At 39.7% G+C, this 121,896-nt stretch overlaps 1 protein-coding gene and 2 long non-coding RNA genes across 4 annotated transcripts; 1 reads left to right on the top strand and 2 right to left on the bottom strand.

The window, feature by feature from the left end:
- Nucleotides 1-9,549: 9,549 nt before the first annotated feature.
- On the top strand, nt 9,550-114,949 carry RNF13 (ring finger protein 13). Of its 2 annotated transcripts, XM_067553265.1 has the most exons (11): nt 9,550-10,449; nt 10,730-10,901; nt 22,074-22,201; nt 24,846-24,926; nt 40,936-41,061; nt 71,397-71,484; nt 74,106-74,196; nt 85,918-86,023; nt 90,641-90,734; nt 110,449-110,529; nt 113,133-114,949. In XM_067553265.1, exons 3-11 carry the CDS (start codon nt 22,088-22,090, stop codon nt 113,495-113,497), a joined length of 1,146 nt encoding a protein of 381 aa, XP_067409366.1. In that variant the 5' UTR covers nt 9,550-10,449; nt 10,730-10,901; nt 22,074-22,087; the 3' UTR covers nt 113,498-114,949. The 2 variants fall into 2 exon arrangements, with proteins under 2 accessions (XP_067409366.1, XP_067409452.1); XM_067553351.1 differs by lacking the exon at nt 10,730-10,901 and having other exon boundaries at nt 9,551-10,449.
- LOC137156680 (uncharacterized) lies at nt 21,332-26,025 on the bottom strand. The gene is made up of 3 exons (XR_010920866.1): nt 25,882-26,025; nt 24,872-24,944; nt 21,332-21,512 (listed from the first exon to the last, which is right to left on the bottom strand). It is a non-coding gene; the product is annotated as an uncharacterized lncRNA (long non-coding RNA).
- LOC137156626 (uncharacterized) lies at nt 49,838-76,824 on the bottom strand. Its single transcript, XR_010920845.1, has 3 exons — nt 76,728-76,824; nt 75,337-75,386; nt 49,838-50,153 (listed from the first exon to the last, which is right to left on the bottom strand). It is a non-coding gene; the product is annotated as an uncharacterized lncRNA (long non-coding RNA).
- Nucleotides 114,950-121,896: the final 6,947 nt, after the last annotated feature.

Below are 121,896 nucleotides of genomic sequence, written 5' to 3'. Positions count from 1 at the left end.
GGAGTAAATGTGATCTCACCAACACAAAGAGCCAGTGTATGCTGGGAAGTCATATTTAGCAGAAGTCAGCAATTGGAGTGCTATGGGTTAGGTAACTAAATCAGACTTTATGGTTTTGTCTACTCTAGGAATCTTACCAGTGGGGTTTTTGAAAATCCCTGTCCAGATGTGCCAGTGTTAAGAATCCTAATGTAGATCTCTCCCCAGCAGCTATTTTCAGCACTGTGTCAACTAGCCTGCAAGTCTAACTGGCCTGGTGCTGAAAATGGCTGGTGAAGCTAGAAAGTTGACTATGCTATGGATCCCAGCATCGCTAACACCAATGCAGCTGTATCAGTGTTAGCACTAGTGGGAATTTTTACAAAAATTGTAAAAATTTGTCTAGTGTGGACAAGGCTTAAGAGATCACACACCTCTTATATGCCATGATAGTCCTAATATGCAATTTCTCCCTATTGTCTGAATCAGTGGGAGTACGAGTGTCAGAGTATTTAGCACTCATGAAGAATGACTGAGTGCTGGAGACTATAGGCCTCTGTCCACAGAGCATGGACAGCACAGACAGGCTAAGATTCACCTTATTTAATGGGCCTCAGTCTTGCTGTACAGGGACTATCTCTGTAGGGGTAGGATAGTTTAATATCCATGCCTGTTTGTTCCTTGGATTCTGTTGTAACACCCAACAAGGACTCCAGTTAGGGTAGTGGAGTTTATGACACTGACATTTATCCAGTAGGAGCTTGATTGAAACCATCACATTAGTTTCAAATACACAATTTAACAGTCATCAGAGGAGAAAATATTCCGTCAGTATTTATCAAGCTTCAAGTTGAACCAGCAACCTTAACCAAAAAAAAAGTATCCGATGAGGACTCACTCCAAAGGACATGTAATTTAAATCACAGATCTCTTTCTCTTACCCCCACTCCAGTCTTTGTGATTCCAGGATTTAAGGTTGCTCATCACCTTGCATGATAAGGCTTCATGTTTGTAAAATGCAATTCCTGATCTGTTTTCCCTGCAAATCAATGCTTAAATACTCTTTAGAAAATATTAACATCAGCATTGAAAAATCTTAAATGCGTTTTAATTTAACAGCATGACTTAGTATCTGACAAATGAACCTACTCTGTGATGGTGTCTAAAATAAAACAGAAATTTGATCGCTGGATAAATCCTAATCCTAGGATAATTCTGCCTATTTTAAGTATGGTTAGTCAATCTCTGGTCTCTTGGTAACAAATGCTAGAAAATCTGAAAATCATCAGAAAATCCCCAGCATCAAAGCCTCTGAAGATATTAGGGATATTTTATTAAACAGAATTTATGTTTTTACCACAGTCCTTTATAGGGCCTGAAGCAGGATATAATATTTAATTTACTGTTGCTTATGGTTTATTCTTTCACTGGAGTGATTCATTTTGTATGGAATTGTATAAGGAGCCCAATTCTGCAATTTTACTCAGGAAATTTCCTATCGTCTTTTGCCCTGGTATGGACTGCAAGATCAGCTCACAATATACTCTAAAGAATTTATGACGTAGACTGCACCATGAATTTAAAATGTAACTGACAGTGGGATATAGTACACAAAGACACAGATTGAGGATATTATTGCCCCTGGAAATCACTTTTCCCCCAACACATAAGGCAACAGTTTTCCCTATGAATTAGGAAGTTATTCCATATTTCATTATACCTTTTAAAAATATCTTTTTATCCTTAGTGTAATGAAGCTTAAATGACCTTGTGCTGATGTTTTTAGTAATAATTAATAAGCTATAAAAATATCTGAGATGCCAATACAAGATATAAAAGGCAGAATGAACTAGTGAATTGAGCACAACATGGTCTAGCAGAAGCTAAAATGTCCTGAATTCTAATCCCAGTGTTGCCACTGGTTCACTGTGTCCCTTTGGCATGTCACTTAGGCTATTTCTACACTGCAATAACCCTACAATAACTTCAGCTGACCCATGTTAGCTGACTCAGGCTTGCAGGGCTATAAAATTGCAGTGTAGATGTTTGGGCTCGGACTGAAGCTCAGACTCTGGCACCCCAAGGTGGGGAGGGGCGGAGAATGGTCCTAGAGGCCACGCTCCAGCCCAACCCCTAATATCTACAATGCAGTTTTATAACCCTGCGAACCCGAATCAGCTAACATAGGCTGCCCATGGGTGCTTTATTGCAGAGTAGACCTACCCTTAGGGTCTGATTCTGGCACCATCATTCACACTGAATAGTACTTTACTCCACATATAGTCCCATTTATTCCAACACAACTACTTGAGCTAAATATCTACATATTGCATGTAAATAAAGTTAACCCTTTTTGAGAACTAGACTCTTGGCTGGGTTTGAGCAGGAAATTAAGATCAGAGATTGATAAGTGACTGAAAAATCTTTTCCAAGCATGCTTAGTAGGGGCATCTCTTAGATTTTAGCTCTCCTCTGTGCCAACATTCTGCATAGCATCTCAACTGACCTGACAGGTAGGGGGACTGCTTCAGTGATAGATTGTTAGTATTTCATTGAAACCCATTCAGCACAGTTCTCCAAAATGCAAATTAAGTCTTGATTCTGTGAGGTGCTGAGCTCTCTCACCTCAATGGAAGAGGCTCAGGACCTTACAGGATCAGACCCAGAATTTTTAAGCCAGATGCTTAACTGACTTGATTGCCAATGGACCTCCACTGAGGTTCTGGTCATTTATTTTCATATATTACAGACATCTTAATCTGTTACCTCTCCCTCCTAACCCCCCAACCTAGCTCTGCAGAAAAATGTATCCAGACAAAAAGCAGAGGAAGATGTGAATTTACCCCTCTCTAATCCCATTCGCCATGCTGTCCAGAAGCAAATGCAGGTGCAGATTTCAAAGCTCAGTTGGGACCATTTGAATTGCCAACACGTGCAAGCAGCTTGTCTGTTTTTAGCTTTAAAAAAATGCAAAAAAAGTTCAATGGTAAAGCTACACATTTAAATACTTAACAAACACAGCCCATCAAGTGCAAGAAGTAACATTTTCCATAGAAATATTAACTTGTCTGCATTGCACATCTGCCAGTTTTGATTAGTAGGCTATTAAATGTATCCATCAGTATTTACAGTGGGCTTGATTTCCTGCTACAGGAGAATGCAAACAGCACCTTTCTGCACCAACAGGGGCCTATGTATGTAAGGAGGAGTGATGTTTGCACCTCTGCTGTCCCATTGGGGAACAAGAGCTTTAATTTGTGCTGTATCTCCATAATGTCCTGTGCATCCCTCCAGTTGCTCCAGACATGTTTCCTTCTGGCTAGCACTGGACGCTTTTGGGTCTGCTCTGCCTGCCATGGCTCCTTGACTTTGTGACACTGTAATCCCTCTCTAGGTGGACTTTTCACTGGTATTACTAAAATAAAATAATCATTATAATAATAAAGACTCTTCACTCTTGGTTACCACAATATCTGTACGCATAATCAGAGGCTGAAAAAAAAAAAAAAAAACAGTATGTGGCAATCCAGGAGCCAGCCACCCTTCCTAGCTGCTGATTCCTCACCTAACTTTCCCAGTCATGTTCCCAGTTACCCATTCCAGCTCAGTTCTCTACCCCCATTCCCTGCACTGACTAATGATCTTTCCATCTGTCCTCTAACTCTCCTTGAGATCAGGGCCTGTCAGAGGGTCCTTGCCCATGTACAGTAAGGCTGTCAGGCTCTGTGCACATTACAGCACCATTTTTGCACAACAGATGATACGAGGGAAGGCAGGAGACTCCCAGGAAATCTGGGATGTACAGCAGCATAGGTCTCGTAAAGATAAAGGATAATAAAAAGTTGCCTTTATGGGACCTTTCATTGAGGAACACAAAGTACTTTATTTCTAAATTATCATAACACGTCTGTGAAGTAGGAAATGTTATGATCCCCATTTACGTTTAGGTAAATTAAAGCACACAGAGACTAAGTGACTTGCCACAGGCTACACAGTGAGTTGGTGGTAGCACCAGGAGCCCGGATTTTGTCTCTCGCCTGCTAACATTCTACCTCTGTAACACAGTATATTGCAATATGCTGCAAAGAGAAACTGCTAATGTAGCACATTTTTTTCCTGTTAGGAACAAAGAATGCGATCCATGAAGCAATTTAGGTACCTAAGTCCACATGGGCAACACCACTGCAATCCAAGAAACTCCTGCTTGGCTGCTGCCTTACCCCGTGTAGGTGCCTAACTTACTCAACACCGAACTTGCTGCTCTAAAAGTTTCCTAGATATCTGAGTTTTAGACACTTGGACATACTGCTGCCTTGCTCTGGGCACCGGGAATCCTTTCTGGTGCCTAAGTTCCAGAGTGATTCAGGGGGAAGAAAGCCACCTAAGCCACATGCAGAGCCTCTGAGCATGCCTATATAATCAGGTCCCATTCAAAATTCAGAGGAAGGGAGATAGAGAAGCAGTGGTGCTGCCCACGTTATGGCTTTTAGCCTAGTGGCTAGAACACTTGGCTGGGATGTGGGTGACCCAGTTTCAATTCCTCCCTCTCTGCTAGAGAGGGAGAACAGGAAGGTCTTACACGTCTCAGGAGAGTGCTCTAACCACTGAACTCTAAGGGAAGTCCACATCAGACTATCCCAATCTCTCCTGTTGAAGCTGTTCTACTTGCATTAATAATGAAAGAGTGACTGGAGCAAGGTGACTGGGCCCAGGGTCTCCCAATTGGCAGGTGGACGCCCCGACCACAGAGTCATTTCCTCCCTCTCTCTCTGGCCAATGACTGTTCCACTTAAACAGTTACTCTTTCATTATTTATCCACAGTGGAACAGCTTAACCAGTAGAGACTGAGGGAGCCTCACATCAGAATAGCTCAAAGCTCAGTGTTAAAGCACTTTCCTAAGAGATAGGAGACCCCCTAATCTAATCTTTTCTCCCCTTCTAGTAGAGAGGAGGGAATCGAATCTGGCTCTCCCACAGCCCAGACACCCATTCTAGCCACTAGGCTAAAAGTTATAAGGTGGGTGCTGGCAGCAGCAACATCTCCTCCTCCTCTGCCCTCCCGCCACTTTGTGTGGAGTGAGATAGGCACCTAACTCATCCCCAGAAGCAGCAGCTTAGGTGCCAAAACTGCCTAACTCCCCAGGTGACAGGTTCCTATTTGTGGATTGCAAGCAGTGATAGGTGCCTCCCTGCAGCCTAGATCTAGATGCCTATCTCTGAGAGACAGGCAGGGCTTAGCATACACCCGTCATCAGTATCTCCCATTGGTGAGCATAGGCAGCTCTGCATTTTGCATGCTGGCTTTTGTTAATCACATTTTAAGACAACTCTCTCTCCCCATTCATTATATAGGGAGAGTCTAGGGACCTAATTTGGCTTTGTGGATGATAGGGTTGTTTTTATGATTTTTTTAGGCACCTAAAAGTGAGGTACTGTGATACTCAGTGTTGCAACATGTAACTTCCTTCATGGATCCCACCCAAAATGTTTTCTGGTGTTCTAGTTAACATGGCCTGTTTGGCTGATTGATTACTATTCTTTGCAGTTATTAGTGCAACATTTTTAATTCTCTACTGGGTTTTGTTATCTTCAGCTTGAAGGGCTTTTCATACAGAGAAATCATCTCTACGTTGTAATGAGACTCACAGCTTTTTGTGTTTTGAAAGAAAATTTAGAAAAATGTGTTCTCTGGAGAGACACACCATAAATTAAAAGTTATCCTTCTGTCTCCTGCTTCAATAGAAAGTAAAGCTGGTGGCTCCAGGAAAAGATATTCCCCATGAAGCTACTATAAATAACACAGCAACTGACAATTTTAATCCTAAGAATTCTGCTGTATTTTTTTTTTTTTTTTTGAAAGGGACACATTTTTTAAAAATGTCCTCAAACCTGGCCACTCATTTTGCATCCACAATTACAGGTGTAAGTAACAGTACTTAGGTGTTTAACTATCTGATTTGTAGAAATTTGGAGCCAACATCTAACTACGTGAGAGTGGGTTGGAGCACAAGCTGGTGGAAGGACCATGGAAACAAGGCAGTGTTGCCATAGCTGATGGAGATGAATACAGAAATACAAAGGCTCTGTGCAAGTGCTCCTGTGATTTGCAGATGCCAAGATGTCCATGGGATTTCTCTGCCATTCATGATTTGGTGGGTCATGTATGGGTTTTCATGGGTGTGGCAGGTCTTGCTCTATTCCTGCTTCAGGGTGGGTAGCTGCTGAGGGACAAATCCACACACCCCTGCATTGAATTAACTGTAGGGAATTGTGTACTGAAACTTGGAGTTTCCTGGTTTTCCTGCTTATGCTAATATACCCCTCACTCCTTACTTTTCTCAGGGGAAACTTCCATTGTATATATACATATGATTAGAATGACAGACATATGCATTATGGCCCCAATTCAGCAAGGTACTTAATTAAGACCCTGCCTAATTAAGCACAGGTAGTCCCATTGAAGTCAGAGGGATTACCAACATGCTTGAAGACACACATAAATCAGTCCCTACATGGTGACTGACTTCAATAGGTATTTTGTCTGAGAAAATAGTGTAGGATTGAATCCTCAGAGGGCTGTTCCACATTTTATATACACATTTTTAAATCCATCCAACACAAACATACAATAATACGAAAGAGATCACAGCAAGTTATTTACAAAAGAAATGCTGATATTAGAAAACATGTTATTTATCTTAAAAAATAAATCTTATATATTTGAGTATTTTTAGGTCTGCACCTTCCTTTCAAATTTTCCTCTGATTTTGGGACATGGCAGTTAGGAAACAAAAAGATATATGAAGAGGGGAGAAAAAGGCAGGAAAAGTGGGAGAAGCAGAAAAGGAGTGCTGAGAAAGGAAGGGAAAAGAGAAACAGCAGGGAGGAAAGAGAAACACAGGCATGAAGAGAAAAATAGCAGTTGGATATGTGAACACATAGCAACTGATTTATTGTGCCTGCCCCAGTAATCACCACAATTATTTCAGAAAGATAGCTTGTTGTCCCATATGACCATTAAAAACAGGTGCAAAGAAATATGCCATAGATGTTGCAAAGAAAAAAATGCAACAAAAACATGGCAATAGTGAGGGAAATGCACACATGTTGTACTTACATACAATGTGGAATTTGTGGAGCCAGGGTATGACTTTCTTATAAACTCATGAGTGTAGCATTTATTCTGACTAGCAATCTACAAAATCTACCACTACAAAATATTTATTGCCAGTGTAGCTATACCAGCCCTTTCCTAGAAGTTATGCAGTCATTCAGGAACCTTGTGGCAGGTCAAAACAGAAAAAAGACATCCATCCTTGGAGTGTATAAACTAAAAAATTCCTCTACCTGTGTTATTTGTGCCTCGCCAAAGCATAGGCTTAAAAATGAATAGAGATATGAAATAGGCTTACTTACCTAACCTTGCACACTCCAAAAATGTATAGCAGCACAACCTGTCTTCCATTGGATGAGGTGCTAATTATATATCCTCCCCAGCAGGTGTTGCGAGGACTACAAACATGGCTGGTAAAAGGGACTACATTTCCTACCAACCTTGCTAGCCTTAATCTTATGGAGAGACTGGGAGGGAATATTATTTGTCAGTCTTGACTCTCACTACAGCAGAGGAGATGCAAGTTCCAGTCCTCCCTACCCATGGAACTTCAGCCTAGAGTCCTAAAGCTAGAGTCAGCAGTTTCTTTACAAAACCCAGAATGCTTCCCTGAGTCCTTTCTCCTCAGCAACCATGTCCCCTGGTTCACAGGTGCTGTTTGAGCAAAATCTACAAGAAGTTAAAGGGCTAATACACATAAATCCCTTTATGAGAATTAAATGAATCCTCAATATGCCAAGTACTATGGTGATGAGGACCTTAGAAATGCATTAAATACTACACAATTATTCTTAGAAGAAGAAATAAGATCAATACCACTTATGTTAGAACCAGTTCTGATATAAAAGACATTGCTGATACTACAATAATTTAATAATAAATATGAAGTCCAGTTTTGCACCTCATAAAACACCCTACTGAAGTCAGAGTGTTTTGCCAGATTAAAAGCTTTTGTTTTACAGTAACATTTGCTAACAAAATCCTTAACCAAAGTTACTCTAAACAAAAAGAAAAATACATTTCTATCAACTATTCTGTGTTCTCTCATTCTTCTTTTACATTCTGTGCTGTCATCATCTCCCTATTCTGAGGCAACAGGCAAGATATGTTTTTGGATATTTGTATGCACAAGTGACCATTTAGAAACCTAACAGGCCGACTGTGTGTCCAAATACTTGGTTTTCACACACAATCATGGCAAATGCTTGTTTCAATATCTGGTTTTCATGCACAATTATAACTTTTGTCCTTTTCTGTTTTTGAAACTGCAGTTCTTAAAGCCCACATGAAATAGAAAGCATCTTTATTGTTAAGAGCTTGCTTGAAAGACTCATCTACACAGAGTATATTGCACACTATGAAGATTGAGCAGACTAACAAGATTTAAACCTATGGTTCTAGTGAGTACAGGTCCACTACCACAGTGCTTATATCACAAAGCCATCCCCCTCCATAACCCAGATTTTCAGTGAAAAATAAGTTATACTGGGTAAAATAAAGTGCATCGGACTTGAGCATGAAGGACTATGGCTGAATGTTAGCTCATGCTACAACACCTGCTCAGCTGCTGCGAGTCCTCATGCAACATCAAATTTAGTCAAAGGGTGCAACTGGGGATTATGCAATGGAGTGGACAGGAAAGGTCTATTGAGTCAGAAGCAGTAGGTAGCTGAATAATATTTAGGTCACTTTGTTGTAAGGGTGGTAAACACAAAGGAACAAACTCACAAGTGATCTAAATTACACAGTTTGGTGGGTGTAACTTACAAGCCAATGGGGCATTAGGAGGAATCAGTCATCCCTAGCACAGCAATTATCAGGAGAGTGTATGGTAAAGTAAATCTCTGTCCTATTTTATCTTACATTTGCTGTCCTAAGTGTGTAGGTCACAACCCCTCTCTGAATTGGTCTCAAAAGAGTTATAATGCTTATCACATCTGATAGCATACCTTATATCTAATTCATTATGAAGTGTTTGACAAACATTTAGAATTGAGTGTACTATCTATGGGTTTAAGATTTCCAAAGGAATCCACACCTCCCTTTGAAATGTTTTAGGAGTCTGCAGATGAAAAAAGGTATGAAAACCACTGATCTATTCCAAGACTACCACCTGGTTTGTGGTCAGGATGATTAAATATCATTGGCCTCTGCTAGTTTCTCCCTCAGTGGAAACGGGTCTCTCTGGGAAAATTCTTGTGTGGCACATGGGGAAAAATCTGGGGAAGAACAACCTGGAGCTGGCAGCCATTGAAAGTTATTGGTAGGGATAGCTAGCACCACCAACTCACTGGAGTGCAGGGGGGGGCAGATGAAATTTGAAGGAAACAAAAAAGAACCCACCCAGAAGCCAAACTGACCACATCAAACAAGTACAGCCTAGCCTAAGGCAACTGGTTTCTACTGCTGCCCTTTAAGGGGCATTTTCCAGGTTGGGAGGTCCCCAGGGCCCTCCCCGCACTGCTGGCCATGCCCACGCTGTGCTAGCCTGGCAAAGGCAAGGAGGCTGCTCTCTGAGCTATGTGCAGCCTCACAGGCATTTCCACTGGCCGCCCACTGCCAGGGCTGGCCAAGCCCGACGGGGAACTGCCCAGTCATTCCCCTGGGAGCCCCGGGCCGCTGCACGCGGGCGGGCGGGCGAGGCTCATGCCGCATCCACAGAATGGGGGGGTCAACGTCCCTCCCCCGCCCCACACACAGTCACAGTGACGTCACGGCCATCAGGCCAAAACGGAACAAACGGCCGTCAGGTGCGTGCCGGCTGCGTGGAACTGTTGGTCCTCCCCGGTCCCCGCGCCAGCACTTCCCTCCACCTCCTGCCCTCTCAGCCAACGACTCCCTCCGCCTCGGCCCCCGGCCTTCGCCCACCAGCAGCTCTGCCCCTCTCCTCTCCTCCCCGCCGCAGCAAGTATCTCCATCCATCCATCCATCCATCTGTCTGCCTCCGCGACTCTGTCGGCATCTCGCCGTTCTCCTCAACGGCCTCTGCCCTTCCCATCACCACCCTCCTGCTGCCTCTCCTCCCGGGGCCCCACCCAGCCACCCCGCGCGCCAGTCAGCGCCAGCTGTTCCCAGGAACAGCTGGCCGGGGGTCCTAGCATCACGTGCAGGCGAGCTACGTGCGGCCCTACTGGGGCTCAGCCTGTGAGTGACGGGCTGAGGGAGCAATTCGCTGCGCCCGGGCCGGCCACTCCGCCTACCAGAGGGCCGGGGGCGGGATTTCCGCCGCGCTCTGGCTCCAGTCGGACCTGGACTAGGAGTTCGCCGACGGCTCTGACTCTGACTCTCTCGCCTGAGACGGGACAAATCCAATTGTCATGGATTCGCTGTAGGCTGCGCTGCGCTCGGCCCCCAGGTAAGAGCTGCCTGTGCTGCGATCGGCGCTTGGGGAGGGGCTGGGCTCCGCTCTGGTCTCCCCCACTTGCCCCCTGGGCTTGTGGTAGCTGATGGCTCAATTGCCCCCGGCGAGCTGAGCTGCTCAGGGTTGGGGGCCCGGGTCTGCGAGCTGGTTTTGCTCCTTGAGGCCGAGCTAAAAGCTGGGTCTCCCCAGAAGCAGCGTTTCCGGCAGCCCCAACGCTGGAGCTGCTGCTAACTTTCACTTCAGCTGAGTCTGGCGTTTCCCTTCCCTCCCCCAGCCTGCAACGAGCTCAGGGTAAGCAGAAGAGAGAAGAACGAGAAGAATAAAATGCTGACAAAGCGCCACTGATTACAGCTACCGCCCGGGCTGGGGTTTCACTTCTGTGTTTCTTGTGTGTGGTTTCCCTCAAGAGCTGCCTGGCCGGGGATGCTGACCATAGTTATAAAGTAGTGAGTATCTACTCTCCTTGACCTCATTTGTCAGCTGTGTAAGGGGGAGCAGGTACTGGCTGCAGAGTGTAGCCTCGTGATGCCAGAACAAATAATAAAGAGATGTAAACAAACTTGGGACTATAGACTCTGTTTACTTTGCTTTCTACTGACATGGTGAGAATTTAGTGCTGTCTGCCATTCTTCACAGCTATGCACGTGTAAGGACCCTGGTGCTTTTTAGTTTTCACCCTGTGAAATTTAAAGTTTTTCACCCTGTGAAAACTAAAAAGGTACCCATCTAGCCCTTCCCCAGAGGTAGGCCATCCTGGTGTGATGCCGATTCAGATCTGGCATGATCTGATGAGAACCAAATGCACTGAACTGCTGGTGGGAGTACCTACAGACCATTATTAACATTAAGCAGCTAAGACTGGTTTGTCCTCTACTCATGAAATTGTGAAACCAACAAATTTCCATTGCACCACCTGGAGCTTTTTAATAGCAATCAGAATGTAAATGAAATGAGTTATCTAGATACTTAATGTTTTAAAGTATTTTCATTGCTAATCCTGAATAGCAGCAGAATTGACCAAAATGCAAACTGAATTACAAAATTAATGGCAATGGGACAAATTCAAGCCTGGCATAAGGTCTCTTCAATGGAATTACATCAGGGATGAATTTGATCAAACATTAGCCAGTTCACTTGATGATTTCACATAATGTGTGTACATGTAAGTACCTTTATCCTTCCCCAAGTGGCAATCTAATGTAATAGGGGGGCTTCTTATTCTTTTTCCACACTTTTAACAGATAGTCTCTCTTCCACAGACCATCATTCAGCACCATCTCTCCTATTAGCACCTGCGTAGACTTTCCCTCCTGTTTACAACCACATAATTTCCCAGTGGCAACTACAGCAATTGCTTACCTGGAAAATGAATATTAGGAAGATATTTAATTTTTTTTTGTAATTCTCCATAGTGTGACTTAGTAGGTTTGAATAAGAAAACTAGATAGCTCTCTACAAACCCAAGTAGGTGCTCTGTGGAGGACCAGTGGCCTTTGAACACTGATTTGGATGAATGTTCCCTGAAAACAGGGAACAGCTAATATACAATTATACCTTCTGTAAATGGTACAGTCTTCAATGTTCTGTAAAGGGAGATTAGTCAGAGGCTCCATTCACAGCAGGGGCATGCTGTTCACCTAACTTCACTTTGTTTTCTATCCCACCACAATGTTTCTCTTGGTTATAGGGAGAGCTGACAACAACATCTGGAGTTAGGCTAACGCTTCTCCCATAAGATCCCATTTCCAGTAGCTTTGTATTTTTGTCAAACTAACTGTTAAAATTTTAAAAAGTGATACAAGGTTTTTGCTTTAGACTGATTTTTTTTTTTAAAGTTACAGCAAAAGTGGCGTAGCCATTTCTGAGAACAAGATTAGAGAAAAATAGGTTGTTTGCCAATGTTAAATCTGTACAGCCATTTCTTTTTACGGTGCTTTCTCCATGCAGTGAAGCAGTACTTGACATTTGGCAGAGGGTTGTTTTGGGGCAGGGAGGTGCTTTTTTGCTCTCTTTATGAAAATGTATCCTGAAGAAGAGCTCTGTGTAGCTTGAGACCTTGTCTTTTTCACCAACAGAAAATTGGTCCAGTAAGAGAGATTCTCACCTTGTCTCTCTCATATACAGATATGACAGAATTATAAGCCTCTGAAAATTCAGCCTTTGCACATGCTCAGAGCTGTGTTAAAAGCTTGTTACCAAAATCTACATTCCATCTCTGAGTATGATCCAACAGGTTTACCTGTGCATTCTGCATTGAGCATGCTGTAGGGAATTCCTACATGCCAGCTGCACTGATCATAGTCCCAGGATCCACTCAGCTTCCTGTTTGGCAGGCACAGAACTAGAGCTTCAGACAGGACACAGGCACTAGCAACAACGCCCTCCTCACTGGCCTCAGAGAAGGTCTGCTTGGATGGGAGCCTAGAAGGATGCCTTCCACTGACTGGTGGCGTTAATTCTGTGTACATTATAGTCTTTATTAAACAAAATTTCACACCCCCTAAATCAAGGAACAGCCAAGTAGTAATCTTCTCATTCTATAGTTGAGGTAACTGAGAGATTACATATGATCACTTCTGGCAGAGTTGAGAATAGAAACTTCTCTAGTATGGTAGACACAGGTATCATTTCCTTAGTCACACTGTTCTTAAACAGTGTAAAATGTACGTGCTTGCCTGTGCTGTGTCTAAAGCCACTGATCCATATTCCACTCCAGAACTAGAAATAGAACCCGAGTATCCTTATTCCCAAAGCTTCTCAGATATCTAACAAATAATTATATAAACCACTTGCAAACTGTGTGTGTTATTCCCCTCTTGCAGTTTGAATACTGGATAATAGTATACTGTTGCTAACAGTTGCTCCTTTGTTCAAGTGGTAGCAATCTGTGCTTTGAATCTAGAACTCTGCTGATGATCCATATCAGGGTGAATATGATTCCACCTGATAGAATCCATTTGCTTCTTAAAAAAACCCAAACACAGCACTACTGCTTAGGAAATTACATTAAAAGAACCTCCAAGGAATGTAAAGTTTGCAAAGTCCAGGAAATGCCAGAGTTAGTGTTGCTTGTGTAACCTTAATTTGGCCCCTTTGTGTATATGCATTATGGTGCAGTTTTTAGTTATATATACTATTTGTTCCACATGCCCCCTGCCTCGTTCCATGCACACTGACAGACGGCGAATGAGGCAGAGAATTTTGAGAATTGAAGAGAGATTCTTTTATGTTTGAGGTACTGTACAGGGATCCACAAGAGCTGGGTTCTGTTCATTGCTCTGCTACAAATTTGCTACATGATGTTAGACAAGACTGTATAGAATATGTATGCACAGTTGGGTTGAATTAAAGATGTACAGATAACCTTAATTCTGGTATTTCTTAACTTTGCATGCTTGACTTTTCAACCTTAATGTTTTAACATAATTATTTGTATATAATAGGATATATGCTGAACTAACTGCAGTAGACATAATGTTGCAGTGTTTGCAAATTTCCCTCCTTTATGAAGAGTTAGTATTCTTCAGGTGGATACCTACAGCCCCTGCATTTTCTGAACTTCAAGCTATAGCTGAGAGAGAAATTGTGATAAGAGGAACTAATAAAATTGTGGTAAGAGAAACTAACTAGTAACACTTCTATGTATTTATGTAAAAATAAAAATTCATGGATTACAAAATAGTTTATTTTTCTGAGCCCCATTCATGTGACTTCAGTTTCCCCATTGCTCTACAAGTCAGTCAATAGTACTACGAAGCTTCATGGATCTAATTGTTAAGCCAGAGTCACAAAACTACTTGCTTCTAAAAATGTCAGTTCTTTAGAAGTACTCTCTCATGTAGATTAAATTTAAACCAAATGGATCCAGAAAAAGATTCACCTTTCAATATTCACTAACCTGCAGATGAAAACCTTGAAAAATATAGTGGGGAAAATGCCTACTCCACAGAACATGCAGCTTTTGAAGCTTATGCAGACAAAACTCCCAGTGATTTAGATGCAGGACTGCAGGTTTATATAATCTAAAAATCTACATTAGTGCAATTCTACAGCTACACAGTTAAAATAAGTCAGGAAATGCAATATTCAAGTTCCAGAAGCATCATTGACTCAGCCCCCTCATACATCCTGTATGTTGTATGGATTTACATTTTACAATCTTTTTAGCAGGCCAGATATAATTTGGAAAGAGGCTTCCAATGAGGAGGAAGCTAGTATAATGTTTAGAGGATAGAAGCGAGTGTCAGGAGTTTTGTATTCTGCTCCTGGCTCTGGCACCAACTCCGCAGCAATCTTGTCTGTGACTTTTGGTGATGTCTTCAAGGCCACAATTTTCAATCTTGGGTGCCTAAAGTTAGGCACATAAATCCTTGTGTAGTCACTTGAACAAGGCCATTTACATAGAGGAGCTGAGCACCCACATCTCAGTGGAATGCCTTTTTATCAATCTGTAAAATTCAGATAATACTTGCCTATTTCACAGGCATGTTATGAGGTTTAACTCAGTTTTTACTAAGTGCCTTGAAGTCCAGTGACATTATAAAGTGCAAATTACGATGAACAGTAAAATATTAGGCATTGTCAACTAAAAAAAAATCAGTTTTTTTTTTTTTAAACTACTATTGTTAACTCCCAAAACAAGTGAAACTGAAAGAGTTGGGGGAAAATTACACTATATTATAGCATTTTGAATATAGCTAGTTTGATTGTATAGGGAAAACAGTGAGTTTAGTAAGTTTTCCTTCTGCTCTTTGTGTGAGCAATTGTAAAACCCTAGATATTGCTAGAGAGAGTCAGAGGCAGGTGTGGAACCTGCAACTCCTTTTAACTCAAATTAACTAGATTTCATGCTGGTTGTGTCCCATTAGCAACCCCAAAGGCATGTGAGGTTTAGTTCATGGTTCATAAAGCACTTCAAGATCCTGTAATACATTGTGTTTCTATAACACAGCATAAATAATATGTTAGCTTAACACATAAGAAAAAACAGTTAAGTAATACATGTGCAGTGTCATCTAGCTATGCTGCTGTTGGAATCTTAACTTTTTCAGTTCCACACTTGTTTATATTCAGGTTTGGAAGGATTTGATTTTTAATCGATATATGTCAGTAAATATTGATTTCACTGTACACAACAACAGGAAAAATTTATCAAAAATCAAAATTTACAGATAGCAAAGAAGAAAAATGCTGCTTGAAAACTTAGTTTGATTTAAGGATATTTACTTTGTGTATTTCAACAGATGTTGACAATTTGTGGTTTCAACACAAAACTTTAACTTTTTTAATCTCAATGTTTGTCATTAAATAATTGTCTCATGGCCCGTTCTGACTCCCTAATTTCCCACAACTCTGAAAATTTAAAGTCAATGAAAGTTTAAATGCTTTAAAATAGACATTGATATTATGTCAAAATTATATTAAAAAATTGAATTCCATTTATATTTAACTCAACGTCTTTATCATTGCATTAATGTGATTTTTTTTCTTCATTTAATTTCCTTGTATTTTAAAAAGAAAGAGAATAAAAGATTATCTGTGCTTGATACTGGTATTTAAAAGTTCCAAACTGGGCTTTGAAGTTCATGTCTTAATGAAGTAAACAGGGTGGGTACCCTTTGGTTAGATGCAATTTCCTGGGGGGGGAGTTACAGCAACACATTTAAATTGTGATGGGTGAGCCTTCAGTAAAAGAGTGGTCTAGATCCTGGGCTTCAGCCAAGGAGCTTTTATTGTAGCTCAGGACAAAAGGTGCACAGGTGGCTTTATATTGTGAGCTGAGCTAGACTCTTGGTACAAATTAGATTAGCCTGAGGGCTGCTCTAATTTATGGTGGCTACAAACACCTTCTGGGGCTATTCTAGGAGCCAGAGATCATCTGGGGATTTGTGACGTTTTGGCCACACCTTCTTCTGGCCATGTCCTTAAACTGTCTGCTAGGAAAGGATTGCTATGGGAGCAACATCCTCCAGCTTCAGATCGGTTTCATGCTGGAGGTGGCAGAATTTGCCCAATGCTTTATGTAATCATTACCTGCCATCCCAACCTTGAAGGGATTTTTGTTTTTCATATTCAAGAATGATTGTGTTTGATCACATGGTTTTGTCTAATGAAAAACAAAGTAAGAACTTTTATTAAGTATTAAAATGTATTTTCACACATTTGGTCGTTTAGTCTGGGGTGAAGTTTCACCACAAAGGAGTAATTCTTCACTCTTGTTATAGACTTGACCCGATATAAAATCAATCCACTGCTCAATCTAATCTTAATCTATTAGCTCTGAAATCTAAAAAAATGTCTAGGGTCCAGTTGAGTTTAAATAAATCATACTTAGTAATCTTGCGTGGCCTATTCATGCTCTTTGACTCATTGAGAGTAGGAGCAGGCCAATGAACTGATCTTGAAATCAAATGTCAGTGGTATGGTCTAGTTTATTGTCCTTTAAATTTTTTATGGCGTGGAGGAGGAGGAACTTTAGAGTGACATCAAGGGGAGTAGTCAAGGTAAAAAATATTGTTTACTGTAAGTTAAAAAATTAGTCCACAGTTAAAGACATTGATAAGAAATTAACAGCTAATTGTTTGTTAATGTGTGACATTATCACATCACCCTTTTTGAAGCAGAACTCCCTCTGATTTCAATAGGGCATTCTGTTTAAAATATATCATTAATACAATGAGTCATGGAGAGCAAAGCTAAATTAAAGTTTTCTTTCAAATCCATCATGAATAATCCAGTAGGAAAGGGATTCTAGATTTACATAAGTAGAACAGACTGTGGATACTTCCTGTTTTACCTGGGTCCTCCAGAAGACATCATTCCATAATTACTACTTCTATTTCCAACTCTTCTTCCCCCACCACCTCTGTTCTCATTTTTGTATTTTCCTCTTTTCCTTCCATTTAGTTTTTGGTTTTTTTTTGCTTGTTTTCATTTAATTTGTTACTCTGTGGGACTAACAAATGTATACATTCTGTGTTTAAATAATTCATGGAGAAAAGTACAGAAACCATAGTTTTATTGGTTTTTGTATAGCAACAGTTTAGCCCTTATTTTGGGGGCACACATGGGACAGGAGGCCTCACTTCTAGGAGTGGGAAGAGAGAAACAGGCCAGGCTCCCCATACCATCGCTTGGATCCAACCCATGGCCCACTCCTCATCCCACCTCTTATTGGGAGAGCAGACTTCTCCTGTTGCCAGCCAACATAATTAGTCCTGTAGTTCAAGTGGTAGGCTGTGCTGCAGTACTGAGGGTTCAGTGTTCAAACCCTGGCGATGATACATGATTGTGGAGGTGTTACAGTACTTTTCCAGCTCTATTACTTAGTCATTAGAGATGTGTTAGAATTTATGAAGCCATAAATTTCATAACAGGCTTGAAACTGATAAGTTGTTCTTATCAAAGCACCTTGGGATTTACTGGGTGGGGAGGAGAAACTATTTGCAAATAATGGAAACAACCTTTAAGGCCAAATCCTGCCTGCTTTACATGTGGACAGTCTCATTAGTGTCAATGGAATGACTTGTGTGAAGGATCAAATTCTACTTGCTTAAGACATTATCAAGGATTGTTTAGAATCAATTGCAAGTAATATAGTAGACTACCAAGATAAGAGGCACTTTAGATAAATATGAAAGTATGGGCTTTTATGTTGTTGGCAAAAGAGTTGAGAATATGCAAAATACAAACATTCAAGGGCACAGTATTTGTGCTGTGTGTGGTGGGCCTGATTGTGAAGCCACAAGAAGAATATTACTGTAAGAACTGAAGGACTGCATCCAGTGTTCAAAAGTGATTTAGGACTCAATCATGTTACTAGTGCAATGGACAGAGGGCTCAAGGTCCCAGTCATGCCAAACCTTACTTGTGAGAAATTCTGACCTGTTAGTCCTATTGACCTCAGTGTGACTATCTATGCAAGTAAGGATTATTATTCACATGCATGAGGCTTACAGGTCCTTAGCTTGTATACTGAAAATTTCTAAGAAGGAATTCCTAAAAATGATTGCCTAGGAAAGCAAAAACAAAGCCTCAAACAGCCAAACCTCATAAGGCTCTTTTTATTTTGCTAACTAATGAATCAGCAATTTTAAAGGGCAGTTCTCTGAAAAATAACTCAGCAGAGCAGACTTGCTCCCTCTGGTTATTCAAAGACAAAGTTGTTGATTTTAGTGGTTAAAGTATGGTTATTAATTTTTAACATTTTAGAATCAACACAACTGTGGAAGAGGGAGCTGAGATCAATTCCTTCTTGCACATCAACAGAATTGTTTAATAAGGGCCAGATCCAAAGCTTGTGTAAATTGGTGTAACTCCATTAACATCAATGATCTATGCATGTTTACAGCAGTTGAGGCTCAAGCTCAGTGTTACAAGTTACAGGTCCAGTCAGCTACACCTGAAGACAATAGGGCTGCACAAGTATAGCGCAGCAACATGAATAATTGTCTTATTACTTACTGTATTGTGGTGGCACGCAGGGGCCCAGTTATCAATCAAGGTGCCACTGTACAAACATATAACAAAGACAGTCCTTGCTCCAAAGAGCTTACAGTATGTGAGGGCAAAGATTTTCAAAAGTGATTAGAGGTTTTGGGTGCATAGCTTGATAACTTAAGGAGACCAGATTTTTATAGAACAAAAACTCAACACATTCTGAAAAATCAAGCTCTTGTAAGGTGTTTCAAGTTGGGCACCCAAAAAAAATCCTCACTTTTGAAAATCCTGATCATGAAATTTTTAAGGTCTTAATTTGTTACTTAAAGCATGCTTTGTGCTAAAATATTTGTGTTGAGCAAAAGAAATATAGTGCCTTTTATCTATAGAGATCGAAGTGCTTTACAAGGGTGGATATTGCTACCATTTTACAAATGGGGAAAATGAATCTGAGGTCACGTCTCTTCCCATCTTAAACACTGAGTTGTGAAGCACAATTCTCTGACTTTCAGTTCTGTCTCTAGCCACTGGACTGTGTGGCGTAGTGGATAGAGCATTGGACCAGGATTCAGGAGACTTGGGTTCTCTGCCTGGCCCTGTTATTGGCTGACCTTGGGCAAGTTTCTTCACCTCCCTGTGCCTCAGTTTTCATGTGTGTTAATTGGGGATAATGAGAATGACCTTAGTAAAGCACTTTGAGATCTACTGATGAAGAGTGCTATATAGAATCATAGAAATGTAGGACTGGAAAAGACCCCAAAAGGTCATCTAGTCCATTACCTCCACCCCCCTAACCCTAAACTGAGGCAGGATTAAGCATACCTAAAACATCACCAACACCTTTTTACTGAATCTGTTCTTAAAAGCCTCCAGTGACAGGGATTTCACAACCTGCCATATGTAGCCTGTTCCAGGGGTTAACTATCTTTTTAGTTAGAAAGTTTTTCCAAATATCCAATCTAAATCTTTCTTGCTGCAGTAATAGAAGAGTTGGGTATTATCGTTATAATAAAGGCACTAGAGATCAAAAGGAAAGTAGTGCAAGTGATGAGACAATTACAGTATGTGAAAAATTCTGAGAACCTGAAAAGTAATTTGTGTTACTACGGCAAGGATGTGTATAGCAGCATTTGAATTTATTGAAGCCATAGGGAAACTGGATCACATTAATTTTTTACTTAATGTAATTACCAGTTAGTTCTGGCTAGCACTTTGAGCTACAGACAGCACTGAATACCTACAATAACTGATACCTGCAAAAAGTGAATTACAGATGAATGTGTAGATTTACAGTTCTTTTTAATTGCTTATAGTTTAGAGCAGTGGTTCCCAACCTCGTTGGCTCGAGGGCCACAAATATCATTTTTACACCCTTGAAGGGCCACCAGTCTATCAACTCATAAAAAATGTATTGACGTATACACCATTAAGGACTATAAATCACTACATATTTAAAGTGAACATTTTGATGCTACTGTGCTCATTTTTACATTCACTATTTTACACTTACAAATTACTCGCAGTATGTCACACTCACAGACAAAGCACTGGTGTAGATGAGTGACTGTCGCTACACACTGAAGCACATGGCCTGGCAGCTGCTAAGTATAGGCTAAACTGGAAGGCCCTGATTTTGAGTCCTGCTCCTCCTCAAGCATGCTCCGCAAGAAGCCCTCCCACTGCAGCCAGACGGAAGGAGTTCAGCAAGGAGGAGTAGCCAGCAGAAAGGGAGTGGCAGGATATTTTGAAAGACCCCATGGGCCTCTTTTGGCCCCCGGGCCATGGGTTGGGAACCATTGGTTTAGATATTAGCTTAATACTGTGGCATTTAGCTCATTCATTCAAAGATTAGCTGCTGACAGTGAAATTTGTGAAGTATTGTTTGAAAGATATGCAGTGGTTAAATGCTATAATGATAGGTACTACAGAAAACAATGGGCATGTCTACACAGAAGTTGTAGCACTTGTAACTATGCCTGTTTAATTAAAGGACTACAACACCCTTTGTGTTGACACAGTTTTACCAGTACAAAGGATTGTACCAGTATAACTAGTTCAGCTCTCTCTCTATTTTTCTTACCTTCTCAATCAGTATATTTAAAACCAGGTAATAGCTAGTGACCTTAGGATCCTGACAGTCAACTTAAAAAGGAATAACATGAGGCCATCTTTTAATATCTACCTACAGACTGTTTAAATTAATACTGATTGACTAAAATGAATGTCAGACATTTAATGCCTGAGACTTTAAGACTGATTCAGTGGATTTTTGAGGAAAAGTTCTTCCTGAAAAAGTTAAATCTCCTTAGTTACAGTATCTCATTTCTGTTCTAAGTCAAATTACTATTTTCAAGATTGACAGTTCTGAAATTCTTTATATTGATTGCTTTGTAAATTATATTTTAGCTGGAAAGTTAAAAACAAAGCTGAATTGATTTCCTTTGGAGTGTTTATTTTCCTTTTAAAAGATCTTTAAATCACACACATTTCACAATAGACTTTGGACCACAAACAGGAAAAACTGGCACCAAAAATTTTCTTTTCATTGCCTGATCCTAAGACATGCTGATCATTCACAAGTCCCACTGAAGACTGCAGAATTTGTAGGTGCTTGGTACCTGTGAGGATCATACCATCAGTTTATGCTCGTGTAAATCCAGAAAACTCCATTGCCTTTAGTGGAGTTTCTTCAGATAGGCATGTAGTGTAGCTGAGAGCATAATTTGGCTCTTTGTTTTTATGGTAGGGGAAGGAAATTTAAAAATGAAGACTGTTTAAAGGATAATATTAATAAAAATATGCATTATATCGATGTTTGCTGTTTTATGTCAACAGTAAGTTGCTGCATATTGTCTATCTAAAGTATTTTCAGTGTTCCCATCAGCTTAATATCTAACCATTCTGATGATAGACATCAAATCCTGTGGAAGCTATACTCTTTGGGCAAACTGTACTTAATTGTGAAGTAATAATATCAGGTAAAGGTTTCTTGTCTGTTACGAATAACCATAAAGCCTCTTAAAATATTCTTTTGAAAGATAACTTTCTGGCTAACCTAAATAGATTTGGGTTAGTTTGCTCTGATCAATAGAAGACTAATAGACTCCTTAAAATAGGAGACTATTTTAAGAAAAATTATCTGCTACAAGCTGTGACTATTTATTTTGTTTTATTTACAGATATTTAATTAAAAATGCTGTTGTCAATAGGAATGTTAATGTTGTCAGCCACTCAGATCTACACCATTCTGACGGTTCAGCTGTTTGCTTTTCTAAACCTTTTGCCTGTGGAGGCAAACATTTTAGCGGTAAGTGTAATAAAGCTTTTTACATGCAAATGAATGGTAACTTCTGTCAGATTTTCCTAATTATACATCATGCAATACATTTGAAAACATTATCAATGCTAAGTTAACATTACCTGTATATTTTATCAATTACATCAAGCCTATTAAAAAAATAAAGGGTAGGATTTTCATAAAAGGTTAGAGTTAGGTGCTGAAATCTCTTTGAAATTCAGTGTGAATAAGGCACCTAACTCCGTTAGGATCCCCTGAAAGTTCCAGCCAAAATATGTAGGACCATCTCCTACCGTACACCTTTAAAAACAACTCCCCACTGATTTCATTTAGTCATCAAAATAAATAGATAACTAGCCGACCATAATACATTCTAGGGACACCTTAAAATTCCTTGTACTGCTATTTGCATGGGGGAATTTTGTCCAGAATAATTTACAGTTTGATTATGGGCACTGAGAGCAAGATTACCCTGTTGGATCCTCATTTATTTATATTAAGTTCTGCAGTCCTGGAGATATGGCATAATACATTAGAAAGGGTGGACTGTTATATGGTATTGTGGTCCACCCAGTTGTCATTAATAGGGAAACTAGTAGGGAGTTCTTTTTAAAGATCTGTGGCATGATATGGTCTTATATTTTGTGACTGGAATCTTTAAGGGAGTTAAGTGCTCTACTCACACCGAGTCGTGTCAGCATGAACATAGTTTGAGTTTATTGGCATATTAGAATACAGAATAAGGCCCTGATTCTGCAGACACATGTGCTTTATGTTATGTACATGAGCAGGCCCATTGATCTCAACTTTATATAGGTGAGTAATCCCATTAAGAATATGTTTAAGTGCTTGGAAGACTGGGGCCTGATTTGTGAGTAGAGAAGTACAGTTACCCCAAGAGTTGTGGTTTCCTCCCCTCACACACACACCATCCACAGCAGAATTAAGTGGGTATTATCTCAAATGATCTCATGGTTGGGTATAATGTTAGAAAAGGGTTTCACCACTTATTACTCAATTTATATGTAAGTTATATGGGAGAGGTTACATTTTTCTCTTTGGAATAGGTGTTCAAGCTATTGAAATAATTTAATATAATAGCTGCAATCAACTATTCTGTTATCCAAGGAAATTATTAAAGATAAATTTAGGAGAGAGAGAGTCTTTTAAATAGGATGATTAAGTAATCAAATTGAAATGCATGAAGTTTTACAAACTCTGCAAGTTTGTGGTAATACAAACTGCCAAATACAGAATTGTGCTATTTGACACACAGGATGGTTTCACTAGGTTACTATGATGACTTTTCAGCATCTCTTTTTAGCTGGATATTTTAGAAAAACAAATGAATGGAGATGAACTCCTTTATTATCGAACAGCTGGGGTGAAACTGGTTTTCCATTATAAGCCTCATTTTTTTTCAATCCTCCTCTCCCCCTTTTCCAGACGGAAGAGAATCTCTGCATGCCACTTCTCATGCTAGGGAAATAACGTGATTGTGTGAGTGTGAGAGAGAGAGAAGTTTGGTAAAATTCAGAAAAGGATTTTTTTAAAGTTATGGTGTTTTGAGAAATTACTAGAAATTCACTTTTGAACTCCTGTGGGTTTTTTTGGTTTTTATTTTGGAAGGGCAGATGGGGTGTCACTGTATCACCAAATACCTTTTTGTGGAGAAGTGTTTTGTAGCATTTTGGGAGGATTAGTGAGGTACTCTATTTAGAAAAAAACCCACCCTTGTTATACCTCATCCTGGGTTAAGGAGTGATGGTTTTAGCTAGGGGCTCATTAAAGAAGAAAGTGGAATGAGGAGTGAGGGGCCTTCAGTGGGAAAGAAAATGCTTGCTCAGCCACACCATCCAGAATTGGGAAATTGAAAGCCAATAGATATCTTGAGAGATTTTGTAAATTAAGGATTGTTTGTTTTTGCCTCAGGGTTGAAGTATGTTTAAACTCCCCTGAACATTAAGCTAGGGTGGAGAAGTGCTTTGCACAGAGGGGTGTATGCTTTGAAGGGGCAGGATGTAGAGTGGGTGTGTGGGGTTCAGTGTTGCACATGCATAAATGCTTTACCTGTGACTACATTTGTACAAAGCATCTTCACATGTTTATAGAACAGAGTTAACTACTTTTAAGTATATATAAATATAAGTGGCAGTGCTACTGACACCTTTAATAGTTTGGTGGGTGGTAAGTGATGTGTGTGGAAAACGGCGGGGGAAGAGTCCATGAGAGGCAGTTGTTTGTAGGGGATGTGAGTTGGGGAGTAGGAGACTGGCGGGTATGGAGCTGTGCTATCTGGTCTTAGAACTGGGGAACCTGAGGAGGGCAGGAGGAAAGGATGCTTGGAGGGGAGCAGGGTGAGGGTCTGTAGAAAAGATCAGGGAAAGGCAGAGATTCTTATTCATACAGTGTTTAACATTTTTATACCTAGAAATTTTTAAAAGTTTTAAAGTGTGGATAAAAGGCTCCCTCCCCACACTCAGGTTTAGCTCCATTCTCACCCACCCTCAGAATTACTGACCTCCTTTGTAAAGCCGTTTAAGATCTACTGATGAGTGTTATATAAGAACTAGGAATTATTAAAGTCTGCAGGAGGACTTTCAGTTGGATAAATGTTGCAGATCTGATTTTTTTTTTTTATATATTTGTTTAGTATAATTTTGAAAATGGAACTCAGACCTTTGATGATCTACCAGCAAGGTTTGGCTACAGACTGCCAACTGAAGGCTTGAAGGTAAGAAGCAGCATCTCTCTAAATACACAGAGTATAAGATTTAAAAAGAAAAGTTAATGTCTTTTGTGTGCTATGTAAATGTGTTTAACTTTTGTCATGCTAGCTTAAAGATAGATGCATAATTTTCACCAATATACTTTAACAGTGGACTAAGAGGGTGTATGATGCCCCTTTGCGTTCATGCAGGAAAACAGCCCTCAACTCCCACTTAGTGCTTGCAATCATTTACTCTGACCCAGATACTGAGAACAAGTCCTTTGGGGGTCCCTTTATTAATTTCTTTTCCAGAGTACAAAGGATCCTCCTTGTGAGCACCTCAAGTCCAACCCTTCTTCTCGCTCTAGGGCTAATGGCAACAAGCATCCCAAGAGTCCTACTGTCCTCCTCCTGGGGCCTGTGTACTATAAGCCAGGCAGGCTTACCTTCGTTGTATCCAGCAGTTCCACAACTGTTGTCCTGGACCTGTGTTAATTCAGTGCTTCTAGCCCTGCATTGGGAAAGTTTAGTAGGCAGCCCTCATCCTGTCCTCATCTCTAGGCACCCCTTTCTCTGGGAGCCTTCTCTCTGTGGGAGCACACCCTTCAACTGAGCTCTAGTAGCCTTTTCAGGTTCAGGTGCTCATTAGTCACTAAGCTGCCCGCCAGCCACTTAGGCAGTTATTGCTTATGGGTGGGCCGAAGTGGGTTTATTTTCCTTAGAAAAAGCCCACCATGGGTCAATTGGGCCATGACTCCCCTTAAAGGGCCCAACCATCCCATGACAGGATGAATCTGTTAGTCTTGTTCATATAGGAAAAATGTGGTGGTCTATTATATGAAGCCACTCAGTGTTGCAGATTGTAGGGCAGAATGCACTTGGGCCCTGGGCAGGTATGCAACCACAGTGGAGGCAAGAGGACACAATGAAGAAGGCAGGAGAGAGGAAGAAGAGGGTAAAGGGAACATCAGCATAGTACCTGGATACAATGAAAGTCTTGATGCTCTGAACTGCAGGAGGAAGCATCCATGGCAGTGTTAATACTTCTCCAGAAGGGGCTGGGACTGCATCACCCATGTGCCCATCTCTATTCTACTTCTGCTGTGGGTATACATGCTGTTGCCTGTAACAATATGGGATAACGGCTGCTCTTCAGCTGCATTCTCCAGAGTTCCTGGAGGCATTTTGTCCGTGTGATGGCCACCATCTTAGCTGACACCAGGCATTGAACTGGGGATCTCTAGAGCCAAAAGCGTGGGTCTCTACAACTTGAGCTAAACAACCAGGTTTTCATACTGACAGTTGCAACAGATTTGTCTCCTTTATGGGTTGAGCACCGAAAGAAATATTACATAAGCTTGAGGCACAGCATGTTTTGGAGCTCCTTCAGAGTAAATGCAGAGCTGCATTGACTCCAACACAGGCTTGCACCTTAAAAACAGCTGAGATCTGAGATGTAGATAAAAACGTGGATCATATATCACACCTCTCATATAGTATCAAATAATCTGTATTGTTAAATAATCTTTGTCTTTTTGCCAGGCCTTTAAACTGTGGTGTTTACATTTTGAGGAGTCATCTCAAAATGAGCAGTTTTCAGGCCTCACCAACACAGATTCTGGACTTTTCATCTTCTTTTGACTTTAACCTGGTACAACAACTTGGTGTTGCGTCATCTGGGTTAACAATCAAAGCCTCACACCAAAATCCAGAATGATATTGAGATACGCATACAAATATAAACAAACATCTCTGGTGAAACTTCAATGATTTTAGTGAATTTGCCACTTTACGGACAAGAACAAGTAAGTCCCTGTCTAAACAAAGGTCAAATCTTTCCATCCACTTCAGTGGCTTTGCATTAGGTTGGAAATTAGCAATATGCTACTTTTATTTATAAAAGCACAGCTTTTTGCCTGCACCTGAAGCCATGCTAAACTGTACTTTTTTTTTTTCTTGGTGCTACAGTCAAAGCTGGTAAAGCTCAGAACGCATACTAGTGGAACAGAAAAGAGGCTTAACAGGCAGTCATAATCACTGCAAAAAGCAAGTTTTGGTGCCTTTTTTGCAGAAGAATTCTTTGAGTCCTGTAATCATGAAATATGAATGATTTTTACAATATCCTGAGATTCCTGAACCTCTGGAGTCTGAACACTACTAATGAGTTGCAGCATGTCTTCTTGTTAAAAGATGAGCAGGAAAAATGCTGATAAATTAGCATTAATGAAAAAAATCCATATAACTCAGTTGTAGCTTCTTTCAACAATGCTATGATAAGGCTGTAAACATTTTAGCTCTTTCATTTAAAAGGGGTCTAGATTTCTTTGTGGTAAGTTTTTTTTTTTTTTATGAAGATAATAAGAATTACAGACTGGCAAAAACAGAGACTAGGATGTAGCGAACTAGAGAAATTGTGCTGAGTAAAATCTTGCAAATCTGGGTGAATAACCTAATGCAATCAAGTATAGTATGCAGACTGTGGTTGGCTATGCAGCAGCTAATGCACTGCTAGATTTTTCCTTAGTGACAAATTATACCTTAGTTCTTGAGTACAAACCAAAAGCAAGCCCTTTCTACACTAAATGCCTTTGACTGAAGGACTTGCAGATTTGATGTTCTAATATATTAGTAGAATATTGTTATACATAAAATCCTTCACAAGTTCAAGGGCACAATATGAAATAATCCTAAAAGCAAGAATAAGCATTAGTACATTGGACTTCAATTATAACTTAAAATCTGAGACTGAATTATTAACAGGGAGCTGCTGCCACATCCTAGAAGCATAGTTACAGAAAACTGCAGGTCCTCATGTCTCAGTGTTAGATTTAAAGCACGCTGCCTATTCAGACCAATATGATGCTAGAAATGCAAGTACAGTGACCAGATGTCCCAATTTTATAGGGACAGTCCCAATATTCAGGGCTTTGTCTTATATAGGTGCCTATTACCTACACTCCCTGTCCTGATTTTTCACACTTGCTATCTGATCACCCTAGGTGTGAACATCATCATCCAGGACCACAGCCACTGAGAGCTTCGCTTTTAAGAAATGAATGTAAAAATGTTAATCTCGGACTGGTTCTGAAACAATCCACTGCTCATGCAAATTTGAACTGTAGCATCTGATGAGAGTTAGTTACATCCTGTGAATGACAGGAAGCCTTACAGAAAGAGAATTACAGTAATCTGATCTTGTGAGTGGGTGGGAAAGAGAAATCACTAAGCATTTAGAGGATAATTGAGCCATGAGCAATAAGAATCACAGGATAAGAAAAATCTTGGGGCCCATTCCTGCTTCCCCGATGTCAGTGACGAAAATCCCATTGATTTCAATAGATACAGGATTGGGTTGCGTGTTAAAGTTGATTACATTTAAAAAAAACCCTAAACCCCTAATTACTGTGGGCCAGATTGTGGCGATCCTTTACGGAGCTATACAGTGTGGGAAGGCAGTGAGGAACTTCCTTCTCCATCACATGGCTCTGCACTGTGCCACGCCAACACAGGGTTAAAGCTAAATATCATAGTTTAGCCTATAAATCAGTGGGTGAAAAAAAATGCAGGATGTGTGTGAGGTACAGATTTTAGTACACACCAAATTACTTCCCATTGACTTGCAAAAGAATGGCTTCAAAACTAGCTGAAGGATCAGAAACAAAGGGCACTAATAAAGGGTCACATGCCGCCATGCTGGGAGGTGCGTAATGGGGTCCAGCACGTACTAATGCTTAGTTCCATTTTTATTTAATATGATTATATGAAAGAGCATATTAAATGAAATATAGATAGAAGATACTAAATTGGGAAATGCTGCTAATACTGGAGAAGACAGAAATAATACAAAGGGGCCTAGAGAGGTTAGTAATGGGGGGGGAGGAAAATGAAAATCAGCTTGGAATAATGCAAGGTAATACCTATACCTCTGGGGAAAATACATTAAGTATCTGTTTCAAATTAAGGGAGCAAGAAATAACAGTGCAGGTTTGTCTATGTAGTCAGTGGAACAGGGAGAGTATTCCTTTTCTCTATGGCTACAATGTGACGATACCTGGAATGTAGGCAAAACATACAGACAGAAGAGAAACAAAATGGATCCGAGGGAAGGTGGGAAAAGAATGATGGAGGAGGTGTGAATTTATGAATAAAGATTAAAAGAATCGAATAAGCATAATATGTCTCATCAGCAATCCAAAGGGGGGCATGATAGCCATCTACAAATATTTGAAAGGTGTAAGCACGGGAGAGGGAGAGGAATTACCATATTTAGTGTTTCATGGGTGATGTAACTGGTGTTATGGAATGAAATTAAGAAAGGGAAAACCTGTTCTTGAATATCAGAAAAAACTTCTTGACAAAGAATCCTTTAAAAGGTGCTATAATCTCTGTAAGGGAATGGAGGAAGCACCATTGGCAGGTGCATTTAAAACTAGAATGGCAATCCTGCATTGGAATGCATGGGAGAGGTGAATGAACTAGAAGACTGACCCTGATCCTGCAAACTCTTATGTACATGGTTAATTTTAAGCATGCAAATAGTCCCATAGATTTTAGCAGAACTACCCGCATGCTTACTGTTAAACAAGTGAGTAAATGTTTGCAGAACTGGGGACTTGCATCTTACCCAGCTTTGATTTCTACATCTTTATAATCTTATGAATTAAGTTAAGATTTCCAGAGATCATTTGGGATATTTCATGGGTAATAAACTGTCTGGAATATTAATCAGTAAGTCCGGACCCATTTCTAACAGTCAGACAATGTTTAAGTAGTATAAATGTGATCTCTGGAGAGGGGGCTTTATTCATCAAGTGCTTTTTTAGTCAATTAACTCAGTTTCAGGCTATTTGGATTCAATTCCATGAAATCATCATGCTTCTAATTTGACTCCATGAAGAAAGTAAAAGCCAAAACTGCATTATAATTAAGAAAACTGAACATAATTTCAACTAAAAAGAGATGGAAACCCAGGACTGATCATGCAGGCCAGACTCATCTGTGTTAGTCCCTTTGAAGTATGACACATCAGTTGTGTGGCATTGGCTAGTTGGAAAGTCTACAGCTTTCTCAATGCCCTTGAGGAGCATTGAGTCTGTTCACCTTTTTCAGTCTTCTTTTGAGGGACTATAGCAATCCACTACCTCTGAGAGCATTAGTCATTCATTTCTACAGATGGAACAGTCAGAACCCAATTCAGTTTAAACAAAAGTGTTCATGAGTAGCTTACAAAAAAGAGAATGATAAAAAGTTACTTTTAAAATCTGTCATGCTTAACACAGTAAAACTCTGCAAGTTAGTACTGTAATCTTAATACCTAGAAAAGTAGGCAAAAGTTTCATCAGTGGAAAGTCCTCAAAGCCATGTAAGCTAGCAGGTTCAAATTCAGAAAAGTACTTAAATTCATACTTAACTTTAAGCATTGACTACTCCCATGTTTAAAATTAGGCATGTGCTTAAGTGCTTTGGTGGATCGGGACCTAGGTGAAGTTGGTTATGAAACCCAGCTCACTTACAGTCATGTGGTCTTCACCGTAAAGGTTTCATTAACAAATTGTGCAGTGTGTTGGCATTTGATGAAGACTTCATATCGGTTGAACTCAAGAGCATATACAAGTTAGTTTCCTGCTTCCCCCCATCAGACACATCAACACGGTAGATTACATTTTCCATGATGGTTCATTGCCCAGTCTATATCAATAAGTTTGTTCACTTTAGACAGAGTTTTGATGCAAAGATTGTTTTTTTCTTTTTTTAACCGCTGTAAGTGAAAACTTTTTATTTTGTCTGGCCAGTTGAATAAACTAAACTTCTTGCATTAAGTTCAGTTTTCCTTCTTTTTCTCATGAATGATTCCAAGTAACATCTATCGGAAAGGCAGTTCTATTACCAGGTAGACAAACTGGTTATACTTTTAACTATTTTGAGTAAGCATCTATGGCTGAGATGTGTGTATCTTTCAATTCAGTTAAAAATCCAGGGTGAGATTCTCCCTTTGTTCTGATTTTGATATGCTGCAACACCATACGGGTACTGTAAAAGCCCCAAAGATGGCAAAGGGAGAATTCCTGTGATGCAGGCACACTCCCAGACAGCTGTAAGTGGCCTTATGCAGGGCTTCTGTGGACATCTACACTGTAGTTAAAAACTAACAAATGCCTCCTGCCAGCTGACTCAGGCTCACATTAGGCAGCTGTTTAATTTCAGTGTAGATGGTCAGGCTCAGGCTGGAGCCCTGGCCCTGGGACACTGCATGGAGGGAGGGTCCCAGAGCTTGGGTTCCAGCCTGCGCTTGAATGACTACGAGCTCGAATGTCTACATTGCAATTAAACTGCCCTTCAGTCTGAACCCTGGAAGCCTGATTTAGCTGGCAGGGGGCAGCCACAGGCATCTAATTGCAGTGTAGACATACCTTGTCAAGCCAAGCCCCTGTGGAGGAGTGGGAGGGAAGTTCCTATAGCATGTACTGTTATGGAAATGGGTTGGGGTGGAGTGGACAGGAACCAATGTTTAGGAACAGGGCAGGACTTCTTTCCCCCACCCTCACCATTTCTGTGGAGCTCAGAGAGACAATGTCATACAGGCAGAGCTGGTGGGAAACCCCTTTAAGCAAGGGGTTAGATGCAGCTGCCAGTTGCAGAAGCCCTGTCTGTGTGGCTTCATTGGAGCCTTGATGCTAGGGAGTGGAAACATAAAACCAAAAGCTAACATGGAGGCTTAGGGCTAACTTCTCATTGATCCCTTGGTATCCGTGCAAATTCCAAGGGATCTCTACAGTGTGTGGGGTGAGCCATCTTCCTTGTGGGGAAACATCCCTCCCTCAACTGAACTGAACAGTAGATAAATCTTGCAAGTGGAACCTTGTACAAATTCATCCTCCCTCCATGTTTTTTTGCAGGAGGGTGTGGCCAACACTAGTTTTCTTTAAACTAAGGCTATGTCTATACATAGTGCTTCAGAGTAGACACTCACTATAGCAACAGGAGGGGTTCTCCCATCACTGTAGTTAGTCTACCTTCCCAAGAGGTGGTAGCTAGATCAGAAAAATTCTTCCATCAACCTGCTGTCTACATCGGGGTTAGGCTGGCATAGCTACATCTCTCAGGGTTGTGGATTTTACATCCCTCTGAGATATAGCTATGCTGATGTAAGTTTTCAGTGTAAATCAGCCTTGAGACAGTGACATACTATGAATCAGTGGCAGAGATGGAAAAGAAATAAGGATTAACTCTTGATCCTTTAACCATTTTACACACTGCCTCTCTTGATTCACTTAAGCCAATTGCAGTGAATGATAAGTATAAACTGACCTGAACCTTTATTCCTGAAAGTAGTACTAATATCCTTTTATTTTTGTTAATATTAAGATTTAAAATATGCTGTTATAGTTGCTAGTGTAGATTCAAAATGTGATTATTATTATTTGACGCTTACAATCAGGCTTTGGCGGGTGATTTACTACTTGCAAAATATAATTATTTATCAGACACTGAAATAACTGGTGCCAAAGAGTTCAACAAAAGTAGGAAATTCTTCCTGGGCTTACAACGGTCCATTCATATGGAATCATCTGTGCCTGACTGCCCTTGAATAACAGCTCCTTCATTAAACGCCCTTCATGTTAGATGTAAGCTTTTTCTTAATAAATATTATCTGATTTATTGAAATATACCCTTTAATATCTATATTTGCATATACTTAACTTTAGCAACTATCTTTTTGCAATATAACCTGATATGATTTGTCTAAAGCTTCTTGGTAAAATGGGATTAAAGACACCCATTTATTACTCTAGTTAAAATAAAGTGAATATTTTATAAGCAAACTAACAAAAGCCATACTTGCTGTATGAGTCAGTACCTTTCAGTCTGTTGCAGAAAACCTGGGGGACCCTAACCTTGGCTCCTTGCATAATGATGCAGGATTTGTACTGAATATTACTGTTAATAGTTCCAGACAGTGGAATGTTGTATCTGTCACCACAAATTCAAAGACCTGATTGCTGGCACAGCATCTCTGCTTAAAGGGACACTGTTGTTTTAAAGATCAATATTTTTCAAAACAAAATTATCTTATCTCTAATTAGGATTAAATCTAAAGAATTTTAAAAATCTAATTTACTTTTAATGCTTTTTATATTTTCCTTGGGCAGTGAAAAAGAATAAGTTCTGCTTTGGTTTATAGTCGGTTTTGCTTAGTGGAGCTCTTACATTAAAACAGTGCTGCAATACTTGGGTTGTAGTACTCTAATGAATGTTGACTTAAATTGGAATTCCTTGAGAATTACTTTTGAAACCTACATTGTACTAAATGTGTTCTTGATTATTTAAACAAACAACAAGAGACAATTACTTCGAAGAATTACTATACTAAACTTTTAATTTCAGCCACAAACAATACAGTCCCTTTCTGGAGAAGACAGTTCTGTGAAAATTGAGAGCAGTCTAAGGAACATGCATAAATTATACTAATAACCTGTAAAAATACAACTTGACCATTGTAACATCATTTTTTTGACTCAACAGCAGTTTCCTATAATTTGCATATACACGAGAAAAAGAATAAATGCTTTTATTCTTTTCCTGTTTTCACTTCTTGCCCTACTCACTTTGTCTACATGAGAATATTGTAAAGGCTTAACTTAAATTCATTTAAAAACTGACTTAGTTAAACCAGTTCTAACCCCAGTGAAGACATTGTTATTTTAGAGTGACTTGTATTACAGTTGTGGCAGGAGGCCTCTATCACATTGCGACCCCACTGTTTTGGATGTTGTAAAAACACAAATTCAGAGATAGTCCTGTCCTGAAGAGAGTGCGGCCTAAATGAAGACAAGATGTAAGAAGCTGATGTAAACAGACACATGGAGACACTAGGGTGCTGTATACTCTATTAGTTATCATCCGTTGGAAATAATATGCTTTCTTTCAGGGCATAGAGTTTAAGCATAAATGTAATACAAGGTTTGAAAAAAATCTAGCTTGTGAAGAAATGTTAGAAGACTTGTCTGATTTGATTCGAGTTTGAACAAAAATAATTCTGACAACAATTGGTAAAGTTGACAGATATTCACATGGGTAAAGTGTTCAAAAAGTAGGAGTACATAAGGAATTTGATCAGATCTACCTCATGTGAAAGGTACGGGGACTAAATCCTAGGCTCTCTTTACACAGTTGTTAGGAGCATGTGATTCCTGGGTCCCAGTGTACACTGACTGAGCATTAGCCTGACTGAGCCTGAGACCATGATGGTACTTTAGAGATCATGCAGATTAACGCCTCATCCCTGTGGGGAGCCTCACGAAAGTCCTGGCCTGATTGCCAAGTATGAGAGAAAAAGAATGATTTGGGGTCAAAAAGGCCCCATATTTTTCACAAACAGACAGAACTAAAACTGCTCCTCTCTTTGTTAGCATGCTCTCCCACTTCCCCTTGTAAATTAATTGTGCTCTACTGTATAATTTCTGGTATAGTATGCAGGATTTTTGTAAGCACCTGGAAACAAACATGTTGCTCTTCCTGCTCTACTATAGACATGAGCTATTTTCCATAGGGCATGAATAAAATTAATCCCTGGAAGGAAATGTTAATGCTGTGAATACAAGGCATGTGAAATGAAAATCTCCTTCTCTCTGTTATATTCCAACACTTGGTGGGGTTTTAGATTTTCTATGCTCCAAAGGCCAATTTGACACCCTTTTAGATTAGACTTCTCAGGCCATCCACAGTCCTGCCATGCTCCATGGTAACAAAAAATTCAAGCCTGAAGAGGAGCCCAAACCCCCAGCAACAGCTGTGTAATTGATACACTGTTGCTGAGCTCAGCAATGGGGTGCTAGTGAGTGACTTCATGAGAGATTCCCCAGAGTACTGGTGGGGGATAAAGAGTAGCAATCTCCCTGGTTGAATGACAGCAAAGAGGCTGAGCAGCCTACAGAGACAGAACTGGCAAAGAAGGCTAAAAGGCAGAATCTCTCCCCTCCTCCCATAAAGGGATAATAGAGAATAGCTCCAAGTGTCTTCATCCGCAAAGATAAAATTATTTCCAATCCCTCATCTCCTCTCTTCCACATGAAACAACTTTGTTAGGGGTTACTGCAGAATCAAAGGAAATTGAGTGGGACCTTCAGAGAACTGGATTGGGCCGTCCACATCTCCCCAGGTTCTATCTGTTAGCCATTCTATATCCCCTTCACATTGGCCTCATCATCAGCAGGATAAGCAAAACCAGTGCAAAGTATCCTTCTGCATACGCAAGAGTAGTGGGCTAAAAAAAACCCAAACAAAAAAACCCCACCCCTTTCCCCTATGAGAGAGAGTTGGGTTTTGTTCCTATGAAAGTGAGACCCTAAAAGTCATGATCTATCTTCACTAAACTTCCAAGATAAAATGAAAGTACACTTATGCATTAGTTCATAAGTCAGAAGTGAAATGCAGCTTCACTTCAGCCAGTAAAGATTACGCTAGGATTCTCTCTCATTATTAAGCACTCGAGTGTTGTCCACCAGAGGGCACTTTCATATAACTACATAGACGTTAGCATAACCAAATTTTTGAGTGAAACAATAAGGTTGCCTAGTGTATATGTAACAGTGTATACACTAAATAGCTTCTCCTAATAAGGGCTTCAATACAACAAATTCCAAACCCAGCAAAATCACTGGTATAAGCTTTTTAGTTTTCATATAGGTTAGAGAAACAAAAGCTAGAGGTTATGTATTTTACAAGTTTCTGTCTTAAAAATGTTTCAGATGTAATGAATTCTGGAAATGCAATGTCTGAAAGATTTTGTTTCTCTTGGTAATGCTACAGGCCAAATTTAGAGGTGTCATGCCAAGTGATGTAAGTTAGAGTCAAACTTATTACACTCATTTACTTATGTGCAAAGGAGATGAGCTGACCTCACTGCATGTGAAGGAGCTGTAAAATGTAAGTTAAAGTAGAATCATAGAATATTAGAGTTGGAAGGGACCTTAGGAGGTCATCTAGTCCAACCCCCTGCTCGAAGCAGGACTAACCTCAGCTATATCATCCCAGCCAGGGCTTTGTCAAGCCTCAGCTTAAAAACCTCTAAAGATGGAGATTCCACCACCTCCCTAGGTAATCCATTCCAGTGCTTCACCACCCTCCTAGTGAAAAACTTTTTCCTAATGTCCAACCTAGACCTCCCCAACTGCAACTTGAGACCGTTACTCCTTGTTCTGTCATCTGCCACCACCGAGAACAGCCTAACCCCATCCTCCCTGGAACCCCCTTTCAGGTAGTTCAAGGCCGCTATCAAATCCCCCCTCACTCTTCTCTTTTGCAGACTAAACAAGCCCAGTTCCCTCAGCCTCTCCTCATAAGTCCTGTGCTCCAGTCCCCTAATCATTTTTGTTGCTCTCCACTGGACTCTCTCCAACTTGTCTACATCCTTTTTGTAGTGGGGGGCACAAAACTGGACACAATACTCTAAATGCGGCCTTACCAATGCCGAATAGAGGGGAATAATTACTTCCCGCGTCCTGCTGGCAACGCTCCTCCTAATGCAGCCCAATATGCTATTAGCCTTCTTGACAACCAGGGCACACTGGTGACTCATATCCAGCTTTTTATCCACTGTTACCCCCAGGTCCTTTTCTGCAGAACTGCTGCCTAGCTCATCGGTCCCCAGTCTATAGCTGTGTATGGGATTCTTCCTTCCTAAGTGGAGGACTCTGCACTTATCTTTGTTGAACCTCATTAGATTTCTTTTGGCCCAATCCTCCAGTTTGTTTAGGTCCATCTGTATCCTATCCCTACCTTCCAGGGTATCTACCATTTTCCCCAGCTTAGTGTCATCCGCAAACTTGCTGAGGGTGCAATCTACCCCATCTTCCAGATCATTAATGAAGATGTTGAACAAAACCAGCCCCAGGACCGTCCCCCGGGGCACTCCGCTTGTGACTGGTTGCCAGCTACACATGGAGCCATTGAGCCAATAGAGGGTGTCCTACTTTAATTTGCACTGTCCAACCTCCTATTAGTTGTCTTTGTAGTTACTTTCCTTTCTTCTGGTACCTTTACATGGTACTTACACAAACTAAAGAGGTAGTTATTGTAATCAATAGATGTGATTGCAGCCTGTGTAGGCATACCCACACTAACTTTTATCTAGGTACCATGGCTAAAAATACCAATGAGGATACAACAGCATGGACTCCCACATGGGCTAGGTGCACAAGTACATGCCCAAGTGTTTGTATACAGCCCACACTGAAACCCACACTGCTGCATCTGTGTTGCTGTTATTTGCAGTTATTTGCTAGCTACATTAAATCTAGCCTACCTGAGTTGCAATCATACCCTGTAATTATAGTGTAGCCATATCCACGGACTCCTCATTGAGGCCAGGATTTCATCCTTTTTGACAGAATCTGAGGTGATGTATAAGAGAGCTGGAAGTTAATGTCAAGTGTCTGTGAGGCTAGACTGCAGTAGCATACATGCTGCAGCCAGAAGAGGGGGTAAATTATACCAAACTATACACTCACCAGAATTTGGCCCATAGTTTCCTTAAAATGAAAAAAAAAAAAAAAAAATCTCATGCTAGTACTACACTAGGGATAACTTTTCTTTGTACTCTCATGGGTTGATTCTGTGAGATGCTCAGTTTTCTTTGCTCCCATAATCATTACACTTGAATAAGTGAAATTCACATGCATAGTGAGGGATTGCAGGATCAGATTTTAGAGATTACAGGAGTTACCATGGGAGCTTCCAGTCAGTTTCAGCAACTGAAATGTGTCTAATGCTAAATAAAGGAAGTATTTATACTATTTTATATCTCCCCTTTTGAACGCTGTATCTAAGTGGATCTCTGTATTATTCCTGATATACTACCAGTTTGCATGAATTAAGCAGCATATTTCTAAATACAAAACCCCTTAATGTATCTGAATAATCCATTAAATACCCTGAGCTGATGTGCTGCTTTCTATGAGATTCTGAGAAACCCATCACTACCACTTGGAATTAAGAGGAGACAGATTCAGAGATGTAAAACGTTCCATCAGTTTTAGATTAAAGCAGAAGCCAAGGAATCCTTGGTTTTGGAGAGCAAGTTTTAAAAGCCCATAGCTTGAAACCTGCAAATGGAGCCTCCAGGGTCAGATTCATGATATCCACATGAATTGAACCTTGTAGCCTTTGTGCATTTCCAATAGGACTTCCTTCATCTACTAGTGAAATGTTGCTACTTGTGGAGTAGAATGCAGCATCTGTTTTACTAGAACATAGCGCTTACTATATAGATAACAGCATATTCAGTTATACAGGTCTAGCTATGCAAAAGGAACCAAATTCATGTTTCCTTTCCTTGGAATTTCCTGACTTTTGCACATTTATTTATACAACATGATGTATTTAGAACAGCGATTTTCAAGCTTTTTGAGCTGAGCACCCCCTTTGAGTTATAATTTTGGTTGCATTCCCCCCCCCCCCCTTAAAATGGATTCCGCCCAACCCAGACAAAGTGTTTCCATTTAAATCAATTAATTGCAAGAAAAAGAGATAAGACACATTGGATGAGAATCTGAATCTTTCTAGATAGAGTGGGTTAGAAGAGACAATAATTCTCGTCATCCTACCTCTTATGGCTCAGCACATGGAAGTAACATACAGCTGTTTTTGGCTTATTCCATGGTAAAATTTTAGAATTTTTGCCAATTTCTTATGGCCAGTGTACAACAGAACAATAAGTTAAACAGTTAATTACTCTCACTATAACTGATTTGGGAAGGTACTTTATTTGAAAAAATAAATAAATCAGTGGTTATTGGCTAGAGTGGCCCATATGCTACTTTCCTTGCAGTATTCTTAATGATCAAACATGAAATATTGAAATGAGATCTCTTTGGTTGGACTACATCAAAACTTCCCCCTTTGGAATGAGAAGGCCTGCAGCTATGGAAAGGTACAAAATGCAAGTAAAGTAGAACCCTTTAATTTCCTTATGTTAACATTCAGGATCTCTGTGGTGCTAAAAAGGCTTTAGCATGGCTGACTGCTTGTTATTGCTCTACTATTGATTGCCTGATGTTACTCTTCTACCCAGTCCAACGGATGAATAACATTTTGTACTGGTGTAATGATCTTGTACGCTGTAAATAATGCATCAATATGATAATGATAAATTAAAAACAATTAAAGAAAATTGTCAGACTGGCTTGCTCTATAGGGAGTAGTCTCAACAATACAAGGATTAAGAAAAAAAAACCCAGTAGATTCAAGTTATTCATGTTTCAAACAAACAATTACAGGCAATTTCATTGGGTCTTGTTAAGCTTTAGGCTTGAATGCCTCCTAATGGTAACAAAGGAGTTTAACTTTTATATTTATGAAATAAGACCACAAAAACACAATTAAAAAAAAAATGACCTTCCAACTCTGACATAAAAATGAGGTTCTAATGATTAAAAGAAATGTATTGTAAGATTTAATTTAATTTTGGACAACATATTCAAACCTGCATGCCAAAGTTAGGTGCCTAAATCTGTATTAAAGCAGCAAAATAAGTGACCTGCTTCTTCAGAGGTACAAAGTATTTGCAACGCCTAGTGATTTCAAGGGAAGCAGTAAATACTAAGCATTTCTGAAAATCAATCCTGAAGTGTTTCAAATTCAGCACCCAACAATAAAGGAACTCTGGATTATTTGACACATTTGAAAAATGTTGATTGATTCTGAACCTGACACTTTCCCTTTAAGGAAATTAAATTGAAATACAGCTGCAGTTACTTCAGATTGCATTTTTGTCTACAACCATTTCAAAAGTCAGAAGTTCAGGAATGCCAAAATGTTGTACTATATTTTGAAAAAATCTTAGGACCCCAATTGTCTTTTCTGATTGACAAGTTCAGGGGACCTAAAGTGGATGAAAATGGTGTACGGTGCACACAAATGAGGAACAGCAGCTCTGAAGTACATTCCCACTTCCACTGATTCTTGGGAAAAAACTCTTCAGATACTTCATGGGGTCAAATCTGCATGTCAAGAGTAGAGTGCAAGAGCGAGGGTTAAGATTGCTCTCCAAAACGTCTTCCACCTTAAAGCTTTGACAGATTTGCAGTGTGAGGTATGCATAGCATTTCTTTCAGCATTATCCTATGTTGCTCCCCAATCAGTGTTGTGAAATCGTCTCATAAGGTAATACGGGTGACTGGGGTAGCAGCTTACATGGAAACCAAGGCAGCACAAAGAGAAATTAGGGAGTAGCGTCAAGGCATTCAGACACTATAAACACATCTTTGCCCTTGCAAAGGCCCTAAAAGCTGCAGGGTTTTTCAGTGGTTCTAAGAAGATCTGCAGGTTAAGAGGGTCACGCCCAATCCCTGTCCTGTGGTGGTTACAAACACAACCTAATGGTGGAACAATCCAAAGAATGCCTCATGAGTCAACATTCATGGAGTTTCCTGGTCCTTTTATGATTCTCTCTTTTGTGGGGGATATTATGGTCCTTAACTTCTGATATGTATGCTTGCATCACTGCAAACCTTGTAAAATCAGCTATTGCACATGTAAGTGTAAATCTAATAAATGCTTTCGCAAGTATAGAGATGTTCCTCCCCTTCTCTCTTTAGTAGTGATTCTTAGCTTAGTGTGCCTGTAGTTCTCTAAATTACAGTGAGCAGACCTTAAAAAAAATTCACCCTGATGTTACTGTGCTATGTGCAGTGTTCCCTATACTGAACTACACATACACTAGAAATGCTGCAAATTCTGAAATGACATTACTAACTACTTACAAGCCAACAGGAAAATAAAGGGCAACCTATATATATATATATATATATATATTTCAGTTTGACATTGTGTTTTCTCTGTAACCCTAAGCAGTTCTTTGGTATTAAAGATCCTATGTTAATAAATGCAATGTAATGTAAAATTCAGTGCTACAAGATTGAGCTCCAGAAATTTATTTGGCTTTTTGTTGTTGTTGTTGAAAGTATGATATTCTTTTCCTAGCGCTTATGTCTCTCAGAGCTAGAACTGATAATATGCTGTGACTTTGTTTCAGGGGTTCTTAATAAATTCAAAACCAGAGAATGCATGTGAGCCCATAACACCTCCACCATTGAAAGACAACTCCTCCAGTGCTTTCATTGTGTTAATCAGAAGACTTGATTGCAACTTCGATGTTAAGGTAAGCCTCTTTCATTTTAAAGGTTTGTAAAATGTAAAGCTGCTGGTACTTCAGAATTATGGCCATAGTTAACATCAAAAAAGGACTCCCTCTGACACATGAAATGAAAGAGTCACATAGTCTAGAGGCAGCTACAGTAATCAGATATTGGGGCTAGTTTGTGGCTTTTCACTTACAACATGAAGTTTAATATAATCTGACTCATTTGTTCAGGAAGTAACGTCTGTAGCAGGTAAGGATTGCTGAATCTAAAGTAAAGGCTCTCCTTAGTGAGGCTTGAAAGTTAGAGACTAGAATGGATTTGTTTTGGCGAATGTCTAGCTTTGATATTTATTACTTTGAGTGAAAAGGTATCCACTCAATGGGGCAACAAAGGATATGCTAGCTAGCCCCTTGGGCTTTCTCTGCCCTAACAAAAATGGGACCTGTAATTTGCCACTGATTTTCATAAGGTAAAACAGGGTTCAGCCATTTTTACTGCCATGTGGTTTGTTCAAAAACAAGATTATGTAATACAATGGATAAAACTCCTGAACTCTGTCTACAGAATAGCTTCCACTGTTGCTAGTGCTGGCAGTGGATTGTGGTCCTACATTTACTAGCGTAGAGGCAGGCTGTCTGTCTTGTAACCTGGCTCTGCACCAGGCCAAGACTTCTGCAAGAACTTCACGGGTTTAATATAAAATCCTGCCCCCTTCTGTGTACATGTTGTAGTAGGAGCAGACGGTAGATATGGCCATTTCCCTCTCATCCCAATGCAGCCTCAGGACAAGATTCCAAAAAAATTATACTGGGGGGACCTGCTGTGGCTTTTACTAGTATGCTGCAACCTCAAGGGGACATGATCTGTTAGCTTGGGGAAGTCAGGCCCCAGTTTCCTGATGCATGCTGCAGTATGTAGTGCTAGCTATTTATGTGTTCTACTCCTTTTTGGAGCAGTAGCAAGGACACTCAGGAACATATTTTTCTCCATGGTCACCCTGAATGATCCTGCCTTGAGCTGAAGAGAAGATTCTAGTGGTGAATGTATCACCAGTACCCACTGGGGCATTTGCCCTTGCACCACTCCTAGGAGTTAGAGTAAGATTTAGCCCTTAATACCTTCATTCTTACATGCCGTAAGAATTAGTGGAAAATTAAGCAACTGGTTCAAGTCAGTTTGGTGTAAGACAAAAAGGGGGTGTTATGTTCTTAAATTGGACCTTAAGAACGGCAAATAAGTTGGAGGATGTGACGTTGGGTAATCTAGAGTTAAACCCTTTAGTTTACGCAAATGACACTGTATAAATGGCAAACGTTTGAATTAATGATACTCTGTGCTACCTTGGTAAATTGGTTTAGTCAACTTGGACTTGAAATAAATGCCAAGAAGATTTAATGTTTGTATCTTGGAAAAGGGACAATAGATTTAGTATTGTAATGCAGCAGCGGTGAAGTCTCAGAACAAATAAAATCTTATGTGTACCTAAGAAGCTAGATCAGTGCTGACAGTTCCATCAAGGAGGAGTTTAAAAGGAGATGTGCTGATAAAAATACTACATTTGGTATCAAAGTGAAAGTTTTCAAAGCCAGTGTACTAATAGTATTATTCTGTGGTCTGGAAGTAGTTGCATCTGGAAACAAACATCAGAAGGCTAGAGGCAGCAGAGATGAGAGTTCTTCAGAAAATGGCAGGTGTAAAGTGCAGTGCTTTTAAGAGAGTAGGATGCGAAGTCAGTGGAGGGGATTAACTGCATTAAAAAAAAGATTACAGTGGTAGGGACACTATAGAAGACACAATAGATGATAGGAGGCCAAAGAATATAGCATAAAACCAACCAAGACAATCAGATCTAGAGGCTGACCATTGCCTAGATAGTGGGACATTGTACACTGGCTACGTTTAATGGAGGAATAAGTCAGACAGGAATGAACGGTGACACTGTGCTGCTTTCAGTGTCTGAAAAGATGCTTTGTGATGAGAAGTTTTACATTTTATTGGCATATTAAAAATAAAAATTTGCCTTAAGAAAGACTAACTAAATTTAGTGGAACAAATTGTGTTCTGTGGTTTCATGCCTGCAGTTTCCATTGTGGTCAATGAGACAAATCTAGGGCCTACTGGAGTCTGATTGTTTTGCCATTGTGTTCTACAGGATAAGAATTTGGGCCAGTGTGTGTGTTTTGCATGCATATTTAGGGCAGAATTTGACCAATTGTACTTATTTCACTGGTAAAATTACTATCTAATCTTTATGTATGTATTTAACAAAGAAAAAGGTATTTATCTCAGTATAGTCAGAGACTTTCAACATTTTTATTTCTTGATTGTGGTTTCGTTACCACTTGTTTTCACAAGCAGGAACTAACCTCAGTACAGAAATCCTTTTAAATGGCGTTGAGGTACTCTGTGCTAACCCCTATAGTCAATAAGAGGGACTCCATAATTACTAAAAGTTTATCAGGGAATTTGAGGATTTGGCAGAAGCAACTAAAGATCGGCAAAACATTGTTTGTCGTTGAAATATGTAATTGCACTGCAACTGGGATGTAATGTTGGAACAAGTCAGTGAAACCACGTCACTTTTTTTTTTTTTTTTTTTTTTTTTAAAAAAAAAAAAAAAAAAAAAAAAAAAGCTATTCTGTATTTGCAGACAGATAGTAAAAATTGTGTGTTACTTTTTTCCTCCATTTAATGCAGGTTGTCCCCACCCCTCTTATTCTCTTGCCACCTGTGGACACAGCAACTGCTAAGAGTCATCTTTTTAGTTATATAACTATAGCCCATAGTTCAGGGATTCCCAAACATTTTCATAGTGTGGACCATGTCTTGATAGACAGATTTTCTCATGGATCACAAGCCATCCTTCTGTCCACCAATGTGCAGATTACCTACCTTCTCTCATTTCCTACTGCATGAAATCTCTGTGCAATTTTGTGAATGGAAAAATATTAACTGTTGGTAAATGGGTCAATATCAAATACATCAGGTGTTTTGTCTGTTTGAAAACACTTAATCAGACTCTTAATTTCATCTCCCCTTCCCATCTATTCTTTTCCCCTCCCCTTGGTTCTCTGCTGTCTTGTCCTCTGCTTTCCCACCATATACTTTCCTGCCACCTTGTTCCTCCCCACAGTCCTTGTCATACTGCCCAGCCACTTGGTCCTTTTCTACCCATTGCTCCATACAAATGGTCAACCTTAAATTTGTCAGTTGTCTTTGATACCTAAATAATTTCCTTTTGCAATATTCAGGGTATTTGCTATAGTAAACATAGGGAAATGCATTAGAATATTGATATTGCCTACTTGTTTTCAGCTGCTTCTTCATGACTCCAAGCTCTTCTTTGGAATCCTGAAGATGCAGCTGTATGCAATGAGAGCCAACACAATTTTTAAAATAGGTTGCCTATAATTTCTCATCTCACACAAAACAGAGCAAAAATTCTTTTTAGGGAAGGATGTTAATGCATGGCAGTGTCTTAAGCAATAGCCTAATTCTGTAGCCACTCCACAATGAGAGCTCCTACAAAGCTGGTCACATATCACCTAACTGAGCAGCCTATACTAAAGCAAGAGTCCATATAATTCAGGACTTTGTGACTACATTGTGTCCCTTGTGAGTGGTAGGGTGTTATTGAATTACAGCAGTCCAGCAGAAGTGCTATGGAACATTCTATCTGTGTAGGGTACACACGGGCAGTTTGCAATGTCTGATTTAGAAAGGAGGATGGATGAATTGATAGATCCCAAGGCTCAACAGGACCATTGTGATAGTCTTGTCTGACCCTCTGCATAACACAGGCTATAGAACTTCCCCCAAAAGAATTTCAGCATAATTTTAGAAAAACATTCAATCTTGATTTAAAAAATGGTCAGTGATGGAGACTCTACCACGACTCTTGGTAAATTGTTCCAATGGTTAATTGGAACTGCTAAAAATTTACACCTTATTTCCAGTCTGAATGTGTCTAGTTTCAACTACCAACCACTGTAACATGTTATATCTTTCTCTGCTAGATTGAAGAGCCCATTATTAAATATTTGTTCCCCATCAAAGTACTTACAGACTGTAATCAAGTCACCCCTTAACCTTCTCTTTAGTTTAAACTCAACAAGCCCTATGTGTTTGTTATCACTATAAGGCATGTTTTCTTATCCTTTAATTATTCTTGTGGCTCTTCTCTGAACCCTTTCCAAATTTATCAGTGTCCTTCTTGAATTGTGGTCACTAGAACTGCACACAGTATTCCAGCAGTTGCACTAGAGTGCCAAATACAGAAGTAGTCATTTTTTCCACCTTCCCCGCTACTGTTCATGCTTATTGCTACAGATTAGTTCGCAGGCATGGATGACAGGGCCCAGATTAATCCTTTTAGGAAAAGATGCTGCAGCCACTAAAGTCAGTGGCAAAACTCCCAGTGACTACAGTGGGATAGAGTTTGGCCCTTAAATAATGAACAAGGAAGACTGTTAGAGCTGAACCCCAGACTTTTTCCTTCCAATGCAGAAAACAAGGAGAAGAGGTCAGAGTAGTTCCTTTGAGTGCTGGTGCAATGCACTGGCAGTCATGATGGAGAGGATTAAACAGGAAAAAAATTGCATTATGTATTTGTATTGTAATAATATAAACTATCAAAGCATTGAAAATGCAACTGAGCTAGTACATAGAGTCCAAACAAATTCTACTCTTGGATATAATGGGGCAGCTTGGATCTTAGCAGCTTCCTTACACCAGTCCTCTTTCCTTCTCCATTCCCTACACAATCTACCAGCAGACTTCATTACATGGATTCACACAAAGCACTTATTTTTTATTAAATGAAGTGATCTCAAATTATTGTGTTTCTCCTGTTAGTGTGTCAAATCTCCACAAGGTCCTTAGTATCTGCAGAGAATCCAAAAGTCCCATCAACTTCAACTATGGACCGCACTCACAGGTTTTGCCTTTTGTAAACTTAATAGGCTAAATTTCTGAAAAATTTTACTTTTGAAACAGGTATTTGAAAATGAACATCTCAGTGTAGCGTTCATGGAAATCAATGAAAGTACTCAGTTTTGAAACTGCATGACTTACAGTTAAAATTATTGCTGTGTCATCTGCAGATAAGTTTGACTTGTTCATTTTGTGGAGCTCATTAAGACACAGATTTTTCTCTTCATTCCTCCAAAACATCTTAATTGTACTGGTACCCTTATAGCAAAATCTGTTATAGCAGCGGTTCTCAACCAGACGGCTGGGTGGTACACGCGCCGCTGAATCCGCCGCCGGAAGGGCCCTCCCACCGGCCCGTGTGAAACCCTGCCGCTGAAAATGGGGAAACGGCGGAAGGGTTTTGGCGGCGGGTATTGTTTCCGCCGTGAAACCCCGCCGCCCGTCTCTCCCCGCCGCCGCGAAACCCCGCCGCAAATCCCTCCCGCCGCCGTGGCGAAACCCCGCCACAAATCCCCTCCCTTTTTTTTCCTGACCTGACCTGACCTTGACTGTACCTGACTGTACCTGGCCCGAGTGGTACTCGGGGAAAAAAAGGTCGAGAACCGCTGTGTTATAGTAATCATTTTTAAATCCTTTGGTATAAAACATTTACTGTGGTTGTTATTCTGTTGCCTTCCACTGCATCTCATGACCATTGTTATCTGTAATGATGTTCATGATTGGCAACGTGAATTTTCATGGATGCAACACTGTAAACTTTGCCTTTACATCATCTGTTCTGCCTTGTAATTATGGGTGCAAAGTGTAATTTAGGATATTATAAATGTGATATAAAATAAACACAAATGTATGTTCTCTATTCAGTGCATCATGGGCCTGTTTTGGTGTTCATAGTTTAGACATGAACCAGGAGGAAACTAACCTTCAATTTAGGGAAATATTCTTTTGCCTTGAAAGAACAACTTGCCAGAAAGTTGCAGTACCTTAGTGCTGTATTGAATTTCACTCTTTGCTTTTGTTGGGGAATGTTATTCACATTATGACAGATTGTACTCATTAGCCAATATGTTTTTGGCCTCCGACTCTCCTTTTGTTTTAAAGCCACTTTCAAAATTGCAACAGTCATAGAATAGATCAATGGAAATATCAAAAAAGTCGACTTGAAAATTTTAAAGGAACAGTTATAAGGATGCTTTGAGATGAAATAATTTAATCTAGCCTAATTTAGTACTAACTGGTACCAGTAGATGTCTCCCATGTCTTGTTTTGGAACAGGTGGCATTTTGATCCTGACAGATAAACCTGTCTTAGTAATGAAATCTTTAGATGCCACTGAATGTTTTAAGATTTTTGTTGGCAAGAAATAGTAGCATTCATTTGCATTTCCACAACATGCTCTTTCCTACTGCTGCCCCCCTTTTTTTAAAAAGGTACTATGGGTTCCTTCCCAGAATCTTATAAAGAAGATATTGAGGAAATTGTTCAGAGTTCTTCTCCCCAAGAGGTCACTAAAGGTTGCAGGCAGAAGTATTGTTCATTGACCATATTTTCATATGCCTTTTTATATTTGGCTGCTCATGGAACGTTTGGATTCTTCAGTCTTAGCAAAAAGGAAAAAATGTTAAAAATAGGAAAGGAATAGGTGGCTCTCTTGTTTGAGGATAACCAGAATATATATGTATTAGTGCAAAGTCTGATTTACTAACTTCTGTAACCTGTCCTGTGCAATGACTTAATTAACAGATTCCATGCTAATTTTTATTTAGTTTGAAACACCAGGACTAATCCTGTATGGATCTACATGTATATATACACATATTGTTGCAGTTCACTCTGCTGTTGAATCTATTCAATAATGACCATGAATTTTATTGTATATGATTTCTGTTGTAGTATTTGCAGAGTTTTATTTTGTTTTGTTTTTTTACCTTCACTATCTGATACAGGCTTATTATCTGGGGTTCTAATGTTTCTAGTGTTCAGACTGGCCCTAATTCTTAGCTATTCCACATGGATGCTTAGCACAGGAACAGGAAGGCTACAAAGGTGGTTTTGTTCTTTAATCAACTCAAAGTGCACTGTGCCTCCACCCACATCCTCTCCCTCCCTTTCCTTATCCCTGACATGCCCCCTGTATTTGGAATGGTGCTGGTGTAGATCTGCTCCAGCAGCTACTCTATTGTAGGGAAGCCCCCTTATGCAGAGGGTAGTCCCCAGATATGGTTTCCTCCCCTATAAAAGCCCTGTTCTGTTTCCAGACTGGTGTAAAGAGGCTTAGCACTGCAGAGAAATGGGCCCACTGTCTTTAAAATCACATGGATCTGTCCCAGAATCTTTTATATTTTGTTTACATTCTTTCTCTAGGCATTATCAATGATGGTCATATTTACATATCTGGTACCCAAACATATATTGATCCAACAGATGGCAACAGCTTCCACTAAACTGCATAATCATCTTTCCAATATTGAGACTTGGGAGGTCTGCTAAATCTTACTGAATCTGGCAAGACTGATTTACTGTTATTTACAGGCCCCTCTGTGTTCAGGTCATTATTTAGCTTTCGTGGTTAGTTTCATTAGGTAGCAATGAAGTTTCATTCTCCTTATTTTCAAAGTTCATAGTTCTGGAATTTTTTTATTGTGAACCTGTCTTTTAGACTTACATTGGCTGGAACATCTATCAACGCTTGAATCCCTGTTCTTCCAATGAAGAATGTTGTTAATAGTAAAGTATTGTTCCGCCACACATCAGGCAATACTCATTTCATGGTCATAGCTTCCCTATCAACCATCTTGTTGTAAGACTTTCACAGCCTGCATGTCTCACTGCAAAAAAGAGACAAGGCCCCCAAACTGAGGCCCAGTCTACACAGCCAGTGAAATTTGGCGACAGTCGATCGGAGATACACAAGCTGCATAGAGCTGACTTCTACCTACTGTGACGTCCCCACTATGCTGTGCTGACTGGAAATGCCCTCCCACCTACGCAGCGTTACTCTTTTTGCAGTGGTAGATTAATGGCGTCAACTTCCGGATCAATTGAGTGGGTCTCCACTGCTTCTCAGTCGATTCTGCAATATCGATCTGACAGAATAGCCTCAGTGAGAAGACAAAGGACAGGGAGTGCACAGGGAATTTGAACTCGGTGGAGCTAGGTACTGAAGTAACTTAATAGGCTGCTAGAGACTGACAACCTAAAACCTCTATAGTAGTATTAAAATAAGTCAATACTTTTCCCTGAAAAATTAATAGACCAAAATAATTTAAGAAGTTAACTCTTCCTACTCACAGGTAGAACTCAGTCTTACTATGATGGTATAAAACCAGCAGCAGGTTAATTTGGGTGAGCATTACCCAGGTTTTGCAATTGTACAGTTGTCCAGCCAGGTGGTGTACGTATGTATCTGGCGCAAGCAGCTCACAGCCCTCAGAGCCCATGTACAGCATCTTGAGGCCAGTATTACTGAAGGCGCAGAAAAGGACAGAACTGTTTATACACCTTGTCACAGATCCTAGTGAGTGCCCCTTCCCGGCCACCTAGTAGGACTGCTGTGAGAAGAATCCAGGCCTCTGCACTCTGGATTCCCTGAAGTGTTTCATGCTTCTGGAGCCTGAATGGAGTCCAGCCACTGCCTCAATCTTCGGGTCCCTAGATCTGGGCCCTGAGATAGTGTCTATCTGGCAACTCTGCTCCCTCCTCAAGTATTGGAACTCCAGTTGCCCACTCCTGCTGGGCACAGTGCTGGCCCTTCAGACTTCCCAATACTCAAATACACTCCTCTCCCAGAACTCCACCAAAAAGGTGCGAAGCTTCTGATTTACAGTTTAATTCCCTCAGAGGGCGTGTGCACATGCACACTTTGTTCAGCCTGTAAACTTTACACTGTTTATATTTAATCATGTAAAGGACAAGGGAGTTCAGATAAAAACACAATGTCCATCACTAGCTCACCTCTTCCCTGAAGAGTCGTTGGTGGGGGGGGAAGGGGGGAAATCATCTGTGTTCTGGCAGGCAGGGTCCTCCATCCCCATGCCTGCTCTGCTCCTGCAGCACATCCCTCCTCTTATGGTTCAAAATGGCTCTTTTCCAGTTTCCCCCGGAGAGTCCCTTTGTAGTCTCCAGCTTCTTTTGTTCTGCCGTTCAATAGTTGTTCATTTCTCCGAAACTCCCTTTGCTACAGACAACAGGAAGGAAGTGTCTTCTCCCAGGCAGAGCAAAAACTATTGTTCCCAGGATGTTTTACTTTAAGTGCTGATCATTCACCATTGTCTCTGGCCTGGCACTTTTGCTAACTCATGGTGGATGCGCGCGCACGCACGCACGCACCTTTCCATGACATAGTAATTTCATGATCCAGTTTCTTATGAAAATTCAGAAATGGTACAGACAGAACCCCCAATTCATCACAAGCACAGCCTATAAGAATGTTGTAGAGCAAGCCCACCTCTGAATTGACTGCCCAGATCCTCCAATTGGGGAAGCCAGTCTGGAAGAGCACTTAGGTGGAAAGGAGAGAGAGACAGACACACTTCACACAGGACCTTCTTTCTGACAGAAATAGTGAAGACTGATAAATTCCTCACATACAGAAGCTCCAGAGGATGGAATTACAATACAGGGGCAATACAAGCTGTGATGAGAAGGGATTCGATGTTCAGGCATGTAGACAGTTAGGTATGTCATGACTGTGCAAACTGCATAATGGCTTGCTTGCTCAGTGCTGACATGGCAGATGTCACAAGACATCTAAACAGTCTTTTGGTTGGAACCTATGGTTGTTGTCTATGTTGGTAAATAAGGCATAGGGAAATATAGAATAGGTTCTGGAAGATAAGCCTTCTACCTGGAATTTTTAAGTCCAGGACATCGGAGGTTGCTTTCTCCAAAATGATCAGCCAGGCAGAGGAAACTTCAGAATTTCAATGCCTGGCTGAGAAGATGGTGCAGAAAGGCAGATAAATTGATTAGACACTGAGACCTGGCCTACACTGTCGATGCAAGATACACTAGTGTATCTCATGTTGACGTACTTACGTCTACACAGCATGGTGTCTTCACGATGCTACGTCAATGGGAGAGTGTCTTCCATTGACACTGCCTTCTGGGGAGGTGGACTAATTCAGCTGATAGGAGAGCGCTCTCCCATTGACCAAGTGGGTCTACACAGATCCACACAATTGATGCCACTGCATCGATGCCTGCTGCTGCAGCAGTGTAAACATACCCGGGGAACATTTTGGCAAAGCAGAGACTATATCGAGGGGCTGAGTTCTACCATAATCAAAATGGAACCAGACTGCTGGCAGATGAAATAAATAAAATGTTGGGGAGTGTTTTAGGGGAAAGCTGGTAGGAGCTGAGGAGCCCATAAGTTAGACAGATATATGTTAAAGATTGTTAATAAACAATGTGTGTGTGTCCAGTAAAGGGTAGGATGCAAATTACAACTGAATTAGAACAGGAAGAAGTTATTAAGAATATTCAAAGATTCAAATTCTACATCTATAGGGATAACAAGAATATCCAGAGTTTTAAGTAATGATAAGTTGTGTGAACGCAATATTGAACCTTATGCGTCAGGATTTTAAGCCACGATCAGAATGAGACCTAATGTGGGTGATCTATTACTTCACATCTGCCTGCTGTGGAATTCTCACACCTTCCTTTGAAGCACTGAATACTGGACTGGCTGGATCCAGTCTGGTAATTCGTATGTTATAATTATGTATTCACCAAGTTTAAACTGTATAAACTAAAACCTGCTGTGGGTTATGACATAAAAACCACCACACATCTCAGCAAGGTTTTTAATGGCTATAAATTCCTGTTTTTCCATCTTCTACTTAAAAGCAAAAGTCTGAATGAATTTTCTTTAAATATATATATATATTTTTTTTAAATTCACTTCTGGCTGAGAAATTTAGGCCTAAAACAGATTCTCTGGGAGAGTTGTTATCCCACTGACCTTAGGAGCTGAGAAGGAACATGCCATTCCAACCATAATGCTTTGCTCTGTCTAAACCACATATTTAAAAAGTCCCATGTATCCTTCCAGTCTCATCATATTTCCTTTTTTCAAGCTATCCCCTGGGCATGCATGCACTGTCCCCTTGACATGGTCTGCCATGCTTCCCATCCTTCTTTCAAGTCCTCAGTCACGCTTCTTTTAAAAGGCCTATAAAACCTAGCCCTTCCTAACAATGAAATGTTAACCAAAAAAAGTAGAAACTCCAGAACTAGGCAAAAAATTGCAGAACTAGCAGGATATATGCGGATATTCACTATTCATTCTCTTTTTTGCTTTATATTGCATCCCTTCCCCCAATCTTTATCTGTACATTGTAAATTTCTTGTGGCAGGAATCTTGTTTGCTTACTTATTTGCAAAATGCTTAACACATTATTGGTGCTACATAGATAATTTAATAATATCACTATAATAATCTTTAATCTGAAATTATTGAAATTCAGTTTAAACAATTTATCCCAATTTTAAGGAGTCCAGGGTGATTTATTTAAAAAAAAAAAAGTGTTATTTATAGGTGACTTTGTTCTGATCTACCTTCATAGATTTAAAGGATTATTTGCTTTAAGTTTACTTATAAAGCAGATTTTCAATTATCTAGATTGAAAAACACATTAAGAACTCTTTCAGTGACAAATACGGGATTTTTCAGCACCTGCATCATGTAAATCTCACCTTAGAATTTCACAGTTAAGTGCAATAATGGAAGAAAACTGCTGTTACCCGTTTCATTTCTTACTATCTTTGCTGAAGAGGGATGTGAGCTATAGCAATAGAAGTGACTCTTTTTTTTTTTAAGCATACTGTAGAATCCAGTATCGTGGCCTGTGAATCTCCCAAGTGATTTGAGTGCCTCAAGCAACATGGAAAACTGCTAAAATGCAATTGCCAGTTTCCTTTAGGATAGATAATTGCTGTGACCTGGGCTGTGGTGACAAGCTGTACAATATGGCTAACCTCTTGTAATGAAGGAGGCATGGATTTGGTTTTGTACCCTACTCTGTGGTGGCCCATATTCTGCTGTCAGTTTCAGTTACTCGTAAATCCAAAACAATGCTATTGATTTCAGTGGAATTATTCTGGATTTACATGGGGGTAATTGAGCAGAATTTGGCCAGCTGTGCTTAAGGAACACACAACTGGCCCTGTGCATTTTGCATGCTAACCAGCAATGAAAGGAACAACCAGAAATCTTTGATGCAGCACTTGGGCACATAGAATGTCTGCTGAAGTTGTGTGTAGGGTATTCAAACAAACACTACATGGAAAGACCTATTGATTAGAAAATAATTGCTATCACTTGGGATCACTGAATGTAGGAGCTGCATTCTTTCAACCAAATATCAGAGAAATATAGCTGTTGGTAGACTAAATGCATTGTGTCTGTCTTCATACAATATCATTCCTTAACATAATTTTGTAGGTTTCTGTGAATTTGCTGGGCAGCTATGGCCAAAGAGAACATTGGCAACTGTTTAGGGAGTATTTTCAGAATCTGATTTATCAGTTTGTAAAGTGTACTTATTCTAAAGACCAAAAAAGTGCTGAAAATAGTTTTCAAAAACTTCAGTTATGCCTGGTATGTTTTTGGGAAGAGATGCTTGTACTCCATTTTCAAGAGTGATGGGGTTATTAAAGCCACCTGTATGCCACCTGTATGACAAAAAATTTGTTTTGTGATCTTGAATATCAAAAACATTCAAACTTTAAAATTGAAAATCGCATTGAATATTAAATATCTATAAAGAGCACAGACGACATGATAAATAATTGTTCCCAGCTTTGTATTTTGGCTTTGTATTTTGGGATAGTGTTTTATAAATAAAGCATTTATTATTAAAAAGATTTCTGCTGTTTTATGAAAATGAAACTTGTCCCCTTAAACTTATCATTGCCTTAGTACCTGATCTTGAGCACCCTGCATAATAGAGAGTCAATGGGAGTTGGAAGAACTGAGTACCTTGATCACACTAGGTAGTTTAAAAAGGTCAGGCTCTGAATGTTTTGACATATTGCTCAAAACTGGAGATGAGGCTAGATAAAGAGCAGTCTTCTTAGACAAAAGCCTTGTCTAACCTAGTAGCTTTTCCTGCCATGTATGGTATGGAATCCTGGGGTATATTGACTGTGTCAGAAAGCAGTTGCAATATGCATCTGTAGAAATTTCCATTGCTTTTGAGACTCAGTTTATATTAATAAAAATGTGCAACTGAAGCACTAAGAAAAATTACTTCACTTATTTGAGTGGGTTCATACTTGGGCAGTTATAGATCACAGCTATTTTTAGTGCTTTTCCAGTTAAAAGTACCAGAAAAGGGAAGTCCAGATTGATTATTAGGCTATTAAGTTTTAGAATGGATTTTGCTTGTGTGCATTTTGCATTCCTATCTGTTAATGAACTATGCCAACTATTTCTGTGATTTTATGGTTGAATCGGATCGTCTGTTAGTGTAAATTGGCATAGATTATCATCTGCATTGGAGCTGAGGATCATCCCATTCTTTTTCTGCCTGTATCTTCTGTACATATGCCATGGCAAAGGCCTCTAGTAGGAATAAATTTGATTAGCAAAGAAATTTTGGATTCTCCATCTTTGTGAACAATATTTTAGTTGGAAGTCAGTCTATATTGTGGATCTGATTTATGATGTGGAAACTGCTTTGAAACAATCAAATTTGCATGCTCACTTGATTTTTTTGGAAGAATAAAATTATATGTATTTGCAGATATTTGCTGTTAACTGTGTCTAAATATTATATTCTCAAGATCTTTGAATTCATTCATTCATTCATTCATTCAACTTCCCAATTGTCAGATGCATATTGGAATCTGCCAAAATTAAGCAATTTCTTTATAAACAATAAAGACTCAGTGGGTGAGAGCATGTCTCCCCCTAGTGGCTGGCCTCAATTATAATGTTCTGCTGCTATCAGTGATAGCCATGGTTAATACTCCATGCATCCATATAACTGCATGAATGCACCACTGAAGATTATATGCATTTGCAATCCCCTTACTGCAGAAGGAATACAATACCTGTAAATCTCACTTCGTTTAGTTGTCTTAGCTTCATACTGAAAGAAATACTGGATTTGTGTTAGTTGGTGAACTATAAGTGGGAATCCTGCCTATGGCTCCCCTGCCTCACACCTCTTTCCCAGCCAGATTGTTTCAATCTTCAAATTAACACCGTACCTCACGATTAGTGTTAAATATTTTAGTAAAAAGCCTATTAGTTCAGCAGGGTGGGAAATGGTTTTCTTGTTCTGTGAAAATATTTGAAATTTTGAAACAATTTTCCATGCCAAATCATGCTGAAAAGTCAATCTCAAAATGTTTTAAGTGACAGACTGAGGAAATAATGAGAATTCTGGTCAGTCAAAATGTCCTGTTTTGATAGTTAAAATCCAACATTTTGAAATTTGATTTGTTTTTGTTTCAAAGTTTGAGCTAAATAATAAATGTAATTTTGGACTGGAAGCTGGGATTTTAGTTCAAAATTTCAAAGAAGTTTTGACAGTGTCAAAATTTTTCAATTATTTGCGGTATTGTAGCTGTGTTGGATTCAGGTTATTATCTTTTAGTGGCTGAAAAAGAGCTGAACAAAAGAGCGAAAGCTTGTTTCTTTCTCACCAACAGAAGTTGGTTCAGACAATCTTTCGAGCTTATATTCAGCTTTTCTTCAGCCAATGAAATGTATTACCCTGGCCACCTTATCTAAAATTTTTCAAGTCAAGTAATTCATGAAAACCAACCCTTTCCTGTGAACAGTTTCAGTTTTGATGAACTGTTTTTATGGATTTTATGTTTGATTCAGATCCTTGACATTTTTCAAACAGGAAAATGGTTTACTAAGAAATTCACAACCAGCTCCACCTATCAGATCTGGGGGCCTATTGTACAAACATATATGAAGAAACAGTTCTTGCCCCAAAGAGCTTAAAATATAAGAAATACTGATTAGATAAATAATTACTAGTTTCTCTGGACTAGGTTGCATGATGTAAAATGGAAACTGTCCCCTACCTATTGTTGGAATGTTTGGCGTTAAAAATCTGCAACATGTCCTTTTGGTCTTTCAGAAAGTTCTGGGTCTGTCATTATACAAGAAGAAAAAAAAGTGTCTTTTTTTTTTTTTTTTTTTAAAAGACTAAGTATATAGAAATCAAGAACCACCATAAATCTTCATTCCTTTCTTATTTTGAGAAGTTTTTCTGAGGGATGAACAGTCTTCATTTCCTGGGTAACACTGCTAGATTTACTGAGCAACATGTGGCTAAAACTAGGATGAAAGCAGGGGAGACTTGAACATCTTACATCACTAGAATTAGGAAGCCAATTTTTGAATCGGAGATTCTCTAGCATTAGGGATTTGGTTACTTCAGTCATTGTTCTGTTTTTTATGAAGGGGGTTAACTGTAATAAAAGAAGATGATTGACTGGTACTGTTTGGTTTGTCATGTCTATTTAGCATTCTTTTGAAAACAATGTTTATGTCATCTGATACAGTTCTCTCAAGAACTCGGAAGAAATTGCAGCAAAGGAGGAGATCTGCAATATAATGGACTTTTTTCCTCTTATTTGTACTTAGAGGTATTTTCCCCTTTATTTGGCATAATTTCTTTTTAGGGTGAAAGTTAAATCACCGTATTTTCTTCCAAAATTTCTCACGTTTGTGACCCAGTAAAACATGCAGCGTATCACTGCTGTTTTTACTAAGGCTTGGGTGCCTTTTACAGGTGATTACCCTTAAAAATGAAATGAAGCATCTGATAACAGCAGAAACGATTCTGATTGCTGTATATCCCCACATCACAAGCATTATTCCTAGTCTATAGTGGGACTAAAAGTTCAGACCATAAATCATCTAAAGAAAAATGCGTATGAAGTGTTGACATTTCTATGCTGCTTGCTGCCTTTTGGAACCCCTCGTTGAAGTCACAGTGTGGCAAGATTTAGGTTAATAATTGCTTGAGTGAGTATAAAAAGAAAATGATTATTCAAGGTACAGATAGTCTATATGTTAATCACTCTTCACACACAAGCCTAATATAACCTCGGTTTTATTTCTAGTCCATTTTGCTTTGTAGTGTTGTTGTAGCAGTGTTGGTCCAATGATATTACAAAGTGGGTGAGGTAATAGCTTTTACTGGACCAACTTTTGTTAGTGAAAGACAAACTTTTGAGCCCACATAGCTCTTTAAACTCAAAAACTTGAGTCTCACCAACAGAAGTTGGTCCAGTAAAAGCTATTACCTCACCATCTGATCTTTTTGCTTGTCAGCTGTTTTGCTCTTTCATTCCTGCTGTGTGCACACCTCACAGTAATGAGGCCTCAAGAGGAATCAGCATGAATCAGGGCTTTCTGGGATTGATCATGTGCTCAACATCCTTCTGCAGGATGCAGACTGGAAGCATTTTAATCCCCAGTGTTATAATGCTTTCCCTTTCTTCTTCTACTTCCTGTTTTCCTCCCTTTGTCATACTGTTCACTTACTTCCCCTTTGCATCTCTCTCCCCTCACATGCAACCAGGCCTCTCAATCTGCTGCTCCATCATGCTATACTGCATCCGCCTCCTCTGTGCTACCCACTGTGAAGGCAGAAGTACTGCAGCACTTCCTCTTCCTGACTGTCGGGTTCATCATCAAACACCAGCCCATCAGCCAGATAGGCTCATGGATCATGTGTATTTCAGAAGTCAACAGTCCCTGCACCCTCCTCACAAAGTCTAATTGATGGTTATTTCCGATGCACTTTGATTTCTTTTATAAAAATGTGCCACTAGCAAGCCTGCAAAACATTTCTTAATTTCCAGATGCCCAGCATATTAGTACCTCTTTCCCCTTGCCTTAATATAGGTAGTTTATTTAATAAATTATGTTTCCTCTGAGTAAAGAATTCCATCTTAATTTGTTTTGTGCCTAGCAATCTCTCCTTTGTTCTTGTATTTAACAGTGGTTCAAATAGCCCTTGAACATTCATCCTGTCCTCTTAAGGAGGTGGTTTTTTTTTTTTTTTTTTTAAATACCTTAGTAAAGTCCTCACATTTTCCAGAGAACACCAATTTACAGAAACAGTACACACTGATCTTAATGCACGTTGACGTTTCAAGTTCCTGTATGGATTTCTGTCTAGTGTCCACCATACTGTGTCTTGCCCTGCTCACAAGCATAAAGCTCTCCTTTATTTTAAATCCTTAATACCATCACAATGTTCTTTATAACAAGAGCCTTCCTGTTTGGGGCCTAATTCACTGGAATAATTGAGGGCTGTTTCTGATTACAGGATCAGACTGGAGACAGGGAGTGTCACCAAAAAAAAAAAAACAAACAAAAAACAAAACGGTGTGTGTGAGATTATTTTGCAGTGTGCCTCTATATTTACTCCTGTCTGCAATTTAAGGCATAATACCTCCTTCCACTGTTGCTTGGGTACAACAGGCAGTCACCTCTCTCACCAGTATGTCACTACTTCTAAGAGCCATAGTTTGGACTTAGGTTTGCTGACAATGAATTTAGCAGCAGAAAACTTCCACTTGCTTTCCTTCATTATGACAAGAAACGCAATTAACTGATGTTGAGTTTTGCATGCTATAATTTTGTGCATTTCACACTGTTAATTTTTTTAATGGGTCCTGTTGACTAGGAAATGGGATCAATAAGTTGACAGTTACGAAGACATTCTAGCTTTTCTCCATAGTTTAACCTACTATAAAATGTAGCCGTCAGATGGGTTCAGGAGAGTCATTTTCACAAGAAAATCTTTGGTTGCTAAGCTACCATAAAGCAACTGAGAGAGAAGGAGGGAGCCCCAGAGAGACAGGAGCTCTTTCTGTAAAGCTGGTCCAGACACTGATGTCAAGTCTGCTGGGAATTCTGTAGAACTAGAACAGCTGACCAGAAACAGTCTTAAGAACAGCAGGTAAGGCTGTTGGGGTACAAGGAGCTCCTGGCCTTTTTTAATTCTTAAAAGTACAGCAGTATTAATTTCTTCAGTGCTGACTATGTGTTCAGCAATCTCCAGTGCTTTTCAGGCTGTAGTAGAATTTAACAGACATGTAGAACTAAAATTTTAGGTATGATAATACTGCATCCTCAAGGTTCCCAATGCATTTTACAGACTTAAATGAATTTATGTAATATATATAGGGATCCATTCTTCTGCTACTGAAATGCAGCCACCTTTGGCATGAAATGCAACAGCTGTTTAGTAATGCATACCACCACTCAGGTGGTTAGAAAAGTAAAAAGAATGCCTCTCCTCTCCTTTCCCCTCCCCTCCCCTCATTGAAACTGCAGGGAGAATTTCAGCAGTCAGAACGTTGTTGGTGTAAGGGAATTTTGGCCATGACACTGGGTTTAAGTCAGTGGTGTAGCAGTAAAATTAAAAAAAAAAAAAAAAAAAGTGGCTAAACTAACCTATGCTAAACTCCATCTCCCTCCAATGAGAATTCAGTTTATTAAAACCTACATTACTGCTTTGATCCTCAATCTTTAATTATCACAATCAGGCAGAAGGCAGACTTTGGTTTTATGTCCCATCTTAAAGGCATCAATTTCTATATGAATAATGCAGTGCATTATATTGTCCTCAATAGAGAATTAGCAAGGGTATCTTCATGCATACACAAAACAGGTTTTGAAAAGTACACAGACTAAAATATACGTGTATGCACTGATCTTTTAGGAGTATGAACATGGAACAGATCCAGCTGTTTCCTCCTCTATTACATGCAGTGAATTTTTAAAGTTTGTTTTGGCATTGACAGGTGAAAGGCAAGAGATGTGAAACAAAGATTTGGAGTAAATTGTACAGATTCAAGATTCTTTGAACTGTAGCTTGACCTGTTACAATGTGATATTACTTGCTATAGATCAGTATCTTGTGTGGGAAGAGATCTGTCATTAGGTGATGTGTATTGAAATCCCACATGTAGTTTTGTTTCTCAAGCATGCAATGAGGGTAGTCATCAATGACAACTCTGAAATATATATTGTTGACAGCCTTCAAGGAGCTGAGCTTATGTCTGGCTGTACAAAAAAGTTTCTTCTGACAAGTTTAGTTTTCTTTTGTGGGTGGAGAGCGAGCTAGCACAGGCAAGTTGTATTGGGTTAGAATGGAGACAAATAATAGTCTTATTACAATGTTTTGGGGAAAATCTGCATTTGAGTAGCTAGTGAACATAACCAGTCATCATTTCAATTATTCATCTCATCTCCAAGCCCCTAGTTTTAAGGCAAGTAGTATGTTAATAAAAAACAGCACAGCTCTCCATCTCCATTTTTAAATGGAGAATGTAAATACAGTAGTTTCAAAAAATGAAATGCTTGATTGTCAGCATGGCCTCAACTGATCCTCCATTTGTGCATCTGTGTTTTGTGGGCACAGATGAAGACAGGTGCACAATATTTGTCCCTACTAATTGCAGATCCCAAAACAGAGGCTAGTGTTTGAAAATATGATCCTTTATATATAATTTAGGTTACTTAATCATAAAGCAATTACACTGAACTAAATGAAACAATTGTCAAGTTTAATAATAAAGCTCTGCCTTCTCATCCATGAAAGCAAATGAGGTATCTTCCTATCCACCTACCCCAATGTGCAACACAGGCATGATAAGGTTAGAGTTATCGGTAAAATGTCAATAAATGTTGATTTTACCATTCAAACCAATGAAAAAATATTTCCATCAGTAATTAGAAATTTACAGCTGGGCAGAGAAACAAAAAATGCTGCTTAAGCACTTAAATCAAAACTAAGGCTATTTTGTATATTTTGAAATGTGTTGTCAATGTTAAAACAAATTGTCAATGTGTTCTAACAGTATAAAGCTAACTTTTTGAATCTCATAATTAACTGTCATTATTATCTAACTCCCCCATATTCTTGTCCCTGCTGTAATTTCCTGCAGCTATAAAAATTTAACTATGAAAATAAAAAGCTAAAAGACCCCCATCAATATTATTGATCAAAATTATACAAAAAATATTCTGCCAAGCTTAAATATATGCTAATCTTTCAACTTCTTGCATCCAGGCAGATTCCTGGAGTGCTACTGAAATCAGTCAGGGCCAAAATGTAAGCAAGATGGGTAAGAGACAAAACTGGCAGTTGAATTTTCTTGTGTTTTAAGCCAGATCACGACAGAAATATATTGAAACTTTTTAAAATCTGTACTATTTTCCTCTTAACTATTGGAAATAAAGTTCTGTAGGCAGGTAGGCACAGACATGCTCTACTGAGTAGAATGCTTGTAAAGAGTGATACACATTGTATACTATAGATGTATCAATTTGTAGGGTGGTTTCCATATTGTTCTTAATAGACCTTTCCTTCATATATGATAAATAAATACCAATGTCTGTAAATATATATTAAGTGTATGAGTCTGTCCTTTGTTCCGCTAATCTCTTAATGGAATCTCGGTAGAAAAATTGATACCAGATTCTGCCCTTTAATTTCACAGATTACTCTGTGCAGATCCTGTTGGAAAGGTTAACCAATCTGCATTTCTGCCAGACTGGTTGGTATTTAATCCTCAAGCTCATAGATAGGTTACTACTTACACATACTTTCCCTGCAGTGTTTTGTCATGAGGTCTTGAAAGATTTACCTACTTGTATCACTGGTTATAATATGGACTGGCATATTTCCTTGGTACTACATCATCAGAAACCCAGCCATGTTTGTTACAATTCTTAACGAGGAAAGTCCATCTCAAAAAAAGGTCTGTTTAAGGTACACTCCTAGTTTTCTAGTTCTGTATGTACAGTATATATGCAAAGTAAACAAAATCTACAACTCACAATATAGTAAAACCTAATTTACATTTGTCTAATTGATGCACCAGATGATTCTCATAAAAATCCTGGGCCTAATCTTGCAATGTGATGAGTGCTTTTTGTGAGGTGTGTGCGCGCACGCTCGCTCATTTGACTTTAATAGATTATGGATGCCTTCAACTCCTCTTAGCATTGGATTCTTTGTGTGTCTGTTTAATTGTTTATTCAATATTCTTACTGCTCTGCACCTAATACTTTTCATGCTGTAATGGTGAAACTTAAAATATCCTATGAATAGTCACAAGCCCTTTTCATTGCTTATGGAGTAGTGGAGAAGCTCTGTCTTCTATAATTGACAAAGATTGGCTTCCTCACACTCCTGCATTTGTGCTTTATAATGGACTGAAGCCAACATGGCTTCATTTTATGAATTTCTATTAGGGCTGTCAATTAATCACAGTTAATGCATGTGATTAATGCAAAACAAATTAGCTAGATTAAAAAAATAGTCACAATTAATCACACTTTAAAAAAAAAAAAAAAAAAGATGTAATGAAGTGAAGTGAAAAATGCTACAAGTCCATTCAGTCCTACTTCTTGTTTAGCCAGTCACTAAGACAAACAAGTTTGTTTACATTTTTACCAGAGATAATGCTGCCTGCTTCTTTATTTTCACATCACCTGAATGTAAAGACAGCTGTTTGCATGGCATGGTGGTAGCTGGCATTGCAACATATTTACTGCCAGTTATGCTAAACATTTGTATGCCCCTTCATGCTTCGACTTGTAGGCTCTAAAATTTTACATGGTTTTGTTTGAGTGCAGTTTTGTAAAAAATAATTCTACATTTATAAGTTGCACTTTCACAGTAGAGAGATTGCACTACAGAACTTGTATGAGGAATTGAAAAAAGACAATTTTTTGTTCATCTTCTTTATAGTGCAAATATTTGTAATCAAAATATAAAATGATCACTGTACACTTTCTATTTGTGTTGTAAATGAAATCAATATCTGAAAAGGTAGAAAAATCCAAAAATACTTCAATTTAAATTGGTATTCTATTGATCAATCAATCAATCGCAGCTCTTTTTAAAATCTTGCAATTAGCGGGGGCGGGGGGGCGGGGAGGGGTTAAAACCGTTTGACAGTCCTAATTTGTGTGTGTGCTAATGTCATCAGTGATATCATCAGGAGCATGCACAGCTCTAGGAATGGTATTAATTGTTGCTATAGAGGTAGCCCCATACCCTACACACCAGTGGCTCTCAACCTTTCCACACTACTGTACCCCTTTCAGGAGTCTGATTTGTCTTGTGTATCCCAAGTGTCACCACACCTAAACTACTTGCTTATAAAATCAGACATAAAAATACAAAGTGTCTCAGCACACTATTACTGAGAATTTGCTTATTTTCACCATATTTAAAATAAATCAATTGGAATATAAATATTGCACTTGCATTTCAGTGTATAGTATGTAGAGCAGTATAAAGAAGTCATTGTCTGTATGAAATTTTAGTTTGTACTAACTTCACTATTGCTTTTTATGTAGTCTGTTGTAAAACTAGGCAAATATGTAGATAAGTTGATGTAGTACCTGCAGGGGTACATATAGCCTGGCTGAGAACCATTGTCCTACAATCAAGCAAAACTCCCCTTTACTTGATTTTATATTTTTGTGAGTCCTACAAAATGATGGGCGCTATTTGTTAATTTCAGATGATGGGAACACTGACTATAGATGTTTGGAACGAAGGTCATTTTCAGTGATATGTCATGTACAGAGTTAATGTGACAATTGTAACTTAAGCTAGTAGAAAAAGTGTTTCTTTAAAACATACCAACCAACCAACCAACCCTCTCCATTGTCTTTCTGTGGAGAAGAGAAGTATTCAGTGTCATGCTTCTGCCATTTTTCTAATAAGAGACATAAGTTCCTTGGGCTTTTCTGATGCTATAATGGCTTTTGGACATTTTTATACCATTAAATTTTAAGGTTTAAGATATGGGGCAAGTAGTTAATATTTTTATAAAGAACTGACTTAATGAAAACTAATGCCTGAAGTTGTGTCCTAGTGTGTGGTCATGGGTTAGCTTGGACTGTGGAAAAATATGGAGGGGAGGCTCGCTTTTGCTTAAATGGTGACTAAGTATTATGAATATTAAGCTACTAGAATGGCAACCAGACAGTGACGAGGAAAATCACCACTCATGATAAGGCAGCACACTGAATGGCTGGATTCTTATATCGAAATAGATTCATTTGCTCCTGGCTAAAATTAATGTTCTTGAAATTTCTCATCAATAAATTTCAATAAAAGTTATGTTGTAAAACAGACTTGTCAGAAACATATTTTAGGTTTCATACACAATAGGTAGTTGGATGCTCAAAAATGTAAGTGTGCATACAAGAAATGCAAATCTCTAAAAGCTCTATTGGTGAGTTGACAGTTGTGCATGCACATGGGTTATGTAAAGCCCCCCTTTGTGCATGTTGCTGTATTGTTAAATGGTTGTGAGTTGTAAGAAAGGGCAGGCATGCCTACAATAGGGATTTTTGCACTGGAATAGTTATGCTGGTACAGCTCCCCAATGTAGATGTGATGCATTGGTGCAAAGTGAGCTAGCACTGGTGCAATTTACCTCATATTGATGTAACTACACTGGTGCAAAAAATCCCTAAAGTTCTAAACAGCTTAAATTTAAGGAATTCTTAAATATATACATGGGGAAGGGATGGAAGGTTGAAATGACAATATTTTACTCCCTCTAGATTTGTGTGTATTCATCTCTGTATTTAGCCTCTAATACCTGGAGGGTGTCCAGGGTATATTTTATTACTAATAAAAACAAGTGAGGGGCAAGAAAGAAACAAACATGAATGAGGGAATTTAAGTGCAGCCCTGCTTCTCTAATCTGTGTATTTTATAATCTGCTAAAAATATTGGCAAGCTTTCCCACTTTATAAATAAAATTAGTAATATGAAACCAATAGCCTCTGCTATTAAATTTCTGAGTCATGGGTTACATGAAAATGTAACATTAGGAAGTGTGATGCTGTCTGGAATATGAGTGACTGTTTATAATATTGATATCAATACTGCAAAACTGCAATAATTTGTATGAGATGTGCCATTGGTACCATTGGAAAGGTTATAATTTTCTAAGTAGAATAATATTGTTTCTTTATGTATCATTTTTGTATTGCAAGTTATGGATATGTGAGGTATCTAAAACCTTGCACTGTGCTACTGGGTGACACTCCCAACAGATTAGCCTCAGCACTGGCCGGCCTGATTAAGGGCCAGTCAAAGGCCATCAACTACACAATGAGCCTAGGGAAAGAAACCAGGGGCTATGCTTAAGAATCATCTGGACATGTAGGAACATGCCTGTGGTCAAGGGGATTGCAAGTACTTTTCCATGCCATGTGCTGTGGCAGCTCTAACTGACACTCATAGTGAGCCTGATTCAAACGCCATTGAAGTCAATGGAGTCTTTCCTCTGACTTAATTTGGATCAGGCACAATATGAATGTTTTGATGTGTTTTTTTTTCTGGGTCTTATATTTTCTGTGCAAGCAAGCAAGCAAGCACACTGAGTAACTGCTTCATGCATATCCTACATCCTCTGGTCCTGAAACCCTTTTTCATTATCTGCTTTTTTATTTAACTTCATTAACTTCATAAAGTTATTGATGTTACAGGAAATCAACAGCCTGTAGATATAATGAAACTATAAAATTAGCTAAGCTTTTACTAGTTTTAACTTTCATTTTGCTTGAGCTTATTTTTATTACTTTGATTGGTTTGAGAGGCCTTTCATTTGAATTCATCCACTACTTTTGTAATATCTTCTCTAGGTATCAAAACCCAACCTTCATCCTCTAGGGTTTGAAACAAGTTACCTCAATGGCACCCATATCAACTCTCCCCAAAATATCAACTGATCTGAACAGCTTTAAGATATACCTAAAATGAAATCTCAAAATATAACAACAATTATGCTAACAGTGAGGGTTACTGTCACATACCACAGAGACTAGTTCGGTATGCAAACTATATTGTTTCTTTATCTGGGCCTCACATACTGTAATTTCTTGGTCTTTGATATTTAAAGAATGCAGTTCTCTCCCTATTTTATATATGAGCATTCTTCAATAAAGTGGAAATAGGATCTTTAAGGCTTTGACTGAGACTCTAATATTGGTTTAACTTAGTTGGTTTGATTTGTTCATTTGTGGGGAAGATACAAATGTCCCATTGTATTAAACCAAAACTATGACAGCAGTCTGTATTTATGCAATCTAATGTATGCTATATAAGATGGAATGCTGGGGTGTGGAGAGATCAGTAGTTTGAAATGGAAACCAAGATCAATTTTATATCAGTAATTATATTAATATATATGGAGTAGAGGAAAAAAGCATAAATAATATAGTGTATGGGCTAAAGTCAACATCTGATGGAGAAATAAAAGCCTAAATGACAGGGGAGAAAGAGGTAGAAAAATTGCAAGATTTAAGGGTCAGATCTCACAGTTTCATAAAAAGCATGCACGCACACACATGCACACATGCGGTAATTCTCTCACCTACACATTCCAGTGGAACGAGTAACTGATTTGAAAACATTGAGTTTCAAAATAGTTATATTTCTCTCCCAAATTTTACCTAAGATATATAAAATTCTAAGAGACTAATGCACCTGGGTGAACAGTCAATTTTAGTTCAAAACCAAATGGATAGATGGGGTTGCAGGCAATAAGTAAGAGCACACTTTAGCCCACTATTTCCTTCCTCCCTGGAGGTGCCTTCTAAATCCAGGAAAGAGTTGATGATTTCTCTTTATTTTTTCCCCCCCCTCACACTCTCATAGCCCTGCCTCATGACGTACATTCTGGCCAAATAAGATAATGTAATTCCTTATTCTGTTAGAAGTGACCCTGCTGAACAATGCAGTGTACTCCCTTCTCTAAGTGAGTTAGCTCTGCTGGCCTGGAAAACAAGATACCAGGACCAGAAACTGAACCCCAGTGTTTTTTTGGGACAGCGTAGAACCACTCCTAACCTACATCCCATCTACAGATGCCTCCCTTCCTCTACTGCCTCTCCGTAAACACATCCTTCCACTTACACCTGTTTATGAGAGCTAACCCCTGAAGCCAGCACCCCCACCCATCCAGATATGCATTTCACAGAAATGAACATGCAGTGAATCTGTCCTTGGAGTAGATAGGTACTCTTGTGTCCCACCTACTCCAACACTAAGCTGGCCAAAGTCAGATAGCATTTCTTGTTTTAGTTTTAGGTGTGGTTGCTTTGCATGTTATTCATTAGTCTTACTTCTCCTAGGAGAGTCATTTAGTTTCCTTTTTAAACCATATGTTTGGTGGTAGTGTATTTTGTAAGCATGCAGCCTTTCACATATAGCTCTTATAAAGGGAATTAGACCATATTGCCATGTCGTATTCTTAAAAATGACAGCTGTTACTTTGTTTAAACTGAATAGACTTTTCTGACACATGTAGGATGGTTTGTAAATATGGGAGAGCTTTCCTTGTTTTTGTACTCTTTCTGCAGAATAGTTTGTGTTAATCTACTGAATATTTTGAGTTTTATGCTGTCTGCTAAAGATTCTGCAAACACATTTACCTCTGATTTTAAAAGGAACACAGTCTGCTTAAAAATCTTATCATGAGAACTGTCCTTATCTACATTACAAACAACACCTTCCAGCAGTTCCCAAATTTTGGTGGTTTACATACCACCTTCATATTGTGTTGAAGTGAATTGATGAAACATCAGTTTGGGAACTCTTGCTTCATTAAAATTGAAAGAATAGTGTTTGTGGCTTTTTGTTTTGTTCTTGAACTTCTCTTGGCTTCAACAATGAAAGACTAAACGATTACATTTTCAGTTTACCTTGTGCTAGTTCAATACTGCAATGTTTGGACAGTAAGTTAAGAATTAGAATTTTAAGCTTGAAAAGAACAAAGTAAGAGAAAACATTGAAAGGGCAGTTCTGATTTCCCAGTTGCATCAGATGGAGATTATTCAATCGGAGAGATTCAGGGTAAAATTTTCAGAAGTTCCTAATTGACTCAGGAGCTAAGTCAGTAGGACTTCGGACTCTAAGTGCCTTAGATACTTTTGAAAGTTAAAAAGGAAGGGTTCATCAAGTTATTTTCAACTTTGATCTTTATGCCATTTTGGTGAGTGATGCTGAGTCTTTAACTTCCTTTCCATCTCTTTATTTTGTTTTCCACTATGAAGTCATATTTATTCACAAGGCCATTACACAGCTATACCATGGAGGTCTCAGGCTTGAACTGGAGACTTTCTGGTTTTTAAAAGTACCCATGTAAAACTGGAAAACTTCTAAGATCATTAACACGTCCCTCACCATGGTTTCAGTCCCCTGGGAGGTGAAATCAAAGCAAAAATAAAAAATGTAGCCAAAAAAGATACAGGTCTTGACTCTAGACCAAATTGGCTCCCTACAAACATGGAAAACATTAGAGCGTTGAACAGCTTTGTGCAGTATGTAGCTGCTGGAAAGGTGTCTGCCTTCAACATTAACTAGCCAGCATGTATCTTATAAGCATAAGGATTACCTGATAATGGGCTACATGGCACATTCTTCACAAGGATGTGGCCTATCAATGTACTTTTGTTAAACCCATATTTCGTTAGGATGTTGCATTGAACACACTGTGAACCATGCAACAAACAGTGATAATGCAAGAGATCAAATTCACACCACTGAATTATCAAGTCCTACCGAAAGAAAAGTAGCTCATCCCTAGAGCAGCGTTTCTCAATTGGTGTTCTGGGGTTCCGCAAGATGAATTTCAGGGTTCCGCGAAAAATTGAAACTGCACTGCCAAAAACAGCCGATACTGTGCTGCACCACCGAAAAGGGGAAGATGTCCCAGATTTTTCAGTGGAGGGTATCGCATGGCCCCGCAGAAGTTAAAAAGGGTTTAGTGGCCAAATTTAATTGAGAAACACTGCCCTAGAGGATTGCTGCTGTTATGGCTGAATGAAGCTAATGCTTCACAGTGGCACAGTTGCCAGTTGTGGATGGATGAATAGCAAGAGAAAGAGGACTAAAGAATTTGGCCTACTATGTTTAAAATCTGTCTGGAAGAGTCCTTTGAGAGGAAGCGGTTTGTTTTGTGATAACACAGTAAGCATTAAGATCTGCTATGTATGTATGTGCAGGACTGTACTTCATAAGATTTGTAGACTTTAAAAAAAAGTGTTACAGTAGTTGGTCAATTTTTTAATGAGAGCTGTTACGACACCATAGTATATGAGATGGTGCAGTCTGTCCCTGTACTCACAGGATTATCTGGAAAGCAATGGTGTGGGACAGTAATTCTGGGTAAATGTTGATGTTTTAGTGGTAGCCACTGCATTTACCCTTCACATAAAAATACAAGTGTTCATGTTAAGTCCTGGCTGAAAAATTATAGTGAGCTTGCCAAAAGTTTGTATTATAATGGTATCCCATGTGTGAGATGCTTGCTCAGTCCAGCATGAGGGTGGAGAACATCCAATGCTACTCTGACGGCTCCTACAGCCACTTTGAAAGAGGTGATGGCACACTTCCCAGAAGGAGCCACATGTCTAGATCTTCATGACTGGAAAAATGATTTATTATTTGTATCACCATAGCACCCAGGGGCCATACTCACCTCATTGTGCTAGGTGATGTACAAATGCAGAAGAAGCTGGTTTCTATCCCAAGAGGCTTACAGCCTAATGGTAAGACAGGAGACGGATATAGATGGAGTACAAGTAAACAAGGAGACAGTATTGTTCCTCATAATAGGCAGTGGTCTCTGTACACTAGCACCCTACCTTGTCAAGGGTTTTGTTAGCATCACAACTAAGGAAAGTTGAAGAGGGATTTGAATAATGGATAACAGTTATGGAGGTTTATGGGGAACACTGCCCAATAACAAGGGGCAGCATGAGAGAAAGCACTAAAGTGTTAAATTTTGAGATGAATAAGTGGGCAGTGGAGGCTAGCATCATGGGTCAATCGCAGGTGAGCATTGACAGCTCAATAGTGAATGAGAGAATCTGTAGCATGCGGATTGACTGTAAAGGGTCTTAAGTGGCTTGTAGTCACACTTTTATGTTTGATTCAATAGAAGAGGTAGCTAGTGGAGGCAAGGAGAGGGGTGACACGGTCAGGTGACAGGCTAGGGGAAAAAAGATCTTAGCAGCAACATTCTGAATGGATATGAGTAAGGAAAGATTGCATTTGTCAAGCCCAGAGATTATGATGTTGCAGTAATCGAGACAAGAGTGTTAGCTTTGTGAATAGATCGGAAAGGCTGCACCTTAGATGTTACATGGAAAGAATGAGTAAGATCTAGATATAAACTGGATGGGAGGACCACATTGAAGATGATCCCCAGGTACACTCCTCAGCGACAGGCAGGATGATGCTGTTGTCCAGAGTGATTGAGAAAGAAGGTATCAGGGAGGGCTTGGACAGGAAGATTAGGAGCTGTGTTTTAGCTATGTGTAGCAGGAGCTGGTGGCTAGATATCCACAAGGAAGTGTCAGAGAGACAGGCCCAGGTTTTAGTTTGGGCAGGAGGAGACAGGCCCGGAGCAGAGAGGTAGATCTGAGTGTCAGCATAAAGACTGCTGTTTAATTTGTGTTTGCAGATGACATTACCTAGAGATAAGTGCACAACAATAGTGTCACCTTGAAGGGGGATAAAGTAAGGGGCCTCAGATGCATATCCAAACCAAGTGATCTGACAATCTTCTAAAATCTTGACCCCATACTTATAAAAGAGACTAGACTTATGGGCTCAGATCACTCAATTACAACCCAGGAATTCACTGTGCTATTCTACACATGGGTGTAAAAATGGCCTTTGCGGTCTCTGGCTGGTTCCCTGGCATAGTTTAGAACAGCTTATAGATCTCCGTGGCCCTTTGGCAGCCATAGACCAGTGAAGCAGAGTAGTTATGGCTACAGTGCCATGACCATACCACTTACATCCTCCCTGCTGCCAGTGTATAACTTACTATGCCAGCTCTATATAATGGAAGAATGTCATGCACCAAGGGAATCTAGTCATGTCTAGCTATGCCTACTTTAAGACCAGAATATGCCAACATTGCAGCTGTACTTTAGGATCTGGTCCATATTCATAATGCTGTACCACTGTGATAACATTAGTGATATCGGGAACTGAAGAGTTATAAAGAGATCCAAGCATGATCTAAAGGCATAAACATTTACAGGTCATCTGTAATATCTTAGAGAAACTACTGGTTAATCAAAATAAGTTAGTCTTGATTTTCAGATATGAACAAGGGGTTTTTTTTTTTTTAATCTTACATAACTATCTTAAAATCATGCAACTTTAAATGTGAAACCTACCTGCACAGAAATTTGTATACCTTTTTAGAAAAGTTAAAGTACAGTAGCATCCTACTTTTGGAGTATGTGGTTGTTTGAAAAATAATGCCTAATTTCTGAATAAGAACAGAGTCATGTACAACATTGTGAGTGCATCTTGTTTTATTGTAGATTGATATTGATATAACAAGTACTGTGTATGACTTACAGGTTTTAAATGCACAGAGAGCTGGATACAAGGCAGCTATAGTTCACAATATTGATTCTGATGACCTAATTAGCATGGGATCCAATGACAGTAAGTACAGGTATCACTTCTCTCCCATTTGAAAGTCATTCTTCCCACTATAGTATATAGTATTAACTTCAGTTTACTATAATCAGGAGCTTTCCCCCCCTTGTTTTAATGTATTTAAGATGTTAGAAGCTGGTGTGTGTGCCTGCCTATATATGTATGGTATTTGTAGCATTATGGTGTTTGTGTTCTGTCTGTTCTCCTTGTTAAAAATTTGGTTCAGCTTTTCCATGGAAGGCAAGTGGTTAAATTTATTAGCAAGAGGAGTGTGATTGGTTCAATAAATAGCTGGAATGAGCTCAATTCTCTTTTGTTATTACTGAAGAAAACTATAGCAAAAAAAATAGTTACTGCTGCTTCATGAGAAGATGATCCCAAAAATTGTAATCTTGGGGTGGGGAAAGTCTTTTTCCATGCTCAGGGTTCTGTGCACAGCTGACTGTTCACCTAAATAACCCCCATCAGATAATTACACATATACATACCTTCAGTTTTTCCCTTGGAAAAAGTAATAACAGTGTACACTAGGTCTGATTCTAGTGCTTGCTGTTTTGATATGATATGTTCAATATGTAGTAAGTTGAGAACATCTCTGCAAGGTGACTAAAATGTCAGCTGCTTCTTGTGATATGTATTTCAGTGGTTCATGAGAAAGCATTCATGTAATTTACTGTTGAGGATTTAAGAGGTTCTTTATCTCTGAAGTTGCACACTACCACATAATCCCACAGTTGCCAAGGAAGTATTCAGTTTTTATTATTGCATATTTTGGATAGATATACTGATTCTTGTCATTAGTGCTGTTAACTTTCTATGATATTTTGATTTTTTTCCTTCACTTTTCTTCAGCTGATTGAGTACTGAAGAACATAACTGAACAAACTATTTCAGGATAAAGACATCTTTCAGTGATCTGAGAAATTAATTTCAACAGACAAAACACTAAATTGTGGGAAAGCTGTATGAAGTGTTCAGTGAAACCAAGCATGTGATGCTTGCTTGGCTTCAGATTTAGCTAGAAACTCAAAATGCAAGCCAGGTTTGTAACAAACCTTTTAAAAAGTTTCAAATCACCATAGACCATTATATTTTTTGCATTGCAGTCAGAAAAGTATGATTCCATATAGTTTCTTTGGGAAATTTGAATACTTTGATGTCAGCCAAATTTCACTGAAACTTTAAATTCATTTGATCTTGAAACTTGGGGAAAAAACCTCACAGGTGCAAACCCACATGAACTGGAACCAAGTAAGATGTTCCCAGGGCTCCCTGGGAACCAAACCCAGCCGGTTCACACAGCTCTAGTTAGTACATAAAATCAAACCTGCCTTGTTGCTGCCCTACATTTTGCACCTCTCTTTTAATAAGTGCCTTTATAGATTTGCTTGAGTGGCAGCCTGTAGTTGTAGTTATGGCACAGGTCTGGGAGTCCCCTCTGACACTTCAGGCCTGAAGCGTCAAACTGAGCATCCAAAATTAAGGTCTAAATTTTCAAAAGCAGACTAACTCTCTACACCTCTGTGTCCCCATCTATCAAGTAGGGACTAGTATTTTCCTTTCTCAGAAGGTGGGGAAAAAAAAGTCACTATTGACTTAAGCAGTTACCATTCCATTGAATTCAGTGGAATTGAACCCACTTGGTGAGTTTGTCCTGTGTGTGTGTAAAGACACTTTGAGATGAAGGGCTATAAAGAAGCACAAAATACAGCTATATTATTATACAGATCTCGAGTTAGAAATAGTTCTTTAGAGCTCTACCATTTCAGATTCAGTAGTGAAACACCTCTAAGAATGTAAGAATATTATGTAGTTAAAACCTTCCTGTGAAAATCCTTTCCATTTCAAAGCTTACAATATAATATTAACTAAAGACTGATATTTATAGATTTGCTGAAATAAGATGACGCACTGTTGAGAGGAACTAGTGTAAGTTAGTAGAACATCTATATTTTTCGCCTTCATTTTTTTTTTTTTTTAAAATACTAATGAGGTTTTCTCCACTCGAGGTCAAGAGAAATGTTACAAGTTCGTGTGGTTGCATTCTGTGATGGAGGAAAATTTTTGCTTTCATTCAGTCTGATTTCTTGTGAGATACGAGTAGTGAGGTTGGGCTTGCTCATTCCCTCCTTTCTACTTTTGGATTTTTGCTAGCCTAAAGTCATCTACACTGCTTTCATTTATATGAAAATGTGGATGAACATATACTAACTAAGGATCTGGCCTTATAAGTCAGAATAGCTCTGTGAAGTTAATGATGTTATGCCAATTTATACTAGCTGGGGATCAGGCCATAATTAATAATGCTTTGGTTAAACTAATTTATTTCCTTTTTACCAAAGGATTTCTTATAACCTTTTATATTTTTTGCACAGACAGTAAAATTCTAAGATATCCTGTACTTTTAGTAGTGCTATCATTTTGTAGATGGGCACTTTAGCTAACAGAGTATGTTAAATTAATAGCACGTTGTACACTAAGTCTATCTTAGAAGATGGCTCTTTATAAGACAATCAGTATGTGGAGACATGTCTAAGACATCACGAGCCAGTCTTAACTAATGGTGTGTCCCTAGAATCTGAGTTCTGTATGTCAGTACTAGTCTCTTTTGTTCTTTTTATGAACAGTTGAAGTTTTAAAGAAAATTGATATTCCATCTGTCTTTATTGGTGAGACATCAGCTAATTCCCTAAAAGATGAATTCACTTATGAAAAGGGGTAAGTAATAATTTACCTTTTTATTTATGTAAAATATGAAGTAACATCATTCCTTGGATTAAGTTATCACCTTTGTTTAACCTTTACTGAATAATCAAGAAAAAATTCTGGATGAAATCCTGGCCAAACTAAAGTTAAATGGATATTTGCCGTTGACTTCACTGGGGCAAGGATTTCACCTTCTGTACTTTAAACATTGACTTTAAGAAGCTTGATCCCTATGTGATTTTGTGGTTAAGTATTTTTTAAATAAACGACTGGCGGAGCAGCCAGTCTAAGAATCGGAAATTACTAAGTAAATGAACAGTCGTTAGAACTTTCAGTAGCTTTCAACAATGTGTCCCTAAAGTAATTGTGACTGGCTACAGCAAAAATTTAGTTGCTCTTAAGTTTTTTTTAGTTCTCTTGAAAAATGCTTACTGAATACTATTTATTGCGCCTGTCAGCTTGACTGGTACTTTGGCAAGCTTCTTGAGATTCATAAGATATTTGTGGCCTTTTTCACATTCTTAAAGGATATTTATTGTACATTAGAAGTTACTTTAGAGAAAACGTCATCTAAATTTCACATTCAGCATGTTCACTCAAAACTAAACTCATGCATTTATCAAACTTTATTGTTTTTACTATCACTAAAATCACGGATAAAGTTGTACACATTTATGAATTTATGATAATAATCATTTATGCATACTGATTGTAGGCTGGTTTTCCCACTTTATTTCACCCCTCTTTTGGTCTGTCAACTGAAAGACTTACAGCTTATAGTCCATTGTTAAACGGTGTTTAGAAGACAGTCAAGGCCAGTTTGTACTGATTTATTTATGTTTACTGCTTCTCTCTCAGAAACAGAAGACCTGATTCAGTGTTCACTGAAGTCACTGGAAAAAATTCCACGGACTTCAGTGAGCTTTTAGTCAGGCCATTGGTGCATTACATAATTTATATAATACAATAGCAATAATATATTAGAGCCCCCAACCATACCTTTAGGTTATACAAAACCAAACGGATACCAGCCCTAACCATATTTCAGTATTCGCCTAATATAATCATATATAATGGTCATTAAAATGTACCAGTCCAAGCCCAAAGTCCCACTCTTTACTATGATGATTGAAAATGAAAAAAGCTACATACCCATCAAATAGTAGTATTTGCGCTGAGCAAGCAAAATTTTCAAGGCTGTCCTAAGAGAAATAGGCCTGAACTGAATTTTAGTCAGTCAGTTAGACAGTTGCTACACAAACACAAGTTAAACCAAAATCCTGGTTTCACAGCAGCAGCAGGTCTTGCTGACATGAGAGACTCAACTTTGTAAGGACCCAACCTCAGGACGCTACTTGATAGACTGTGGAAGAGCAGGTGACACATTGGGTGTGTAGGATAGAATTCTAACGACAATAGTCTAGCTAAGCCCTTCCAGTTATTGTAGCTACATTAGTAATGAACTCAGAGGAATCTGTTCCACTCTCCAGGATACAGGGAGAGGCATCACAGAAGTAGGCAGTGAGAAGGAAAGGACTAATGGAATGGCAACATAAGTGAAGGTATTCCTTTTCCAGTTCTTGGAGGCCTAGAAGGCTGTAACTCACAAAAATGAAGCAGCATGAAAGCAATTCTTTGTGTTAAATGTACAGACTATGGGGATTACTCTTCAGTTTCAGTCCTGTTACAGTCTGATTGAATGGCACATGAACCATGCTGCTAAATATTTCATGTCAGAGATTGTTTTATGGCTGTATGTTATTTCAAGGAATTTATGGTAAGGAAAACTAGTGTTTGTAGTCACTGAATATTGATGGAATATATGAAATCATGCTGAAATATAGGGTTCCTCTTATCATGTGTGTCTTTGCAGGTATACTACAGAAAGATTTAATAGCTATGCAGCATGAATATAGCTGTAAATGAGCACATGCAAAGCTTGCCTCCAAAATTTGAGCTAGGTTTGGCCAGATTGTTACTGAGATTTGAAAACCTTTCAGCAACCGCAGGGCAAGTTTTCAGTTGCTTGAGAGTCAGTATAGTCCAGTGACTGGTATAGGAGAGTGAGTTGCAGGTGATCTGTTTCTTTGTTATACAGCTTAAGTCAGTCATTTAAACATGATTGAACTTTGGAAAGCAACTAAATTCAGTTGGGACTCCAGGTTTGTTGTCCCTAAATTATTTCTATAATCAAGCATGCTGTGTTTACATCTGAAAATATTTTTCCTACTTGCCATTTCTGCAAACTCAGCATGGGATATGGAAGTCAGGCTGAGTTCTTTCCTGCTTATCACCAGTACTAAAGACTTTGTGAGCCAAATTCTGCCATCAGTTTTAGCTGTGCACTCTCATGGTCTTCAGTAAGGTAACATAATTGTAAACAGCAACAAAATATGGCCCAGGATAGAAAACAGTTATATTGATGATCATAAAGGATCCAACAAAAGGGAAACCAAAACACAAACAAACTATGTCTCTCCCCACCAGCCTTTAAGTTAAAGTTGACAGGAAAGGAGCAATCTTAAAATTCAGAAGGCCTTTACCTCAAGGAGTCAGAGTTCCCAGTCTTAGAAGTAGCAGAGCTTCTGGTTCTAGTCAGTCTTGTCCTATAAAGCCTAAGAGAGTCTATATGACATCTAGTCTTCTCTTTCCTGCTCAGCTTTCTTTTCCTGTTTAAATAGCCCAGCCCCAGGGTGGGGCTGAGGGCCTCCTTAATTACATGCAGGCTATTTTGGTTGCAGGCTCCAGCCTATCACTCAAAAGGGTAGTACACTCCTTGACAATGATACACAAAAAGGAATAGAAGAACCTAGCTCATGCTGTCTTAGCTGTGTTGGCTTGGCTAAGCTAACATGAGTACAAACTTATTTTTGTCCAAAAAAAAACATACGAGTCTGATACGCTCAAGGACCAGCTCTATTGAGTAAAAAGTTGACATTTTTAAATAGTCACTTTTCTCAGATCAAAGTGCACTGTTACCCCTGTCTGTGTCTCATTTTTCCTAGCTGGAAACTAGGGAGCACAGTGACTCCCTTTACGAAGTACTTTGAGATCTACAGATTAAAACATTGTCTAAGTGTTATTGTTTATATCGCGGAAGTGCCTAGAGTTTCAATCAAGATTAGAATCCCGCTGTATTGGGTGCACATGCAATGCACATACAGAGCAGCCCCTGCCCTGCAGTATTACAATAACCTGCTGTGTGACCTTTGGCAATTTACTTCAATTCTGTGTGCCTTTATCTACCTGTCCCCTTCCATCCTTTGTGTGTCTTCTCTATTTAGAATGCAAAACACTTCAGGGCAGGAACTATTTATCTTACATATTTATATGACACTTGTTACCGTAATATCTGAGCACCTCACAGTCCTTAATGTATTTATCCTCACAACACTCCTGTGAGACTGGGTAGTGCCATTTTGCAGATAGGAAACTGAGGCATAGAGCGGTTAAGTGATTTGTCCAAGGTCACACAATGAGTCTGTGGCAGAGCAGGGAACTGAATCAGATCTCCTAAGGCCTAGGCTAGTACCATAACTATCCTCTCCCTGTCTGAGCTGTCTCTTACTATGTGTATACAGGACCTGGCCTATATCAGTTGTGGTTACTAGGCACTACTGTAATACAAATAATAAACAGTAATAGTCTAATTGGAGTTGAGATGCAACAGAAGGGGGAGAAATGGAGGACAAGGATAACAACAAAAAATATTAATGCACTTACATAGGTTACTTATTTCACAGCTTGATGGTTGCTGATGATAAGTGTATTTATTAATAGTATGGGGTAGCAGCTGCATGAAGTTGGGTGGGTTTTGCCAAATTTCTCATTGAGTTTTTGAGGATTTGAGCCTGAAATGCTAAGGAAACTCCACTTTCCTCAAAACCCCTTCAAAATGAAATTGCAGAAATTCACACTCGTGGAGTTTTACCACTGTCATACCACCCAGGAAAAATAAATTACTAAAAAGAAGTGTGTTTGAACAGTGAGAACTTCATAAGATTTGATCACTAAAGTACAAGAGGAAGATCCATAGAGGTTTAAGCTTCCTAAAATCTTTCTAATAGCTCTTGAACAATGTTGGAAAACTTTACTACTAATGCAAGCTTCACATTCTGTTTTCTAAATGCTAATTTCCAGGTAGGTGGATTATGTAGACATCTGAGTATGGGTAAGCTTAGTTAGTCAATTCAAAGTCTGCAGATTTATTTCTTGACCAATCTTCCCTCCTTTCCTATTCACTATTGCACTGTTCACCATCTAACTGGAAGGAGCAAATCTCCTCAATATTGATTGTATGCTAGAGCACACTCAGAGCTCTCTGGAGATCATGTGTGCCAATTCCACACTAGATCTAATCTTCAACTGGATGGGTGGCATTTTAAAATGCAGCACTGTGCTAATGGAGAACCATGTGAAAGTTACTAATGCAATACAAAAGTTATGTTTGCTAATCACAGTGTTTTCCATGTTATGTTTCTGACTTGCTATTACATTTAACCTTGCAGTCTGCATTGCAGCAAAACATACTTTGACATCTCTGCAGGAATCAAATTATTCTCAGAGGACACCGTTTTTGTCTTTTCTGCTTATGCTGAATTGAATAGCTATATTGCATTAGCCTTTTAAAATGTATCAGATCTAAAACTGTTTTTGCCCTATACAAAATCTTGATGTTACAGACTGATGAGGTTCAGAGGTCAGTGTAAGCAGCAAATGTGTATAATGTGGACTGCATGCTCATCTGAATAATCTACTGAATAATGTGCATGAGTCTTGTGCAAATCTTTGGTTAAGAGTGACAGCATTTCACAGCAAAGATTTTGTTACTGAAGGAAAAACAGGTTAAGGAATTTAATAATTAAGTTGTCTAGCAAAGCTGAGAGAAATACTTGACATCATGAAACTGCTTGTGAAGTCTAAAAATAGCTTTTCTTCTAAGCACTGTGCCATGTTTATTTTATAGCAGTTTATGAAGATAGCAGAACAAAGCTACTGAGCACAACAGACAATATAATTTTAAAATATTTTACAGTACATCAATTAAATATTTCTCTAGTTTTCTTCATACGTTAGGTACAATATGTGAATCAGTCTTAGAATATAGGGCTAGCATAATATTCCAAGAAGCATAAGCTGATTCTTTTCAAAATAGATTCCTAAAGTTAGGCTTCTACTATTTAGATACCCAGAGATAAGTGGGTGCTTTTCCAAATTTGAGCACTCAGCAGCTTCCATGAAAGTCAAGTGCTGAGCACCTTTTAAAAAAAATCTTGGCCCCAGTGTTTCCACGTGTTCTATAACAAAATTGTTGAAAATCAAAACTGAACTACACTTGTGTTAGTCTGCCTCTCATTTTATATATTGTAACTATGGCCTTACATAAATACTAAAAATGGAATAGTAATTTGTTTCCAGGGCAAGCTGCTAGGTTTGAAAGAGCGTCCATTTAAATCCATATCATTCCATAATTATGCTGTGATGTATCTTTTGAAGTGTGGCTATGCTCTAAGAAGGGAATGTAAAGGGAATTGTGAGGTTCCATGACTGGTGTGTCTCAATGATTTCCTTATCCAGAAATGGCCAACACAAAATGAGTTTGGTGCTGTCAGTCTATTTCCCAGGAGACAGGTATCCACATAACAAAACCATCACAACTAGCACCCTTGCTGACAATCTTAGCAGAGAACCCAGTGACAACCCCTTCATCCCATGATGAATCTCCAGGGTGGTTATGAGGACATTGGTGGGACAGTGAAGTAATGCTTGCACAGCTGCTGTTCTGCAGATGAAGCACTGCATATAATCAAATGTAAAGATTTAAAAAGAAATACACTGCAAGAACATTGAACTCCAAACTTGGAAAAGCACTGGAACATGAAGATTAATGATCCTAATCCTTCGCTCCTTACTTATGTTCTTCCATTGGAGTCACTGAGTTTACTCACAAGTGTCCTATAGGATTGATCCCTATGGGCCAGATTTTATGTGACTCTTAAATGGATACATTGTTGAAATCAATGGAATTACTTGAGGAGTAATGCACTACTCAGTGTGAGCAAGAGTGTCAGAATTGGGCCCCTCACATCCATTGTTCCCTGTCAGTTATATCTAACTGCCTGTGTAATGGGATAATCACAAGAGTTTATTTCCTGGTGATACATTAATAAGCATCCTGGTGTCCCAGACCTCTTCTCTGGCTTTACAGTTGGTACTTAGAACCAATAAAAATACCACCCACCAATTACTATGAGAGAATGTTTTTATTGCACCATAATTCATGTAACATTTGGGAGGTGAAGAGGTATTTTCTTGATCCTTTGCCATACTTCATTATTTAAAAGTAAACCTACAATGCAATCTGAAATGCATCAGGTGTCTCTTGATAAATCGTCTTAACTTATTCCCCTTCTGCTGCTGAAACACCAACATTTCTTTTCCTGTCAGTTTTGAAGTTGAAATCACATCTGTTAATAATTCCAGTTTGAAATGTCAGCAGAGGTGTTTTTGGAACAAATTGGTAAATTAAACAGTAATAAGTCACCAGAACCAGATGGTATTCACCAAAGAGTTCTGAAGTAACTTGAATATAATATGGCAGAACTACTAACTGTGGTATGTAAGCAATCACTTAAATCAGTCTCTTTATCAAATGACTAATGGGCAGCTAATGTGATGCCGAATTTTAAAAAAGACTCCAGAGGTGATCTGGCAATTACAGGCTAGTAAGCGTAACTTCAGTACTTGGCAAAATGGTTGAAACTATAGTAAAGAACAGAATTATCAGACACACAAATGAACACAAAGTGCTGGGGAGGAGTTAACATGTTTTTTGTAAAGGGAAGTCATGACTCACCAATCTATTAGAATTCTTTGATGGTGTCAACAAACATGGACAAGGTTGATCCAGTGCCCATATAGTGTACTTGGAGTTTCAGAAAGTCTTTGACAAAGACAAAGCCTTTCACTAAAGGCTCTTAAGCAAAGTAGGCCAGTCATGAGATGAGAGGGAAGATCCTCTGATGGATTAGTAACTGGCTAAAACATAGGAAACAAAGGGTAGGAATAAATGGTTGGTTTTCACAGTGGAAAGAGGTAAATAGCGGTGTCCCCTAGGGACCTATTAGGTGACCGGTGCTGTTCAACACATTCAGAAATGATGTGGAAAAAGGGGTAAACAGTGAGATGGCAACATTCACCGATGTTACAAAATTACTCAAAATAGCTAAGTCCAAAGCTGACAGTGAAGAGTTACAAAGGGATCTCACAAAACTGGGTATTGGGCAACAAAATGGCAGATGAAATTCAATGTTGATATATACAAAATAATGCACATTGAAAAACATAATCCCAGCTATACATACAAAATGATGGGGGGGTCTAAGTTAATTGTTACCATTCAAGAAAATTATATTGGAGTCATTGTGGAAAGTCCTTTGAAAAATTTCTGCTCTATGTGCAGCAGCAGTCAAAAAAGCAAACAGAAAGTTAGGAACCATTAGGAAAGGGATAGATAGTCAGACAGAAGATATCATAATACCACTCTATAAATCCATGGTATGCTCACCCCTTGGATATTGCATGCAGTTCTGGTTGCTCCATCTCAAAATAGATATATTAAAATTGGAAAAAGTACAGAGAAGGGTAATGAAAATAATTAGGGGCATGGATCAGTTGCCATTAAAAAGACTGGTACTATTCAATTTAGAAAAGAGGTGACTAAGGGGGGATATGATAGAGGTCTATAAAATCATGAATGGTGTAGAGGAAAAAGTGTTATTTTCTTCTTTACATAACACAAGAACCAGGGGTCATCCAATGAAATTAATAAGCAACACTTTTTAAAACAAAAGCATAATATTATAGATATTACTATTTTTATCCAGCAAATTGCAAACCTTATTACCATCTAAGCAGCAAAAATGTCTCTTTCATCTGTTCTTCTTATAAAGGGCATAAAAATTTAGGCCTGGACTTTAAAAAATGACTAGTGATTTGGGGAGTTCTCGATTTTTGGGTGTCCCACTTGAAACACCTTGAAGGGGCCTGATTTTCAAAGGGTAGATGTGGTCTTATATGAGTATTTCTGAAGTTTCAGTATTTAAAAGGTATACTATAGGTATACTATAGCACATAGTTTCTCAACCTGTGGTATGCGTACCCCTGGGGGTACGTGAGACACAGGCAGGGGGTACCTGGGGGAAAAAGAGTGAAGGGGAGGTGGGCGGCAGCTGCCAACTTCTGGGGGAGGCGGGCAGCAGCCCCCCCGCTTCCGGCTCAGGCACAGCTCCCAGCTGTGAGGCAGGTGGCAGCTGCTAGCTTCCGAGGAAGGCAGGCAGCAGCACCTCGCTTCTCGCCGGGTACCAGGTGGGAGCCCGGTGGCAGCCTCTTGCATCTCACGAGCTGGGCTCACAGCTGGGTGGCAGCCACTCGCACCCCAGCTCCAAGCCGAGGGACAGCCTCCAGCGCCCCGGCTTGAAGGTGGTCAGCAGCCACCTGCCCACATTCCTGGGTCCTAGCCAGCGCGGAAGCCTCCTCTGCCCCAGCTCGGATTGGGTGGCAATTGCCCACCTGATGGGCTGGCAGCCAGGCAGCAGCCCCCCTCCCTGGCTCAAAGCCCACTGCTCAGAAAACTTGTCAATTTCACTATTCTAGCTGAGCAGTGAAATTGACAACTATGACAGTCCCAGATTTCACCAGTTACCCTCTTTTCCTGTCTCTCTCTCACCCCTTCCTCCTTTCAAATCTATGGCAAAAAATTTGGCATGGTGCTTTATATTTCCAGCACTGGCATGCCGCTCAATGGCCAACATCACCTCTAGTCCAGGTACATACTTGAGTTGCGCACCCCTGGTGTAAAGGTGGTAACTCTACCCACAATAGATCTGACATCTGTCATATAACAGCCTTATATACTCAGTCCTTCTTCCAACATATGGCTCCCATTAGTCTGTCAATATAAAATCCTGTGGAAAATTGAGTGTTGGGGTACTTATTAAAATTTTCAGAAGTTAGAGGGTACTTGCTACTTAAAAGGTTGAGAAACACTGCTAGAGCACACAGACATATATGACTTAATCCAAAGCCCACTGAAATCAGTGGAGAGCTCCCATTGATTCCAATGGTCTTTTGGATCATGCCCACACTATGAAGTTGGGATTACTGTTTATTATGCTTAACAGTTCATTGTAGTTATTTTTTTCCTCCCTCATACTTGTATCTTGTCATTACCTTAGACCAAACGTAGTCAATAGATGGACCATGGGCAAATCCAGATTGCCAGACATTTGAAGGAACCCCAAAATATTTTTATTTATTTATTTTATTATTATTATTATTATTATTGGTTTTTTTATTATTATTTTCTCGAGTCTGAACCTTGACTGTACCTTGACCAAGAAATTTGGACCTTGACAAAAAATAATTGACTACTCGTGTCCTAGATTGAGAGCTCCCTGGGGCAGAGATTCACTTATTTTTGTGTTTGTAAGGCATCTGGCACAATGGGACTCTGATCTCACTTGGGACCTCTAGGTGGTATTGTAATACAAATCAGAAATGATAAAAACCAAACTACAGTTGTACAAATAAACAAATTAAGCCCACATTGTTAGAGCCCTGCACAGATACATAAATATGGATCCACATATGATCCACATCCATGGTAATCATCTTACTGCGGACCGCTATCCACAGTATGGTGATCTGCATTCGCAGCTCTGGGGCCCCCAAACACTTCCAGGCAGCTTCCCATGCTGATCGGCATGCAGGAGAGCCCCACGGAACTGCTGACTGGTGGCCAGCAGGAGAGCATGCAGGACTCCCATGCCTGCCACCAATCAGCTGTTCCGCAGGGGCTCTCCTGCCCGCCACCAATCAGCTGTGCCATGGGGACTCCCCTGCCCACCACCCCCCAGAGCTGCCTGGGAGCTTAAATTCATGACTTCGGTAGACACTGAGACCTGGTCTACCCTAGAGAGTTTTGTCAACAAAAGGAGACTTTTGTCGACAAAACAATCCTGGTGTACACACTGCAACCACCCTTTTGTCTAAAAAACTGCCCTGTCAACAAACTAAAACCACCTTGACAAAGGCTTTTGTCGGCAGAGGTAGCGCGACACAGTGTCCGTGTAGACACTGTGTTCCCTTAGAGCAGGGGTGGGGAACGTCCGGCCCGCGGGCCGTATAAGGCCCGCAAAATCATTTGGTCCGGCCTACGGGCCGTCCGAAATCAGTTGGTCTGGCCCTGGCGGTGGGGGGGAATTCAGCGGCGGCGAGCGGTAGCTGCCCATTGCTTCCAAGCATCCTGGGTGTCAGTGGGGCTGCAGCCGCCCAGGCCTGGGCTTGCAGCTCAGCAGCTGCAGCCCTGCTGGCAGCCTGGTTGGGAAGCCATGGGTGACTGCTGCCTGGCTGCGACCCTGGCGCTGGTGACTACAGCCCCGCTGGCACCCGGGATGCTGACAAGCCGTGCATGGCTGCAGCCAGCTGGCAGCCTGGGCACGGGTGGCTGCAGCTCCGCTGGTGGCCAGAGCTTAGGCGGCTGCCTCCCAGCTCCTGGCTGTGAACTTGGACCAGGCAAGTCCCTGCGTCCTGGCTGGGATCGGTAGTGGTTGGGGGACAGCCAGGAGCCAAGAGATGGCTCTCCCAGCTCCCCCCACACTGCCCCTTAGGCCGGTGGAAGTGGTTCTAGTGAGGACGCCCTCCACCGACCCGATAGCAGTGTGGACATCAGCCACCACTATGGTGGCTGAAAGTCGACATATCTTATGTCAACAAATTTCTGTAGTGTAGACATAGCCTGAAACTCTCTGACTGAATAGAGACACACTGGATTAAGGATTTACAGTGTATTTACAACAATCTATAACCCACTAACAACACTCCCCCCACCTACTCTCCAGCTGCTTCCCCACCTTTCCTCCCTATGACTGGAGGGGAGTTAATGGGCCACTTCACCTTGACTGGTCCCTTGAAATACTGTTAACTAATTATGCTAAAACAATCTATTCCATGTATTTAGCTGTAACACGCTGAGTAAGTTTCCCAGACCTGAAGAACTCTGTGTAAACTCAAAAGCTTCTCTCTCTCACCAACAGAAGTTGGTCCAATAAAAGATATTACCTCATCCACTTGGGAGAACTATCACAAATTACTGAATTTTGCAAATTAGTAAGTGAACAAACAATTACAAATTAAAGAGTCAGCTATAAAAAGTGGTCCAATAAAAGATATTACCTCACCCACCTTGTCTTTTTAATATCCTGGGACTAACAGAGCTACACCACTGCATAGGGCTCCCAGTTATTCGGGCAAATTAACTTTGTCAACTAAAGAGGAGACAATGTCCATTTAAAACTGACTTATTCTAACATGGGTATACACAACCTATTTTCAGATGAATGTCTTCATGGTAAACTGGAATGCACATTAGAGATAAAATCTTGGCTGCATTTAAATCAGTGGCAAAATTCCAATTGACTTCTTTGGGGCCAGGATTTCACCTGATAAGTATACTGATTCTAGTGAATATAGTTTTACTTATTTATTTCATTAGTATTACATTGCCTGTGTGTTGACCTTTTAAAAAAAATTGGCCGAATATTTTCATGTTATAGATACTCTTTTTGTGTGCCTGATGATGCTAATTTTGATGACTTTTCCCTTTTGAATTTAGGTTGTAAGCTTCACTGTTAAAGTTAATCCATTTAAAAATTGTTTTCCTTTCTTCCACAGTGGCCATATTGTGTTAATCCCAGAGTTCAGTCTTCCTTTGGAGTACTACTTAATTCCATTCCTAATTATCGTGGGAATCTGCCTTATACTCATTGTCATATTTATGGTAGGTGTTGCTCTTTTAATAACCCTTTTCCCCTGAACAAAAACAAAACAAAAAATTACAGGATTGTGGCCAACTGAAATGAGTATGGCCCAATATGCTTATTTAAAATAACAAATAAACAAAGAGAGTTTCAGGTAGTTTCTAAACAGATTGTATTCACCTTCAAACCTTTTGTCATTTAGTTTATGGTAAGAACTCCTGCCAGCACCCTCCACACCACAATACTTCTTTTCTTCTATTTATTAGTCACCAATCTGCTTTGTTTAAAGGGAATCAAAGCCATAGCAGGATCCCCACAAAATGAATGTGTCTTCCATGTTAACTGTCTTTAAAGGACTGTTCTAGATCAATGAAGGAAAGGAGCTGCAGTAGCCAGCAAGTGTACTAAGTTGAGTGTCATCCTAGGACCCAGTTGCATAGGGAATATCACCACTAATTCCCTCTTATTGGAGACCAGTGATGTGCTGCAAATGTTTTAACAAGGAGCTTAAACAAAAATATTTCCCCTTAACCTGTGATAGATCCTGTGTCCCAATAGGACGTGTGAGGGACTGAGGAAACTATTCATTTAAATAAAAATACTTTTCTCTATCTTTCTCTCTGATGTACCTATCTTTATAGTATCTAACTATAACAAAAGACAACCATCAACTCCAGTTGCCAAGCATATTAAGTACCTCATGCTGGGAATATTTTTATTTTGTTCCTGCAAAATATCCTGAGTTGATTGATAGTCTAGCAGAGTGTTCAACCTTGGGCTTAGGGTGAAGATCTTATTAGAAGAACTGGGGTGGGGAGAGCCTTCCCTGTGAATAATTTTGTACAATACCTGCCATCTGGTGCAATCTGGTACATTGCAAAAAACAAAAGGATTGCTCTTCAGAAACATATTCACGAGTCCCAGGGATAAGTCGTCTGTGGCAGGGATGATTTAGCAGTGTACAGGTAGGGGTGAACTCCATCAGAAGCAGGGAAACCATTTCAAGCTTCCTGTCAGTTTGGCTGAAAAACTTTAATAAGGGCTCCTGAGGGTATGTCTATACTGCTGCTAGAAGCTCCTGAACAGACAGACTTATTTGTAGGGCCTGAGCTAATATGCTAAAAATAGCAGTGTGGACATTGCAACTCAGGGTCTCAAGCCCATGCAACCTCCCCTAGGCTTGAGACCTGAGCTGCAGTCCAAGCCACAACATCCACCCTACTATTTTTTGTGCCCTAGTGTGAACCCCACTAATACAAGTCTGTCTACCCAAGCTGGAAGGATTGCTCCCACCTGCAGTGTAGACATACCCTTAGAGTCCCCTCAAACACATCATTGCTCCTCTCAAAGAACTGTGCTGGAGTGTACTTATGATTTGAATATGAACTTTTCAATCCACTTGTCAGCAAGACTCTTCACCCTGGACTACACTACAGAGTTAGGTCGATGGAAAGCAGCTTACATTGACCTAACTCCGTAAATGTCTACACTAAAATTTCACTCCTGCCAACGTAACTCACCTGCTACACTGACTGACCCACTTCCACAAGAGGCGTAGAGTCAATGTCGATGTAGTTAGGTAAACACAGTGTCAGTGTAGACATTGCGTTGCTTACATCGACTTCTGCTGGCTTTCAGAAGCCATCCCACAATGCCCCACACTGACGGTTCTATTGGTGCAAGCACTTCTGGTGAGGACGCACATCGCCAACTCAAAGAGCCAAGTGTAGACACACATAAGCGATGTACTTACTGCAGTGGCTATATGCCGATGTAAATTAGATCAACTTAATTTTGTGTGTAGACATGACCTTCAACTGGGTGAGTTACTCAGGTGTAAACTCAGAGACTCACTCCCTAGCTGTTCTCTAACTGATAAGTGTCTTTTGGTCATTCATAATTCTCCTTTCCCATAAGAACCAGCTTCCACATCAAATGCACTATGGTGTTTTTTTACAACTCTTTCAGTGATGACTCATGCTACACTGACAGTTATTTTATTTATTTTGAATTATAATCCACATTTTAAAAGTGCCTATGCTTGGATGTAGGCATCTTTGGCACCATTAAAACTGTAGTGACTGCCTTTCCTCTTCTCAAATCCAGAGAGTAAGAAAATAACTAACCAGAGATTACCTCAAATCCAAACAATACATTGCCTTATCCACAGACACTAACCCTCATCATACCCTTCTTGCCTCAATAGCCTGGGTAAATAGATAGTGCAGTGTATCCTGAAGGTCAACAGAGTCAGGCTACTTCAAGCCAACAGATGAGTAAATTCCATAGTTGTGGCGCCCTCATGGAGAATGCTCTATGAACAGCCTCTTCTCTTAAGCTCTCAGTGCTCCAGTTCAGGCAACTCTGCTCAGTGCGAAGCTGCGGTCAAAAAAGCAACCAAGATGTTAGGGTGCATAAGGAATGAGATAGAGAATAATACAGAAACTATTATAATAGTATTATGTAAATCAGTGGCACAAAATTTAGATCTCATCTAGAATACTGTGTGCAGTACTGGTCATCTCAGAAAAGATAGATAATAAAAAAAAGATTAGAGGGCATGAAAAAGCCCTTATATGAAGAAAGATTGTAAGATAAATAATGCTAATATTTTCAAAGGAGATGAATTAGAGGGGATATAAGAAAAATATTGATTTCAGTAGGGTGAGAATTTCACCCCAGGTTTCCATCATAGAATCCTAGAATCATAGAAGATTAGGGTTGGAAGGGACCTCAAGAGGTCATATAGTCCAACCCCCTGCTTAAAGCAGCACCAACCCCAACTAAATCATCCCATCCAGGGCTTTGTCAAGATGGGCCTTAAAAACCTCTAAGGATGGAGATTCCACCTCCCTATGTAACCCATTCCAGTGCTTCATCATGGTTGCCTTATCAGTAGAGATACTTTCTTCTTCAAAGGTGTTTCTTCATGCCTCCTTGTAGATTTTTATTACCAGTTCAGCTGCTCATAATCCATTTTGGTGTTAGGACAACTTCAAAGCTTCCTTTTGCACTTCAAGGGAGTCTTCTTTAGGGCAAGAAAGTAACTTCTTTATAGACTGATCTGATCAACAAGGGACAAGACTGATTTAACAAAAACTAGGTTTAACTCATCAAAAGGCCACCTCTCTTTAGAACTGCAAGTAATGCCCTGACAGTGAAAATGACAGTTTTCTGCATCACAAATAACATAAACCATGTTACAGAAATTATATGCAGATTTTATACATTTCAGTGTTTGGGATGGCAGCAGAATCTCCAAGCAAAGGCCATACATACAAGTTGAATAATTTGTCCTTTTTAGGTCTGCCCTTTAAGTGCAGGACCTATTGGTATCAGTGTAGAAAAGGCCAATGCTCTGAATTAGCAGAGCTTCATAACAAGTATGTGGGAGAGTAGGACTGTGGTGCTCAAATGATACAATTGCTGAAATGAAAGCCCTATTCTGCATGCATGATTGTGAGTCCAAACAACGGTCTGTAGGAAAAAAAGTGCCTGGAAGTTGAGTCTCCAAAAAACAGAGTGATCTAAATAGGCTATAAATGCAAAGCAAAAATGGCATAGGGAGAGGATAAACAATTTCATTTTCCTCAGGGAAGAATTAAATTGCCATCAAAATTTCAGCTAAACTGTCGTAAAATAACCTATTTATAACATACATTATGTATTTTGTCTATCTTTGCATTATATATTTACATTAAACAAAAAGAGACACAGGTAGTTTTATAAGAATAGCATGGTCAGAAAATGAAAACAACTCCTTCAGTGTTTATCAGACTGCAAGGAAAATTAGCATTGTTTATACTACTAATATTCAACAGTGTTTATTGTGCCCTAAGCTAGCTAGCTGTACAGTCACTTCTGCTTTGGCTATAGAACTGTTACCATTATCAAAATGGTGAGCTCTGCAATTTTCTAAGTTGGATTGTTCAGTGTGTCTTTTAGCACCATCGTAGTTAAGGCTTTCTCATCATTTCCTTTCTAAATTTGGCCATGAAAATAATCTCAAAGTCAGGACATAGTAACAGACTAGAAATATCTGTGGGTCTGTAAGAAAAATAAGAAGGAATTATTCAGTGAGATGAAAGGGAGCAAGAAAGGAAGCAACAGCCTGAAGTTAGAAAAAGGAAAACTGAAGCTAGATGCTATGAATAAATTGCTACTAAGCAGGGAATAATCTGCCTGCGGAGTTAGTGGTGTAGAACCACTGCAAGTGAAAGCAGAGTCGTGCCCAATGAGCCATATTCTGCCATGACCACACCACCTGCAACCCCATTGACATGAGTCAGGTTGCTTCAGTGGGTTGTATGAGATGCAGCAAGCAGTTTGCCATTATTTCCTATTAAATTATTTTCTTGTGTAAATGTTATATACACTCAACTTTTAGTACCAGGGTCTCCTAGCCATTTTACTAGTGTAAAATTATTCTGCTTCACTGCTGTTTGTATGTATATGTCTTTGCCCTTGAGTCCAGATGGGGCAAAGATGGCTGTATGTTATTCCAGTCCTGGGGACAGTTCATCTTTGGCTAATTTAGAATGGTTGCTCACAAAACAAAACTGGCTATGTCTTTGCTCTTTTGCTGTCTTGACATAGTGTTTCCATCGTCTTATTTATGTCTGTCTGCTTCTTTCCAGATCACAAAATTTGTGCAAGATAGACACAGAGCAAGAAGGAATCGGCTTCGAAAAGATCAACTTAAGAAGCTTCCTGTACATAAATTCAAGAAAGGTAAGTGGATCTTTATTGTCTAAATAATCCAACTCCACTGGTCTTAAATATATACTAATAGCCAAATGGGATTTTTTTTATAGCTTTGAAAACCATTCTAAGGCGGTGGAGTTTGAAATGAAAGCACAGTCTAACAAAACAGATACTGGGGTCTGATCCTGCTCCCACTGAATTAGAGGGAGTTTTGACATTTGCTTCCATTGGAGCAGGAGCAGGCCTCACAGGTACTGTTGTGGTTTAGGGGTTACTTATGGTATTTTATACACCTCAAGGCCAGTGCTAAACTTAGGGTTATTTCTTATGTCCTGAAGGTTAACTATCAGTTCCTTCATGCTCCTTTGGCCCTTCCTCCTTTCTCTCACTGCATTAACAGTGACCACAACACAGTGTGTTGCCTTATTCAGTCGTGTGTCTAGAAACATAAGTATTTGTGGCAGGTAAGTTGCCCACTGTTTTGGAGGCTCTGCATAAGATGAACTAAATTGTGGGTATAATCTGCCCACTTTCCTGCAGGGTGTGCTGCTTTCCCTCCATTCACCCTAGTGCTCCTAGGAAGCCAGGGGATGTGAGCAGTTACAAATTTAATTTCAAAATATTTACTTCATATAGAGTTAATCACTAAAAGGTAGTCAAAATGATTAAACACACAGTGAGAAATTAAAGGACAATAATTTCTTTTATTCAGTGCAATAGAACAAGCCTTTGACAAGGTCCCTCACCAAAGGCTCTTAAGCAAAGTAAGTAGTTATGGGATAAGAGGAAAATCCTCTCATGGATCAGTAAGTGGTTAAAAGATAGGAAACAAAGGGTAGGAATAAACAGTCAGTTTTCAGAGTGGAGAGAGGTAAAGAGCAGGGTCCCTAAAGATCTGTACTGGGACCAGTGCTGTTCAATATATTCATAAATGATCTGGAAAAGGGGGTAAACAGTGAGGTGGCAAAGTTTGCTGATGATACAAAATTACTCAAGATCGCTGTCAGCTTTGGACTTAGCTAAGAATTACAAAAGAATCTCATGAAACTGGGTGACTGGACAAGAAAATGGCAGATGAAATTCAGTGTTGGATAAATGCAAAGTAATGCACATTGGAAAACATAATCCCAACTATACATATAAAATGATGGGGTCTAAATTAGCTGTTACCATTCAAGAAAAAGATCTCGGAGTCATTATGGATAGCTCTCTGAAAGTATCTGCTCAATGGCCAGCAGTAGTCAAAAAAGCTGACAGAATGCTAGGAACCATCAGAAAAGGCATAGATAATCGGACAGAAAATACCATACCACTCTATAAATCCATGGTACCGCTCACCCTTTGAATATTGTGTGCAGTTCTAGTAGCCCCATCTCAAAAAAAGATATATTAGAATTGGAAAAAATGACAGAAGTGCATCTAAAATGATTAGGGGAACTGAACAGCTTCCATATGAAGAGAGATTAAAAAGACTGGGACTGTTCAGTTTGCATAAGAGACTCAGGGGGATATGATCGACATCTATAAAATCATGAATAGTATGGTGAAAGTGACCAAGGAGATGTAATTTACCCTTTCACATAACACCGCAAACAAAGGTTACCCAATGAAATCAATGGGCAGCCAGTTTAAAACAAACATAAGGAAGTACTTCACACAACACTCCGTCAACCTGTGGAATTTGTTCCAGGAGATGTTGTGATGGCCAAAAATATAACTATGTTCAAAAAGAATTAGATAAGTACATGGAGGATAGATTCAGCAATGGCTATTAGCCAGGATGGTCAGGGATGCAACCCCATGCTCTGGGTATCCCTAAAATTCTGACCGCCAAAAGCTGGGACTGGCTGACGGGATGGATCATTCAATACATTGCCGTTCTGTTCATTCCTTCTGAAGCATCTGGCATCAGCCTCTTTCAGAAGACATGATACTAGGCTAGATGAACCATTGATCTGACACAGGATGGCCAGTCTTATTTGCTTAACAGCTGTCTCAAAAAGTCCTGTATGTTTTCATCTGCTTTTGAAGAAAAGGCGTATCTACTGCATACATCTTTATCTTTGGTCTTTTACACAGGCTATAATTTTGCCATCTAATAGTTCATTTGTACAAGCTATTACTAGGTACAAAAAGAAACAATTGAAGAGATTTTCATAACAATTAATGGCCACTGCAAACTTCATGTTAATGTGCAACATATTTGGGTGTGCAAAAGTATCACTTTAAGGATTGGTTTAGATTCAGGGACAGGGGCATACGGAGTTCTGTGCTATCCTTGATAATGTTCCTGCATTATTAATGACATTGTGATACTACCTGCAGAGCAGATGTTCAGTTTTAGAGTTTGTACAGTGTCACATGCAAAGTTGGTCTCCCTCATAAAAAAATTAATGAGGTTTTCACTTTACAGGGTTGAATGAACCTTGCTGTAATATTGTATTTCTCTGAGGTTAGAATTGGCTATAAAGGAGTGATGGAGAGCCAACAAGGCTAATATTAATTTCACTCCCTCTTAAGGATTCCTAATTAAAATCAGAAATATTAAGCTTGTTGGGTTTATTGCATTGTTCCACTGAAAACACAATTTAGTGTTTCTTTAAGCAAGTCAGTTCAAGGGGTTTATTGTTAATTATTTATTGTGCATATTTAGTGGGAGAGAAAGAGTGATGTCTAAGTACCACCACAGTTGTAAACATATCTCCTGTACCCAATCTATCTATTTGTAACTACCTGCTGTTTTCATGGTTCGCCTTGTTCTGCTCCCCATCCTCTTGTTTAATTGTTTTAATTTAGATTGTAAGCTTTTTAAGAAAGGGACTGTCTTCTTAGGAGGCTTTCTTGGAAAGGCAGGGTAGCACCATATGACAAGTCTAATTTGGAGAGGACTCAGAATGATCTATGCTCCCACAAATTTTCATTGGTTTTACTTGCTCAGGTGGATGGTGGCTGCTTCAGGTGACACCAGGATGAGACATTTCTCTCTTTTAGAGAGGCATAGTCATCTTTTCTTTGCAGTTACAAATGGTAACTACCTGATTTACATGCATAAATACAGTTTTTCTGTGCAGATTTGAGGTTTGGAAAGTGTATAGATTTGGAGTGCTCCAATTTAGAGGTTGAATTATGCTGCTTTGAACCCTTTCTAAATAAAGGCTTTTCAGAGGAGAAAGGGAAAAGCCTAAACTAAGTAGGAAACCCTGAATTGTTTAGGAGGAAGATAAGGGAGAAAGGGAGACAGGAACAATAATACTCAACATACGAGACAGCTGGGGTTCAAGAGCAGTGTAAAAAGAGTGAAACACACACAAGTGAAAGCAAAACTCCTAAGAAAACCTTCTTCTTTAATATAGATTCACCACTCTGTTACAATCACTACATAGTTTAAAACATTTAATATTTTGAAAAGAAACTATTTGTAAAAACTGAGTTTCTTTCAGTGCATGTACCTATTTGTGTGTGAATATTGCACACTTCATGCCATTCCCATCCAGAAAACATCCTGGGGCTGGCTACTTAGCTAACTCACTCTTGTATTTAGGGGAGCTGTTGTTAGTGACTACCAGGTATGGTGAGGAAGCACAAAACCTTGACATTCTCTGGTTAGCTTTTATCATATCTATGGCAAATGTACCCAGCATGTTGTGAGGAGACAAAACCCTTTCATATTTTTATAGAGCAGTCAAGCATCAGTGGATCATTTAAAAAATGTTTCTGTGGCAAAATGCCAACTGTGACAAACATACTGATCTCCTTATATAGCTCCCTTCCTTCCATACCAATCAGCATTATTAGGTGAGACCCAAGATCAAACCTGCAACTGAGCCATTGGAGCAACTTTATTTTTAAACTTTTGTTTTATGTCTGAGGTTATATATAGAAAATTTGGTTGTTCAGTATTGATTATAGCACTATCTGAAGCTACTGGAACCAGTTGTGCTCCATCCATGACACTCTCTGCACCCTGCATGATGTGACTCATAATGAATAATTATTAGTGTTAATCAGAGTATTAGAATGCAAAACTTACGTGTGAATATTTAGAATACCATTAAGAGTCTGCAATGGGCCATACTGAGCTATCTTATTAAAATTTATCACCGAGGAATACATAATGTATTGTCAGCTTTCACAGCCTTCTGCGGTTAGCTGATAATATATTTTTCAGGTTTTAAAGTAGACCTAGAGATCAGTAGCCTTCCGTTGTTGCTCAGCCCTCAGGCGCTGATCTCTCCACTCATGTAATGCCATGGAAGTCAATGGAGTTAGATCAAAGACGAATTTAGGCCTGGTCTACACTTACCTGGCGATTCAGCGGCAGTCGGCGAGAGTTACACAAGCTATGCAGAGTAGCTTGCGTAACTCCCGTCAACTACTGTGCTTTCCTTCTGTGCGGCGTATTCACTGCACTGTGCCGACAGGAGCCACGTTCCCGTCGACACAGCACTATGCCACTTAAGGGGGTGGTTTTACAGCGTCGACTTCTGGATCGATTGAGCGGGTCTTCACAGACTGCTCAATCGATCCAGAAAGGTCAATCTGCCACCGTCAGTGTAGACATACCCTCGGTCTCTTGTTTATTTTTCTTTTTTCCCCTAGTGGTTTAAAATTGACCAGCTCATATTTTCTTTAGAGTTGTATGTCAAACCTTTTGGATAGCTCTATAACTAAGATGTAGCTGGGGGAAAAAAAGAGATTTTTAAAAAATCCTAGAATTATATGGATTTAATTAAGGACCTGGTTCTCTTAGCCCATAAATCCTGAGCTAATTTTAGTCTGCAGGACAGGGTGTTGTGTTTGTTTGTTTTTAAAACACTCATAAGAATGGATCAGTTTAAAGAAAAAGAGCATAAGAAGAGCTGTGTAACAGATCCACAGATCTCTGTGGCTGAGTTGAGTAGCCTAGTTCTTATTTAGTTGTAGATAGATCTTTCATTTCCATCATGAGAAACAGAAGTCTTTATATCTGAAGGGGAAAATGCATCTCAGATGCAACCATTGATCTAAATGGAGCTTCCCCAGAGTTTAATTTGTGACTTAATCCCATCACACCATACTCATTTTCCTCTGTAGCCATTTAGAATCAGGCTGAGAATTTTCTAAGCAACTGGGCCTCAGTGTAGTTCAGGGCATCCCATGCTGAGTCTCCATTAGCAAAATGTTCAGAACTACCAAGTCTTGATACTGAAGGTCCCATCAGAGCTGATTAAAAGCAATTCCCCTTTACTCTATCTCCTAACAAACAAAAACTAGTGAATTAAGCACTCACCAGTAATAGCAACAATCACAAACAGCAGCACGAGCGAATCCAATGCAGCTATCATTTTTCTTTATGGTAGCTAATCCTCCTGAGACCTTCCATATGACTCTAATAGTGGCTCTATTGACATTGCTGAAAATCATCCTTACCAATCCCATATCTTTCTAAATTTAATTCATTTTGATGTGGGCACATCATGAGAAGTCAATGGGGTTACACCAGGGATTAATCTGGCCCCCTTTCCTCTAGATTTCTTGCTTGACCAAACTACAGGGTCACATTATGTCCTTAGATTAAATCATATGGAACCTCAGTAATTTGGTCTAAAGAGAATGAAATTAATACTCAAGGTTTTTCTCAATTACACTGGTGCACTCTTGTTGGGTCAGATTTGCTTAGTAATGCCAATGCATTCTTTGTTGATCCAAATTCTATTGTCAATTACACGGATATAAAGATGAATCTCAATACGGTTGTTCAGCTTTACATTAATGTTGTTGGGTCAGATTTGCTTAGTAATGCCAATGCATTCTTTGTTGATCCAAATTCTATTGTCAATTACACGGATATAAAGATGAATCTCAATACGGTTGTTCAGCTTTACATTAATGTTGTTGGGTCAGATTTGCTTAGTAATGCCAATGCATTCTTTGTTGATCCAAATTCTATTGTCAATTACACGGATATAAAGATGAATCTCAATACGGTTGTTCAGCTTTACATTAATGTTGTTCTTCAGTGGAACTATCACACTATTTAACTCTTATGAATATCAAATTTTCAGTGTGGCATTGTTGTTTCAGAACTCCTTGATGTGTGCGTACCTTGGAATCCTCTTCTTCCTTCTGTCTAATCCTGACTAGTTGGTGATAAATGGGAGATGTGTACTCAAGGGTAGATCGAGGCTGTAATCTCAACCCCTGAGTATTGGGTGGTACAGAATTTAGAGGAGGTCAAGGAAGGAATTGTGTCTCAGAAAAGCACAATACCTCTCCAGGCTCCCTTCTTACACCAGGAATTAAGAAATGTAGCATATTCCCTGTCCGGCTGGCTGGTATGTGTGTCATGGGTCTGGCCACTCTCCATTTTCTTGTGGTCGATGGTATTGAGCATGAAGCCCCTACTTTCCCTCCTGTGCCCAGAGCCAGTCAGGCAGGTCTGAGGCTGCTGTACAGAGAGCTGTTGGTGGGGGTCCTTACTTCTCCTTATGGCCCCATGCAACCACATGGGACCAGGGCCCAATCTAGCCCTGCCTGTGCAGTGCACCTATTTTTAATTCTTTTCTGATGACTCTCAGCAAAGAAGCAATACTTTGGCTGTTGAAAGGAAGTTTTAAAGCTGATTTGTTATTTTCAATATTGTTTACTATTCCTGGGGGCTTGTGAACAGCAGCCTTTATTTTTACGTTTGTTGTAGATCTCATTGTTGTTTACTTACCCTAAAGCCCTTTGCATTGTATTTGAACTCTAACCCATTTATTCTTAACACTTTTTCTGAAATTATTGCTTAAATATACAAACTGAAAAAAGTGCTAAATATTTGATTAAGTTGTCTTTGTTGAAGTGATAGAATGGATACTTGGCAGTTTACATCAATAATATATTAAACAAAGTGGAATTTGTTCTTAGAACTGTTAATTCTGATATTATATGTAGGAAAAATTACCAGCAATTCAAGCTCAGATCACTAGATAGCATTCGATAGATAGATGAGCCTCTGTTACACTGACATTGTATACACAAATCTGGATTGTTTCATGAATGAGAACACAAAAGGTAGGTAAATCCTGGCACTAAGCATTTGTAAAACTCATAATCATCTAATATCTCCTCTATGCTCTGTTGTCTTCTTGTCATCCCTATTTCTGATTTCTCTCTCACGGGCCCCCATAAACAACGCTACCCGCCATCTCATCTCCCTAGCCTCTTTTTTCATACTTCCAAGCCCTCCTCTCCCCAAAAACCTTAAATCTTCACACACCTGAAAAGGGACGAGCTGTCCTTAGTTGTCTGATCAGCCGCACTCTCTGCTTCCCCCCCTGCCCCCAGCCCTGCTCTAGCAGCGGGCTTCTCAAGCTTGTTAAAGGGAGCGCCCCTGTGGACCTTTGTGTCAGTCACGCCCCGCCTCCCCTGAGCACCACCACCACCTGCAGGAAAAAAACAGGAAGCGGCGGCACTGGGAGAAGCGGCAGGGGAGCGGGGGTAGCAGTAACTGCAGCAGCCACGTGGGGAGCGTACCTGGCAGCGGCGTGTCATGCGTGGCCGCCCATTCGGCCGGAGCAGCTTGTCCCTCCCCCACAGCAAGGGGTGGGACAGGACCAGGTTGTCCCGCTCCCCAGGGGGAAGCAGAAGCGAGCACGCCAGAAGGATGAGCCGGGGCGCTGCTTAGCGCTTGTGCAGAAGCGCAAGAAGCTTGGTGTGCCCGGTAGCGGCGGCCCCAGCGTGACGGGAGCGTGCCCGGCTGCGGCGACTGTGCAGTGTCCCCACCCCCAGCGCCTGTCCGGGGCTGCCTGCGTGAGGCGTCGGGGTCCCCACCGCCACCCAGCCCCGCTCGCAGCCCGGCGCCCACCCCCAGCATCTGTCTCACGTCCCTTCTGTTCTAACAGACTCCAGTCTCACCCCCTGCCATGTACAGACTCCCTTCCTCTCCTATAATCGTCAGCACACTCTTCCTTCACTCCCAATACATGCACGCTCTGAGTCTCCAGCTCCACCCCGTGTGATTCCCTTACCCAGCGCCACATGCCAGAGGCCAGCAAGTGACAATGGTGAGAGCAGCCAGCCAGGTTATGAGACTAGACAGGTGAGAAGCAGGAACTAGTACAGGTAGCTGCTGCATAGCGGGTACAGTGTATGCAAGAAAAAGCCATGCTCTGTCTCCTTACTTGGGGTTTCTTCAAGCCACTTTAGCAGGTATGCTTCAAACCAGTATTCCAGCTGAGGTGTTGATACTAAAATTTCAGGAAAGTCTCTGGTAAATCAGTGTCTTGCTGTGGAATCACTTTTTTTTTTGTCTTCATGATGTGTTAGGAATCACTAATAATTTCTTAGTGAAGACAAAAACAGAATCACCTTAAAATTGAAGAAAAAAAATAGGTCATAGTAAGCTTTCAGCCTTATTAGGCTACAAAGCTTCTTTAAATAAAGAGATCACTATGAACATAAGCATGGATCATTGATGTTACGATCTTCAGAGAAGTTACACCCACAATAAATTTAGCCCACTATTTGTTGTACATCAACTTGGCAATACAGGAATCAAAACAGGTTGATTGATGGCCCTTGTTTAAACGATAATCTTTTCCTAGGCACTAATGCAAAATCCATTAGCACCAATAACCACATTTTCTGCCCTGTTAATGCTAATAGCTCCTCCTTTCAGTCATTCCTCGCATTTGAAGGGGACACTGCAGAATATTGTAATTTTGATGTTAGGAATACTTGTTTTCCTTTCACCTTTGAGACGCTGTAGTTGCCCAAAAGCTTTGAGTAAATCTTTGCACTTCGATGATGATAATAAATCTACGTCTGTAAAACAGGATAGTAATCATAACATTCCCTAACTGAATTCTCTCTCTAAATCTGTGCCAGGAGGTGCTTGAACATGCTGTGCTATTAGGAGTGTTATTAGGACTAACTCTGCTCAGCAAATGTCCTTACAGCAGGGTAAAACTGGTATGAAAGGAAAGTCAGGCCCACAGTCTTTTTATTAACATGAGGTGCATTTATGTGACTTAACATATTGGATAGCAGACAAAGGATTACATTGCAAAATGTGTCTTTGTGGAGGTGGGTACTCTACTAGCTGTAAAAACTTAATATAAAGCAGAAGATATTACACAGATTTTCCATCTTGAGATAGGGCCTGATCCAAAGTCTACTGAAATCAATAGGAATCTTTCCGCTAACTTCAGTGGGCTTTGGATCATGGATTTACAATATAAATATTCATGACAGAAGGGCTTACACATTGTCTGTGTGTTTGAAAAACTACAACAGTTACCTACTAAATAGGGTTAGCAACTGGAATGGAAGATTATAGGGTGGCTTCTGTGCGCTCCCCCCTTAACACTCCTATTCTCTGAGTGACCCCACATCACAGAGGTACATAGTAGTGGAACTAAACCATAAATAAGAATTCTCTAACCAAAGTAAGGATTCTCAATACAATTTGTGTGTCCTGGTTTCTCATTTTATAAAAATATTATTCAAAGAAGAATGGGCAAAATCTTGGTCATACAGAATCAGTGGGACTGAATATCTTTTGCTGTTTAATTAGTACCAGAAATTTAGCTAGCAAATGCCCGACATATTCAACTCCATCAACTGTTCAATTTGACCATCATTAAATGTGATCAGTATGAATAATAGAAAATATGTGAATTGGGATATATTGTAGCACAGAAAATATTTTCATAAATATTAAATGTCAGCTAGAAAGCAGTTATGGTTTACACTAACATGGAATTTAAGGCAAACCCAAATAGATTTCAAATCTTGCATAGCAAAGGAATAACAGTATTCAAATGATCATGCAGAAAACAAAATATTTTAACCTTGGGAAAAGTAGAACATTAAAAAAAGAAAGATGTGGCCTGTGCTTGATAGGATAAAAGCGCAAGAACTATGTGGAGGAGTTAAAGAAAAGAATTAAGCCAAAATTTTTATTGGGTATCTAATGTTACAGTCTAAATCCATACTTAGACATCTAATTATGTGCCCAGATTTTCGGAGCTGTGGCTTGTTCAGCACCTTTGAAAGTCAGGCCTTTTATTTAAGTGTCTAAATATGGATTTAAGGACTAACTGAGTGCTTAGATTTGAAAATTTGGATGAAATCTTCACATTAAAAACAAATATGGTATATACTAGACTGTAAGAGTATGGATAATTTTAGGCTAAGGTTGAGATCCTCAAAAGTAATTAGGTCCCTAGCCCAATGAAAATTAGGCACCTAAATACCTTTGAGGATCAGGGCCTAAGTAACTATTTTCAGCTCAGTGTAGATGATGGGAGTGGGCACCATATGTTCATATGTTGCAATTTAAGAACAAATTAAAACATCCTCTATGTTATAGTTTTGCAAAAAGAAATGCTTGACTCTGTTGTGCCTTATGACAATTAGTTGTAATCTTCCAAAATGAAGGGCTGCAAAAGGAGAAAGTGATTAGTGACGTGTCATTTTCATTATTACATAGTAATGTAAGTACAGTTCTGCTATTTACTAGGAATTTATAAATTGACTTATTCCTTCAAGTGGAATTATCACTGATCTAATTACTGTTCTTTATTAGCCCATCTGTCTGGCTGCACAGTACGGTACAGGTCTCATAAGGAAAGAACATAAACCTTAAAGTCTGCCAGAGTCTTGGCAATTTTATTTTTGCATCTTTCATTCTTAATATGTATAAAAAATATTGCAGTTCTACAGCTAAATGAATGAGGCAACAGTGTTTTAAAAATATCTAATACAGTTAGAACAGTATTGCTTGCTTACAAGAAGTTTTGTATATCACATATGAATAAAATATTTTACTTTAAACAATTTCTAAAATCTCGTTGTGTTTTCCATTTCTAGTAGGTGGATGGGGAGAATGTCTGCAAAACATATCTAGAAAATTAAGCTGTCCAAGTTGTCAAGGTGCTGTATGGTCTGGGAGGTGGGATTTGGCCATCTGAGAAGGCAATGGGGTATGGCCCTACTAATTCATAGCTGACCTGAGATGCACAGGGAATCACACAAATCCCAAGGCACCTTTTAGAAAGTAAAGTAGTGAGCATGTTCCAGTCTTTCACTCTGACTGCAGCATGGGCCCCTTGCCTGTTTCAGGATGGATTCCCTTCCCCGGTGGGTTTTGAAAGCAGAGCACAAGAGTCTGTAAATAATCCAATTTATTTGTCCAATAAAATCCATGCAGGTTTGTTGTGGGGATAGTGATGTGAAGACTGGCTCACTAGTGCCACACTCCACCTCCAATCACAGCAAAAGCTCCAGAACCACAGAGCTCAGGAGATTAGAGGGAGGGACAAAAAGACACATTGACCTAGTCTTTCCTCCCTATGACAGATTTCAGGCCCAAGGAGCAGATTTCCTTCTTCCTTAATCTTCTCCATGGGGAAAAATGGGAGGAGCATGGTATGTGTGTTACGTATTTCATCTTCTAGCTGAGATTTTAGACAGAGTTTCAAAGCTGCCTAAGGGTGTTCAGTTTGGCAGTTGGGATTATGGGCTCTGATTTTTTCCATCCCAATTGAATCGGAGTTGTTTTGCTAAGACAATGGCATAAGTGAAGTAGGAGAGACCAAACTTGCAGTGGAGGTAGTCACCTTTGCTGCAAAACTTCCACCAGATGTACTCACTCATGCAAGAGTGGGAGTTGAGGAAGTGGATTTAGGGATGAGCTGGGGCAATCCTTAAAGAGCATTCAAGAGATGTTTTTTGTTTGTTAGTCAACACAATCTCAGATAGTATGGCGTGGACACTACATTTTGCAACTTTTTTACAGTCCTCACTGATAAAGCTTGATTTTGTTTATTCAGTGTAAAGGGGGGCATGATGGTTGAGCACTGGGCAACTTTCTGAATGAGTACTGCTTGTTAAGGGCTCCATTCACTTTCCAAAAACATACCAGTCAAATAGTATCTTCAAGAACAATGTGCAACCATTTTTCAGGATTTCATGATACTCAATGAGCATTTTTTTGGTGAAAGAAAACTGTCCAGTATTTTAATGCATTGTCTCTAACATGATCTGTCGGGTAACATCCCAGCTATCTATGTTGAACTTTGCACCAATTTTGTGATTAGAGGGGATTTGTAAATGCATTGTAACTGAGTAAGAGGATCAAAAAATTAGATGAAGGTTTCTAAGCATCAGAGGAGTGAAGTTCTGGAACAGCCTTTCAAGTGGGGCAGTGGGGCAAAACACACAATTTGTTTCAAGACTGAGCGCGATAATTTTATGGAGAGGATTGTATGATGAGACTGCTTATGGGGTCCATCTGTGACTGCTAGTAGCAAATACCTCCAATAGCCAGACATCAGACACTAGATGGAGAGGGCTATGAGTTACTATAGTGAATTCTTTCCCAGGTGTCTGGCTGGTAGGTCTTGTCAACATACTCAGTGTCTAACTAATCAACCTAGGTGGGGTTGGGAAGGAGTTTTTCCCCCAGTCAGATTGGCAGAGTTTTTCCATCTTCTTCTGCAGCATGGCACATGGGTCACTTACTGGTTTGACCTGAATATGGGTGGGTGAGGTTCTGTGGCCTGTGATGTGCAGAAGGTCATACTAAATGATCATGATGATCCCTTCTGATCTTAAGAGTCTAAGAAAAGCTTAAGTGAGAGAAGAGACATCACAAGCAAAAGAAAAAAAGTTATTTGCAAAAATACATTTCTCTTTTTGGGTATCACTTCTTTGCTTCATTAAGTGGAAAACTATATTTTCCAAAGAGACAAAACAGGCAATGGTGGACTCAGGCTTTATTATAGTCTGGTCTTTGATTTTCCTAACCTTGTGTGCTGTACATGTTCTCTGTTACTGTTTCAACTGAGCACTCCAATCTGCATTAAGACAGCTGTGTAAAAAAAAACAACAAAAAAACTGTGTGGCGTTTATAAAGTAATATATATTTTTTCTCTCTCTCTCTCTCTCTCTACCTATTTATGAAGCACACCCACCTATGGTGGTATCTAGCAGCAACATACTTAATAGCAGCAGCATCAACTTTCTCTTTGTTTGTATCAAAGCATTACATTGTCCCTGCTTTGCATTCAGAGTTCGCATTTACACAAAGAGCAATGATATGCATTCTTCAACAGCAACATACTCCACCATTTTCCTGTGACTCTACTGAAGTTTCTGGAACTTACCTCTTTGAAAACATGACCACAAAGAATTTGACTATAACATCGGTGCTTTGCTATCCCTGCTCTGTCACTGACTTACTATGTGGCCATCATCATCTCCTGTGTTTACACACACACACATGCATACATGTAAAATGGGAATGATACTTACTACTTTATAGTGCTGTTGTGGGGATTAAATAGTTAGTGTTGGTGCAGTGCTTTGAAAATATAAAGCACCATATAAGTATCATGTAGTAGTAGCAGCATGCATACACCTAGTGCCTTCCTTCATTACAAATTTTGGCAGCAAAGATGATATAATTTGGTGTATTCAATAGTAATTCAAGAGAAATCTATTAGTGACCTTGAAACACACTGCAGACATTTGCAGTACATATTCTTTCTGCTGGTCTATTTCACTTAGCTTAGTAACTATCTCCTTACCCTTTTCCATCCCAGCCCTGTGGCCTACTGCTATTTAACAAATCAATTTTTCCCATTTGCCTTGCTGTTATGCAAATGTTTTTGCTGGTGTTGGTGTGTTTTGATAGTTTGTCATAATGCAGAAATGAAGCAATAGATAGTTTTTCCACCCCCAACTGTGAAATGTAACAGAAGAATTTACTGCACCAAGGACAGTATGTTAGATGAACCTTAAACTGAATTTTATTACATGTGGGGTTATCCACCAGAAAGCAATGTCTCACCATGTTAATACAATGTGTGTGCTTTGGCTTCTCATCTTCCATGCAATGCAGAATTCAGAAAGAGATTGCTTTTATATTTTTTGCTGTTTCCTAGTAGCTGGAAAATACAGATACCAAACCCATAACATCACAGTAATCTACTGTTCATTTTAGCCTGCCTAAAATTTGAGATGAGTAAAGTATAATCCATATTTGATAAAGCAGTGAGGCTGGTACTGCATTCCTTGGCTCGCTATGAGCCTGCAGGTTGCACAAGCATTTGAGTTGCAGGATCAAGTCTTACAAAAGGGACAAGAATACAAAAAAGTAGGGATTTTTCTTCCCAAAATACCTAAGTATGGCCTAAATATTGGTGAGAATCATGTGAAGGACTCCACTAGGACACAACACATTTCTTAACTATTATCACTTATTACTAAAGTAAAGCTGTCAGTATATGTGCGAATGATGCTTTTAAAATATTGATGTGCTGTAGATTTGTGTTACCAAAAATACAGACAAGTGAACTGGAAGTGTGGAATTTTATTCCCAGCTCTGCCATTTAATCACTAGTGATCTCATTCAAGTCCTAGCCCATTTTTTATCTCAGTTTCTCCCTCTGTAGAAGGGGTATTATGTTGTCTCATCCAGGTGTTATGTGTGTTTGCAAAGCACTTTGAGCTCCTTTCATAGGAGCTCATATATTATCTGTTTCTCTGAATCTCTCTTATATTGAAAGCTTTAGGGTAGGAAATGTTCCTTACTATGTTTGTGAAGAACACTGTGCATTCCTAGTCCCCTATTTGTTATTTTAATAATAATCTGAACTGCAAGTATCTCTCTGAAATGATTATGTTTTCTTATGCCAATGTCAGTAGTATTTGAAAAAAATGGAAAAAGGTATTAAAGGCTTCTTGCTAACAATCCGGTGAAACAGCAGACTGATTAATTAAAGTAGACCTGTTAATTAGGTGATTCAGTTCTTAGTTCATATTAGTTAATATCCTAAAAAGAGGGTATGCAGTAATCCTAAATCAGGGCAGAAGAGGAATAGACTGTATCCTTTTTTTGGTAATGTGAAGTATAAGCCAAGGCCTGAGTTGGAAGCTGAAACCATGTTCATAAAAGTCAGTCATTTGATTAACTTGTGCCAATTCTATCTGATATAAAATCTTTTGGCCTCAGTCACACCAAGATGCTTTTTTTTTTTAAATTTATAGACATTGCAAGTAGATTCTGCATTTTAAGTAGTCAAAGAACTTTTGACGTGTTATGCATGAGGTTAAGGGTCTTGATTGTAATGGTTAACACAATTTAACTCTTTGCTAATTATATAATGTGCTCCTACTACTGTACTCATGAATGGGTGTGAAATGTTAACATACTGAAATTATAAAACATGCCATAGTGTGTTGTTTCAGTGCAAATTCAATAGAAGTTTATTACAAAAAAAATCAGGTCAAATGGAAAAGTAAATGTATAAATAGATAGAAATAAGAACACATCGCTTTCCACTATAGTTTCAGATAAATGCAGATGAAACCAGAAAACACTGCACAAAAGGATACATGATGAGATGCTGTTGTATGAAATTAAATGAATCCCTCCTCTGCCTGCTGCTCAGATGTCAGGAATTAAGATTACAGCACAATGTGTTAAAGTAGATTGTGCTTCCCATTGGGGGAGGTAGAGAACTGCCAATAATCTGGCAAGAGATTTTTGGTATTTCCTAGACACTGCTGTAAGGACACGTGGCTGGCATATCCTTTTGGATGAATACTTTAACGTCTGATCTGTTTTATCAGCTTTTTAGGAACTTAGTTCTGTTTTCTTTAAGTGAATGTGATAGGAATAGAGCTTTGTTTATTCATGGCCACAATCTCCTCAATCTATTGAGTAGCAAAAAAAACCACGGAAATTTAAAGATGGAAAACTACATGTCCATCTACTTCTTGATAGTTGCAACCTGCTTTCAAGGAGGTTTACTCAGATAGATATAGGGCTTGACTCTCCTCCCACCCTGATTTTAATATAATTTATCATTATAACTCCACCCATTTAAATGGATTTACTCCTGATTTAAAAGAGGTATAAATCAGTGGAGATAATAGGTGCTCGGATTATATGGTGATGAGGGCCCCATATAGCTCTGTAGACAGCCAATTAAATATACAGTCAGACAAGTACACTAGACCTGATTGTAAGGCACCTGTAACTTGATATTTAACACAGATACTAGTAGCTGAGAGCCAGTGCTGTCGCACAGATGTAATTTGTAAAGTCATTGTGTAAAAAAGCTGAAAATGGCTAAGAACTTTAAACAGAATGGTAACAGAACAAATCCCAAGGATGACTGAGAACTTTTTTTTTTTTTTTTAAATATCACCAGATTCAATCATGCCTGCACCTGTTTCCATTGCTTTATACTGACTCAGACATTCTAGGCTTCAAAGTGATGTTGGGCTTATTGTGTGTGTTGATTTGTATCTGGGTTGTGTTGTGCTAGGAGAGTTGTATGGCTTTGAGAGAGTGGAAAAGGAGGGGTGAGTACTGCAGTGAGAGCTGTGTGTGTTTGTTTGGGTGGTTGGTGTTGTGTGGGTAGTTCTGTTCATGTGTCTCTGGGGATGTGCTGGGAGATTTGTGCAGGTTGCAGTGGAGCACACGGGCGTGGCAGTTTGATTAAGTAATCCACCTCCGTGCAGTCTCCCTCATATAGCCAATGAAATTGTTGCATGCAAGTTAGCAATAGAGTAAGAGTGGTGATTGGTTGAGTTACCTCTGATGCTACAGTGATGCTAGAATTCTCGGCATGGCATCAATACATGCCTTACTACAGCTGTGCAACACATGGGTGTAATTAATAAACTCAAAATGGCTGAGAACTTTCAAAGTGGACAGGTAAGAGACCTCACATCCTAGTGATGATTCAGCCAGGGATATTTTGGACAAAAAATTGTGCTCAACCATGTTTGTAGCTGCTTCCATTGTTTCACACTGACGCCGATGTTTTAGGCTTCAAAGTGGCACACAGAGTAACATTCATGGAATTATATTGTACAGGTTGAATATTCATTCAATAGACATGTTTGCATCAGCCTTAAAACAATAATATGAATTGTAACCATCATTTAAGACATAAGGCAGATCAGTGTTCCACCAAGCTGCACTTTGTGTTATATAATTTTGCTGTGCCAAGTTTACAGCAGATGAGCGCAGGGTAGAGGAAAAAGTAGCTTTCCATTCCACTGGCCCATCATCAGTAGGGGGCCAGAACAGCCTCAGGGATTTCTCTCTATTGGGAGAGTCCTCACCTTTCCAGCTTCTTTGTGCTGCAGAGGTTGCACAAAGCAGCCAGACCTGAGAATCTGGTCCATAACTTATACTAACGTTTATGACACTGAGAGCAATTCTTCTCTCATAATCAATGTAAGTCAAAAATAACTCTACTCAAATAAATGGAGTTACATCAGTGGAAGACTGATGTGAGAGGGGAATCCTACCCATAATGTTATTGGAATGCACCTGAGCCTTATCACAAAGCTCTCTTCAGAAGAGTTTTAGGAGGTCATGGATTCAGGTTTTAGCATCATAAAAAAGCCAGGATACTGAAGATTCTATTATATAAATACAAATGAATAATGTTACGATTCATTACTAATTGCTATGCTTATTCCTTTGTATCAAGAGTATTTAGTTTACACATCATTTTGCATCGAATATGCAGCAAAGAGAAAAAGGTGGCATATTTCAGAAGTGCACTACTGATTCTCAGAGATAATATTCATTCTCTCTCTCATGTCCTGTTTTCTCCCATTTTGTCATTTGCCATTTTGTGATGGTTTTGTAAGTAGTCTTCTCCAAGTCTGTACCAGTTTCACTACCAACACAGTCAGCAAAAATGCTCCACAAACAAACAAACAATGAAAGATACAAGTCTACAAGGTGTATGATTATTCTGAATACCCAGCTGCCTTTAGGAATTATGAGGCATGAAGCCAAAGACCAGATAACGTTCAGCCATCTTGAGAGAAAGTTATTTAGTGCAGTTGCAGTTCTTGAAATTTTTTCCTGATGTTTAAAAATGTTTCTTATGTTCATATAAGAAGTTCCAACTCCTATAGTGGTTATTCCAGATGCCTGCAAAGTTGAAGCCTTCATCAGTCAAATCAGCAGATCTCTCCTTTCATAAGGTTCATTTTTCTAAACTGGCCAAAGGATGATCCCCCAGCTGTCAGCTTCTTCCCCTTCCCCCCCATTTCCCCCAATTAATCTGGAGTTAAAGTCCTGACAGCAAACTAAAAAAAGTCTTTTATCAAAGTTCAAATAAAGAAAATAGCTCCTCCCCCAGGGTGTTCTCGTCACAGGCTCTTTAACTGGGAGTTTAGACTCTTCTCCGAGATCTACTATTCAAAGTTCAAACTAGTGAACAAAGTTTTCTCTCTCCAAGAGAGCCTACCAGCAGTTCCTACTCCTTCCACTGCCTCCCTTCTGAGAAAAAGGTGGTTTATATCTGGCTCTCTTTCCTGGCATAGTCCACTGGGAAACTGACAAATTCCAAGAACCCTTGAAATATCTTTTCCAGGATTTCTTCTGGCTGGCTGAGAGAGGGGAAGCTTTTCTCCCCTATACTTTTATCCTGGATCATTACAGAGTTCACAGCCTAGGTTCTCCTCAAAATGCTACCCAAGGACTATTCCTTCGGTCAGTGTTGATCCTGCATCTGTGGTTTCCAAAAAGCTCCTGTAATGAGGTAGCATGATGCCAGAGACAACCCCTTTGGTCCTAAAGGCCAGCACACCTCATTACAGGATACATAACAGTTTACTACATGTTTCAAGGATGATACTAAATGCTCACACAAAATACCAGATTAAGACACTAAAAATATTGTTTAAAAAAGTAATGTTTTTTAAAATTGTTAATCTGATTGTGTGTGCTCACACGCATGCACAAAATAGTAAAACTGTAGATTGTATCCCTTCTAATCTTATCCAGAAGTTATACTGACTTATTTTCTTAGTTATGTAAAGGAAATACAGTGGTATATAGCAAAATAAATATAATATGGGAATCTAAATATTCCTTGATACAAGAGAATACTAGTGTTAAAGGTCTGCAACTTTGGCAGTACAGCTTGTCTGCATCATCCTCGCATCGGAGAGGCAAGACCAGTGGGCATGACCACAGCCTATGTTGTTGGCCAAGGTCTACAGAAATACACACAAGACACCCTACGAGTCTCTGAACCAAAGCAGAGATCCCCTCCCTCTCCCCCCCCTTAGTATGTCAAATTCTTAATAAAATGTATGGTAAAAAGGAATGACTTTTGAAAATTGTTTATATATTGGGCAGTGTGCCGATAATGTAAATCTTGTCTGTGAGGTTTATATTAGTCAGTAGTGTGTTTGACCATTTTCTCTTACTAGATAGTTAATAGCTCCTTGTTCATTATTCTGATTTCCTCTGCTCCTCCTGCCTCTGTAAAAAAGTGGAATTCAAGTTTGTCAAGTTAAAATGGGATATATTAAGATGAATATCCTTTTGCTTGATCTTTTATTCTTTATCTACTGTGCAGTGTTTTTTTTTAATTAACATACTCCACTGACAGCTGATGCCTCCATATTATAATGTAGATTTATATTTTAAATATATATTTTTAATAAGATTATAGAAATGGGATTTCACACAAACTTGAGGAAATAACCTTTTCATCAACCTGAACTTGAAGGGAGAGCAGATGAACTACAGTTCAAATAAGGATTAAAAATATATAATGAAAGGGACAATACAGTCTTAAAGAAATTGCTATTGTGGGAAAAGATAACAGTGCCCTAAGGTCATTAAAAGAAAATATCCAGTAGAATCTCTCTATATGTGTTTGAAGACTAATAATCATGTTGTATATCTTTTAATATAATATTGATTCACAATTTTCTGCTGCAGGAGATGAATATGACATATGTGCTATTTGTCTGGATGAATACGAGGATGGAGACAAGCTCAGAATCCTTCCTTGCTCTCATGGTAAGCAGCTGCATGTTGGTTTTTAATATTTTAATTATAACAGTATGTAAAGAAAGTGTGTCCAAAAACAATAAATTTATTTACGGATTGATCTACATACAAAATGGGATAAAAATATGCTATTTAGAAGCCAAAATAGTAACAGGACAAGGATAATCATGAGAATACAAATAATCACCCAACCAATGAGTTCACCTTCCTTCAGGCAAAATGCCCAAGAGAAAATACGGGCCTGGCACTGGTGCCCTTAAGATCAACAGACTACATGTGTCAGCTCAGTGGGGAAGTGCACTCCAAGCATGTTGCCACCAGTTCCTAAACATTAAAATCTAAGGACTGCTAGCTCGGCTGATTACTGCCACAGCAGTGTGTCTAGTATCTTGGATATAAACCCATTTGCACCTGGAAGCCAATGCTGTGCTTGGAGAACTGTAATATGTGAGATGTAACAGGCAGAATTGGTCACAGGGAACCTAACAGGGAGCCAGCTATGTTGCGCACCAGCTGTAGGTTGAGCAGTCTTCCTCAAATGTAGCCCCACTGCAGAAAGTGGATCCAGATCCAATAGAAAGGACTGCAAAGTCTAACCAGATACAGGTAAAAATAGCTACTCTTGGCTATCCACACCAGCTAGAAATCCAGTAGCAGTCAGAGTCCCAAGGCCACCCCAAAATTGTTAACCTCATGGACAAAGATTGGACAAACACCTTAACAAAAGGATCAGGAAACATCCATCTCTACCATACCCTTATGGTCCTCCTTTCCTTCAGTCTGCTGTTCACATCGCCACCATCTTGTTTGGACTGAGCCTTAGCCAGCTTGCTCTCATCAAAGTCCTATTCTTACCAGGCACTCCAAAAGAGTACCATCAGGTCAGATGAAAAATGAGACATCTGATGACAGTACAACGCAAACTATCTCACATAGTGGCCGCAAATACACAGTGAGTGGAACTGGTAACTAAACAGGGTTTTGTAAATTCCATACAAAAGAACCCTCAGAGCAGACAGCCAAATGGCTGGAACTTCTCAGAAGGAAAGAATAGAACCATAGCATCTACCCTAGATGAGGACTAAAGTTAACCAAACCTTATGGTCAAAGGCTACCGACAGATTTAAAGGAATCATCATGAACACTTGTCCTTCACTAGGAGATGGAGCCTTTGGCAGACTATCTATACTAGGAAAATATATAAGGTTTGAAAACATTACACTATTGGTTAAAAAATATGACTTTTTACATAGTATAGAAAGGGATATACCAGGTTTAAAAACGTATTAGTTGGTCACGGTTAACTGTAGGTTCCTGACCAGCTCACACAACTGTCCTTGTCCACACCTGGTGCTAGGCTGTCTTAATCAACATGATGTTCAACACATTTTCAAACATGATGCATTTTCTCAGTTTAGATAAGGCCATTGAGATCAGTGCAGTTGCTATGCCAAATCTAGCCCTAATGCCAGACAGATCAAGGAAATCTGAGAACTCCAGTTGACACTAGTGAAAATTGCCTTGCCACAACAAAAAAGAATTCCAGCACCAGGAGCTTCTTGAGCAAGGGTCTAATGATTTCTCACTTGAGGGAAGCTGCTACTTTCCCTGCCCAGACAGTACAATAAATGGTGATTATTATTTGTATTGCTATAGCGTTCAGAGACTCCTGTCAGGATCAGGGCATCACTGTGCTAGGTGTTATCCAAAGGTAGACATGACCCATATCCAAACTGGTTTATAGTAACAAGCGTTCTCTGAAGAGGTTCACTCACCACAAGTGGCACAGTCTTGTGGCTCATCTGAGGATTAGCTCTCAAACAATCTGATGCCCCTTCCTTCGCTTGCTCGTCCTGTCTGTCTGTCTCCCCCTCTCTGTGGATTTGGTTGCTCCCTCTTCACAGCTTGGCCCTCCAGATCACTATAGTCCTCCCCTTCTGGGATATCAAAGTCCAACTGGATAAGTGGACTCAGGCAATCTTCTGATTCACTGCTCAGTCTGTGCTACTTTCTCAGTGGCTGGTACGAGAACCTGGACCTATGTACTACTCTGGGTTCCAGCCCAGGGACCCTCCTCCCAGCAACCACCGTCTGCTCAAGCTCCAACCCTCTTTCTGTCTCCCTGGGCAATTTTCTTCCCCATCTCCAGGTCACCACCGTTGGAGCTTCCTCTGCTCCCTTGGTGACTTCACCCCCTCTAGGATTCTTGCCACAGTCTATAGTTCAAGGTAGGTTCCCAGGGCTTGCTGTCTCCCCCTAGAGCACTTCCACTTTGTACCTAGCCATGGCCATCTTCCCTCCTCTCTAGGGAGGGACTGCAGAGCTCCTCCTTGCAATCCCTTTCTGCCTTTGTATAAGCTTAGGCTGCTCCTGGCCATCATCATCAATTAATCTTTATCAGGCCCTGGTTCTCCTCCAGGAGAAGCCCATAAGGTTAATTGGCCCATTTTTCCTAGTCAGGCCTTGTGTGGGGTAGATACCTTATTATTAGGTCTTTTAAAATCAGCATTATTTAACATAAAACTAGAACACAAAAATGATAACATAAGAGTAACCTCAGACTATCACATTTACCTTATGACAAATGACATACGTGTTTTGTTTCCTGACAGCGTATCATTGCAAGTGTGTGGACCCGTGGCTGACTAAAACCAAAAAAACATGCCCTGTGTGTAAGCAGAAAGTGGTCCCTTCTCAAGAGGATTCAGACTCTGAAACAGACAGCAGTCAAGAAGAGAATGAAGTCTCTGAAAACACCCCTTTGCTTAGACCGTTAGCTTCAGTTAGCACTCAGTCATTTGGGGCTTTGTCAGAATCTCATTCCCATCAAAACATGACCGAATCTTCAGAATATGAGGAAGATGACAATGAGGATATTGATAGTAGTGATGCAGAGGATGGAATGAATGAAGAGAGTGTAGTGGTTCAGCTACAGCCCAGTGATGAAAGGGAGCACAGAGTGGCAAATACTGTTTGAGCTCAAGACTGCTAGTGATCAATCTCGTAAGAACAAAACCGTTCATAAAGCTATGCTTTACATACACTTATATAGGGAATACATTCTATTTTGTGGCCTCTTTGGTTACTTCAATAGAAGCAGCTCTTCATGTAGTGTTCTATCGTCTAATCATATTACATGCAGATTTATTTTTGGTTCAGTTATTCATTCATATTTATCTTTTCAAAATGAACAGTTTAACTGGAATTCACAATGCTAATGAATAATATTGGGAGTCTCCATCAATAGAGATGTCACAATAAACCAGAGACTACTTTTAAATATCAGTATCTTGTTGAAATGGGATATAACCAACAAAGTAGATTTTTTTTTCTGATTACAGCTTGTAGGTAAGACTGGCTTCTATTGATAGCAATATTTATTAAATGTTGGTAAGTGCTACACCTCCAGCCCAATCAAAAATGTATATGGTTCCTGTGTCTCTGGGGTTTTCCCAAAACTGCCACCACTACTAAAAGAAAGAGGTAGAACAGTATAGTATCCTTTTAGCAAGCAGATCACAAAGCAGGGCAACTGATGTTTTAATCTTGACAGCACTGATTCAACTACTTTTCCAAGTAATCCTATTGAGCTTGCAAGAGCAGTTTAAGGTTGTGAAGGAAACTTCACAATCGATTAGGTTTAAAATAGCTCACGCAAAAAGATGCATAATGAACATCTTATTAATCAGCCCCATTTGCTGATAGCAGTTAGAATTATTTCCTAGGACAATAATGCAGGGACTGGGAGTGACCAAAACAGAAGGCAAATAAAGCTGTATATAGAAATACTGAATTGTAGTAACTGTTATGTTGATCCTCACATCTTATACCTCTTAATAAGGAGCATTTTATGCTGCAATAGTCTGCTAAACTATGTACATACATTGTTTTTTCAAGTATTTGACTTGAAAATGAGTGCTTATAAATATTTAACAGAACTCTATACTTACCGGTGTATCAAGAAAAGCTAAATTATATGTAAACTGTGTATAATCAAAATGCAAAGATTTTTTATATGGCCTTGTATAAGGGGGATTTGAAAGAATGTTAATAAATGTGTTTTCCACTTTAAGTATTAGCAGGAATTTATTAAAATGTCACATTACTTACATGCTGTCTTTTATTTAATATAATTAATAAATATAATTAAGGTCAAAGAACTACATAATAATGGTAAGGTTATATATTTAAGAAGAACCAGGAAATGTTAAGGTTCCCATAACTTTAACTCACATTGCACCAGAGGTATATCACAGGATACAATAAACAATAGAGTGATCAATAACATTACGTGCGCTGTGTGATAATGTTACATAGAGAAATCTAACTTTTGTATCACTCACATGTTTAAATTTGTGATCTTAAAGCTGCATGGATGTTGATTTTTTGCATGTAATTTGTGTAATTTTCAGGGAAAAAAAGGATGGAGAAAAGAAAGCCTTTGCCAGTAATCACTCCTACTCCCCATGCTAGGTCCTTTAAAGCCAGAAGAGTCTATGCTTGTGCATTGGTAACTAAAAACCCAAAGCCTGGGATGAAGAGATTCCCAGAGAGGCCCCACTATTTTCACAGCTCTAATGCACAGTGCAGTCACGCCTTCCTTGCCTACCTCTTGGGAAAGGAAGTCATTTATTCAGGACAGGTTCATTAGTAGTTAGAGAAAGGTTACTGCATTCTACTGGAGGGAGTCAGATGTAACAGGTTGTGGGGGCATCGGAGGAGATGTAGCTAAACAATGATTTTTCTCAATCCCTCACACCACTGGTGAGCAAGCAGAATGTAAGGCTTATGCTGTATATCATCATTATGCACTCACTCAGATGCAGTTTTTAAGAGTAAATGTTAATTTCACCTTCAAAGTAAGCGATCCAGTTATTCTTCAGTAAAGTCCAGGCACACATCTAGATTGAGGACTGAGATTCAGGAAAAGTCTAATTTATTACACTGAACCGTGTCTTTTTCCCATGCAAAAAATTTCAAACAGCTGAACAAACTCCTGCCTCAAATAGGTATCTATTTTAACCCAAAAGGAAAATTTTAGAAAAGTTTGTTTGCCTGAAATCAACTTGATAACATACATACATAATCCTAATTATAAGATTTGTTACCATGAACATGAGTGAAACAATGCCACAGGTCAGAGTCTCACTGGCTCTCTTCCACACCATTCAGTTACATACTGAGATTAACTATACAGCTAGTATGTTCAGAAAGTTTACACTTGAACCTTTTTTTTTTTTTAAACCTTACTGTTTTTTTTTAAATTTCCAATAGGTGCGTATGACGGTTTTATTTGGATGAGACCATCCAGTTTTCAACATAAATGTTATGGCATTGTTTTAGGGTTTGAGAATTTGTTAGTTGTCCTCGTCCAAGATGGGGGAAACTAAAAGTAGGCAGAATAAAACAGTCAAATAAATTACATTTGATTGTTCAGTATTCTATTGGGACGGGTGAGGCTCGTAATGTTTTTACGTTTAACTTGCATGTTTCATTGGGTATATCTTCAAGTGCTCAGCACCCCGGCATGAGTGTCTTCACAGCAAAGCCATACCCACGTTATTGTGTCCTCACTATTTCTGCACTCACCTTTGTGTTTTGTGTTTGGGGGCATGTCCAGCTGTTCTTTGGGTTGAGATGCTCAATGATTCTTTCCTAGTCAAATGGGGGAGAACTTGCCTGTCCCTCAGGAAGGTTAGATGGAGGGGAAGGCATAGAATGACCATTTCCACCCCCACGTGATTCACCTGTGGGCTCCTGTAAAGATAGGCTGCACACAGAGTTAAAATAGAGCCTAGGCTTTAACCAACAACCTTAGCCAATTAAGCCATGTGAGGAATCAGGGCCTGCAGCAACAGAGCCAGTCTCTAAGCAAACTAACCAGTGCAGCTTGCCTGTAGTAGGCTGCCTGATTGGCTACACCACCTGATCGGTTGGAAGAGTTACCACACTGGCTCTTAAGTTCAGCAGCAGTTCAATAGCTGTTTAAAGCAATTATCTACAGCTGTGATAGTGCCTGCTTGTTCCTACACTGCATCTGTCTTGCTTTGCTCTGATCCTTGACACTGGCATCTGGTTGCCAACGCCTACTCTAACCATTGGCCATGACTGGCCCACATGCTAAACTAGGCTTACAAAATCACCACATACGGGTAAGGGGATATTTTTGTGTGGAAGGTAGTGGAATTTGGGCATAAACTCATGTACGAACCCAGGTTAACTCAAGTGAAGACAAACCCAACTCAGACTTCACTCATAGATTCTCCTCCCTCCACAAGTAAGAGCAATCCAAACCTACAGGGAAGGAAACGTATAGAATTGTCTTCAAAGTTTTGATCTATGTAAAGCAGAACAATTCTACCATTAAGTTTAAGCTACCATGTACAGCTGGCTCCCATTTTTGATGAGCATTTATTTAAATTACAGCTGTCAAATCCAAAGCCAGCCACAGCTGCCCTCAAGAAACAGAAGTTAATGGTTTAAGATATAGCTATATTTTGAGTGCTTGTTTGGAAAAAAACAAGTCGTCCTTCACAAAGTTGCAACCAGTTTGTGACATCAGTTCATTAAGGTAAATGTAAGGTTCATACATCTGAAAGTATCTGCAGCTGGCTCAGCATAAGATAGTGTAGACATGCATTGCAACTATCTTAAGATTAGACATTTCTATACTTTCCCCGCCAGTGATCCCTTTCTTATGGCACTAAAGTGACTCTGCTTGTCAAGTAAGGAGCCACCTCTATGCTAGAATCTCTGCCATGTTGGAGGTATGGATAAATATGGTAGCCACAATGTAGTTCTGTCCCACTGTGCTCATGAGACTGTGCCATGTCCCCAAAGCAGGATGCAGCCTTCAGTTTTGGAGGGCTTCAGTCTGGTCTGGTAAATGGGAGAATCCAATGGCAGCACCCCATACCCCATGGCATAACTGGAGCTTTACTAAAAGACCGTGTAGGTGGGAGCATAACTCCCCTTCCCAGACAACACTTGGTTTATTACACTATGCCGCAAATGGCTTTTAGTGTGTCCATCTCTATGCTTGCATACCAGTCCTGCTCAAGCACATTAGTCAGTACCAGTGCAGGATTTTTCTGGTCAGATGTGTGTTTCATGGACCCACAGACTGGTTACAGTGTGACTGCACCCATCACATGTTGGAGGAACTGAATGCTCAGAACCAGATTCCTGAACGGGGGAAATGGCTCAACATTGGAATTTCCTCACTACCTCTCCCTGTGTGCCCTCAAGTGGCATGGAGCGTGCAGCTCAGGTGCTGAGTTGAGCACAGCCATCTCTGGGGTGGAGTCCTTGCCCCAAATCGTCCACGCTTGTGCGCTGAACAAAGGCTTGTCTGTCTCGTCTGTCCTCTTAACTTCACTCTTGCTAGAACAATTTAAGGGCAGGACACATCTTATCTCATGTCTCACCCCCCCACTGCCCTGTAGAAGAGAGAGATTTCCCTTCCTAGTATATGGTACAGCAGCCCTCCACTCCGCCTGCGTGGAATCCATAATGTGACTAAGTCCTTCTCTTCTGTCTAGAGATAATTAACATTACCAAACAGAAAGCTGCACTCAATATTCATTTCACTGCCAAGCATGTGCCTGGGCTTAACAGCAGCATAGCTAATGAATTGCAGGTCAGCAGGTTCAGAGCATTAGCACCGGAGGCCCAGGAAGTGCCAGAACAGAAGTCAGCAGCCCTTTGGAATCTTGGTCACTAGAAACTGTATCAGCAGCCAATGGGAGCACTTATACTGCACACTTTCTTAGCTTACACCATGATGTTTGAGACGTTTATGGGTAGAGGGAGGACTGAGGGTCTACCCAGGGCCTAGCCTTTAGCAGAACCACAAATTTGGAGGTTCATGGTCTTTCTATAGCTAACCAGTTATTGAGGGTGGCTTTTACTGCAGGTCTGCACCTCATCTGGACCCCCATCAGGTGATCTACAGAATGTGGCAGGTTGGGCTAAGGCTGCTAGGATGCAGAGCAGTATCAGGAAGCCAATGACCTTGCAGGTCCTTAGGCAATTCACTTAGGTTCTTCCTCAGGCCTACCCTTCAGGGGATGAGGCTGTACTCTTCAAGGCAGCCTCTGTTGGTTTTCTTCAGGGCCCATCTGGGTCAATGAGTTTTTTTCCTTCAGTCCAGGGAGACTCTTCGGGGCAGGCTCTCAAACTACAGGACATGCAGTGGGATGGTGACTCTAGGACTCAGGTCCACAGCTCAAAAACTGATCGAATTGGGGTTGGTGAGGCTGTTGCTCTGCACTGGTCTGAGGGGGACCTATGTCTTTACAGGTGCTGCAGTAATACGTCGGTCAGTGATCACCTGGTGAGGGTCTCCTGTTCCTGCAGGAAGGACCATTCCTTCCTAACCAAATTCCAGTTGTGGGAATGTTTAGGAAGTGGCTGTCATTCTTGGGCTTGCCACCAGGAGAGTATGGCTCCCACTCATTCTGTATAAGGGACACAACAGCGGGCTACCCAGTTGGGTCTGGATAAGTCACAGGTCCAGCTTATAGGGTGCAGGTGATCCAGGGCATATAAGTTCTACGTGCAACTGCTTGGAGGAGGCCAATGTACCTGGTGGCCCATAAGCACCACAGGTTTTAACCAAGTCTGCTTCCTTCCCCATGTCTATCATACAGAATGTCGTTAAGAATGCTGAGAGCTGGAGATATGGATTTGTGGCCACAGCAGGAAAGCATGTAATTCAGCAGTGGGCTTACAGCTGGGCCTCAGGTTGGATGCGATTTTGTCTTTGCGCAGCAGACAGGACATGCACTGGGACCAGCTCATGCTATTTTTGCATGGGCTGGTGCCTCATGAGAACACACCTGACATCACTGTTACCCACTGAGGGGAGAATGACCTGGGCAAGTGCTCCAGCTGATTTGGAAAACTAAGCAGGATATTGGACTGCTGGTGGACATTTTTCCTGGCATAGGGATAGCATGTCCCAGCTCACAGGGTTTGGCAGACTGCAGTCCATCCACAAAAAAACTGTATAGGGCCCTGAGGAAGGTTAATTGGAAATTAATCATATTGACGTGACTGGAATCCCAGGGCAGCTCAGTTAGCCTGTTGGCCCAATACTGTTTTTTATTAAATACATGAAAGAATAGAGCCACAAACACGCCCCCCCCTTCCTACCAAGAGGTGCTTCAGCCTGATACATTGTACCTTTAATCAAAAGCTAAAACTACAACTGATTCTATTGTCCTACCCTTTGAAATGTTCACTTCAGTCTTTTAAAAATATTCTTTTATTGCATATCATTGGAACCAGAGATCCCAGATTTTTGTCTATTCGCTGTAAATCCTACATTCCAGTTTGACATGGTTCCAAATCCTATTATTTAGTAATCATTCAAGCCTGTCTTTACTTTGAATAATTCTATTTGTTTTAAGATTAATTGTAAAACCACTCCACTGACAACTTTACCTGTTGATTTTACCCACTTTCAGAATATTTGTAAAAATCCTATTTTTTATGTGCTTAAGTATGAGAAGCCACACTGTGAAATGCAATTACATATACCTACCTAATTGTGCAAGACACATGCAAAAATGAAATAATGTTTGCTTTAAAAGACATGTGAGTTCTTCAGCTAGGAGTTTGCACTGAGTGATTGGAGTGTGAATGGCTGAGCAATTGAGGTGGGTGTAGACAGGAAGAGTGATTGAACAATTGGTCTAAGTAAGGGATGTCGAAACATGATAAAGAAAACACCAGCCTCATCTCAAACAGTTGAGGGAGGAAGAAAGGAGTGAAGATAACTTTTACCACTCAACTGGCCGAAGAGGAGTCCACCCTGATAACTTTGGAGTCAGCCCACTTCAAAGGACAAAATCTGATCAGGCTTGCAACAATGTGGGTGATTAAGGATCACACCAAATGCAGATGCAGCATGACAGAGCAAAAACCCATACTTACATGAGATCTTTTTCCTATAAAATGGGACAGAAAGATGAAGGCTGGAGGTTCAGGGCTACATCACCACACCATCCAGGAGTACCAAAGCGAATCAGCAGAACCTTGCTCCTCACCCTCGTGCTACAGTCACCTGGCTAGTGACTACCATGAGCACCAAGAGGCTGGTAAATATAACATCTGTGAGAGCCTTATGTATGTTTATCTGTCTCCCTGTCTGTGTATGCCTGTCTGTGTGTATGAGTGTGAATGAAGGTACCAGTTGAAACCTGTGTCAATGAAGTATATTTTATTAACAAGAGTCTCTGTATTTGCAATCACTAAGTAAAGCACAATATTAATATTGTTACAATGTTGATACTGTTTTCCTGATATTTGCACTATTGATACTATTTACCAAATTTTGTTTTCACAATAAATGTGGCTTGTTGCCTTATCCCCTGAAAAAGATCCTGTGATATTTGTTATTTGAACAAGCCAAGGGTGCAAATGAATTTTATCAAGAGGATGGAGTGCACCTCTCTAAAATAGGTGCCAGTTTGTTCCTGGATGATCGCAATAATGGGTGGGCCAAACTTCTAGGTTGCCCATGTTGCAGCCAAGCTGATGCTGGTGTCTCTTTATGGCAGGTACCTACGGCAGGAAATCACTGACTTAGGCTCCAGATCCAGAAAAGTAATAGTGATATCCCAAGGACATCTCATTACAAGATGGGGGGGTGACATGTCTAACTCCCTCTGAGCAAATGTGAACCAGGGCACTGCCCCACCAATGCACTTGATGGCAGAGCTGACAGGGGGTCAAGGTCCCCTCTTGCCTCAACCCCTGAAAGGGGAAGAGATGCTAGAGGGCAAGTGGAGGTGTCCAGAGACCCTCCTAGTGTGATGATTGGCTCCCCCGCGGTGGGAGCCCCAAGAAAGGCAAAGGATCAATGAGGTGACCGTGACTACGCTGGGCTGTCCCCTGATGGGAATATTGGATGTAATTTGGCTAATGAAGTTGAGGCCAAAATCCATACCACATGTCCTTGCCTTCTTCCATGCAGAGAGCACATCAGCAGACGTATCCTTAAAAAGCTTGTGCTCTTAAAAAAAAAAAGACAAAAGAGATCAGGAAAAGGATATGGAGTGATTATTGATGAACAAAAGGCAGTAAGGAATTCTGAAAGAAATCAGTGTGGAGGTGTACAGAAAGAGAATGTAGACAAGTTCAGAGAGGTTGATAAGACAACTGGGTGTTCGTGTGTATGGGTGTGGAGGGTTTGCAGTACAATAAAAAGAACAAAAGGGAGTAGAAAGAGGAGGAAAGTAGAGATATAAGCAAGGGCTTGAACATGAAGTCAAGCTTTAATCTAATGCAGTCAAAGACTGGAAGCCAATAAAAGGATCCAGGCAGAAGAGCTACTGATGTAAACAGTAACAATGGGGTTTTTTGGACAGG

This window comes from Emydura macquarii, unplaced genomic scaffold (genome assembly GCF_026122565.2).
Source record: "Emydura macquarii macquarii isolate MOO-44397 ecotype Brisbane River unplaced genomic scaffold, CSIRO-AGI_Emac_v2 contig_18, whole genome shotgun sequence".
Lineage (NCBI taxonomy): Eukaryota > Metazoa > Chordata > Testudines > Chelidae > Emydura > Emydura macquarii.
The sequence above is the reverse complement of the archived record's forward strand: the minus strand, read 5'-3'. Positions and strand labels throughout refer to the sequence as shown.

Bases quoted from the DNA above. Each gene is read 5' to 3' on its own strand.
- RNF13 (XM_067553265.1), top strand. From the start codon at position 22,088: ATGCTGTTGTCAATAGGAATGTTAATGTTGTCAGCCACTCAGATCTAC. The intron at 71,485-74,105 runs GTAAGTACAGGT...TTTTATGAACAG, and splicing joins TAGCATGGGATCCAATGACA to TTGAAGTTTTAAAGAAAATT. The intron at 110,530-113,132 runs GTAAGCAGCTGC...GTTTCCTGACAG, and splicing joins AATCCTTCCTTGCTCTCATG to CGTATCATTGCAAGTGTGTG.